The sequence below is a fragment of the Haliotis rubra genome, unplaced genomic scaffold (genome assembly GCF_003918875.1).
Source record: "Haliotis rubra isolate DU_JTF1 unplaced genomic scaffold, ASM391887v1 Scf429, whole genome shotgun sequence".
Taxonomy (NCBI): domain Eukaryota; kingdom Metazoa; phylum Mollusca; class Gastropoda; order Lepetellida; family Haliotidae; genus Haliotis; species Haliotis rubra.
This window is the reverse complement of record NW_025767112.1, coordinates 67,101-193,541: the sequence shown is the minus strand read 5'-3', so window position 1 is coordinate 193,541 and position 126,441 is coordinate 67,101. Positions and strand designations below refer to the sequence as shown.

Genomic DNA, 126,441 nt, shown 5'->3' with positions numbered 1-126,441 from the left:
GGATCTTCCAAATACAGCCGGGTTCATGTACCTTTTAAGAAGTTCTGGAGAAGGAATAGTTCTCTCTTTAAAAGGAGGTATCTCAGTTGTTCTTGGGTCTACGGTCAAAACAATTACTGTTCTGGAATCACCAAGACTTCATCTATCATACTGGCACGTTTTGTGCAGAATTTGCACGATGGTTACTGGACATCAGTTATGGAAAGTTTGGAATGTATAGAGCTGATGGTTCGAGTTCAGCACATTTTGGGAGCAAACTACTCAGAAAACTGCTGAAAAACATGGCCAAAACCTGTAAACAAAAATAACTGCCAAACAGTACATTTTAGCGACTTGACCCGTCCATGCAAAATTGTTAGGAATTCGATTGTGCATCTGTACAAGAGATTTGGAAGTGTTAGAACAATTAGTTCTTGAGATATTTGCAGTCAAACGTTGAACTTTTGGAATTAATTTTGAATTATCTCCCCTTTGCTATTGGGCCTAGAGTCTAGAGATTTTTAAGGGGAATATCTACACCTCGGTGGGCATCTGTGTGATTTTTTGTTAGCGATTCGGAGCATTGGTTTAGGAGGTATGTTTGGTACAAGAATCGGCGGAATAATAAATATTCATAATAATCCGAACGATTACAATAGGTCTCCTGCCTAGAGGCAAGGAGCCCTAACAAGACAGTTTAGCCATGCATATCGAACATCCGTTCGACAACGGTCAAATGGCCAAGTCACTTCAAATATACACATGAAAATAAGTGACGCAACACTATGACTTTAGCCCCCATATATAGCCATTTATATTCATATCCTAATCATATATCATGTATTGCCATTCGTGCCAACAGTACGATGTCTAGCTGCCAGGTGCTCAGTCCCTGCTCCATCGACCGTGAAGGACACGGGGACTGGGCAGCTGTCCACCTTGGCAAAATTTCTTCAGCCTATCAACGAGAAAAAAAGAACAGTGGATGCCGTTACATGAACTATCGCCCGACAGTTCTAGTCTGATTGTAATAAAGTATCGCAGCAGTGTAATTTGATCCTATCAGATCCAGTTTCTGTGTTTTTTACCTTAAAAAAACAAAAACATCGATCAAAGGATTAATCGATAACACGTTGATTGATTAATTATTTTTATCTTGCACAGAGGATTTTTTTCATCACCGTGTAAGTTATCGCCAATACATCAGTATCATGCATGCGCAGTTCCTGTCAATAACAATTCCGATACATTTTTCCAACGGTGTTTGACAACAATCATTGAAAGGACAGAAAAAGAAAATTCTTCAGGGTAAGTCAAAAGAAGAGAAAAATGAAAGATAAAGTTATGAACCCTATATTTCTTTTAACTTAGTCGGGGGATGTCCCACGAACTATATAATAGCAAGTTCAAGTTCACAAAAGTCATTAATTGTTTCATTCCCTATAAATCTACAGTAAAACACCCACTCAACCAGTCACACAATCAATTGATCGAGGTTATTTTATGATATAAATATATATTATTGCACGAATGACATGAGCAATTCAGAAATGACCATAACTGTTACAGTTAGTTCTGAAAAAAGAGCTATTTGCACTGCCATGATTCCCTTCTGCCGCGTTATATATAAACACGATCGGCGGCAGTGAACGGGCTGGACACATCGGGAAGTAAACCCAAGTACAAAATATTGCACTTTTGATTTGCAATTTTACGCTTATAATTTTGTTTATTTGTTTTTTCATAATCAGCAATGTATATTATATGGCGGAGTAAATACCGCTAAAATATGGCGATAAATGTTTGGCAGCCAGTAGTGTTTATGTATGTAGGGCTTATTCTATGACATATCGTTCCTTTATGTGGATATTGAAGGATCCATTCCTCGAACAAGGTAATAGGCTGATACTGGTGAAGACCAATTCTAACCCGGATAATCAATTTTCCAGTAACAGGGGAGTGAGTACACCTAAGAGAACAGCCAGGCGAGGGGCTAGAGGTACTAATTAGTAGCTTGTAACAACAGGGGGCTAGGGTGATGGGGGCTAGAGGGGTGGAGTCGTACACATGTACTTGAGGGGTTCATCAATTTTGTACATAAAAATATTTTAAAATTAGGCTTACAAAATATGGGAGGGGGGTGTCATTGATTTTGATATGCCGAGGGGGGTCACTTACTTTGTACATATATTTTAGGGGTGGTCATTCACATTGTACATGCTTCTCCATAAAAATTATCATCACGCAACCCCACCCCCCCTAGCCTTAAATTATGAACGGTCCCTAATTGTATATACACATTTACCTAAACTCTTTGTACTTATAAAACCAATAACAGAATTGGGCTTAGCTTACTGTTTCAAATAATGAAATCTATGGTATTAATATTATAGGCATGGGATTGTTGTAAGATTAAAATATATAGATCATAGAAATGGGATCTAAATTCATCTGTCATGTTATCATCCATGTATAAAGAATCCCAATATTAGTTGCTCAGCTGCTATACTTTTATAAAATTTAAAATTTTACTGTCAGAGATATTTCCAAATAACAATATCCGATGGGCTTCGGTCATTCTTTTTGCTGCTTGTATAGAAAAAAAAAACTTATCAAGCCCACTTGTACAACAAAACCTTCAAATATCCTTCACAGACGATTACCCAGTTGCTGGTCATGCCCAGCTGCATTAACCATCAACCTGACTTCAAATGATCATATTGTCTCCAGTGCCTACTTGACTTCGGGCATATTATACCCAATCCCAAACTTCAATGTCTTCATTGAAAAATGTTTTGTGCGATAATCAAACAATTTCTCTCTGTGCAAGAATCTATGACAAAGGCTTGTCACACTGTTTCAAAGTAATAAGGCATACAACATTTTTGTTTCAATTACAGATTTCAGCATCACCAATCTGACTACACAGTTCCATCAAGGCTGCTACATGTTTTAGGTCTCAGATGGAGTAGATTGCCTTTTCAAACCAAAACTCCAAAGCTAGTCAGCTCTCAGAAAGAGGTATGTTTTATAATGTCTTTAGGACTTATGTTCCAGCAGTGGATCAGCTTCTTAAGGGCTTCATAAGATGTATGAACAAAATTACACTGGATGCTTGTTTGTTTCATTCACTTCATCTGTGTGATACCTAAGTAAAAGCTGAAGACATATTCTGAATCGAATACACTAAATTACACATTAAACAAAATACTTGGAACAAAGCAAACATTTAACTTTTGCTAGAATGAAAGTGAGTGAGTATGGTTATATGCTACTTTTAGCAACATTCCAGCAAATAGTGAGTGAGTTTAGTTTTACCCTGCTTTTAGCAACATTCCAGCAAATAGTGAGTGAGTTTAGTTTTACCCTGCTTGTAGCAATATTCCAGCAAATAGTGAGTGAGTTTAGTTTTACCCTGCTTGTAGCAATATTCCAGCAATAACACAGCTAGGTACACCACAAGTGGACTTCACACATGCTCAGCATGAATCACTAAGCTACCACACTGGCCCACTAGAAAGACAGCATATGCAGCTCTGATTAGTAATTCTATACCAGCATTGCAGAAGGCCATAGCAAAGGCAAGGTCAAGAGAGAAATGAAGGCTTCAAGCTTGTGACATTGGCCAGCATACTACCAATGCGTGGTTGTATTAATGTAAAACAAGCAAGTGATGTACACCCATAACACAGACCAGCGCTGCACACCATCAGTTTATTCAAACATCATCTTGCATCATTGAACACAATACATGCACAAAAATGTTGTAAAGAAAATAAAGGATAAAACAACATAGTTTTTTGTTATATTGCTACAAGAATAAACAATCTTATCAGGTCAGAAAGTACAAGGTGGACGAGAAACACAACTCAACAACATCATCTAACAAACTAGACTGCAGACAACTGAGATGGTATTGAGACTGTGATGGCTGTATTATCGCTGAAGGGGTCGTTGTCGGCACAGGTACTACAGATATGTACCCCAGGTACATTTCTGTATACAGACATGTACCCTAAACAAAGACAAACTACAGAAACGTACCCGGTACCCTAAACAATGGACGAGTCCACATTCCGCAACCCAAAACCGAAAGCGTATGTAGTTGTTCCCGTTCAGCTCATTGCGAGTTGTGTACGTTGTGCACCGTCAAATATTTGTTACTGTGTATGCTCTTATATAACGATATCAAATGCATCTAATACAACAGTATGACCGTTTCGATGAAGAAAACTCCACAAAACAGAATGGAATCGTCCAAGGGTACGTTTCTGTATTCTGATTTTGGCTAGGGTACATTTCTGTATACAGAAAAGTACCTGGGGTACACATCTGTATTACCCATGCCGACAACGACCCCTTCAGCTGTATTATCTAATGAAACATCAGATCTTATTCCCTTTATTACAGAAAATGTGTGTAAAATACATCCCTGCATGAAGATGATATGTGAACATGATATGTAGACATGACCACATGTACCAGGGAAGCTGAGCTCTAACTACAGGAGCACCAACACACAGTCATCCTCATCACAAAACACATCTTCAACAAATGTAGTTTGCAAATGATTTGAGGATTCATATTAATATACATTCTACTACAAGAGCAAATATGGACATATCCTAGAAGACTACTTAATGCAACCTTCCCAAGTTGATATGTTGGCAGTCTTGGTCCAGCAGCTGGTTTCCCATTAAATAGTATTACTAACACACCAGACAATTAAAAAATAAACTATGAAATACAAAAGAACAGAAACACATTAAAAATATCAAACATATTTGTGAGTATATACACTTTTAGTCACATCAACAAGGAAGGATTGGGCAATGCAGCTGAGCTGTAACTGTTTACCAAACATTGTATATTTACTTGTTAATGTGGAGAGTATAAGTTATATTGAAATGTATGAGTAGAAATAACCATGCCCGATCAACTCTATCACAGATCCACATTGTAAACAGATACTCTATGTATTTCCAAGACAAAACCGTGCCCAATCAACTCTATCACAGATCCACATTGTAACAGATACTCGATGTACATCCAAGACAAAACCTTCCCCAAACTCGATCACCTCAGCTATGGGTTTCTGTACCACTTTATTCCTTTACATCTGGAGATAAGAGATGTTGGGGCCAAATTAAGAAGTTGGTAGCAATTAATAGTTTTCTTTGACGTGCCTAAATATTGAACAAGTATAGTATCTACTGTTTGATGTAGGCACAGTATACATATTTTACCAGAATGTATTTTACAAAGCATTTGGGAAGAATTGTATACAAGGTTTCAGGTGTATATTTTCATTACCTTGGCTAAACGTATCACAGCAAATATCACATCGGGCGACACAAATCTGTGGGGTAGTGAAATGACTTGAAGAAACATGTTGAGATCAGATGTGACAAAACAAACCTGTACGTTCTACCTCCCCTGAGGTGGGACACACTGTGACCTGGTCAGCTCTACCTCCCCTGAGGTGGGACACACTGTGACCTGGTCAGCTCTACCTCCCCTGAGGTGGGTCACACTGTGACCTGGTCAGCTCTACCTCCCCTGAGGTGGGACACACTGTGACCTGGTCAGCTCTACCTCCCCTGAGGTGGGTCACACTGTGACCTGGTCAGCTCTACCTCCCCTGAGGTGGGTCACACTGTGACCTGGTCAGCTCTACCTCCCCTGAGGTGGGACACACTGTGACCTGGTCAGCTCTACCTCCCCTGAGGTGGGTCACACTGTGACCTGGTCAGCTCTACCTCCCCTGAGGCCGGGACACACTGTGACCTGGTCGGCTCTACCTCCCTGAGGTGGGACACACTGTGACCTGGTCAGCTCTACCTCCCCTGAGGTGGGACACACTGTGACCTGGTCAGCTCTACCTCCCCTGAGGTGGGACACACTGTGACCTGGTCAGCTCTACCTCCCCTGAGGTGGGACACACTGTGACCTGGTCAGCTCTACCTCCCCTGAGGTGGGACACACTGTGACCTGGTCAGCTCTACCTCCCCTGAGGTGGGTCACACTGTGACCTGGTCAGCTCTACCTCCCCCCTGAGGTGGGTCACACTGTGACCTGGTCAGCTCTACCTCCTCTGAGGTGGGACACACTGTGACCTGGTCAGCTCTACCTCCCCTGAGGTGGGTCACACTGTGGCCTGGTCAGCTCTACCTCCCCTGAGGTGGGACACACTGTGACCTGGTCAGCTCTACCTCCCCTGAGGTGGGTCACACTGTGACCTGGTCAGCTCTACCTCCCCTGAGGTGGGACACACTGTGACCTGGTCAGCTCTACCTCCCCTGAGGTGGGTCACACTGTGGCCTGGTCAGCTCTACCTCCCCTGAGGTGGGTCACACTGTGACCTGGTCAGCTCTACCTCCCTCCCTGAGGTGGGACACACTGTGACCTGGTCAGCTCTACCTCCCCTGAGGTGGGACACACTGTGACCTGGTCAGCTCTACCTCCCCTGAGGTGGGACACACTGTGACCTGGTCAGCTCTACCTCCCCTGAGGTGGGTCACACTGTGACCTGGTCAGCTCTACCTCCCCTGAGGTGGGTCACACTGTGACCTGGTCAGTCCACCAGGTTCAAGTCACAGAGGTTGTCTTGTGTTTGTCACCAGTTTTAAGTGGACTTTCCGGATTTGTCCACTTTCTTGTTTAATGTATGCTGTGTTTAAAGGGACACAACTATGTCTGTCTTAGTAAATATATGTTATGCGCCAATCAGGATTTTTTCTATGCAGCAAATACAAGTGTTAAAACACACCTACACAAAAATCTCAAAAGAGACTCTGGGGAAGGTCTTAACATTGAAAATATTTTGCAGTTGTTTTAAAAGAAATAAGATTTGAATCATTAATCACCCAGGTCCACAGACAAATGTGAATATAATAATAATGTTTCAACAATGTCACTAATGAATGTCGCCAATTGGGCTCAGGAAACTCACATTTTTCTAGACTGCAGGTATTTTCGGATGATAACCTATGGGCCACAAAAAATCATGGATTAACTGCCCCAACTTAATTCCTCATTGAGAAGTTCCAAAAGTAGTCTAGGACAGATAGTCCACAATTCTTCATAGCTTAGGGATGTGGAAATATACCATAAATATATGTTTGCATAAATAAAAGTCATTGGAAGGATAAATATCAATATACTGCTAAATAAAATACAACACATGTTATTGCACATACCACTTACGTCATATCTAATTTCACAAAAGTCTTACCAGGTCCTTGGAAGTCACTAAGTGCACAACCTTAAAACATTTATAATACCCATTACTCACAACAAACATATTTACATCTTCCTACATGCACATCACTGATGGACAATGGCAACAGGGGCCGTGTATTTCAGTCAACCGATTACATCGACATGGACATACAATCATCCAGCCAATCCCAAATACAACCATGGATATGGTGAATTTTCACCTCAACACAAAGTGGCGTGCATGTAGAAAGACTTCAGTAACCATGGCAGTCCTGCAGTCAGATGCCGGAACTATTCCTAAAACATCATTCAATCACATTAAGTCCACCACTTGGTTGTACTCAGCTCTCTAAACATCACTCAGTGTCAATTTGTTCTTGTAAAGTTTTCTGACAATGATTACACAACAGCTGAACACAATGATCTCTGTTTCTAAACAGTTCCATGATGACTTCCTGACTATAGTCCGAGCTGCTGGAAGTGAGTGTACAAGCAGATAACAACATAGAGACAAGCCAGCACAAGGTCAACAAGGTGTAGTCAGCTGGGAACACCCAGGCAGCTGAGTGATGGCAAACTCAAGTGGAGGAACAGGTGACCATGTGATGTCACCCTCTGGGTGCGAGTGCCTTGGTGTGTGTGTCTTGGTGTGTGTGAGTGTGCATGCATGAGGGAGCAAGTGTGACGCTGTAAGCACAATACATTGGTGTGTGTATGACATTCAGATGTGTTTCAGACTGTGTGACACAATGAATGGAGCAACAATGTAAAGGTGAGTCAAGTGACATTGTGTGACGGTATGTAACTCCTGTCAGTGTTATGATGCCTGTTGCATCAAAGAATAGTGGGGTCTGTACATAGACAGGTATGCTACTTTGTTTCAAATGTTTGTGGCATTGTACAGTAGTTGTCAGCTATATGCCAAGAATGATTCATGTTAGCAGCGTTGTTTATCCTAGTGCTGCCTATGCATTACATTGTTTATGTAACATGGTATGTTTACACATACTTGTCATGCATGTATCGAGTGTGAGACATTGTAATATGAGTGAAAATGATGCACCTTCAATATTCCCTGTCATAGAATACCAGTGGCCTGTTGGGTAAATTCAATCTTGACACTGTTAATTGTCAGCCTATGTTAAAGTATGGAAGAACAGAGTTCAGGCCTTTTGAAGCAACTGCTTTAAAGTCATCATCTGATTTTTCACATGACAGGATTTCATCACAATGGAATGCCCTCTTGTACATTGCAGCAATAAATTACACTTGCAAAATATATTGCATGAACAGTATGGCAAGCACACAGACTTAATACTTTTATACACTGACATGGTGCAAATACTATTGGAAAAAAGTCATCAAATAAAGTTAGGCCTTATTCTTTAAAGGGAGGTACAAAGAACCTTCTGCTGAAAACAGTGTTTACTTAGTATGGAAACAGAAAAACTGATTTTGCTCCAGTGAGCTGTGAGTCCACAGGTGTGTGTGGGCAACAAGGTGGGTGCTGTAAGTGTCCTTCCCGTGGGGAGGCCATGCTGTGAGTGGCATTGCCCAGGACACTGAGTTAAGCAGTGGTATTCAGTAGGCAATTACACTATTGTAACATTCCCAGGCAATATGAACGTGAATAAACACATCCTGTAATTTATCCAATACTTTTGTGTGGCCATAAATTTGTTCTCATATAAACAAGCAGAAAATGGTGTTCATACTTATAGTGTCACTCATGACCTAATGTCGAAGTAGAAGACTTGACATAAAATACACTGACTCCAAAAGGATTGGTTTTATACACTTCATAAAAATCTCATTATACTTTTGCAAGTTACTATTTCTTACAAATATTTTATTCACACTGTTTCCTAACTGAGACAAAATATAATGTAGTGAAAATATATATGTTCTAAACTTTAAACAGATCATATTTTCAAGTTAAAACCAACAACACCCATCTGTCTTGATCCTATTCCTGAATCAAACAATAGGTTTCTGGTTTGCATGGGCTTTCAAGTTCTGCTGTTGTCAAGATGGTCCATGCTGCCTTACACTGACATGCCTCTTCATTTAGGCCCACTTACTTCAGCACTTACATCCTGAAACAGAGCATCACCATATACCCTCATGTAAGACGTACTTCATATAGTACTGGGCACCATTGACCCACACAGTGAAACAGCGAACCAACAGTAGAAGAGATACAAACACTCGGGTTTGGTCCGAACATAATCTTTCTACTTTTCATCTCTCTACCCTTGGTGTCCACCGACTGAACAGTGCTGGCAGACATACTGCAACACTTTAGTGGTGGTCCGATTAATTGAAATAATCGAAGATTGGTCGCAGTGGCCAAACGACCAAGCAATCGATCACATTTTATCATAATTGAACACAAACGATTTTGGAACCGCTGTAATAGAGTTTGAAATACTTGATGATGGAACATATCTAGGACGTTGTCAGGGCCTGAAAATGTGTTTATTTCTAAGAAAACTCACTTCACTTTTTGAAAAGTCATGACTGAATATTTCTTGAAGAATCTGGGAAGTTAATGTTACACTGGAACTGAATCATTTTACACTGGATGTGAAATCTGCAAATGTAATTTGTGCAGTTTCTAAAAACAACAACAGAGAATGAAAAGTTTTTCCTTCTTAAATACCTGCAACTACAACCTGAATAGGAAAATCTAAAAAATGACACTATCCAATTTTTTTTCGATGATTGGTCGTTGGTATTGAACTAATCATCAATTTTGAGATTTCAACCAATTCCCAACACTACAACACTCCAGCTCAGACTTACCGTCATCTCTTTACCCTTGGTCTCCACAGACTGAACAGAGCTGGCAGACTTAACACTCCATCTCAGACTTACCGTCATCTCTCTACCCTTGGTCTCCACAGACTGAACAGTGCTGGCAGACTTAACACTCCATCTCAGACTTACCGTCATCTCTCTACCCTTGGTCTCCACAGACTGAACAGAGCTGGCAGACTTAACACTCCATCTAAGACTTACTGTCATCTCTCTACCCTTGGTCTCCACAGACTGAACAGTGCTGGCAGACATACTGCAACACTCCATCTCAGACTTACTGTCATCTCTCTACCCTTGGTCTCCACAGACTGAACAGTGCTGGCAGACATACTGTAACACTCCATCTCAGACTTACCGTCATCTCTCTACCCTTGGTCTCCACAGACTGAACAGTGCTGGCAGACATACTGTAACACTCCATCTAAGACTTACCATCATCTCTCTACCCTTGGTCTCCACAGACTGAACAGAGCTGGCAGACATACTGTAACACTCCATCTCAGACTTACCGTCATCTCTCTACCCTTGGTCTCCACAGACTGAACAGAGCTGGCAGACATACTGTAACACTCCAGCTAAGACTTACCGTCATCTCTCTACCCTTGGTCTCCACAGACTGAACAGAGCTGGCAGACATACTGTAACACTCCATCTCAGACTTACTGTCATCTCTCTACCCTTGGTCTCCACAGACTGAACAGTGCTGGCAGACATACTGTAACACTCCATCTAAGACTTACCGTCATCTCTCTACCCTTGGTCTCCACAGACTGAACAGAGCTGGCAGACATACTGCAACACTCCATCTAAGACTTACCGTCATCTCTCTACCCTTGGTCTCCACAGACTGAACAGTGCTGGCAGACATACTGCAACACTCCATCTAAGACTTACCGTCATCTCTCTACCCTTGGTCTCCACAGACTGAACAGAGCTGGCAGACATACTGCAACACTCCATCTCAGACTTACTGTCATCTCTACCCTTGGTCTCCACAGACTGAACAGAGCTGGCAGACATACTGCAACACTCCAGCTAAGACTTACCACATCTCTACCCTTGGTCTCCACAGACTGAACAGAGCTGGCAGACTTAACACTCCATCTAAGACTTACAATCATCTCTCTACCCTTGGTCTCCACAGGCTGAACAGTGCTGGCAGACATACTGTAACACTCCATCTCAGACTTACTGTCATCTCTCTACCCTTGGTCTCCACAGACTGAACAGTGCTGGCAGACATACTGTAACACTCCATCTAAGACTTACCGTCATCTCTCTACCCTTGGTCTCCACAGACTGAACAGAGCTGGCAGACATACTGTAACACTCCATCTAAGACTTACTGTCATCTCTCTACCCTTGGTCTCCACAGACTGAACAGTGCTGGCAGACATACTGTAACACTCCATCTAAGACTTACCGTCATCTCTACCCTTGGTCTCCACAGACTGAACAGTGCTGGCAGACATACTGTAACACTCCATCTAAGACTTACCGTCATCTCTACCCTTGGTCTCCACAGACTGAACAGTGCTGGCAGACATACTGTAACACTCCATCTAAGACTTACCGTCATCTCTCTACCCTTGGTCTCCACAGACTGAACAGTGCTGGCAGACATACTGTAACACTCCATCTAAGACTTACCGTCATCTCTCTACCCTTGGTCTCCACAGGCTGAACAGTGCTGGCAGACATACTGTAACACTCCATCTCAGACTTACCGTCATCTCTCGACCCTTGGTCTCCACAGACTGAACAGTGCTGGCAGACATACTGTAACACTCCATCTAAGACTTACCGTCATCTCTCTACCCTTGGTCTCCACAGACTGAACAGTGCTGGCAGACATACTGTAACACTCCATCTAAGACTTACCGTCATCTCTCGACCCTTGGTCTCCACAGACTGAACAGTGCTGGCAGACATACTGTAACACTCCATCTAAGACTTACTGGCCATCTTCTACCCTTGGTCTCCACAGACTGAACAGTGCTGGCAGACATACTGTAACACTCCATCTAAGACTTACCGTCATCTCTCTACCCTTGGTCTCCACAGGCTGAACAGTGCTGGCAGACATACTGTAACACTCCATCTAAGACTTACTGTCATCTCTACCCTTGGTCTCCACAGACTGAACAGTGCTGGCAGACATACTGTAACACTCCATCTAAGACTTACTGTCATCTCTCACCCTTGGTCTCCACAGACTGAACAGAGCTGGCAGACATACTGTAACACTCCATCTAAGACTTACTGTCATCTCTCTCTGCCCTTGGTCTCCACAGACTGAACAGTGCTGGCAGACATACTGTAACACTCCATCTAAGACTTACCGTCATCTCTCTCTACCCTTGGTCTCCACAGACTGAACAGTGCTGGCAGACATACTGTAACACTCCATCTAAGACTTACCATCATCTCTCGACCCTTGGTCTCCACAGACTGAACAGAGCTGGCAGACATACTGTAACACTCCATCTAAGACTTACCGTCATCTCTCTACCCTTGGTCTCCACAGACTGAACAGAGCTGGCAGACATACTGTAACACTCCATCTAAGACTTACCGTCATCTCTCTACCCTTGGTCTCCACAGACTGAACAGAGCTGGCAGACATACTGTAACACTCCATCTAAGACTTACCGTCATCTCTCTACCCTTGGTCTCCACAGACTGAACAGTGCTGGCAGACATACTGTAACACTCCATCTAAGACTTACCGTCATCTCTCTACCCTTGGTCTCCACAGACTGAACAGAGCTGGCAGACATACTGCAACACTCCAGCTAAGACTTACCGTCATCTCTCGACCCTTGGTCTCCACAGACTGAACAGTGCTGGCAGACATACTGTAACACTCCATCTAAGACTTACCGTCATCTCTCTACCCTTGGTCTCCACAGACTGAACAGTGCTGGCAGACATACTGTAACACTCCATCTAAGACTTACCGTCATCTCTCTACCCTTGGTCTCCACAGACTGAACAGTGCTGGCAGACATACTGTAACACTCCATCTAAGACTTACCGTCCATCTCTCTACCCTTGGTCTCCACAGGTACTGAACAGTGCTGGCAGACATACTGTAACACTCCATCTAAGACTTACCACTGTCATCTCTCACCCTTGGTCTCCACAGACTGAACAGTGCTGGCAGACATACTGTAACACTCCATCTAAGACTTACCGCATCTCTCTACCCTTGGTCTCCACAGACTGAACAGAGCTGGCAGACATACTGCAACACTCCATCTCAGACTTACTTATATCTCTCGACCCCTTGGTCTCCACAGACTGAACAATGCTGGCAGACATACTGTAACACTCCATCTAAGACTTACCGTCATCTCTACCCTTGGTCTCCACAGACTGAACAGTGCTGGCAGACATACTGTAACACTCCATCTAAGACTTACCGTCATCTCTCTACCCTTGGTCTCCACAGACTGAACAGTGCTGGCAGACATACTGTAACACTCCATCTAAGACTTACCGTCATCTCTCGACCCTTGTAACCACTCTGAACAGTGCTGGCAGACATAGTAACACTCCATCTAAGACTTACCGTCATCTCTCTACCCTTGGTCTCCACAGACTGAACAGTGCTGGCAGACATACTGCAACACTCCATCTAAGACTTACCGTCATCTCTCTACCCTTGGTCTCCACAGACTGAACAGTGCTGGCAGACATACTGTAACACTCCAGCTAAGACTTACCGTCATCTCTCTACCCTTGGTCTCCACAGACTGAACAGAGCTGGCAGACTTGTAACACTCCATCTAAGACTTACCGTCATCTCTACCCTTGGTCTCCACAGACTGAACAGTGCTGGCAGACATACTGTAACACTCCATCTAAGACTTACCGTCATCTCTACCCTTGGTCTCCACAGACTGAACAGTGCTGGCAGACATACTGTAACACTCCATCTAAGACTTACCATCATCTCTCTACCCTTGGTCTCCACAGACTGAACAGAGCTGGCAGACATACTGTAACACTCCATCTCAGACTTACCGTCATCTCTCTACCCTTGGTCTCCACAGACTGAACAGAGCTGGCAGACATACTGTAACACTCCAGCTAAGACTTACCGTCATCTCTCTACCCTTGGTCTCCACAGACTGAACAGAGCTGGCAGACATACTGTAACACTCCATCTTAGACTTACTGTCATCTCTACCCTTGGTCTCCACAGACTGAACAGTGCTGGCAGACATACTGTAACACTCCATCTAAGACTTACTGGCCATCTCTACCCTTGGTCTCCACAGACTGAACAGAGCTGGCAGACATACTGCAACACTCCAGCTAAGACTTACCCGCCATCTCTCGACCCTTGGTCTCCACAGACTGAACAGTGCTGGCAGACAGACTGTAACACTCCATCTAAGACTTACCGTCATCTCTCTACCCTTGGTCTCCACAGACTGAACAGGGCTGGCAGACATACTGCAACACTCCATCTCAGACTAATGTCATCTCTCTACCCTTGGTCTCCACAGACTGAACAGAGCTGGCAGACATACTGCAACACTCCAGCTAAGACTTACCGTCATCTCTCTACCCTTGGTCTCCACAGACTGAACAGAGCTGGCAGACTTAACACTCCATCTAAGACTTACCGGGTCATCTCTCTACCCTTGGTCTCCACAGGCTGAACAGAGCTGGCAGACATACTGTAACACTCCATCTCAGACTTGCCGTCCATCTCTCTTACCCTTGGTCTCCACAGGCTGAACAGAGCTGGCAGACATACTGCAACACTCCAGCTAAGACTTACCGTCATCTCTCTACCCTTGGTCTCCACAGACTGAACAGAGCTGGCAGACATACTGTAACACTCCATCTCAGACTTACTGTCATCTCTCTACCCTTGGTCTCCACAGACTGAACAGTGCTGGCAGACATACTGTAACACTCCATCTAAGACTTACAGTCATCTCTCTACCCTTGGTCTCCACAGACTGAACAGAGCTGGCAGACATACTGTAACACTCCATCTCAGACTTACCGTCCATCTCTACCCTTGGTCTCCACAGACTGAACAGAGCTGGCAGACATACTGCAACACTCCATCTCAGACTTACTGGCGTCATCTCTCTACCCTTGGTCTCCACAGACTGAACAGAGCTGGCAGACATACTGTAACACTCCATCTCAGACTAATGTCATCTCTCTACCCTTGGTCTCCACAGACTGAACAGAGCTGGCAGACATACTGCAACTCTCCAGCTAAGACTTACCGTCATCTCTACCCCTTTGGTCTCCACAGACTGAACAGAGCTGGCAGACTTAACACTCCATCTAAGACTTACCGGTCATCTCTCACCCTTGGTCTCCACAGGCTGAACAGTGCTGGCAGACATACTAAACACTCCAGCTAAGACTTACCACATCATCTCTACCCTTGGTCTCCACAGACTGAACAGTGCTGGCAGACAGACTGTAACACTCCATCTAAGACTTACTGTCATCTCTCTACCCTTGGTCTCCACAGACTGAACAGTGCTGGCAGACATACTGTAACACTCCATCTAAGACTTACGTGGCATCTCTCTACCCTTGGTCTCCACAGACTGAACAGAGCTGGTAGACATACTGTAACACTCCATCTCAGACTTACCGGCCATCTCTCTACCCTTGGTCTCCACACAGACTGAACAGAGCTGGCAGACATACTGCAACACTCCAGCTAAGACTTACTGGCCATCTTTCTACCCTTGGTCTCCACAGACTGAACAGAGCTGGCAGACAAACTGCAACACTCCATCTCAGACTTACCGTCATCTCTCTACCCTTGGTCTCCACAGACTGAACAGAGCTGGCAGACATACTGCAACACTCCATCTCAGACTTACTGTCATCTCTACCTTTGGTCTCCACAGACTGAACAGAGCTGGCAGACATACTGTAACACTCCATCTCAGACTTACTGTCATCTCTCTACCCTTGGTCTCCACAGACTGAACAGAGCTGGCAGACATACTGCAACACTCCATCTCAAACTTACTGTCATCTCTACCCTTGGTCTCCACAGACTGAACAGAGCTGGCAGACATACTGTAACACTCCATCTCAGACTTACTGTCATCTCTACCCTTGGTCTCCACAGACTGAACAGAGCTGGCAGACATACTGTAACACTCCATCTCAGACTTCCTGTCATCTCTACCCTTGGTCTCCCCACAGACTGAACAGAGCTGGCAGACATACTGTAACACTCCATCTCAGACTTACTATCATCTCTCTACCCTTGGTCTCCACAGGCTGAACAGAGCTGGCAGACATACTGTAACACTCCATCTCAGACTTACTGTCATCTCTACCCTTGGCCTCCACAGGCTGAACAGAGCTGGCAGACATACTGTAACACTCCATCTCAGACTTACTGATCATCTCTCTACCCTTGGTCTCCACAGACTGAACAGAGCTGGCAGACATACTGTAACACTCCATCTCAGACTTACCGTCATCTCTACCCTTGGTCTCCACAGACTGAACAGAGCTGGCAGACATACTGCAACACTCCATCTCAGACTTACGTCATCTCTCTACCCTTGGTCTCCACAGGGCTGAACAGAGCTGGCAGACATACTGTAACACTCCATCTCAGACTAATGTCATCTCTACCCTTGGTCTCCACAGACTGAACAGAGCTGGCAGACATACTGCAACACTCCAGCTAAGACTTACCGTCATCTCTCTACCCTTGGTTTCCACAGACTGAACAGAGCTGGCAGACTTAACACTCCATCTCAGACTTACAATCATCTCTCTACCCTTGTTCTCCACAGGCTGAACAGTGCTGGCAGACATACTGTAACACTCCAGCTAAGACTTACCGGCCATCTCTACCCTTGGTCTCCACAGACTGAACAGTGCTGGCAGACATACTGTAACACTCCATCTAAGACTTACCGTCATCTCTCTACCCTTGGTCTCCACAGACTGAACAGTGCTGGCAGACATACTGTAACACTCCATCTAAGACTTACCGTCATCTCGACCCTTGGTCTCCACAGACTGAACAGTGCTGGCAGACATACTGTAACACTCCATCTAAGACTTACCGTCCATCTCTCTACCCTTGGTCTCCACAGGCTGAACAGTGCTGGCAGACATACTGCAACACTCCATCTAAGACTTACCGTCCATCTCTCTACCCTTGGTCTCCACAGACTGAACAGTGCTGGCAGACATACTGCAACACTCCATCTAAGACTTACCGTCATCTCTCTACCCTTGGTCTCCACAGACTGAACAGAGCTGGCAGACTTAACACTCCATCTAAGACTTACCGTCATCTCTACCCCTTGGTCTCCACAGGCTGAACAGTGCTGGCAGACATACTGTAACACTCCAGCTAAGACTTACCGTCATCTCTACCCTTGGTCTCCACAGACTGAACAGTGCTGGCAGACATGCTGTAACACTCCATCTAAGACTTACCATCATCTCTACCCTTGGTCTCCACAGACTGAACAGAGCTGGCAGACATACTGTAACACTCCATCTCAGACTTACCCGTCATCTCTCTACCCTTGGTCTCCACAGACTGAACAGAGCTGGCAGACATACTGTAACACTCCAGCTAAGACTTACCGTCATCTCTACCCTTGGTCTCCACAGACTGAACAGAGCTGGCAGACATACTGTAACACTCCATCTCAGACTTACTGTCATCTCTCTACCCTTGGTCTCCACAGACTGAACAGTGCTGGCAGACATACTGTAACACTCCATCTAAGACTTACCGTCATCTCTCTACCCTTGGTCTCCACAGACTGAACAGAGCTGGCAGACATACTGCAACACTCCAGCTAAGACTTACCGTCATCTCTCGACCCTTGGTCTCCACAGACTGAACAGTGCTGGCAGACAGACTGTAACACTCCATCTAAGACTTACCGTCATCTCTCTACCCTTGGTCTCCACAGACTGAACAGAGCTGGCAGACATACTGCAACACTCCATCTCAGACTAATGTCATCTCTCTACCCTTGGTCTCCACAGACTGAACAGAGCTGGCAGACATACTGCAACACTCCAGCTAAGACTTACCGTCATCTCTCTACCCTTGGTCTCCACAGACTGAACAGAGCTGGCAGACTTAACACTCCATCTAAGACTTACCGTCATCTCTCTACCCTTGGTCTCCACAGGCTGAACAGAGCTGGCAGACATACTGTAACACTCCATCTCAGACTTACCGTCATCTCTCTACCCTTGGTCTCCACAGGCTGAACAGAGCTGGCAGACATACTGCAACACTCCAGCTAAGACTTACCCATCTCTACCCCTTGGTCTCCACAGACTGAACAGAGCTGGCAGACATACTGTAACACTCCATCTCAGACTTACTGTCATCTCTCTACCCTTGGTCTCCACAGACTGAACAGTGCTGGCAGACATACTGTAACACTCCATCTAAGACTTACTGTCATCTCTCTACCCTTGGTCTCCACAGACTGAACAGAGCTGGCAGACATACTGTAACACTCCATCTCAGACTTACCGTCATCTCTCTACCCTTGGTCTCCACAGACTGAACAGAGCTGGCAGACATACTGCAACACTCCATCTCAGACTTACCGTCATCTCTCTACCCTTGGTCTCCACAGACTGAACAGAGCTGGCAGACATACTGTAACACTCCATCTCAGACTAATGTCATCTCTCTACCCTTGGTCTCCACAGACTGAACAGAGCTGGCAGACATACTGCAACACTCCAGCTAAGACTTACCATCATCTCTCTACCCTTGGTCTCCACAGACTGAACAGAGCTGGCAGACTTAACACTCCATCTAAGACTTACCGTCATCTCTTTACCCTTGGTCTCCACAGGCTGAACAGTGCTGGCAGACATACTGTAACACTCCATCTCAGACTTACCGTCATCTCTCGACCCTTGGTCTCCACAGACTGAACAGTGCTGGCCGACAGACTGTAACACTCCATCTAAGACTTACCGTCATCTCTCTACCCTTGGTCTCCACAGACTGAACAGTGCTGGCAGACATACTGTAACACTCCATCTAAGACTTACCGTCATCTCTCTACCCTTGGTCTCCACAGACTGAACAGTGCTGGCAGACATACTGTAACACTCCATCTAAGACTTACCACATCTCTGACCCTTGGTCTCCACAGACTGAACAGTGCTGGCAGACATACTGTAACACTCCATCTAAGACTTACCGTCATCTCTACCCTTGGTCTCCACAGGCTGAACAGTGCTGGCAGACATACTGCAACACTCCATCTAAGAGTTACCGTCATCTCTCTACCCTTGGTCTCCACAGACTGAACAGTGCTGGCAGACATACTGCAACACTCCAGCTAAGACTTACCGTCATCTCTCTACCCTTGGTCTCCACAGACTGAACAGAGCTGGCAGACTTAACACTCCATCTAAGACTTACCGTCATCTCTCTACCCTTGGTCTCCACAGGCTGAACAGTGCTGGCAGACATACTGTAACACTCCAGCTAAGACTTACCGTCATCTCTCTACCCTTGGTCTCCACAGACTGAACAGAGCTGGCAGACATACTGCAACACTCCATCTCAGACTTACTGTCATCTCTCTACCTTTGGTCTCCACAGACTGAACAGAGCTGGCAGACATACTGTAACACTCCATCTCAGACTTACTGTCATCTCTCTACCCTTGGTCTCCACAGACTGAACAGAGCTGGCAGACATACTGCAACACTCCATCTCAAACTTACTGTCATCTCTCTACCCTTGGTCTCCACAGACTGAACAGAGCTGGCAGACATACTGTAACACTCCATCTCAGACTTACTGTCATCTCTCTACCCTTGGTCTCCACAGACTGAACAGAGCTGGCAGACATACTGTAACACTCCATCTCAGACTTCCTGTCATCTCTCTACCCTTGGTCTCCACAGACTGAACAGAGCTGGCAGACATACTGTAACACTCCATCTCAGACTTACTATCATCTCTCTACCCTTGGTCTCCACAGGCTGAACAGAGCTGGCAGACATACTGTAACACTCCATCTCAGACTTACTGTCATCTCTCTACCCTTGGTCTCCACAGGCTGAACAGAGCTGGCAGACATACTGTAACACTCCATCTCAGACTTACCGTCATCTCTACCCTTGGTCTCCACAGACTGAACAGAGCTGGCAGACATACTGTAACACTCCATCTCAGACTTACTGCGTCATCTCTCTACCCTTGGTCTCCACAGACTGAACAGAGCTGGCAGACATACTGCAACACTCCATCTCAGACTTACTGTCATCTCTCTACCCTTGGTCTCCACAGACTGAACAGAGCTGGCAGACATACTGTAACACTCCATCTCAGACTAATGTCATCTCTCTACCCTTGGTCTCCACAGACTGAACAGAGCTGGCAGACATACTGTAACACTCCATCTAAGACTTACCGTCATCTCTCTACCCTTGGTCTCCACAGGCTGAACAGTGCTGGCAGACATACTGCAACACTCCATCTAAGACTTACCGTCATCTCTCTACCCTTGGTCTCCACAGACTGAACAGTGCTGGCAGACATACTGCAACACTCCAGCTAAGACTTACCGTCATCTCTCTACCCTTGGTCTCCACAGACTGAACAGAGCTGGCAGACTTAACACTCCATCTAAGACTTACCGTCATCTCTCTACCCTTGGTCTCCACAGGCTGAACAGTGCTGGCAGACATACTGTAACACTCCAGCTAAGACTTACCGGCCATCTCTACTACCTTGGTCTCCACAGACTGAACAGTGCTGGCAGACATACTGTAACACTCCATCTAAGACTTACCATCATCTCTACCCTTGGTCTCCACAGACTGAACAGAGCTGGCAGACATACTGTAACACTCCATCTCAGACTTACCGGGTCACATCTCTACCCTTGGTCTCCACAGACTGAACAGAGCTGGCAGACATACTGTAACACTCCAGCTAAGACTTACTGTCATCTCTCTACCCTTGGTCTCCACAGACTGAACAGAGCTGGCAGACATACTGTAACACTCCATCTCAGACTTACTGTCATCTCTCTACCCTTGGTCTCCACAGACTGAACAGTGCTGGCAGACAGACTGTAACACTCCATCTAAGACTTACCGTCATCTCTCTACCCTTGGTCTCCACAGACTGAACAGAGCTGGCAGACATACTGCAACACTCCATCTCAGACTAATGTCATCTCTCTACCCTTGGTCTCCAAAGACTGAACAGAGCTGGCAGACATACTGCAACACTCCAGCTAAGACTTCACTGGCCATCTTCTACCCTTGGTCTCCACAGACTGAACAGAGCTGGCAGACTTAACACTCCATCTAAGACTTACCCACCATCTCTCTACCCTTGGTCTCCACAGGCTGAACAGAGCTGGCAGACATACTGTAACACTCCATCTCAGACTTACCGGCATCTCTACCCTTGGGTCTCCACAGGCTGAACAGAGCTGGCAGACATACTGCAACACTCCAGCTAAGACTTACCGTCATCTCTACCCTTGGTCTCCACAGACTGAACAGAGCTGGCAGACATACTGTAACACTCCATCTCAGACTTACTGTCATCTCTCTACCCTTGGTCTCCACAGACTGAACAGTGCTGGCAGACATACTGTAACACTCCATCTAAGACTTACCGTCATCTCTACCCTTGGTCTCCACAGACTGAACAGAGCTGGCAGACATACTGTAACACTCCATCTCAGACTTCTTACTGTCATCTCTCTACCCTTGGTCTCCACAGACTGAACAGAGCTGGCAGACATACTGCAACACTCCATCTCAGACTTACCGTCATCTCTACCCTTGGTCTCCACAGACTGAACAGAGCTGGCAGACATACTGTAACACTCCATCTCAGACTAATGTCATCTCTCTACCCTTGGTCTCCACAGACTGAACAGAGCTGGCAGACATACTGCAACACTCCAGCTAAGACTTACCGCTATCTCTACCCTTGGTCTCCACAGACTGAACAGAGCTGGCAGACTTAACACTCCATCTAAGACTTACCGTCATCTCTTTACCCTTGGTCTCCACAGGCTGAACAGTGCTGGCAGACATACTGTAACACTCCAGCTAAGACTTACCGTCATCTCTCTACCCTTGGTCTCCACAGACTGAACAGTGCTGGCAGACAGACTGTAACACTCCATCTAAGACTTACTGTCATCTCTCTACCCTTGGTCTCCACAGACTGAACAGTGCTGGCAGACATACTGTAACACTCCATCTAAGACTTACCGTCATCTCTCTACCCTTGGTCTCCACAGACTGAACAGAGCTGGCAGACATACTGTAACACTCCATCTCAGACTTACTGTCATCTCTCTACCCTTGGTCTCCACAGACTGAACAGAGCTTGCAGACATACTGCAACACTCCATCTCAGACTTACCATCATCTCTACCCTTGGTCTCCACAGACTGAACAGAGCTGGCAGACATACTGTAACACTCCATCTCAGACTAATGTCATCTCTCTACCCTTGGTCTCCACAGACTGAACAGGGCTGGCAGACATACTGCAACACTCCAGCTAAGACTTACCGTCATCTCTCTACCCTTGGTCTCCACAGACTGAACAGAGCTGGCAGACATACTGCAACACTCCATCTCAGACTTACCGTCATCTCTCTACCCTTGGTCTCCACAGACTGAACAGAGCTGGCAGACATACTGCAACACTCCATCTCAGACTTACTGTCATCTCTCTACCCTTGGTCTCCACAGACTGAACAGAGCTGGCAGACATACTGTAACACTCCATCTCAGACTTACTGTCATCTCTCTACCCTTGGTCTCCACAGACTGAACAGAGCTGGCAGACATACTGCAACACTCCATCTCAGACTTACTGTCATCTCTCTACCCTTGGTCTCCACAGACTGAACAGAGCTGGCAGACATACTGTAACACTCCATCTCAGACTTACTGTCATCTCTACCCTTGGTCTCCACAGACTGAACAGAGCTGGCAGACATACTGTAACACTCCATCTCAGACTTACTGTCATCTCTCTACCCTTGGTCTCCACAGACTGAACAGGGCTGGCAGACATACTGTAACACTCCATCTCAGACTTACTATCATCTCTCTACCCTTGGTCTCCACAGGCTGAACAGAGCTGGCAGACATACTGTAACACTCCATCTCAGACTTACTGTCATCTCTCTACCCTTGGTCTCCACAGGCTGAACAGAGCTGGCAGACATACTGTAACACTCCATCTCAGACTTACTGTCATCTCTCTACCCTTGGTCTCCACAGACTGAACAGAGCTGGCAGACATACTGTAACACTCCATCTCAGACTTACCGTCATCTCTCTACCCTTGGTCTCCACAGACTGAACAGAGCTGGCAGACATACTGCAACACTCCATCTCAGACTTACCGTCATCTCTCTACCCTTGGTCTCCACAGACTGAACAGAGCTGGCAGACATACTGTAACACTCCATCTCAGACTAATGTCATCTCTCTACCCTTGGTCTCCACAGACTGAACAGAGCTGGCAGACATACTGCAACACTCCAGCTAAGACTTACCGTCATCTCTCTACCCTTGGTCTCCACAGACTGAACAGAGCTGGCAGACTTAACACTCCATCTAAGACTTACAATCATCTCTCTACCCTTGGTCTCCACAGGCTGAACAGTGCTGGCAGACATACTGTAACACTCCAGCTAAGACTTACCGTCATCTCTCTACCCTTGGTCTCCACAGACTGAACAGTGCTGGCAGACAGACTGTAACACTCCATCTCAGACTTACCGTCATCTCTCTACCCTTGGTCTCCACAGACTGAACAGAGCTGGCAGACATACTGTAACACTCCATCTAAGACTTACTGTCATCTCTCTACCCTTGGTCTCCACAGGCTGAACAGAGCTGGCAGACATACTGTAACACTCCATCTAAGACTTACCGTCATCTCTCTACCCTTGGTCTCCACAGGCTGAAGAGAGCTGGCAGACATACTGCAACACTCCATCTCAGACTTACCGTCATCTCTCTACCCTTGGTCTCCACAGGCTGAACAGTGCTGGCAGACATACTGTAACACTCCAGCTAAGACTTACCGTCATCTCTCTACCCTTGGTCTCCACAGACTGAACAGAGCTGGCAGACATACTGCAACACTCCATCTCAGACTTACCGTCATCTCTCGACCCTTGGTCTCCACAGACTGAACAGAGCTGGCAGACTTAACACTCCATCTAAGACTTACTGTCATCTCTCTACCCTTGGTCTCCACAGGCTGAACAGTGCTGGCAGACATACTGTAACACTCCAGCTAAGACTTACCGTCATCTCTCTACCCTTGGTCTCCACAGACTGAACAGTGCTGGCAGACATACTGTAACACTCCATCTAAGACTTAACGTCATCTCTCGACCCTTGGTCTCCACAGACTGAACAGTGCTGGCAGACATACTGTAACACTCCATCTAAGACTTACTCGTCATCTCGACCCTTGGTCTCCACAGACTGAACAGTGCTGGCAGACAGACTGTAACACTCCAGCTAAGACTTACCGTCCATCTCTTCTACCCTTGGTCTCCACAGACTGAACAGTGCTGGCAGACATACTGTAACACTCCATCTAAGACTTACCGTCATATCTCTACCCTTGGTCTCCACAGACTGAACAGTGCTGGCAGACATACTGTAACACTCCATCTAAGACTTACCGTCATCTCGACCCTTGGTCTCCACAGACTGAACAGTGCTGGCAGACATACTGTAACACTCCATCTAAGACTTACCGCTATCTCTACCCTTTGGTCTCCACAGGCTGAACAGTGCTGGCAGACATACTGCAACACTCCATCTAAGACTTACCGTCATCTCTCACCCTTGGTCTCCACAGACTGAACAGTGCTGGCAGACATACTGCAACACTTCATCTAAGACTTACATCATCTCTCGACCCTTGGTCTCCACAGACTGAACAGTGCTGGCAGACATGCTGCAACACTCCATCTAAGACTTACTCAGTCATCTCTCGTCCCTTGGTCTCCACAGACTGAACAGAGCTGGCAGACATACTGTAACACTCCATCTAAGACTTAACGTCATCTCTCGACCCTTGGTCTCCACAGACTGAACAGAGCTGGCAGACATACTGCAACACTCCATCTAAGACTTACCGTCATCTCTCTACCCTTGGTCTCCACAGGCTGAACAGTGCTGGCAGACATACTGTAACACTCCAGCTAAGACTTACCGTCATCTCTCTACCCTTGGTCTCCACAGACTGAACAGAGCTGGCAGACATACTGCAACACTCCATCTCAGACTTACCATCATCTCTCTACCCTTGGTCTCCACAGGCTGAACAGTGCTGGCAGACATACTGTAACACTCCAGCTAAGACTTACGTACCGCCATCTCTACCCTTGGTCTCCACAGACTGAACAGAGCTGGCAGACATACTGCAACACTCCATCTCAGACTTACCGGCCATCTCTACCCTTGGTCTCCACAGACGGAACAGAGCTGGCAGACTTAACACTCCATCTAAGACTTACTGTCATCTCTCTACCCTTGGTCTCCACAGGCTGAACAGTGCTGGCAGACATACTGTAACACTCCAGCTAAGACTTACCGTCATCTCTGTACCCTTGGTCTCCACAGACTGAACAGTGCTGGCAGACATACTGTAACACTCCATCTAAGACTTACCGTCATCTCTCTACCCTTGGTCTCCACAGACTGAACAGTGCTGGCAGACATACTGTAACACTCCATCTAAGACTTACCGTCATCTCTCTACCCTTGGTCTCCACAGACTGAACAGTGCTGGCAGACATACTGCAACACTCCATCTAAGACTTACTGGTCATCTCTCTACCCTTGGTCTCCACAGACTGAACAGTGCTGGCAGACATACTGCAACACTCCATCTAAGACTTACTGTCATCTCTCGACCCTTGGTCTCCACAGACTGAACAGAGCTGGCAGACATACTGTAACACTCCAGCTAAGACTTAACGTCATCTCTCGACCCTTGGTCTCCACAGACTGAACAGAGCTGGCAGACATACTGTAACACTCCAGCTAAGACTTACCGTCATCTCTCTACCCTTGGTCTCCACAGACTGAACAGAGCTGGCAGACATACTGCAACACTCCATCTCTCAGACTTACACATCTCATCTCTCGACCCTTGGTCTCCACAGACTGAACAGAGCTGGCAGCAGACTTAACACTCCATCTAAGACTTACTGTCATCTCTACCCTTGGTCTCCACAGGCTGAACAGTGCTGGCAGACATACTGTAACACTCCAGCTAAGACTTACCGTCATATCTCTACCCTTGGTCTCCACAGACTGAACAGTGCTGGCAGACATACTGTAACACTCCATCTAAGACTTGCCTACCGGCATCTCTCTACCCTTGGTCTCCACAGACTGAACAGTGCTGGCAGACATACTGTACCACTCCATCTAAGACTTACCGTCATCTCTCTACCCTTGGTCTCCACAGACTGAACAGTGCTGGCAGACAGACTGTAACACTCCATCTAAGACTTACCGCTCATCTCTCTACCCTTGGTCTCCACAGACTGAACAGTGCTGGCAGACATACTGTAACACTCCATCTAAGACTTACCGTCATCTCTCGACCCTTGGTCTCCACAGACTGAACAGTGCTGGCAGACATACTGTAACACTCCATCTAAGACTTACTAAGTCATCTCTCTCGACCCTTGGTCTCCACAGACTGAACAGAGCTGGCAGACATACTGTAACACTCCATCTAAGACTTACCGTCATCTCTCTACCCTTGGTCTCCCCACAGGCTGAACAGTGCTGGCAGACATACTGCAACACTCCATCTAAGACTTACCGGCCATCTCTACCCTTGGTCTCCACAGACTGAACAGTGCTGGCAGACATACTGCAACACTCCATCTAAGACTTACACGTCATCTCTGACCCTTGGTCTCCACAGACTGAACAGTGCTGGCAGACATACTGCAACACTCCATCTAAGACTTACCGTCATCTCTCGACCCTTGGTCTCCACAGACTGAACAGAGCTGGCAGACATACTGCAACACTCCATCTAAGACTTAACGTCATCTCTCTACCCTTGGTCTCCACAGACTGAACAGTGCTGGCAGACATACTGTACCACTCCATCTAAGACTTACCGTCATCTCTCTACCCTTGGTCTCCACAGACTGAACAGTGCTGGCAGACAGACTGTAACACTCCATCTAAGACTTACCGTCATCTCTCTACCCTTGGTCTCCACAGACTGAACAGTGCTGGCAGACATACTGTAACACTCCATCTAAGACTTACCGTCATCTCTCTACCCTTGGTCTCCACAGACTGAACAGTGCTGGCAGACATACTGTAACACTCCATCTAAGACTTACCGTCATCTCTCGACCCTTGGTCTCCACAGACTGAACAGTGCTGGCAGACATACTGTAACACTCCATCTAAGACTTACCGTCATCTCTCTACCCTTGGTCTCCACAGGCTGAACAGTGCTGGCAGACATACTGCAACACTCCATCTAAGACTTACCGTCATCTCTCTACCCTTGGTCTCCACAGACTGAACAGTGCTGGCAGACATACTGCAACACTCCATCTAAGACTTACCGTCATCTCTCTACCCTTGGTCTCCACAGACTGAACAGTGCTGGCAGACATACTGCAACACTCCATCTAAGACTTACCGTCATCTCTCGACCCTTGGTCTCCACAGACTGAACAGAGCTGGCAGACATACTGTAACACTCCATCTAAGACTTAACGTCATCTCTCGACCCTTGGTCTCCACAGACTGAACAGAGCTGGCAGACATACTGTAACACTCCATCTAAGACTTACCGTCATCTCTCAACCCTTGGTCTCCACAGACTGAACAGTGCTGGCAGACATACTGTAACACTCCATCTAAGACTTACCGTCATCTCTCGACCCTTGGTCTCTATAGGCAACAAAATGGAGGCAAGAGTAGCCAGCAGACACATTCCTCCATATATCGAGATAGTGGCATAGGCAGAATGCTTAAGTAGAACCTGCAAAAGAGAATAAATGTCTCATGATTACTTAATTCACTTTCATATTTTGACAGGAAAGATTTATCTGTAAGCGTTCACTATGAAACTGTCAGTGCTGACAATAGGCAGTACAGTAATGAACCTGAATTCCTTGATTCAGTCTGCATTTTTAATACTCAGCTGATATCTATCAATTATTACTCGCCCCTGGAAGATACTGAAGTGGAATATTTTACGGCATTATTACACTAGTGTAATACCGCTAAACGTATGATGTCATAATGGTTACAGTTTTGACGTCACAATGCTAATACCTCTGTCACAATGGTATTAGACCTTGCTTGACTTGCAGAAAGCTGTGAGTCATCACGCTGTAGGCAGTTTCTATCAAATTATGTTGGAGAGTAATAAACAGAATACTAAACTAGCTTCCGTGAAACACCATTTTTATTAAACACATAAAGATTTAGTATCAACCTCGTTTTCGTTCGTTTGATGCCAAATCATTAACTCGTTTAATAAAAATGGTATTACACTGAAGTTCGTTTAGTATCCTCTATATATATCAGCATATGCAGAGCGATTAGAGACCTTGACTGTTATTACTACCAGTGCACAAACTGTACAGAATGTCAATCCTACCATAGTCCTTTAGCTTTAGTTCAGATAGCCTCTGATCAGCACTAACAATATTGGCAACAAAATTGATGTTTTGTGAAGTATAAATACAAGCTCTCAAATGGTAAGGTTGAATGTGTCAGTGTGTGCCTACCTGTGCTACGAAGGGTGTTACTATTGCACCTACTCTGGCCATGCCACTACAGGAACCTATACCCACAGCTCTCATAGATGTTGGGTACACCTGAAACAAATATGCATATTGTTAGACTATGAAAGTATTTTCACTTTCTGAAACTAGAAGTGTGTTTGTATGAGTGTTGCGCTGGCTGGCTGCACCTCAGCTGAGCTCCACACACATTTGTGAATAACTTTGTGCAGAAGAAACACGCAAGTATGAATTTTGACATGGAATAGCATAATGTGGCAGTGAACTTGTTTGTGGATTCAGATTTTGCAAACATTGACATATTACAGTTTAATGACTGAAAAATCATATGTTTTGTGGAAGATTGCTGATAAAGTTCAATCAAGGATCATGAACTCTCAGCCAAGCCAGGCCAAGAACAATAGAGCGTGACAGTGTATGGGGACAGTCCTTTGTTCTGCTGAGTGTTGATGGTTACATCATTGCTGACTCACTGATTGATCTACATCTGACCACAACTGAAGCATGGAGTTTTCAATCAGGCTGTTTATCTTGATATTTTTTGGATCTCTTCTGACATATTGTTCGTCATTTCTTAAAAATGAAAACAAAGTTTCCAGAGGTAAAATTCCACTTGAAACACTTTATACCTTGAGAAGTCTGGGTATTTGTAGAGTTAAGAAAACACGCCGTGGTTCCAGAGGAGCACAAAATAAATGGAATTCTTCAATTTCTACGGATATTCTCTCGACATACAAGAATTACAATCTTAACATTGGACTGTTAAATGCCAGATCTATAAAGACATGTGAACCTTTAAATGACAAAGCACGAACAATTCATGATCTTATTGTGGATAGTAAATTAAATGTTTTGGCAATTACAGAAACCTGGTTAAAAGTGATGAAACTGATGCCTTGCCAATTAACAAACTTGTTCCAGATGGATACAAACTTACTCCGCACATCCCGATCTAACAGGCGAGGTGGCGGGCGTGGTGTTGTGTATGATGATAGATTAAAAATGCGTCGCCTGACTGATGTTAGACACTTTGATTCATTCGAGTTTCTACCGATTCAGTTTGTAACTGAAAATCAGTGTGTAAATGTTATAGTGCTTTACAGGCCACCAAATTCTGGAAACATATTCTTTGATGATTTCGGAACTTTTGGATACACTGAACACAGTTAATGGAAAACTGTTAGTGTGTGGGGATTTCAATTTTCACATTGACAATCCTGAAGATGCTAACGCAAAACGTCTGCTCTATATCCTGGATACCCATGGTCTCATACAAGTTGTCAGTGAACCAACCCATTCTAGGGGCCATATTCTGGATCTGGTGATCGTCCGTGAGCTGGAACTGGACATAAAACACATGACCTTTGATCACTCAGTCAAGTCGGACCACACATGTATTATCTTTACTGTGAACATCAGAGTCAAGAAAAGATCGAGGAATGTTGTCATGTACCGGAAATGGAAAAACGTTGACATTAAGTCTCTCGGTGAAGATATATCAACAGCATGTATCAGTTACCAAGGCATGTCTGTTTCTGACGCTGTGGACATGTACGATTCACTGCTCCGACAGCTAGCAGACCAACATGCACCTGTCAAAACCTGTACCATCACAACCCATCCTGAGTCTCCATGGTATAATGATAACATCCGTGCTGCAAAGAGACAGAGGCGAAGCTGGAACGTCAGTATAGGAGAACAAAATTGACCATCCACAAACAGATGCATAGTGAACAGTGTAATGCATTAGCATCACTGATTGAGACTGCAAAATCAGACTTCTATAAAGATGCCATTAATACAGCTACTGGACAGAAGGAAGTGTTCAGAATTGCCAACAGCTTGTTGTTTAAACGAAACTCTTTGTTCTCCCATCTCACACATCTATTGATGAGCTGGCTAATCGGTTTTCGGGCTTCTTCACTGACAAGATCAACATCATACGCCAATCCTTCAAATATCATCATGATGCCGCCAAAGTTCTAGTAATCAATTTAACTCCCTTCCTTTGTCCTCGCTTTAGATCTGTGACGGAAGATGAAATGTCCAAACTTGTCTCCAAATGTCCAGCGAAATCATGTTTGCTTGACCCATTACCAACGTGGCTCTTGAAACAAACCATTCAATCTCTTCTTCCGATCTGGACGATATCACCAACAGTTCGCTAAGCCAAGGTGTAATGCCTGATCAACTGAAGACAGCAATTATCACTCCCCACATAAAGAAGAAGAATCTCGATCACTAATTGTTTAAACACTACAGACCAATATCCAATTTGACATTCATTTCTAAGCTGATTGAGCCGCATTGTTGCTTCTCAATTCAGAGACCATATGAGCAGAAACAGCTTCTATGAAGAGTGCCAATCTGCCTACCGATCCTTCCACAGTCACGAAACTGCGCTGCTGAAGGTTCAGAACGACATCCTAAGAGGCATAGACACCGATGGAGCGGCCATTCTTGTATTGCTGGATCTCTCAGCTGCTTTTGACACTGTTGACCATTCTGTGCTACTCTCTACCCTTGAAAACAGGTTCAATGTCAAAGATCTTGCATTAAGGTGGTTTGTCTCCTACTTAACAGACCGGAGGCAGGCAGTTGTCATCCAGGGTGAAAGGTCAGAGGCAACGTGATTTGAAGTTTGAGTGCCTCAGGGCCTCGCTCTAGGCCCCCTACTTTTCACATGCTACACATCTTCCCTCGGTGATATTGTAAGGTCCTACAACTTAAGTATGCACCTCTATGCTGATGACACGCAAGTCTACTTATCCTTCAAGCCATCTGACGCATCTTCAACCAAGTTCTCCTTTTCAAGAGTAGAAGAATGTGTTGATTGTATCAAGAGTTGGATGTCATCGAAATATCTTAAATTAAATGATGATAAAACTGAGCTCATTGTGTTCCACCCTCTTCGACTTCAGAAAAGCTTCTGCTTCTGCTTCCACAGCATCGGTGAATCTGCAATAAAAATGCGCCACATGTTCGCAATCTTGGTGTAATCTTTGACTCTGCCCTCAGCATGGAACCCCATGTTCGCAATGTCTGTCGCCAATGTTATTTTCATCTGCTAACATTGGTTTGATCCGTCCGATACTTGGATGTGAAATCTGCACAAGCTCTTGTTCAAGCATATGTAACATCCCGCTTGGATTATTGTAACTCTTTGCTGTCTGGTGTGCCAAAACAAGTCCTCTCTACAGGCTACAGAAGGCACAAAATTCAGCCACATGATTGATCTGTCAAATTAAAAGGACTGAACACATCTCTCCTGCCCTCAAAACCCTACATTGGCTTCCAATTCGCTTCAGAATCGACTACAAAATCCTGCTCCTTGTTTTCAAGTGTCTAAACGGACTAGCTCCAAAATACCTCTCAGATCTCCTTACACCATATCACCCAACTAGATCACTCCGCTCAAGGGACCAGTCTCTCCTTGAAATACCACAAACTAGAACTAAGTCATATGGGGACAGGTCTTTCTCTAGAGCAGGACCCTTCCTCTGGAACAATTTACCATCCATCCTTCGTTCAGAAACAGAACTGTCAAATTTTAAATGTGGACTCAAGACGCACCTATTCACCTCTGCACATGGATAAAGTGGACTCAGATAGCGCTTTTGAGCAATTAGATTGATAAAAAGCGCTTTACAAATATTTGTATGTATGTATGTATGTATTAATTTCAGTAGAAAAAGAAATATTGCCTGACATGGGTTGAACGCCTATCTCCAATGTGTGACTGCCAGGATAACTGCTCCAAAGTCCAGGGCTCGCTTGCACAAAGCGATCTTAGCGCTACAAATGATTGTAACTCCCATTCTCCAACATAGGCGGGGCGGTGGGGTAGCCTAGTGGTTAAAGTGTTGGCTCGTCACGCTGAAGACCCGGGTTTGAATCCCCACATGGGGACAATGTGTGAAGCCCATTTCTGGTGTCCCCTGCCATGATTCTGCTGGAATATTGCTAAAAGCGGCGTAAAACCAAATTCAGTCAGTCAGTCCAACATAGGCTTAAGATAGTCGTAGCGCTAAGATCGCTTTGTGCAAGTGGGCCCAGGTCGTCAATGTGGAATCTCCTTTCTCCTGCAAGCCACTGCCCTGAAACTGAGGGTATCGCAGAAGAGCATCCCGAGCTTGCTTTGATGCATCCATGAAGAGATGCTGGAAGGTGTGAACAGTGACTCCAGTGCACAAGTTTAATCCCCAGCCACAACCTCAGATGGTGGAAGGTGTGAACAGTGACTCACAGTGCACAAGTTTAATCCCCAGCCACCACAGCAGATGGTGGGAGGTGTGAACAGTGACTCACAGTGCACAAGTTTATTCCCGAGCCACAACCTGATGGTGGGAGGTGTGAACAGTGACTCACAGTGCACAAGTTTAATCCCCAGCCACCACAGCAGATGGTGGGAGGGGTGAACAGTGACTCCAGTACAGAAGTTTAATCCCCAGCCACAACCTCAGATGGTGGGAGGTGTGAACAGTGACTCAAAGTGCACAAGTTTAATCCCCAGCCACCACGGCAGATGGTGGGAGGTGTGAGCAGTGACTCACAGTGCACAAGTTTAATCCCCAGCCACCACAGCAGATGGTGGGAGGTGTGAACAGTGACTCACAGTGCACAAGTTTAATCCCCAGCCACAACCTCAGATGGTGGGAGGTGTGAACAGTGACTCCAGTACAGAAGTTTAATCCCCAGCCACAACCTCAGATGGTGGGAGGTGTGAACAGTGACTCAAAGTGCACAAGTTTAATCCCCAGCCACCACAGCAGATGGTGGGAGGTGTGAACAGTGACTCACAGTGCACAAGTTTAATCCCGAGCCACCACAGCAGATGGTGGGAGGTGTGAACAGTGACTCACAGTGCACAAGTTTAATCCCCAGCAACCACCTCAGATGGTGGGAGGTGTGAACAGTGACTCACAGTGCACAAGTTTAATCCCCAGCCACCACAGCAGATGGTGGGAGGTGTGAACAGTGACTCACAGTGCACAAGTTTAATCCCCAGCCACAACCTCAGATGGTGGGAGGTGTGAACAGTGACTCACAGTGCACAAGTTTAATCCCCAGCCACCACAGCAGATGGTGGGAGGTGTGAACAGTGACTCACAGTGCACAAGTTTAATCCCCAGCCACCACAGCAGATGGTGGGAGGTGTGAACAGTGACTCACAGTGCACAAGTTTAATCCCCAGCCACCACAGCAGATGGTGGGAGGTGTGCCAACAGTGACTGGGAGGTGTGAACAGTGACTCACAGTGCACAAGTTTAATCCCCAGCCACAACCTCAGATGGTGGGAGGTGTGAACAGTGACTCACAGTGCACAAGTTTAATCCCCAGCCACCACAGCAGATGGTGGGGTGTGAACAGGTGTGCACAGCCACAACCTGATGGTGGGAGGTGTGAACAGTGACTCACAGTGCAGTTTAATCCCCAGCCACAACCTCAGATGGTGGGAGGTGTGAACAGTGACTCACAGTGCAAGTTTAATCCCCAGCCACAAGATGGTGGGAGGTGTTAACAGTGACCCCAGTGCACAAGTTTAACAGCCACCACAGCAGATGGTGGGAGGGGTGAACAGTGACTCACAGTGCACAAGTTTAATCCCCAGCCACCACAGCAGATGGTGGGAGGTGTGAACAGTGACTCAAAGTGCACAAGTTTAATCCCCAGCCACCACAGTAGATGGTGGGAGGTGTTAACAGTAACTCACAGTGCACAAGTTTAATCCCAGCCACCACAGCAGATGGTGGGAGGTGTTAACAGTGACTCACAGTGCACAAGTCTAATCCCCAGCCACCACAGCAGATGGTGGGAGGTGTGAACAGTGACTCACAGTGCACAAGTTTAATCCCCAGCCACTACCTCAGATGGTGGGAGGTGTGAACAGTGACTCCAGTACAGAAGTTTAATCCCCAGCCACCACAGCAGATGGTGGGAGGTGTGAACAGTGACTCACAGTGCACAAGTTTAATCCCCAGCCACCACAGCAGATGGTGGGAGGTGTGAACAGTGACTCACAGTGCACAAGTTTAATCCCCAGCCACCACCTCAGATGGTGGGAGGTGTGAACAGTGACCCACAGTGCACAAGTTTAATCCCCAGCCATCCCACCTCAGTTGGTGAAGCAATGGTGGTAACAGGATGTCGTCCACCCTACTGGGGATGGAGTTGGCCCTGCTCTATGAGAGCTTGATTCAGAAGGCCTAAGATCTCCTGCAACTGCAGAACAACCTTGCTTGCAGGAGAGACGGGTTCTCTTCTTCTGGATCTTGTCCAGTATGTTCAGCAGGACCAACCACTGGTAGTGTAGACGTTGAAAGGCCAAGTGGACAGCTCCTGTGCTCAGGCTCAAATGGATCTGGATGAAGAGATAGGTGTCTCATGTAGAAATGAGTGCTCATACAAGGCGACAGGGATCAAACTAGGGGCCTAATGATTCCATTATTCGTTTGTCCAACAGTGTACCTATGGTATCTTGGAGACCTGCCAACTGCATTGGTGAAGGTGAAGGTATGGAAATGAATGGTAGATAGTATCTCTCTTGGGGAACGTATGGGTCGTCCAACAAGGCTGTTTGCAGAGAGACCAAGTCTTCCACATCTTGGGGATTCGGAAATAGGGTCATGATCATGGAGCAGAACGTGCACTTGAACATCCATGAATACATGCAAGAGTGTCAGAACAATCACCTCTGTACCTGACAGAATCATCAAACACAGCCAGGTGTACGTCAGGCACACCCACTGTATCAATGGGAACTATGTTCCTGTCCTTAGCACTTAAGGTGCATCAAGTGCATTCAAAACTCCAAGTAAGAATATCTGAGTCAAGTCCTGGAACAATAGCAATACCCTCTGACCATGGGTACCAGGTTGAATATAAAATCATAATTTATCAGTCACGAGGCAGCAAAGGCCTTGTGTAATTGCTGGCCGATGTCCAACATAACATCTTTCATTGAAAGAAAGTCTTTTACACTAGACCTTGTCACACTACCCTTTTCAGTAAGGGATATGGGTAGCCTCAATATGTCAGCAATCCAAGAGTGTGTTAGGGGTTGTTCCACCACATCAACTGATTCTAGAGTTGATACCAATGATGTAGATGTGGAAGATTCTGAAGTAGTCACAGGTAGTTGATAATGTGATGGGGCAGGCAAACAATCTGAATGAGGCAAGGTTGGTATAAGGGATTGAGCAATTCGAAGATGAACTATAATGAGCCTCTCAGTTGAAGTGGTGATGGAGGCCGACTAGAGGCATAAGTAGCAGCCATAACAATCTCCTACAAATCTATAGGATGTAGAAAACTAAAGGAATGCTCTAAAGCTGACTGTTGATACTCAGTTGTACAATCCAAAAGTTCATCAAAACCAATTGATTGCTCCCCAGTTGAATGACAACCCTGTTGAGAATTCTTACAATCCTGAAGTTGATCAACCATCCTATCGATCACTCCCTAGATGATCGACAAGCCATCACATGCAAATGATATTAAAGTCAGTTCTAAATAACAACGTCTAGGAAGGGTATGATTCAAGGGTGAGGTTCTAAACTTATAAAAATATCAAGGTAAAGTACTAATCCAACTGACCTTTGGACTTTGAACATGCAGGACAACAAGGTCATAGTGAGTTCCACTCCATCAGCACCTTATCAATGTCTTACATGCAGGACAACAAGGTCATAGTGAGCTCCACTCCATCAGCACCTTATCAATGTCATACATGCAGGACAACAAGGTCATAGTGAGCTCCACTCCATCAGCACCTTATCAATGTCATACATGCAGGACAACAAGGTCATAGTGAGTTTCACTACATCAGCACCTTATCAATGTCATACATGCAGGACAACAAGGTCATAGTGAGCTCCACTCCATCAGCACCTTATCAATGTCATACATGCAGGACAACAAGGTCATAGTGAGCTCCACTCCATCAGCACCTTATCAATGTCATACATGCAGGACAACAAGGTCATAGTGAGCTCCACTCCATCAGCACCTTATCAATGTCATCAGCACCTACATGCAGGACAACAAGGTCATAGTGAGCTCCACTCCAGCACCTTATCAATGTCAGCACCTTATCAATGTCATACATGCAGGACAACAAGGTCATAGTGAGCTCCACTCCATCAGCACCTTATCAATGTCATACATGCAGGACAACAAGGTCATAGTGAGTTCCACTACATCAGCACCTTATCAATGTCATACATGCAGGACAACAAGGTCATAGTGAGCTCCACTCCATCAGCACCTTATCAATGTCATACATCCCGGACAACAAGGTCATAGTGAGTTCCACTACATCAGACCTTATCAATGTCATACATCCCGACAACAAGGTCATAGTCCACTCCATCAGCACCTTATCAATGTCATACATGCAGGACAACAAGGTCATAGTGAGCTCCACTACATCAGCACCTTATCAATGTCATACATCCAGGACAACAAGGTCATAGTGAGTTCCACTCCATCAGCACCTTATCAATGTCATACATCCCGGACAACAAGGTCATAGTGAGCTCCACTACATCAGCACCTTATCAATGTCATACATCCCGGACAACAAGGTCATAGTGAGCTCCACTCCATCAGCACCTTATCAATGTCATACATCCCGGACAACAAGGTCATAGTGAGCTCCACTACATCAGCACCTTATCAATGTCATACATCCCGGACAACAAGGTCATAGTGAGTTCCACTCCATCAGCACCTTATCAATGTCATACATCCCGGCACAACAACATCCCGGTCATAGTGAGTTCCACTCCATCAGCACCTTATCAATGTCATACATCCCGGACAACAAGGTCATAGTGAGTTCCACTCCATCAGCACCTTATCAATGTCATACATCCCGGACAACAAGGTCATAGTGATTTCCACTCCATCAGCTCCTTATCAATGGCATACATCCCGGACAACAAGGTCATAGTGAGTTCCACTCCATCAGCACCTTATCAATGTCATACATCCCGGACAACAAGGTCATAGTGAGTTCCACTCCATCAGCACCTTATCAATGTCATACATCCCGGACAACAAGGTCATAGTGAGCTCCACTACATCAGCACCTTATCAATGGCATACATCCCGGACAACAAGGTCATAGTGATTTCCACTACACCAGCACCTTATCAATGGCATACATGCAGGACAACAAGGTCAGAACAACAATAGGTGTTGCTTTTAAAAACATGAATAAGGCAATGAGCATCTGTTTGAGTGATTCAAATGCTATGACAGTTTAGAAAAACCTAACTTTATCACATACTAATATTAATAATTCACGTCAAGTGTGCATTCAAAATATTTTCCCAGTAGTCATAAGGCCCTGTGGCCTCAGTGAAAATTTCAAATAAAGTACAAAAATTTAAACCATAGAAGTGCATATTATCTAGTAAAATTAATGATACACATAGGGTTCCAAAGACGTTACAGATTTATATTCCTGGCAGTTTACATATAAAAAGTCCAAGTATTCAAAGTGTTCATAAGAGTCTTTAGGATATATCCCTTAATGACTTAAACACAGTAAACAAGTGTAGACTATTCCGGAAGCAGCTCCACTATCAGGGCTTGACATTCACGCTATCCCACTGGCCCAGGTCTAGTAAAATGTTGACAGGACCAGTGCAACTTTGATAAGTGCTATCCCAACGGTCAAGTAGATATTTAAGGCTGTCAATAACAGTCCCTTAGCAGGACCAGTAAGAATCTGTAAGGACCAGTGATTTTTAAAAGTTACTGGTCCTGTCGTCTTGTTCGGGAATTGGGGGCAATGTCAAGCCCTGACAATGTTTTCACATACAGACTGATCCTTCTCACCTCTGGAGTGTAGACATAAGCTGCCTGGAAGGCCCCAGCAATGAAGGCTCGGGATACAAACAGGAAGACTGTCAGCACTGCCCTGTGGAAGAAGAGAGACACAGTTACACAACAAAAGCAGTGAGTGGGAGTATACCCAGTGTCACTAACATTACTTGTGGTGCCCCTCTACAGTATACCCAGTGTCACTAACATTACTTGTGGTGCCCCTCTACAGTATACCCAGTGTCACTAACATTACTTGTGGTGCCCCTCTACAGTATACCCAGTGTCACTAACATTACTTGTGGTGCCCCTCTACAGTATACCCAGTGTCACTAACATTACTTGTGGTGCCCCCACAGTATACCCAGTGTCACTAACATTACTTGTGGTGCCCCCTACAGCATACCCAGTGTCACTAACATTACTTGTGGTGCCCCTCTACAGTATACCCAGTGTCACTAACCCATGTCACTTGTGGTGCCCTCTACAGTATACCCAGTGTCACTAACATTACTTGTGGTGCCCCTCTACAGTATACCCAGTGTCACTCCCAGTGTCATTACTTGTGGTGCCCCCACAGCATACCCAGTGTCACTAACATTACTTGTGGTGCCCCTCTACTATACCCCACAGTTGTGGTGCCCCTCTACAGTGTATACCCAGTGTCACTAACATTACTTGTGGTGCCCCTCTACCCAGTATACCCAGTGTCACTAACATTACTTGTGTGCCCCTCTACAGTATACCCAGTGTCACTAACATTACTTGTGGTGCCCCTCTACAGTATACCCAGTGTCACTAACATTACTTGTGGTGCCCCTCTACAGCATACCCAGTGTCACTAACATTACTTGTGGTGCCCCCACAGTATACCCAGTGTCACTAACATTACTTGTGGTGCCCCTCACAGTATACCTAGTGTCACTAACATTACTTGTGTGCCCCTCTACTACCCAGTGTCACAACATTGTGGTGCCCCTCTACAGTATACCCAGTGTCACTAACATTACTTGTGGTGCCCCTCTACAGTATACCCAGTGTCACTACATTACTTCATTACTTGTGGTGCCCCTCTACAGTATACCCAGTGTCATAACCCCCTCTACAGTATACCCAGTGTCACTACATGGTGTTACTTGTGGTGCCCCTCACAGTATACCCAGTGTCACTAACATTACTTGTGGTGCCCCCTACAGTATACCCAGTGTCACTAACATTACTTGTGGTGCCCCCTACAGTATACCCAGTGTCACTAACATTACTTGTGGTGCCCCTCTACAGTATACCCAGTGTCACTAACATTACTTGTGGTGCCCCCTACAGTATACCCAGTGTCACCAACATTACTTGTGGTGCCCCCTCTACAGTATACCCAGTGTCACTAACATTACTTGTGGTGCCCCTCTACAGTATACCCAGTGTCACTAACATTACTTGTGGTGCCCCCTCTACAGTATACCCAGTGTCACTAACATTACTTGTGGTGCCCCTCTACAGTATACCCAGTGTCACTAACATTACTTGTGGTGCCCCTCTACAGTATACCCAGTGTCACTAACATTACTTGGTGTGGTGCCCCTCTACAGTATACCCAGTGTCACTAACATTACTTGTGGTGCCCCTCTACAGTATACCCAGTGTCACTAACATTACTTGTGGTGCCCCTCTACAGTGTCATAACATTACAGTGTCCCCTAACATCACTACTTGTGGTGCCCCTCTACAGTATACCCAGTGTCACTAACATTACTTGTGGTGCCCCCTACAGTATACCCAGTGTCACTAACATTACTTGTGGTGCCCCTCTACAGTATACCCAGTGTCACTAACATTACTTGTGGTGCCCCTCTACAGTATACCCAGTGTCACTAACATTACTTGTGGTGCCCCTCTACAGTATACCCAGTGTCACTAACATTACTTGTGGTGCCCCTCTACAGTATACCCAGTGTCACTAACATTACTTGTGGTGCCCCTCTACAGTATACCCAGTGTCACTAACATTACTTGTGGTGCCCCTCTACAGTATACCCAGTGTCACTAACATTACTTGTGGTGCCCCTCTACAGTATACCCAGTGTCACTAACATTACTTGTGGTGCCCCTCACAGTATACCCAGTGTCACTAACATTACTTGTGGTGCCCCTCTACAGTATACCCAGTGTCACTAACATTACTTGTGGTGCCCCTCTACAGTATACCCAGTGTCACTAACATTACTTGTGGTGCCCCTCTACAGTATACCCAGTGTCACTAACATTACTTGTGGTGCCCCTCTACAGTATACCCAGTGTCACTAACATTACTTGTGGTGCCCCTCTACCCAGTATACCCAGTGTCACTAACATTACTTGTGGTGCCCCTCTACAGTATACCCAGTGTCACTAACATTACTTGTGGTGCCCCTCTACAGTATACCCAGTGTCACTAACATTACTTGTGGTGCCCCTCTACAGTATACCCAGTGTCACTAACATTACTTGTGGTGCCCCTCTACAGTATACCCAGTGTCACCAACATTACTTGTGGTGCCCCTCTACATTATACCCAGTGTCACTAGCATTACTTGTGGTGCCCCTCTACATTATACCCAGTGTCACTAGCATTACTTGTGGTGCCCCTCTACATTATACCCAGTGTCACTAGCATTACTTGTGGTGCCCCTCTACATTATACCCAGTTTCACCAACATTACTTGTGGTGCCCCTCTACAGTATACCCAGTGTCACTAACATTACTTGTGGTGCCCCTCTACATTATACCCAGTGTCACTAGCATTACTTGTGGTGCCCCTCTACATTATACCCAGTTTCACCAACATTACTTGTGGTGCCCCTCTACAGTATACCCAGTGTCACTAACATTACTTGTGGTGCCCCTCTACAGTATACCCAGTGTCACTAACATTACTTGTGGTGCCCCTCTACAGTATACCCAGTGTCACTAGCATTACTTGTGGTGCCCCTCTACATTATACCCAGTGTCACTAGCATTACTTGTGGTGCCCCTCTACATTATACCCAGTTTCACCAACCTTGTTGTGCAGATGTTGACTAGGAACACAAATATAGTGAAGATGCTGAACTCCACTGCCATGGTGTATTTCCTGCCTATCTTCTCTATGAAAAATACTGTCACAAATAATCCTGAAAATAAATCAACATCAAACAATAATATATACATGTATCATTATAAGAGTACTATTTGTTTCACATCAAAGCCATTAACTCCATTTTTGGTAGTAATCAGACCACCAAATCTTTGACACCTTCAAAAGTCATATCCCTGCCACTGTCAGCCATCCCATGGTGCATCATGCAAATGTAAACAAACCCTCCGGACATGGAAAATGTTGGAAACTTAATTCATTCCAACCATCCTGCATGCTTGATCATCTGGGGAGGGGAGACTCACTACTCCTGATGTAACAGCCATAGTAGTCTGACAATTGTACACAATATTAACTATTGTTAGATAGTTTGTAGCCTACCTCCATAACACCATAAGAGATGGAAGGTTGTGAACTTGCATCTAGTATCCCAAATAGGCTGACATTAATGCCTTAAATATAAGGCAATCTATCCCTGACTGAACTATCTGCATACAGTGTTTTGCTGCTTCAAGATGACCTGCTCCTGGAGATGACTGGTCCACATCAGAGATAATACCTGTACTGGTTTATACCATCAGCTGGTGTAACAACAGCAGTAGGCTTTATACTGAAGACCCATGCGCAAGATGGGTGCAGAAGAGTCCTACAGGCTACCGGTTCTACAGGAAGCCCCTCCTATTGGCTACCTGTCCTACAGGCTACCCATCCTACAGGCTACCCATCCTCCAGGCTACCCATCCTAAAGGCTACCCAACCTACAGGCTACCCGTCCTACAGGCTACCCGTCCTACAGGCTACTTGTCCTACAGGCTACACATCCTACAGGCTACACATCCTACAGGCTACCCGTCCTACAGGCTACCCATCTTATAGGCTACCCATCCTATAGGCTACCCATCCTATAGGCTACCCATCCTACAGGCTACCCATCCTACAGGCTACCCATCCTACAGGCTACCCGTCCTATAGGCTATCCGTTCTATAGGCTACCCGTCCTATAGGCTACCCATCCTATAGGCTACCCGTCCTATAGGCTAACCGTCCATAGGCCTCAAGAGGACTATCTCTCTGACATGGTTCCTGGAGGTAGCACAAGCACAGTGTGATGACAGACAGTCTGGTTCAGTCTTTGAGAACACTCTGAGACCCTGTCCCTTGCAGTGGGAACCACTTCTCTGTCTACAACTAACGGGCCATGCCACAGCTGCCTGTTTTTCTTATCCTTCTGGCTTGAAGAGCTAGGTTATGTAATTCACAAAAAAAGGAACATGAATGTCAATAAGGGTTGCCAAGTTCAACCAGTTTCATAAACTGCTAATCAGTGATGAGGAAAAACACAAATCCCATCTTCAACAGTGCATACTTCATCCCTGCACTTGAGATATTGTGATGTAAAGAATGCAGCTGCACATTGGAAGGAGGAGGCCTTGGGCACCATTCTCACTCATGTAAATACAAACTAAATCTACATGTAACAACTAAAATATACTGCATAAATGTCGTAAGCAGAGCCAAGACCACATGGTATGAAAAAAGTCCAAAATTATGAGCAAATTGTTCGATACAGCTCACACAGGACGTTAAGTGACTCCTACACATATGTACGGTTTGTTACATTCCGAAGATACATTGTGGGATGGCTGACACTGGCGGGGAACGAACTAGAAAAATCTGTACCTTTTATGACTTGATTACAGACAAAATCAAAACAATATTCATCATCTGTATTTTATCACTGCAAAATCCTGTATTTGGGCTGCAGTTGTCAGCTACAAGTGTTGATGATTCCGGACAGCAACTAAAGAAGGAGCATTTCCAAGAAACAAAACCTTGCTAACAATAATAGGTCAAAAAGGTCATACATCATCTTCACTTCCTACAATTACTACACCTCTATTAAAATAGTAGCCATATATCCCTTATCATTCTCGTGAAAACCATACATCCAGTTCATGAGTGTTAAAAGCTATAACTTAGCTGTATTTACTTTAACTATAAGATCACACACTAACAGACATTTTCTGTTGATATTCACTGACTGGTTTCGAAAACTGACATTGCCCTGTATTTTATGAATGACTATCAAATAAACAGATTTTGCTGAAAGTCCATTCACATCCATCAACAACATTTTCCATCAGGATAATGGATATAAAAAAAATGGGAAGCGTTAAAAAAAGCGTTACCTGGAAACTCTGCGAACGTTGTCCAAACCAAATCTCTGTAGTCCGATGTGGTGAGGGTCCTGCACTCCAGGAAACATGCTGGGTTGGGGTTGTAAAGTACATCAGTTCCTACAATATGGGAACAACAGCAGTAGAGTCACTAGCACTGATTCATACTCCGAGGTTTTAAATCTTGGGACAAAAATGTATGTGATACCTTGTACATGATTTCATGCTTCATGATGAAATGGTATATTGCTACCCATCTCAGCGTAATCATAATTATAATAAACCTTGTATACATGCAGACTTTCACTGTGTGATCAAGGCCATGTACCTGCTGCATAAACAAACTGCCACAATGATATAAGATTTCATCACATGGACAGGGACCTGAGTCACTGCTGGTCCAAATGGGAGCACTTAAAAATGATACAATTTACACCGCCAAACATGATACCCAAAAACATGATCCTCAAGTATTTCCTAAATGCTCAATGCTTTGGCTTAGTCAACATTGAAAGATATAGTGCAGTTTTTCAATCTTCCAGACCTCTGAGGTATTAGCATGAAGTGAGTATCCTGGAAAAGGATCTCTTTGAGATCACGTCTGCCCAATTGTATGAGGAACAACAAATGTGGTTTAGCATTCAATTTTACAAAGCTGAATCAGATTTACCTGGGTCATGCAGACAAGACCAAACTGATCTACCTCGATCTGCCTTGCCCAAGGATGGGAGAGCTGGTAATAAAAAGGGCTCTCATAGGATTCTCAAGGGTCTGATCTCGATTTGTTCTTCCTACAACACCACCTAGGTGAGACAGGGGAAACAAGCCAGCCATGTCCCATTAGACAGGAGCACTGCAGCCTCATCGCAGTCCTTCAAGGCTACACAGACCAAACTAGAGCCAGAGGCAGAATATCTTACACATTTTGAATTCTGCTAAATGAAAAATGTAATTTTTCAAGTAAAATTGATATTTTTATACTTACCTCCCTTTTCCCACGTAAACAGTCATGTGACCAGCCTTACTTGTCACTCTCTTCTGATTTTTCTGCCCAAGCACTTGGATCTGTTGTGCAATCCGAAGTGTTTCCAGCGAAGAGGTCGGGAGGGCTTGACCTCATGAGTCAGGATAAGTATAAAAATATCAATTTTTTCTTATCCTGACTCATGATCTTTTGCTTATAGAATCCGACGGATTGGTGGTGGGTCAGGCCCCTTCCTGGATTCATCAGCTGTCCTAAGATACGTCCTGTATCCCCCCCATGGGAACTGCGTAGCGGCATTTCCTAGATCCTATTCTTCCAACTTCCGTTATAACTTGGGGGGACCACTCCTTGTCTTACTTCAATCTCAGACAAGTTGAATCATCTTGATTCATGTGGCTTCAGATAAATTAGTATCTTCTTATTACTAGATATCTTATAACAACCCATAGATTATAAGATCTTTATCATAAATGAGTTGCGACCCCTTCACGTACAGGTAAGATCTTTACCCGTGCAGGATCTTTAATCACTCATGCTAGCCTGTCCTAGACTGTGCGCATGGACTTTCAAACTAATACTTTTCTTTAGTAAAAGTTATGAACAAGTCAACGTGATAAAGGGTGAGATTTTCCAACTCAGCGCCTTTGTGGAGCCGTTAGTAGCTGTGCTACAATGAGAGGCCCAAATTGGTGAGTGCCTGAGACGCCTTCAGTGGCTATGTCTCGGAGGTAGTGGTTGGCAAACACCGTGTCCGACTTCTAAAAGCAGCCCTCCATAATTGCTGATATAGAGCAATTTCCATGCAGAGCTAGTGTTGACGCCAATGCTCTGACTTCGTGTGGGTTGGAAGCTCTTGGAGGTTCTAGTCCTGCTGCTTTATAGGTTCTCAATATGACGGCTCTCATCCAGAACGATATTGTCGTTCTTGAGACTTCTGCTGATGTCTCTGTGGATAATGGGATGAATAGGCGCTTGAATTTTCGTCTCTTTGTCTCAGTCTTTGAAGATATATCTTCAGGGCTCTGACCGGACACAAGGAAAGGTCCTCTATATCCTCTGGTCCAAGGATTGTAGATAGCGCTGGTACGTAGAACTGTCTATCTGGCTAACCAGGTAGTTGGTTCTTGGCAATGAGGTCCCATCTAAGTCCTAGATGAACTGCAGCATGTTGCCCCGTGTCGAATCTGGTTCGACCAAAGTCCAGCATGTATCTCTGATATTCGAGCTGCTGTGGCTAGCGCAAGCAGGAACAGAGTCTTCTGTGTCAGCAGCTCGAGTGTAGTCTGGTCTAGAGGTTCGTAGGCATCACTGGTAAGATGACGTAGAATTACATTCAAATCCAAGGCCGGAGCTCTGAACTTCTTTTGCTGGTCCTCCAGTTTAAAAGATCTCAGCAGAGCAAGTAATTCTGGTACTCTCGTCAACTCGATGCCTATTTTCATGGTAATCACTGTACTGATGGCAGCGAGGTATGTAGATAATGTCGAACCTTTCAGATGTCTAGTCTGTCTAAGATGACACAGGTATTCCGCCACTTGATGATGAGTAGCTTTCATCGTAATGAAGTCTTTCCGCCTTGCATAAGTCTCAAACTTCAGCCACTTGTCATCATACATGTTACGAGTAGATCTGCGTAACACTAGCGTTACTGCCTTGGCTGCCCTGGCGGAGTATCCTCTTTTATTCAAACAGGTTTTGATACGGTCCACACGTGTAGCTGGAACAGTGTTGGGTTCCTGTGGACTTGCTTGGTGTGCGGATGTATGAGTAGGTTCAGCCAATCTGGTAACTTGATTGTTGGACTTCCGAGATCTTCTATTAGGTCTAGGAAACATACTCTCGCTGGCCAGTATGGCGCGACCATGGCCAGTTGTAGTGTCTGTGTCTGTTTGATCTTCAACAGTACTTTCGGTAGTAATATCAGTGGTGGAAACGCATAAGCGTTTAGTCCTTCCCATGATATATTCAGTGCATCTGTTGCCCAGGCTTGAGGAACTGGAACTGGTGAGACAAATGTCTGTAGTTGTTTGTTGAACCTCGTGGCAAACAGGTCTATGCATGGGGATCCTATTTCCCTTATGATGAGCTGAAATGCTTCTGGATGGAGCATCCATTCTGTAGATGACAGGTGCAGTGGTCGGGAGAGAGCGTCTGCAAGCACGTTCTTGGCTCCGGGTATGTGACACGCCTTTATCCAGATGTTTGCCTCCTCCATGATGTCAAACAACTGGAATGTGAGCTGTATTAGGCTTGGTGATCTTGTAGATCCTTGCCGATTTATGGAGAATGCCACTGTAGATGTCGTGTGGACCATCAGCATTCAGTTGATCAGCGAGCTCGACTATAGTTGTAAGGCGTTGATCACAGCTTTCATCTCCAGCAGATTGATGTGAAGATGCTGCTCTGTTTGGACCACTTCCTGGATGCAACTTGATTGTTGAGATGTGCACCCCAACCTTGTATCGAAGCGTCTATGTAGAGATGTGTGTCGAAGGCCGGCTCTTGTAAATAGGTCCCTCCACATACATTCGCCTGTGGGTTCACCAAAGTAGGTACCTCTTAAGATTGTCTGGCAGCAAGATAGAGTCGACGCTGTCCAGATGTTTTGTCGGGAACCGTTGCAGTGGCCTTAGTTGTACTCTTCCTGTGCGAGTCAAGTCCTGCGCCGAGGTTAGTAGATCGAGTAGACATTGCCATGTTCGTAGTGTTAACGGAGAGATGACTGCTTGTGGAATCATGGCTTGTATCTTGACCCAATGATCTTTGGGACCACAATTCGATTCTGTATTGTGATCATTCTTATTCCCAGCAATTGAAGATCTTGTTTGATTCTAACTCCCACTTCATCAGGTTCACTAGCAATCCTAGTTGCGTGAGCAACTTAATTGTGAAGTTCAGCTGCTGTCTGAATTGATTGGCACTTTGAAGAACCTGTATGCCGTCGTCCAGATAACCGGCACTGCGTAGACCTCGATGCTGCAGATAGGTGCCGATAGGCTTGGTTATTCGTATGAATAATCATAGAGCTGACGATATTCCAAATGGTAGGACGTTCCATTGGAAGTGCTAACCTCTGATTGCAGTGATGATACATCATTTTTCCCCGTATATACGCAGGTGATCTGTGTTGATACATACATCGAAGCGGTCTATTTATAGCAAGGCTGGCTCCAGTGTAGCATCTCAGGGGACAGGTTCTCATACCGACTTTATTCAGCAAGAACTTCCATATTAAACATCGTTTATCCTGCTGTCATGGCTAGACATCTATTAGATTCCCATGATGATAACAGGCCGTAGTTGTATACTGTTTCCAAGGCTGCCGATGAAGTATTCCCCCGTACCACGGGTTTGTTTACAAATCAGAAAACATGCTGGAGCCTGATCTGTCCGTGGGACGTGTTGTCTGACGTGGACCAATCAGTTCCAAGCATGACGTCACCGGTGTTGTAGCAAGATGGCCTCCATAAAATCTGATGCAAGTAGTTGGTTGAGTAAAAGCGCGCATAAATCTACGCCACTCATATATACCTCTTGAATATGGGTTGCTCCAAGTGTAAATTCTTGTTCAGTGATATAAATCACATATTCCCATTGTGGATAATATAAGCCAGCATGACGAAGGAGGCTGTCAAGACGTATGTCTGTATGGATCTTGAAGAAATACCTATGCTGAATCTAGTTGATAGGATATAAAATCCTAATCCCCACGCTGAGTGACGAGTGTTAATAATATACTGAGTCAAAAAAGAAACTTCACAAAATGTAATTTGAAAAATAATGAATAATATTTCTCTGATGATACATCTATGTATCCGAAATGGGATCCCTATCTTTCGACTCTAGAAAAACGTTAGCAAAACCCACTCAAACCCATCCATTCGTCGCGCAAATGACGTTAGTGCCAAATCAGGTTTTGCACGTGCAGTCGATCACGTGATCTTCGCATCAAAGTTTTCTTCATATGCACGTGTTTGCATTGGCCTCAAGAATTTAAAAAACACTTTTAAACCACAGTTCTAACGGTACTTGAAATGCCACGATTGTCAAATGTGCAACGTGAACGTGCCGTGCCGTTGGCATGTTGCAAGCAGGAAGATCAGTTATTGACGTCGCAAGAGCAATGGGATGCAGTCGTCATACTGTGTATGACTTGCGAGGTTGTCTACAACAAACTGGCACCACTTCTGATCGCCCAAAGTCGGGTCGTCCACGTGTGACGTCACGAGCAGAAGACCGTCAAATCGTCCTACGTCACCTACGTGACAGATTTCTGCCGGCTACACGAACCAGGGCTGAGATGTTTAGAGGTCGACTGTCCTCACAGACCATTCGAAATCGGTTGTGGGCTGCCAATCTCCATTCTCGACGTCCATATCATCAACGTCTGCTGTGGGCCCAATGTCACCTCCGATGGACCCAGAGAGACTGGAATCGAGTCGTCTTTAGCGATGAATCCAGGTTTACCCTCAGATTCCCGGACGGCAGGCATAGAGTCTGGAGACGACGTCGTGAACGGTATGCCCAATGTTGTGTACAGGAAGTCGACAGATTCGGGGGCGGAAGTTGCATGGTGTGGGGTGCTTTCTGTGGGAACAACTGTTCCCGACTTCTGGTCATCCGTGGAAACCTCACAGCTGCTGCTTACCGCGACCAGGTGCTCACCCCTGAACTCGTTCCTTTCATGGCGGCTCATGGCCCAGGTCTACAGTTCCAGCATGATAATGCTCGGCCGCATACCGCGATGTTGACACAATGTTTCCTTCAAAACGCTGGAATCAACGTCATGGACTGGCCATCGAGGTCCCCTGACTTTAATCCAATAGAGCACGTTTGGGATGCACTTGGGAGAAGGCTTCGTGGTCTTAGGAACCAACCTCAGAATTTGCAGGAACTTGGCTGCCTTGCAAGAGCAATGGAGCAGAATCCCCAACCACGAGTTCACAAGCATCAGGCAGTCGATGAGGAGACGGTGTTTGGCAGTGGTGAATGCGCGGGGCGGCCATACACGATATTGAACTGAGAAATTTCGCATTTTTATTCTTGTGACTTGACATTCTGTATACCCATGTTTTGGAACGGCGTTGTAGCCTAATGGAACTGATTATGGCACTGTCAGTGTATCGAGTACATCACACAGATCTCAGCAATGAAATAATAACAATTTAACCATCTTATCATCTCTTGTTCTTTTATAGTGCCCTGAAGAAAGAATGTGAAGTTTCTTTTTTGACTCAGTATATCATCTGTATGTCCGTTCAAGGATACTTGAAGGCGTTGTTAACCTTAAGTCCTTTACAAAGGTCGCCTTGAGGTTCTCCAGTACTTGAGATATCGGCTTCACAGGTGATATCATATTGGAGTCATCAGCGTATATGCAGTACGTCTCTGGAGTCATCAGCGTATATGCAGTACGTCTCTGGAGTCATCAGCGTATATGCAGTACGTCTCTGTTGGGTTGGAGTGAGTGAGTGAACGACAATATCCGCAGGCCATCTGCTACCCAGTATAAGACCTCAGCATCCGTGTAGATGAAGTGATTCCTTTCATCAAGTAGGTTGTCGTCCGAAACTGAACCTATACAGGTGTAGGAAAATGGGTTTTTTGTTGGGAATAAAAGTTATTTTCTTTTCACATTATTGGGGTTGTAATATATATATTTAGTGGGAAGTTTTACGTAGCAGTTTCCGGGAGTAAGTGATTTCTTCAGAGGTTGCTTGTAGTGTATAAAATTCCGCTTTTTACCTTCGTTTGGATGTAAAATTCCGTTGGAATTATTCCTTTCCCGGACAGTTTACAGTCACGGCATGCGCTGCCATGCCGTGCTCGGATTGCCGTGGCCCGGTGTGTTTTCTGTTTGCATTCCGAGTGCGGTATGGTAGAGCTGTCGTGATTGGTCGGCTGACTCCATTGTGGGCCAATGGGAGTTAGGCTACTTTTCCCGGGTCAAAGGTTAGCGCGGGGTATTTAAAGCCTGTAACGCTCAGAGAAGTCGCTTGCTTCAGGACATCCTGACCGTATAGTAAGTCAGGAGGTCATCCTCCTTTCCTTAGGTTTTGCATGTAGAGTAGGAGAATATTTAGTGGGTTGGGGGAAAAGATAGGGTTAGAGTAGGCTTTGTATGTAGGAATTAATTAGTTAGGACTTTCTTTTTCTTTGGGTTTTATAGACTGCTAGTTGTGAGTGTGTGTGATGCTGGCTTCTATTTATTTTGTTAAGTTTGGCTTAGTTTGTTTTTATTAATTAATAAACTGTATTTATTTGGTGAAATCTGAACTTTGTTCTTATTTTGTGAAGAATCTTTAACAATGACTTGAACAACCATAGAACCTGAAATAAGGTCCATGAAAGGTTCCGTTCTCCAGGTACAAGATTAACATCTAATTAAAATACACAACGCAAAGTCCACAATGGAGAACGTTAAATAACAACATCGAATCTTGATATATGAACCTTACTGTCACTGGGTGACCTCCCTCAGTGGAGGTGCCTATTACACAGGCATAAGGTTTGTGCAGGTTGTAGAGTTGTGCAGGCTGTAACTGTAGAGATCGCACATGTTGTAGATCTTTTTGTTGAGTTTTAAACTCTGACAAAACCATCCGTTTTCATCATTGCTTCGTTTTATTCAGCCGTATGGTAATAGAGTCGACGTCAACATCCTGCCTGTCGATGTAAGGGTTTGTTAAGCCTAGGATTCACCAACCCTGTAGATGTCAGCGTTGCTTTTATCTGCCTGTAGATCTGAGAGTTCTCGAACCTTGTAGATGTCTGCAGCTTTCTCAAACCTGTGCATAGGTAAGAAGGTACCTTGGATATAGGTTCAATCGGAGGAATAGTCACAGAGTTAAAGTCGACCTAAATAAAAAGGATATAATGCCGTATATGGGACTCCAGTGTTCGCCCAACCATCCACTTGGGCGAAATAGTGGAGAGTGACAAGTAAGGCTGGTCACATGACTGTTTACGCAGGAAAAGGGAGGTAACTCGTCTGTGAGTGTATTTTTACGTCCGCTTCGGGAACTTCAAGGGATTCAAGTGTTCCACTACCATTCGCAAGGAAAAGGGAGATAAGCAAAAGATCATGAGTCAGGATAAGAAACAATTTTCCCCTAATCTGGATCCCTCCCAGATTCCACCCACACTTGGTTGACAATCGTGTCAATCTCTGGCATGTTTCACACCTTTGTAAGGTGCAGGTGTGGAAAAACTACAGCCTCCAACAGGAGGCAGACCCACTGGCTGGACACCGAAACACCACTTGACCTACCTGATAATGATCAATTTGTCAAGAACTTATCATGAACTTACCATGACATCCGTCTGGACTTTCAAACAAAGCTGTGGTCAGCAGTACAATGCCGTAGTAGGAGAAGGCACAGACCAACCTGAGAACATGGGGTACATATACAGCAGATGTGTAGTGGCAGTTGGAGTGTGCATTGAAGACAACAATGAAGGTACATATACAGCAGATGTGTAGTGGCAGTTGGAGTGTGCATTGAAGACAACAATGAAGGTACATATACAGCAGATGTGTAGTGGCAGTTGGGGTGTGAAGACAACAATGAAGACAACAATGAAGGTACATATACAGCAGATGTGTAGTGGCAGTTGGAGTGTGCATTGAAGACAACAATGAAGGAACATATACAGCAGATGTGTAGTGGCAGTTGGAGTGTGCATTGAAGACAACAATGAAGGTACATATACAGCAGATGTGTAGTGGCAGTTGGGGTGTGCATTGAAGACAACAATGAAGGTACATATACAGCAGATGTGTAGTGGCAGTTGGAGTGTGCATTGAAGACAACAATGAAGGTACAGTTGGGGTGTGCATTGAAGACAACAATGAAGGTACATATACAGCAGATGTGTAGTGGCAGTTGAGTGTGCATTGAAGACAACAATGAAGGTACATATACAGTGTGTAGTGGCAGTTGGAGTGTGCATTGAAGACAACAATGAAGGTACATATACAGCAGATGTGTAGTGGCAGTTGGGGTGTGCATTGAAGACAACAATGAAGGTACATATACAGCAGATGTGTAGTGGCAGTTGGAGTGTGCATTGAAGACAACAATGAAGGTACATATACAGCAGATGTGTAGTGGCAGTTGGGGTGTGCATTGAAGACAACAATGAAGGTACATATACAGCAGATGTGTAGTGGCAGTTGGAGTGTGCATTGAAGACAACAATGAAGGATGACTTGGAAACACACAGAACAAAGGAGGTTTCAAAGTGGAAGCCACAACAGAAAAGTGATTCACTGAACAAAAATCTAGATTAATCAATGGAAAGAAGACCATGGCTACTTAAATACAACAAAAAGCTCTGATTGCAAAGCAATCACAGTGGATACCAAATACAGTTATCAAACATCTTAGCAATGACCATGGTTTCCAATCTGTGGACCATTATAGTGTTGAAGAAATAGAAACCACTAAATCATTTATGATATTTCTGTTTACTTCAAGTTAATCTATCTTGGTTTTTATTCACAACTACTTAAATTCCTATGTTTCTATTTTACCAATTCTATCTGACAATCAGTCAATTGAGTAACTACAACTAAATATGTCAGAGCATCCTGCCAAACCAACACCTCGAATCCAACTGACGACAGTTTCTCATCATACTCTGCACATGGTAAGTGTGGGTTTTTTATGCTTGAAAACCTTTCCGTGAAGTAAGATGTAGTTAGGTGTGTTTTTTGCAAACTCTTCGCATATACACAAACTGAAATATTAGAACCTGTCCAGAAACAATATAAAAAAGTACAATAAATAAACACACAATACCTGTGTGGACAATCCTCCACAAATGTTTCATTAATTGTTATTGTAACAAGTCACAGAGCATGGACAACTGGCAATGTGTGTGGTATATTAACAATGTGTACAGACAGCTGTGCCTACCAGATGACCCACAGTAGGCCGGTGGTAATTCTGTATTCTGGTGTAAACAAGTCTGCTATCCGGCCTCGTCTGATAGGCTGCAACAGATTACAAGAACATGTAAAATTCTGCTGGCTGTGCTTGAAATCATTACACATTTACTTCACTCTGAGAATGTGTGCACTGGCCACTTGGGACCTAATACCTTCTTCATTACTGTAAATAACATGATTGATCAACCTGTTATAAGGTGTTTTCTGGTGCTATCTTCACAAACATTGTGTTATTTTCAATTTCATAATGATCTGCTTTGAAACAGTTACCTTTGATGAGTGTGCATGTGGCTCAAGCAGTCGGCCAAGTGGCATGGGTTTGCCATTGTCCTTGGCAATCCGTTGTATTGTAGCAAATGCTTTCTCAGACTGACCCCGGGTAACATCATAACGGGCACTCTCTGGCAGCCACTGATCACAAACAAAGGTTTAAGCATTAGAGCATTACTACAGTATAGTTGTGTCAATTCATCACCGTAATACCTAGATATGGCCAAGACTCATTTGTGATAATGACACAATATGAGATGTGAGGGTCTCTGCTCAAGCAAGACTGATGGTGAAGATGGCTTGTACAGGAGACTGATCCTCAACATACTAGTTACTTACTGCACAGCAGATGGTGTAGATGGCTTGTACAGGAGACTGATCCTCAACATACTAGTTACTTACTGCACAGCAGATGGTGTAGATGGCTTGTACAGGAGACTGATCCTCAACATACTAGTTACTTACTGCACAGCAGATGGTGAAGATGGCTTGTACAGGAGACTGATCCTCAACATACTAGTTACTTATTGCACACCAGATGGTGAAGATTGCTTGTACAGGAGACTGATCCTCAACATACTAGTTACTTACTACACAGCAGATGGTGTAGATGGCTTGTACAGGAGACTGATCCTCAACATACTAGTTACTTACTGCACAGCAGATGGTGTAGATGGCTTGTACAGGAGACTGATCCTCAACATACTAGTTACTTACTGCACAGCAGATGGTGTAGATGGCTTGTACAGGAGACTGATCCTCAACATACTAGTTACTTACTGCACAGCAGATGGTGTAGATGGCTTGTACAGGAGACTGATCCTCAACATACTAGTTACTTACTACACACCAGATGGTGTAGATGGCTTGTACAGAAGTCTGATCCTCAACATACTAGTTACTTACTGCACAGCAGATGGTGTAGATGGCTTGTACAGGAGACTGATCCTCAACATACTAGTTACTTACTGCACAGCAGATGGTGTAGATGGCTTGTACAGGAGACTGATCCTCAACATACTAGTTACTTACTGCACAGCAGATGGTGTAGATGGCTTGTACAGGAGACTGATCCTCAACATACTAGTTACTTACTGCACAGCAGATGGTGTAGATGGCTTGTACAGAAGACTGATCCTCAACATACTAGTTACTTACTGCACAGCAGATGGTGTAGATGGCTTGTACAGGAGACTGATCCTCAACATACTAGTTACTTACTGCACAGCAGATGGTGTAGATGGCTTGTACAGAAGACTGATCCTCAATATAATGGCTACTTACTGCACAGCAGATGGTGTAGATGGCTTGTACAGGAGACTGATCCTCAACATACTAGTTACTTATTGCACAGCAGATGGTGAAATTGGCTTAGATAGAAGACTGATCCTCAACATAATGGCTACTTACTGCACAGCAGATGGTGTAGATGGCTTGGATAGAAGACTCATCCTCAACATACTGGCTACTTATGACACACAGATGGAGAGGATCAATTGTATGTGAGAGTGATCCTCAACATACAGGCTACTTACGGCACAGCAGATGGAGAAGAGGAGGAGAGGGATGGCAGACAGACCCAACAGCCATTTCCATCCCAGTGTTGGCATCACAATCAAGGCAAGCACTACCTCGAAGCAGGCCCCTAGAGCCCAGAAGATCTGTGACAGAGAACAGGAGACTGTTACTTCCATTATACACTGTGGCAATAAAGGATATGATGAACTTCTTTCAAGTTTAGATTCTGTTAAATTTTCCTTAAGTGAATGATGAGTCAATAAACAGACTAAATGCAGTCACGAACCACCCTTAAAATTATCTCATCCTTCCAGTTTTCAGGAAAACAGATTTTCTTACAGAGTATAATTAACATGGTTATTAATACTGTAAATCAATATGTCAGAAGAGTAGGCTTGCTCACCTCCACTAGGATCACACAAGTGGCTCGGGATTTTGTGGGCAGGAATTCTGCATATAAGGTGACTCTGAAATCATTGACACATCTTGTAACATTGACACACATTTGACTTGGGAGATACAGGCGACGCATGAAGGAGGCCTGGTGGTATGTCCTGAACACACAGATGTAAGGAGGCCTGGTGGTATGTCCTGAACACACAGATGTAAGGAGGCCTGGTGGTATGTCCTGAACACACAGATGTAAGGAGGCCTGGTGGTATGTCCTGAACACACAGATGTAAGGAGGCCTGGTGGTATGTCCTGAACACACAGATGTAAGGAGGCCTGGTGGTATGTCCTGAACACACAGATGTAAGGAGGCCTGGTGGTATGTCCTGAACACACAGATGTAAGGAGGCCTGGTGGTATGTCCTGAACACACAGATGTAAGGAAGATGGATCTGCGTGTTCTGCGGGCTTACATATTTGTTTCATTTGACTCTGTGATACAGTCTCGTTATTGCTGGCAACATAGGGGCATTAAAAGGAACCATGAAGAACAATGTCATCAGAGAAATATCCAGGCAATTACGTCCTGCACTCACTGTGTTCATTTCTAGTTCATATCTAATAGAGCCCTATAAATCTCAATGTCAATGGCCTTCAACAGCAAGTCTTGCAACAAGTTAGAATAACCCTTTCTGAAATGGGGACGTTTAATATTGACAGCAATTCAAGGCTGGAGACGTTTTGCCATATCATGCATGACCAGGTACTCTGGCAGTGAGAGCTCCTTGTCTATAGACAATGCTGTCAAGTTGTTAACCAAAGGTCAAGGAGCCATCAGAAACTAGCTGGGGATCAACTCCAATCCAGGTCATAATGGGTGTAGTACATGGGACAACTGTCTGAGGGTCAAAGGCCCATGATTGTCTTGGGTTTAAAGGGATCAAATGAGTAATTAGTGATGCTGGTACAAGAAGGCAGGTAATACAGCTACCATCGCAGACAAGGCCCTTGACTAAGACCACCAACTGGTCCACACACTGATGCTGGTACAAGAAGGCAGGTAATACAGCTACCATCACAGACAAGGCCCTTGACAAAGACACCAACTGGTCCACACACTGATGCTGGTACAAGAAGGCAGGTAATACAGCTACCATCCCAGACAAGGCCCTTGACAAAGACCACCAACTGGTCCACACACTGATGCTGGTACAAGAAGGCAGGTAATACAGCTACCATCCCAGACAAGGCCCTTGACAAAGACACCAACTGGTCCACACACTGATGCTTGTACAAGAAGGCAGGTAATACAGCTACCATCCCAGACAAGGCCCTTGACAAAGACACCAACTGGTCCACACACTGATGCTGGTACAAGAAGGCAGGTAATACAGCTACCATCCCAGACAAGGCCCTTGACGAAGACCACCAACTGGTCCACACACTGATGCTGGTACAAGAAGGCAGGTAATACAGCTACCATCCCAGACAAGGCCCTTGACGAAGACCACCAACTGGTCCACACACTGATGCTTGTACAAGAAGGCAGGTAAAACAGTTACCATCACAGACAAGGCCCTTGACAAAGACACCAACTGGTCCACACACTGATGTTGGTACAAGAAGGCAGGTAATACAGCTACCATCCCAGACAAGGCCCTTGACAAAGACATCCAACTGGTCCACACACTGATGCTGGTACAAGAAGGCAGGTAATACAGCTACCATCCCAGACAAGGCCCTTGACAAAGACATCCAACTGGTCCACACACTGATGCTTGTACAAGAAGGCAGGTAATACAGCTACCATCCCAGACAAGGCCCTTGACAAAGACACCAACTGGTCCACACACTGATGCTGGTACAAGAAGGCAGGTAATACAGCTACCATCCCAGACAAGGCCCTTGACAAAGACATCCAACTGGTCCACACACTGATGCTTGTACAAGAAGGCAGGTAATACAGCTACCATCCCAGACAAGGCCCTTGACAAAGACACCAACTGGTCCACACACTGATGCTGGTACAAGAAGGCAGGTAATACAGCTACCATCCCAGACAAGGCCCTTGACAAAGACACCAACTGGTCCACACACTGATGCTGGTACACGAAGGCAGGTAATACAGCTACCATCCCAGACAAGGCCCTTGACAAAGACACCAACTGGTCCACACACTGATGTTGGTACAAGAAGGCAGGTAATACAGCTACCATCCCAGACAAGGCCCTTGACAAAGACACCAACTGGTCCACACACTGATGCTTGTACAAGAAGGCAGGTAATACAGTTACCATCACAGACAAGGCCCTTGACAAAGACCACCAACTGGTCCACACACTGATGCTGGTACAAGAAGGCAGGTAATACAGCTACCATCCCAGACAAGGCCCTTGACAAAGACACCAACTGGTCCACACACTGATGCTGGTACAAGAAGGCAGGTAAAACAGCTACCATCACAGACAAGGCCCTTGACAAAGACACCAACTGGTCCACACACTGATGTTGGTACAAGAAGGCAGGTAATACAGCTACCATCCCAGGCAAGGCCCTTGACAAAGACCACCAACTGGTCCACACACTGCTGCTGGTACAAGAAGGCAGGTAAAACAGCTACCATCCCAGACAAGGCCCTTGACAAAGACCACCAACTGGTCCACACACTGCTGCTGGTACAAGAAGGCAGGTAATACAGCTACCATCCCAGACATTGATGGTGGTCTTGTCAAGGGCATTGTCTGGGGCAGGCAGGTAATACAGCTACCATCCCAGACAAGGCCCTTGACAAAGACCATCAACTGGTCCACACACTGATGCTTGTACAAGAAGGCAGGTAAAACAGCTACCATCCCAGACAATGCCCTTGACAAAGACACCAACTGGTCCACACACTGATGTTGGTACAAGAAGGCAGGTAATACAGCTACCATCCCAGACAAGGCCCTTGACAAAGACACCAACTGGTCCACACACTGATGCTGGTACAAGAAGGTAGGTAATACAGCTACCATCCCAGACAAGGCCCTTGACAAAGACCACCAACTGGTCCACACACTGATGCTTGTACAAGAAGGCAGGTAATACAGCTACCATCCCAGACAAGGCCCTTGACAAAGACATCCAACTGGTCCATTTCTTCAATTAACAACAAGGAATCAGGTTCAACTTCTGGAAATAGAACCTAAACACAACTGACAGCTGATGCTGGCATCCACATTGCCATCTCCCAAAGGCTTACCAACACTGGCCAGTACGTTTATTGTCTGGCCAGCCACCATCTACAGATCATAAGCAAATCAGATATAACAACCTCAAATGAAAGGCAGTAGCCATCTGTAACCCCAGCAGTAAGCCAAGATATACAGCACCTGAAACATGCCTTCATTTCTCAGATATCATGTGAAAGAAGCCATTAGGAACATCCAGTGAACTGATCCCCGGCCCATCACCCATGTCAGGCAGCATCCCTACCCAGGCACCACCAGGCACTAAATCAGCACATTCTCTACAAACACAGCCAGTAAACCCACTCACAAGGAAAATGCTCTATGGGAAAGGTTCCTCTACCAAGTCCCATAAACCCTGGAGGAGCTGTACGGTACATAGGAGACCATGTGGAGACAAGTATACTGGACATACGCCCCACAGGTACACGAATGATAAAACACAAGGCTTCTGTGGCTATATGAGACATGAAATCAGCTCCATAATGACAAATCCAAACACAAAATACAACTGTCTTTGATGAACCCTGGCACAATCACTTGTCCATCATGACACAACACAATTTCTTATATTCTACCTGTTCAAATCATGAAATAAATGTAATTTTGATTAAGTAAAAGAAAATAAATTGATATTTTTATACTTATCCTGACTCATGATCTTTTGCTTATCTCCCTTTCCCTTGCGAATGGTAGTGGAACACTTGAATCCCTTGAAGTTCCCGAAGCGGACGTAAAAATACACTCACCCACGAGTTACCTCCCTTTTGCCCTTTCCCCTGCAAACAGTCATGTGACCAGCCTTACTTGTCACTCTCTCCTGATTTTCTGCCCATGCACTTGGATCTGCTGTGAAATCCGAAGTGTTTCCAGCGGGGAGCTTGGGAGGGCTTCTCGTCATGAGTCAGGATAAGTATAAAAATATCAATTTTACTTGAAATATTTACATATTTTTTCTTATCCTGACTCACGATCTTTTGCTTATAGAATCCGACGGATTGGTGGTGTGTCAAGCCACTTCTTGGATTCATCAGCTGTCCTTAGATACGTCCTGTATCCCACCCATGGGAACTGTGAAACGGCATTTCCATGCTCCTATCCTTCCAACTTCTGTTGTAACTCGGGGGGACAACTTTCTTGTCTTACTTCAATCTCAGACAAGTTGAATCATCTTGATTCATGTGGCTTAAGATATACTAGTATCTTCTTTTTACTAGATATCTATAACAACCAATAGATTATGATAAGGTCTTTATCATAAATGAGTTGCGACCCCTTAATGTACAGGTAAGATCTTTACCCGTACAGGGTCTTTAATCACTCATGCTAGTCTGTCCAGATGTTTTGTCAGGAACCTTTGCAGTGGCCTTAGTTGTAACCTTCCTGTGCGAGTCGAGTCCTGCGCCGAGGTTAGTAGACCGAGTAGACATTGCCATGTTCGTAGTGTTAACGGAGAGATGACTGCTTGTGGAATCATGGCTTGTATCTTGACCCAATGATCTTTGGGACCACAATTCGATTCTGTATTGTGATCATTCTTATTCCTAGCAATTGAAGATCTTGTTTGATTCTAACTCCCACTTCATCAGGTTCACTAGCAATGTAAACTTTTGTGAAGTTCAGCTGCTGTCTGAGTTGAAAAAGAACCTGTATGATCCAGATAACCGCACTTTATGCTGCAGATAGGTGCCGATCCTTGACTCATGCATAGAGCTCTATTCCAAACTGCGCTTTGGAAGTCTTCTCTTATTGCTTGATACATCATTCTTCCCCTTATATACGCAGGCATAGTGGAACACTTGTATCTCCTAGCAATTGGCTCCAGTGTAGCATCGCCAGGTACTCAATGTAAAAACTTCAAATAATGTAATTTTTAGTAAAAATTGATATTTTATACTTATCCTGACTTGCCTCCCTTTGTCCTCTTTCTTCTGAACATAGTGTCGCACTTGTACCCTCTGGCCCCTTCAATGTAAAATCACTTCACTTGGTACTCACCAAGAGTTGCCTCCCTTTGCCTTTATGAGTCACCAACTTCACTCTCTCCTGAATTTACAGGGAAATCCAAAGTGTTATGTGGGGAGGATGGGAGGGAGCATTCATGAGTCAGGATAAGTATAAAATAGCAATTTTACTCTAAAAATTACATATTTTTCCTTATCCTGACTCATGCTCTTTTGCTTGTAGAATCCTACGGAAACGGAGGTGGGAAGAACAGAATGCTTTGGATTTATAAAATTAGTGATGTATATAGATATAACTGTAATAACCCCCTAACGGGAACTTCATAAAGGCATTGACTTAGGATAATTCCTCTATTATAAACCATAGGTTTATATATTGCCATAACTGGGCTATTACAATAATAATATACTATGATATTATCAAATAAAGATATAAAAGCGACTCTGACAGAGGAGCTATACAACTGAACATAATCATCAGTATAAGCTTAAGGCTGAGTAGACCTAAGCTAAGTATATACATAGCCCTAGAACTCAGTAGAGTTATAAGCTAGATAATGCATGTATAAATTATACATATTAATCTCGTAAGACTATGTGTTAACGTCTACGAGGGACTGTCAACTGCTGTGCGAGGACCAAGGGACCGAAATGGTGAATACCTGAGACGTCCTCGGTGGTGATATCTCTCAGATAGTGATTAGCAAACACCATGTTAGATTTCCAAAAGCATCCTTCCATAATTGTATTCAATGAACAGTTACCGTGTAGGGCGAGAGTGGAAGCCAATGCCCTGATCTCATGGGGATTTGATGCTGTTGGAGGGTCCAGGCCTGCTGCCTTGTAGGCTGGCATGACAGTTCTTATCCATATAGATATGGTGGTAATGAGAGACTTCTGTCTGAGTTGTTGCCGATAAGGGGATGAATAATCGTTTGAGAAATCTTCGCTTTGTTTTGGAACGTCGTAAATAGATTTTGAGAGCTCTTACTGGGCATAGAGATAAGTCCAGTGTATCTTGAGATCCGAGAATCGAGGATAGTGCAGGAATACGGAATAACCTGTCTGGTTGACCTGGTAGTTGATTTTCGGCGATGAAATCCCATCTTAATCCCAGGTGTGCTGTGTTATGATTGTCATCAAACTGTATCCTCTCGTAATCTAGTGCGTGAATTTCTGACATCCTGGCTGCCGTGGCTAGAGATAACAGGAAAAGCGTTTTCTGTGAGAGAAATTCAAAGGTTGTCGATTCCAACGGTTCATAAGCCTCACTTGTGAGGTGTTGTAGCACTATATTCAGATACCAAGCTGGGGCGTGGAACTTCCGCTTTTGGTCCTCCAATCGGAAAGCACGTAGTAAGGCCAGTAACTCTGGAGTCTTAGTCAATTTGACACCCGTTCTCATAGTTATCACAGAACTAAGCAAGATATGTTGACAATGTCGAGCCTTTTAAATGTTTGTTTTGGCGTAAGTAACACAAATAATCTGCCACTTGTGGATGAGTAGCATCTCTCGCTGTAAATCCCTTTATTTGCTGCGCAATTTCGAAACTGTGCCACTTGTTGTCGCATTATTGCTACGGTAGAATAGCGTAAGGCAAGCGTGACTGCTTTTGCCTCTCTGGTAGAATATCCTCTTTGTTTAAACACATTTTAATACAGTCCATAATGCGAATTTGGAATACTTCTGGGCTTCCGTGCACCTGTTTGGTGTGTGGATGTACTAATAGATTTGAGCTTTGGTAGCTCTAGTGTCGGTTGACCGATTTCTTGAATTAGAATGGGAAACCTCGCTCTGGCTGGCCAGTAGGGCTGCCCAAAGTGAGTTGGAGGCTCTGTGTTTGTCTGATTTTCTGTAACACTTGAGGTATTATTGCTGGCGGCGGAAACGCTGCACGCATTGAGGCCTTCCCAGGATATGCTTAGAGCCCCCGCTGCCCATGCTTGTGGGTCTGGGACTGGTGACACGAATGTTGGTAGCTGATTGTTGAAGCGCAGTGGCTTAATAGATCTACTAGCTGGGCCCTATTTGCTTGATTATCTGTGCAAAGATTTCTGTATTGAGCATCCATTCTGTCGGTGACGGTTGATGTGGCCGAGAGAGTGCGCCTGCTAGTACATTCTTGGCTCGGGAATGTGACATGCTCTGACATGTAGGTTGAGATCGTGGATTAGATCGAACAGTTGAAAGCTTAAAGTCAATAGGTTCAGTGATCTCGCTTGAGCCTTGTTTGTTCACATAAAACGCCACTGTCGAAGTTGTCGGTATGAATCATTAGGTGCGATTTTGTAGAATGGTGCTCCAATGAAGTATGGCGCTGATTACAGCTTTCATCTCTAACATGTTTATATGGAGCTTGCTTTCTTGCTGATTCCATAACCCTGATGCCGTCCGGTTGGCGAGATGAGCTCCCTAACCTTGGAGCGACGCGTCTACATATAGATGGGTTTTGAATTCCTGCTCTGATAAACAAATACCTTCGCAGACATTCGACCTCCTGGTCCACCATAGTAGATGAGGTCTGAGATGTTTCGGTAGACTGAATGGTTGTAGGTCGTCGAGATGAGCATTGATGAAGACCTGTAACGGACGTAACTGTAGTCTGCCTCTGACTGTCATGTCTTGGGCTGATGTGAGGAGACCCAACAGGCTCTGCCAATGTCGTAGTGGTAACGGAGAGAGTAGAGCTGGCGGAATGGTCTGTTGGATCCTTGAGCCAACGGTCTTCTGGTACGACGATACAGTTGAGAGTCGTGATAAATCGAATGCCTAGGAACTGCAGATCTTGCGATGGTACTAGGTCCGACTTGAGTAAGTTTACTAACCATCCTAGCTGTGTTAGTAGCTTTATGATGTAGTTTAACTGTAGTTTGAGACGCTGTGGATCTTGATCTACTTGTATCCCGTCGTCGAGGTAGAACGCACTGCGTAGCCCTAGACGCATGTAGATAGGTGACAATAGGTTTCGCTATCCTCGCGGAATAGCCAGGGGCTGATGATATTCCGAATGGGAGTACTTTCCATTGGTAATGCAGCCCGTCTAGTGTAAATCGTAGGTATTTCCTGGATTCGGGATGTATCGGGATGTGTAGATATGCGTCTTGCAGATCTATACTGGCCATGTAATCCATGGGGCTTAATCAACTGCCGTAACTGAGGTAGATGTATCATGCTTAAACTTTGGTGGTTTGCATAGATAATTCCTGCTGAAAAAGCTCATGTTGTAAATGAGTCTGTATTTCTACTTGGAGTTTTTCTTGGGTACTAGGAAAACTGGGGAGTAGAAGCCTGGTTCGATGTTTACTTGATCTAGTACTTCTATGGCCTGCTTGGTTAGGAGTGATGTAACAGCCTCTTAACTTTGGTAGTTGTTGTGCCTGTAAGTCGAACTTGTGAGGGTTGACTGTCAGCGAGGCGCGGCCTGTAGTGGGATACTGAAATGTGTTGAAGAATGTTGGAGACATAAGGGTCTTGTAACATTCCCCAGTTCTCCCAGTGTAGTTGGAGGCGCCCACCCACTTGTGACGGTTGTACTGGAACGGCTGGGGTGGAAGACTCCAGTCGCTCCGAACCTGTCTTTCAGCTGCTTATAGTTGCGGGAACCTCTGGGTGTCCTGCCTCTTCCTGATCCTCCTCTATAGTTGCCATATGGGCTTAATTTAAAAGAATCTTTTCCCCTGGAGCTGGCCATCTTCCTATCCCGCTCTCTCTGTAGTCCAGTGAATTTAGATCTCCCTGAGTATCTTTGTGAAGTCTGCCTGATGACGCTGGCTAGCGGTCCATCGACTTAATCATAAGGACTTCTCTGGAATCCTTAGTGACTTCCTTTGGAGACTTTGTCTATTCCTCCGCCAAAGATGGATGGGGAAGACCACGGGCTGTATAGAGTGGAGCTGTAAAGTTCTCACCCCAGCTGCAGGAAGCGAGGAGGCCTTGACGACGAAGCTAAGGTTAGCGCTGCTGAGACAGATGTGAGATGATCTGTTAGGAACTGCTGGTCCTTCTTTGCATCAGTAGGGCCGAGTAGATCATCCTATCATCTTCAGAGGTCGTGTTACTTAAATCTGGTGATAAGTGTCTCATTGATCGCTCTAGATCTATTTAGGCCAAAGAACATGCGCCTCGGCCATGGTTTCTATCTGCACCAGCTTGCGATCGCCAATCTTGTAGTTCTTGTTCTTGACATCGCTGATCAGCTTGTAGTTTTCATCGATGTCTTGTGCCTTGAAGAAGGGGTCCATGTTGTGCGCTGAGAACTTCTTGGCGGAAAGTTCGCAGATGTGGTGTCTGAACTTTCGCGGGCTTTATGGAATGCTGTATCTAGATTCTGTGGCACCGCAGCAATCGGGTCGATCGGAGGTAGGGTGACGGCGCCTGCATCGCCTTCCTTCATCAGGTATGTCTGCGCGAAGTTGCTACTCTTGGAAGGTGAAGAGAGATCTAGGTTGTTTACCATCCAATATCGTATCTCAGCCGCCTGAGAAAATGATGCCTCCATCATCTTCTATCCCAGCATCGCTGATGAGAGGTTGATGCTCTTCTGATGGTGGACTGTGTGTTTCTATCTCTATGTCGGGTGACGCTTCGGGGAGACCTGACTGTAGACTTGTGTGCAGACTTGTGTGGTGACCTGCGAGGTGATCGACGTGGTGATGTACGAGGAGATCGGCGCGGTGAACAGCGAGGAGATCGTCTTGGTGATCTGCGTCTATGGGTTGACCTTCTCGGAGACCTGTGAGGAGAATGTTGATAGCTTTGCGAAGCTCTTGTGTAGTCCCTCGATGTCCTTCTGGACGATGATGATCTGGGGTCAGGTGTCCTTCGCGAAGCTTCCTCTGCGTCCGGTCCTGGGGAACGGTGACTTGACCTTCGCGAAGGCTTCCGTGAGGTCTGGTGGTCTGAGTCCGCATCTAAGGATGAAGCTGAGGAAGGTGATGATCTATCCCCGCCTTCGCAAAGGCTGTACATCTGGGTCCTTCGTCGAGGTGGTCTGCGACTTCCTTCGTGAAGGTGGCTTCGTCGTGGCTGCTACGCTGACGGGGGGTGCCTCTGGGCTGGCTGCTTCTCCAGTCTGTAGTGGCCTTCCATCATGATCATGATTTGCCGTAACAGTTCATCTGGGATGGTCTGCAACGAAGTAGTCGGTGCCCTCTCTGCGATGTTCGCGGCGGGGCCCTCAGGGAGGTCGTCTGACATCAGTGTAGAGACATCAGGCTGCATGGCGATCTCTGCTGATGTCACTGTAGCTTTCACCGGTCGCTTCTTGTGACGTACGTCGGGGATGATGATCGGCTGATCATCGTAGAGGCCCAGTTCGGCGGCTGGAACGATCTCGGCTGAGAAAGTTCTTGACGACTTTGTAGACTTTCCCTTGGAGGTAGACGCTGCCCTGGGGGTACGAAGTCTCGCGCTTGAGAAGACGCCGAGGCCCTCTTGGACTTTGGCTGCGATGACGGGATGTCTGGGGAGGCAGGACGCTTCTTGGAGGCGGGGGATCGCATCCCATCCCACGAAGGGGTCTCTAGCGAACACCAGACGGGAGGGGGTCGATCGACAGCAGCTGACTGGATGGGGAATCCGATGTATCGCCATGTCTAACCCTTGTTTGCGCGACTCTATCTGCTGCACGCCTCAAGACGCAAAGATGATATTTATTAAAAGCAGGATTAGATAGATTAATGCAGTAACTGCAACGCGAATCAAACGCACAAGGCGAGAACAAGTTGGGCATAATACATGGTCAGCAGCAGAAAAACGTAATCTACAAATAGTACAGATTTTCATCAACGTAATACTAGCTGAACAATCACTTAACTCACGTGAATAAACAGTAGAAATAATACGATTAATTATCAATACAAATTAATGAAGGATACTAGCTATACCTCTATAGTAACCTATAAGAGGTAACTAACTAAGAAAAACCAAAGGATATAGTGTGTAAGGAGACACAGGCGCTCTCACATCCAGCTCACTGGGCGAAGAAGGAGAGAGTGAAGCATGAGGCCAGAGGGTGGCGACACCTGTTCCCGCGCAAAGGCAAAGGGAGGCAACTCTTGGTGAGTACCAATTAGTGATTTTACATTGAAGGGAGCTTCAATTAAGGAGATACAAGTGTTCCACTATGTTCGCAAGAAGAAGAAGACAAGCAAAAGAGCATGAGTCAGGATAAGGAAAAATAACATCGTTTATCCTGCTGTCAAGGCTAGACATCTATTAGATTCCCATGGTGATAACAGGCCGTAGTTGTATACTATTTCCAAGGCTGCCGATGAGGTATTCCCCCGTACTCTACGGGTTTGTTTACAAGTCAGTAAACTTGCTTGAGCCTGCTCTGTCCGTGGGAGGCGTTGTCTGACGTGGACCAATCAGCTTCCAAGCATGACGTCACCAGTGTTGTAGCAAGATGGCCTCCATAAAATCTGGTGCAATTAGTTGGTTGAGTAAAAGCACGTGTAATTCTACGCCCCTCTCATATAAACCTCTTGAATAAGGGTTGCTCCAAGTGTAAAATCTTGTTCAGTGATATAAATCACCTATTCCCATTGTGGATAATATAAGCCAGCATGACGAAAGAGGCTCTCGAGACGTATGTCTGTATGGATCTTGAAGAAATACCTATGTTGGATCTAGTTGATAAGATATAAAATCCTAATCCCCACGCTGAGTGACGAGTGTTAATAATATCATCTGTATGTCCGTTCAAGTATTCTTGAAGGCATTGTTAACCTTAAGCTCTTTACAAAGGTCGCCTTGAGGTTCTCCAGTACTTGACATATCGGCTACATAGGTGATATCATATTGGAGTCGAAGTCATCAGCGTATATGCAGTACGTCTCTGTTGGGTTGGAGTGAGTGAGTGAACGACGATATCCACAGGCAATCTGCTACCCGGTATAAGACCTCAGCATTCGTATAGATGAAGGGATTCCTTTCATCAAGTAGGTTGTCGTCCGAAACTGAACCTATACAGGTATAAGGTTTGTGCAGGTTGTAGAGTTTTGCAGGCTGTAAACTGGAGAGATCGCACATGTTATAGATCTTTTTGTTGAGTTATAAACTCTGACAAACCATCTGTTTTCATCATTGCTTCGTTTATTCAGCCGTATGGTAATAGAGTTGACGTCAACATCCTGCCTGTTGATTTAAGGCTTCGTTAAGCCTAGGGTTCGCAAACCCTGTAGATGTCAGCGTTACTGATATCTGCTTGTTGATCTGCGGGTCCGGGAATCCTAAGGTTTACGATCCTTGTAGATGTCTACATTATTGTAGATATCTGCGTTGCCTCTCACAAACCTTCCTTTCACGAACCCTGCCTTCTCGAACCTCTATCTGTAGATTCCCCCCTTTGCGAACGTTTATCTTGAGAGTCCTCTCTTCACGAACCTCTATCTCTGAATACATGTCTTCGCGAACCTCTGTGACATGAGCTTTCTCTTCGCGAACCTCTGTCTCGTGATGAGTGACTCCGCGAACGTCTGTGAGAGATATGAGATCTCGATCTAGAGCGGCTTGGTGTAGGATGGATGGATCCTTAGGTGTTCTCGAACGTTTAGGGTTCGCAGATGTTGATTTGTGAATAGGCTTCTCATGTCTTCTATCCTCCTCCAAGATGAGAGTCGTCAGACTGTGGAGACCTTCGCAAAGGTATACGTTCGCCAACGTAGTCTGGAGACATAGTTCTCTGAGGAGTAGGTTCGCGCAGGTCCGTGGATTAGTGCAGGCCCGTAGGTTTGCGCACGTTGTCAGCAGATGAGAGGTTCCATCACGTTCATATAACTCGGGGGGACCACTTTCTTGTCTTACTTCCATCTCAGACAAGTTGAGTCATGTTGATTCATGTGCCTTCAGATATACTAGTATCTTCTTATTACTAGATATCTATAACAACCCACAGATTATGATAAGATCTTTATCATAAATGAGTTGTGACCCCTTCACGTACAGGTAAGATCTTTACCCGTACAGGATCATTAATCACTCATGCTAGTCTGTCCTAGACTGTGCGCATGGACTTTCAAACTAATACTTTCCCTTAGTAAAAGTTATGAACAAGTCAATGTGATAAAGGGTGAGATTTTCCAACTCAGCGCCTTTGTGGAACCGTTAGTTCGTCAAACAGCTGGCCTGCTGTGGCAGTTGCAGGAGACAATCTAGTAGTCGTGGAAGTCAATTGAGTCGTCGATCTCTTAGGTACTTCGGGTAGAAGTAACGGGGGATCATCAAAAACGTCTACTTCTTACTTTGAGCCGGTGTCAACTTGCGTTGTAGCCGATCTCTTCTTTGCCCCCATACCAGACGACTGCCCCTGCAACATACTCAACATAGCACCAGTATTATGAATTTCAGCCGTAGCAAGCAATATACAGTGCGTCCTCGTGCTTTAACTATAATAGTTCAGGGCAAAAGTGTGTTTTATTACACTATACATGGTGGTAGAGCGAAGTGTATTTCTTAAATATAAGACAAATATTGATTAAACTGTAGATTTGATAAATCAACACATTAAGTATAGCGCAAGCTGTAAGGGCATTGGGGGTGAGGATCAGCCACAGATAACCTGTGCCTGCAACACTGCAAGATTTCATGAAATGTAAACAAAGTTACATAACGATGAAATTATGACACAAATACAGATAATTTTTAGCAAAATTTTACATATAATACAAAGTAGTTATTGCCAAATCCATACACAGCATAATTTTGAAGAATAGGACCTTTATAAAAAGGATATAATGCCGTATATGGGACTCCAGTGTTCGCCCAACCATCCACTTGGGCGAAAAGGGAGAGAGTGACAAGTAAGGCTGGTCACATGACTGTTTGCGCCGCAGCGTGGGAAAGGGCAAAAGGGAGGTAACTCGTGGGTGAGTGTATTTTTACGTCCGCTTCGGGAACTTCAAGGCATTCAAGTGTTCCACTACCATTCGAAAGGGAAAGGGAGATAAGCAAAAGATCATGAGTCAGGATAAGAACAAATTTGTGTATGTAAGGTTGATGGTAATATTTCACAGCATAATACTACATAAACTCTCACTGAAACTGCCATGACATTTTATACAAGAGGACAAGGTTACCAATAACCTCTGCAGTTGTAAATTGTTGTAAAAAAAATGTATGGAACTTGTTGCCATGGGAACACAAAGAAACCTTTTGATGAAACAATTCCAAATGATCAATGGTACCAGTTCACTACCACCTATCCATGTACAATTCTTGTGAAGAAATATTGCAGTGTCTTAAAGACATGACATTATGCAAGGAGTAACTGACAAATGGGCACAAGGATGGACAGATTTAATACCCTCAACAGAAGGTGTTTCAAGATAACACAAGATAACAATTAACGAATTTATGTATATGTCATGTAAATACACCGAATGGTTCATTAATCATGATGAAAAACAAATATTTCCTTCATTTGCACATGTTGACTGGAAACAATAAATAATATTTTTCCTGAATAATAAATATCACAGTATTTCTATGATGTGCATACAAAGTTCAGGATTTTGGGACAGATTATGTCCCTTGTCGACATTCTCTTGGCACAATGGAGATAATCATGAAGCTATCCTGAACACGTTTTCTTAGGCATAATGCCGTGTGGTGTGTTGATCAGGAGTGAAAGGGAGTTTAGGACCGTGAAATGTAGATCAATAATGTATAACACTTGACATTTATAATCAGTTATATTTGTGGCCGACGTTATTCAACTGCTGACTGTGGTATATTACTGATTGGTGCCACATGGTAGGGGAGGTGAATTCCAACAGTTGGCAACGTAAAACATTTGGCCAGTATGTTTTGAAACGACAGCAGGACAGAAATCCCATACGCATGTTTCAACAGATTGTCTTGTTACCTACAATCATCAATTTTCCAACCATGTAAATCATGTTTATAAAAACAATTTGAACTGTTTACAAAGATTGCAGTGCAATGTAAGCATGGGGAGCAGTGTAAAAGATAAGACATATGTACATGCAGCTATTCAGGCAAATGTCTTGGGTTTCATGTCTGCAGCTTGTAAGTGTAATGACATGAGAAGACAATGTAATCTATTTGATCTATTTGAGACATAGTGTAAACACTATAAAATGTCCCCCTTGATGACCTTGAAGGGAGGGTTGACTGCAACAGCTGTGTGCTATGTTCTATTGATAATACATTACTATATAAGTGAGCTCCACACCTTCAATAGGCATAATTGTGTATTGTATGCAGTAATGTGGGCTGGTCATCAATACCTGCACACACTAGCGCCACAGTCCCAGTAGTAGACGCTTTGGAACACTCTCCCAGCTCACACAACTGTACACAGTTACAAAACCTAACACTTTTGTTGCATGAATCATATTTTTTCCTCATTGATTCAATTATTTTCTGGTTGCTTCAATCATTTTCTTCTTATTTCAATTATTTTCTCGACTTTTCTTATTACTTTGATTGGTTTCTTGTTGCCTTGAATTCCTTTCAAAAACTTTAACATCAATTATTTTCTAATTACTTCAATCATTTTCTCATTGAAAATCATTGAGACCTCACTTATGCATAATAAAGATCCATTATTAATGGTACAGATTTGATCTCAACAAGCTCAAGACCTTGTCAAGTTGGATGGTACTACTAGTGAAGCTGAAGGCAAATATGATCCCTCACCACAATCACATTCTTTCAGCAAAACAGTGTGATTGAAGCAGTCATCATACCAACTTGGTGTTTACATTAGCTACAAAGTTTACATTATAAGCATAATTTGCATATGACTAGAAAAACACTGTTTTATTAGGGAGTAATTTAAGGGGTTTTCATCGGATTTGCTGATTTAAGGCCTCACCAAGACAAACTGAAATTCAAGACCTTTTTGAGGAAACATAAATGATGCTGTACTGAACACATCTACATACCAGCTAAATCTGATGCCTTTCAAAAAAGAAATAACAAGAGGTCAATCTATCTTGAAAAAGTAGGTAGAACTCATTTTTCTTGTTGAGGAAACAACTATTTTGTCTTGTGTAAAGCCAGATATACTTTGACTACCGGTAAATGTACAGAATACAGGTAAATGAACTGTGTTCAATGGCCTGAAGACAAGTAAGGCCTGAACTATTCATCTTGAAAGTAGTGGATAAACCCACATAGTATTCATCAGGACTTCATTTACACTGGAATTATTTATGCTTTGCAGCACCTTCATACTTGTCTCTATATGACACAGGCAGTGCACCATCTTCAGGGCCGAGTGGACTGGATACCAGGGCCTCCTTTCAGAAATCTCTAGGGTGATCATAACCTAAGTGCAATGTTAAACAATGGGAGTTAAGGTTAACCTTAGTAAAGGTTGCTTCGTGAAAGGAGCCTCTGGTCTCCATGTTGTCGGCTACACTGCCAAAGTTTCATAATTATGTTCTGGCACTGTCACTGGGTCGGGTGTGTCTGCAATATAGGCTTGGAATAAACAAATCAAGTCTTCACCATACTAACAACCTGCCCCAATAACAATCCCCTTACCAATATCTTCTTCACCAATCAGTTAGCAGTCATTCTGAGGACCCTGTCGTGAGCCCCCAACCGACATGTGGTATGGGGCAGATCTCAATGACCAGCAGACAACTACAAACGGAACTTAAGACAAACCCCTTTCTGAATTTTCCAAGCACCGGGACACATACTGCAGACATATAGGTTATCACGCGAGTGTGTTTTGGGATGGCTAATATCCTGCATTAGGAATAATCATTGTCTTTAGCAAGCCTTGGCAAGCTAAATACATTGTGTTTATTCCTAATGTAGGATATTAACCATCCCAAAACACACGAGTGTGATAACCTATTTATCATACAATGTGATTCTTGCTTTGTAATTTTTAAAAATGCGATTTCAAATACCACAAATCATGAATCTAAACTTGTGGAATGTCTATGACGTCACAAATATGTGTGTGGTAATACGCTACGTCACAAGCCCGGTGACATAACTTTCTCCTGATCACTCACCTGACTGCCTTAGGTCATCTAGTTCCCAATCGATTTTTATGTTAAAGCACGTATTGTTGTCAACAAATCTTAGCTTACGTTTGAAAAATAACAACAAACTCGCGTGGAATTCAGAAACCTTCAATTAACCTTTTGAACAACAAATACACATTTATGTTCGCGTGAGATTGTGCACCTGGATTCCTGTGCCGTTCTCTCGCTAACACTGACAGTTGGTCGAGGAACTGATGTTGGTTTCTTCATAAGCCTATGAATTTCTATCTTCGCTTTGTAATTGATTCCATCTATCATCTATCACTGTCAGTACCGTAACCATGGCCGTCAATCCGGTCACTACCGCCGACCCTTGATGCCATGTTTGTTTACGCTGTGAAAGTAGTCCCCAGAATTTGCATGATTTCTCTAATTTGCATTGATATCCGTATATGACCCCAACGGATACCGAAAATATCCGTTGGCTTTATCCTGTCGAGAACACTATCCATTTATGATAAAGCATGTTATTGTATTTGTCCTATTGACAGCCCTGACCAATCTGGAAGCAATCTGTATGAGAGCCCACACAAGCTGAAAGGACAGTCCATATTTTCTACACAATAAATGTGGCAGAAGAGATTTCTATAGTGATATCAATGAAGGTGTCAGTCAATATTACTAAAACATGTAAAGTTGATTTATCATTACAATGGAAAGGTGTAAAAGTAGAACCATAGATTTAGTCTCTGTCACTATTAGCATTAAGTCCACAGCTTTCTTGTTCAAACCTTCATTTTGGTTTACAAGCATGGGACAAAACCGTTGTATTCTACCGCGTTTGAGAATAGTGTTAAAGAAATCATAAGAATGGTGCTGTATTTATTCACACCAAGGAGTTCTCTGGGCTTTCTCCAGGAACGTGGAAGTTGCCTGTATTTACGTCAATTCCAGAAGAGTCCTGTGTAAAATACATGACCGTCAAAATGTGTCATCTTATCAACATGAGTTCATGTGATAGTGCGCTTGTCCAGTAGATAGGCCCTGCACATCATGTAAAACCATCAACTGCTCATAAAGCTACCATGAACATGTTGACAATATAGTCTAACTGCTTAGGCTCATTATTAAAGCTACTAGTTCTTTATGTCTTAGCTTTGTTGTTTTAGATTGTTTGTGTTATAAGTTCAGGTTTGTTGACCTTCAAACGACAACAGTATCTCTGTAATTCAAGGTTTTTTTCATGGATTTTGTTGTGTTTTTATCTTCTTGTTATTCAAAATGCAGTTTCAATGATACTTTTTCTAAAGTACTGTCAGAAATAGAATATAACTGTTTTTAGGCTGTTACTCTGTATCCCTAAAATTTACACAATTGCAAATAGCATATGTCGAAATAACCCACATCGGTCTGACTGGGCGTTCAGTGGGATGCGTAATAGGATATCCAGAAAAGCATGTTTACTCGTAAAATCGGGCAAAACTTAGAAAAAATACCACTAACTGTCTGACTGAGTTTAGTTTTACGCCGCTTTTAGCAATATAGAAAAAATACAAATAGCTGCTGAAAATAATAGATCAGACTATAGATGGCAATTAGGTCGCTCAGCCAGGTATGACGACGGACCATCGACTCAGGCACAAGGGGTCATCTCAAAGATATTTGATGCCTTTTCTTGTGTGTTGAATATGTCGCATCTAATGTTTAACAGCTGACGTGTATTTCTTTCATAAAGTTTATGTTCAGATATGTAAAAGAGTATGATACCCGTAGAAAAGCATAATCAGTCATCGTATTAAATGTCTCAAAATATATAGGTGGCATGACCACCTGAAGATCGACAGGACCGGATATTATTTGTCAATTGTTATGGCATGCCATTTACTTTCCCAGTTTAATTCCCCTGAATGATTATCTTATCTTAGCTGATATCTCTATACCCCAGCCCGACCCCAAACCACCGTCTCCGACATCCGTCCTTGTATTGCTTTTGAGATGACCCCTCCTATCTGTTTCTTTTTATAGTGATAGTGAGACTTCATGGTAGCTACATCCTTAATAGTTTCAGTATTAAAGTTACTAGTATTATTTTTTTACGTTAGCTAGTGTTTATAGTCTAATTTCAAAATGGGTATTTAAAAAGTGTCCTTTGTAATACAATATAATCGCCCTCTAATTTGCATAAAGCCTTGGTCTGTTCCAAATAAGTTGGTTTGGACTTAGAAAAAAACGCATTGCTCATTTCTGCACTAATCTCTCCTGAGCAAAGTCCAATTTTTACGTTTCCATCTCCCTACCACTGAGACTATAGTTAGGCCGAACTTAGTTTAACAAATATTTCACACTTTCACATATTATCTACATAAATTGTAGATGTAAATGTGAAATAACAGTTTTTTTCTATTTCCGACAGTACTTTAGTTTATCTCCTTGTGTTTTATCTGGGACTGTGTGCATGACACCAAAACATCCAAGAACTATGGGTACAAAAGCTTACATCCAAATGATCTATACATGAACCATAATGACACACATTATAATGACCACATTTCCTCACCAGGGAACATAATGAACCATAAAGTCTGCCCTGAGGCAAACAACTAATCCCTATATAAGCATGGAGTAAATGACAGTTTGTGAGTACAAGGCATATATGGGCAGCATTCAATGACCAGTAATTCACAGCACATAATCAATACTTCCTCCACCACCTGTGGACAGATATGACTCTTGTTAGTGTACTAATGATATTTATCTCACCTTCATGTCAAAATATTCAGATCGCATTGGTTCGCGTGGTATGGACTACCACGTGGTATACTATGTATCCTGCCTTGGAGGGAAAAAATGGTGCTGTGAGAGATCATTTTATTTTATATGTCCTGTTTAAGGTTCAGGCACAGCAAAACCCACATGAAGCCAGAGTGATACTACTGCAAGTTCTCTTGTCTGTCTTTTGTTAGGCAAGGAAAGAAATGTGGCTGTGTTTAGCTCACAGAAGTAAGATGAGACCTAACATTGCACTAACATTGTGTGTTGACCCAAACATGTTGCCAGGACGATATTGCTTAGTGCTCTGAACAATCACAGTTCTACAAGGACTTGGTTTCTTGAAGAGGCTGTAGGTATTTTGGGGTAACGGAGTAACTGGTCATTTAGTGCATACAAACTAAAAAAATATGAGGTCATTTTAATTCTAAATAATGTGCAGGTGCACTAGCCCTGACTAGTGACAGTTACAGTCAAAACACACTGAGATACCACACTGCAGGGTAACATCTTAATACCCTAATGAGATACAGTACACTCACTCTATCAGTACTGGGTTACTGCCCTAAATACTGAATGCAAGGCAAAGTACCAACTAATACCATCTTTGAGAAAACAACTTATCCCATCTTTTAAAGTCTTTTGGAATAATACATCTGAGATAGAGCCACTGACTGGACATACATGAGAATTAGGTGGTGGTTTATTAGAATTTGTCAACACTGTCGATCACGGGTCTACTTACGACTGTGGTGCTCCTCCTATGCCAAAACCAACCAGACCCCTCAGTATGAGCAGCCAGATGTAGGAGGGGGCGAAGGCACTCAGGATACCGAAGTAGCAGGTGAACAGCGAACATAGGATCAGCTCCTGGCAGACGAGACAGATGACACATTGAACACAGTACACATCACTGCACATTGTGTCAATAACATCCAAATACAGGATTTATGGCAGTGAGGCAAGATACACACAGGAAAAATAAACCTTCTGAAATGGATGAGAATTTTCTTTAGATATGGAAAATAGTGAAATAGTGAAGCAGGATTTCTGTCAGATTTTCTGTTAGGGAGGATTTGTATATTCATTAAGCACATTTTTCAGTTGATCATTGTCCAAAATACTGTAACTATACATATTTCTCACAAACCATGGGTAATGTCAAAGCCTAAGAGATTTTACTCAGTTTTGCTGGTCAAAGGTCTAGCATGGTTTTTGTACCTGCTGGATGCTACCCTCCAGTATGAGGACCACTTTTCAGACCAACCTTTCAGCCACAGTTACATGTGATAAACAAAGGATAAATAAAAAACACAAGGATCCTCCAACAAGGCTTCAATGATTAATAAATTCTCTTGACCTTTTCATTTTTTATCAAATATTTCAAAGTAGTGTATCTCTCTGTAATTCACATATTTCTAAGTGACTGATTTCTCCCTCCATTAATTTTTATGACACAGCTTGGAACAGATATAATGAAAGATATTCCCTGACATGTGAGCAAGTGCACAGTTGTTGAAATAATTCCCATTTATCCTTACAGATGACCGGGCTAATACCTGATAGATTATGCTGAAACATCTCAGGTTTGAATGGTGATAAATGATAACCCAACTGCAGAAATATGGAGTTTTGCACTTCAGATTAGAACAGCCATATCAGTGTTGAGTTTCAAGTTTCAGGCATTTTTCACACACAACAGTGTTCAATATATTCCCCACTGCCAAACCTCTGAACGTTTGATCACAATCCAACCCAACAGACCTGTTCAGAATGTGATATTGTACGTCATTGAATTAATGTGTCACCAAATTAATGCAAGTGACTACCCCGGCCTAAAATGAGTCATAAAATTCATGTCAACAGTTGTACCTTTGATGTGAAAAAACTACTAGTAATCTGCAAATCCCACAACCAAGACTGTTGGAGAGTCATCATACAGTATGTGTTTTACTGTGCCTGTGTTCTGTCCACATGGAGTCAACAACTGTGAGTAAGGGACACTTGCACATTATTCACAATGATAATAATTCTCACAATACTACCTCTAACAAATGATTGCCTTTTTTCCTGAAACTTGTTTCTGAATCCCCAGTTTTAGCAAGAATAAAATGTTTAAAGGTCACATGCAACCAAACAATTGAACATAATTAAAACACAATTATCACTTATTCATGACATATAATCTACATTGCTGGTTATGAAAAAACAAATAAACAAAATTATAAGCATACAATCGCAAATCAAAAGTGCAATATTGTGTACTTGGGTTTACTTCCCAAGAAATGAAGCAGCCGGGATACCAAACCCAGTCAGAGCGGGTGGGTGTGCACTCAAGTGTAACGGCTGTTTCATTTGCAGATGGCCCTCACGGCTCATTGTGTGTGTATATATAGAGATGTTGGGTTTTGTAAATACATGCTCATTTTTTGTGTATAACATTTTGCAATCAACAGACATCATAACATGTCATGTGTTCAAGTATCACACCTGCCTGTCTGTGTAATTACATAATGTGACAGAGACCTAACTCGGGCCATAAATCAATGCGTTTTGTTTATGGTGTATAGCCTGATTGGTGTTAAGTTCAAATTGCATGTGGTCAGTGATCGCAGTTGTGTATTGAATATTGTCATTAGCAGACAGGCAGGCAGACACACAGGTGTCAATAAAACAAGACATTGAGTTTTGTCTGTGACAACGACATATCTATATCACAGTTAGAAATTCTGTCAACGCTAAATAATGACATTGCTTTTAAGTATCGAACTGAGAAAGTGTCTCGGTAAGAAGAACGTGTGGTGAAATAGACAAATGAAATTATATAAACAGTTTATTTACTGTCATAACATATAAAAGCTTCGCTACTGTGAGATATCAACAAAACATTAGGAAAATAGCTCACACCAAAGCCTTCACAAAGTATCCACCGGACAGCCCGCCTTCAAGTTATTGCGAACCTATTTCACTGCACACGTGCTATGAGCGCAGCCCAGCTGTTGAAACCAGTTTTCCCCCGAAAAGTAGGGGGAAAATTAGTGAATCGTTTGAACTCCAATTTTGCGCGTTTTTTTTCATCGCGTTATTTTTCAACTTTATAAGTTGAATTTGCATTTTTGATGATTTTTTTTGGTAAGTCCATACCGAAAGGTATCAGAATCTGCAAAGTTGTGTTTTACGTTGCATGTGACCTTTAAACTAGAAGTTTTTGTGTTGTCTTTCTTCCTAGTGTCCCTATCCGTGGGAGGTATCTCCCTTATCAGGAGCACAGGAAAGCTTCACAGTTTTTCCTGGGGTACCTTTAATTAAGGTACTCCGGGATTTCTGGGAGGTGGATGGATGGGTTTCACCTCAAGGTAATTTTCTCTGAATAATCATCATTGTTGATAATGTTCAAAATTCTTACAAATACGTCATTTAAACACTTGCAGAATTCCCACATGCGGCTTGGTGGGCCCAGAGTAGTCCCAGTACTTGTAAGGAAGATTCTCTTAAAACATACTAAGTGAAAATGTTAACTGATAAGGCAATGAGTGGTTTTTGTGACAACACTTTGGAATTCTTTCTTCTTCTGAATTTGTTATGATGGTGGACTATGACGTCCTTTCCAGTTAATGCCTATTAATGGTACTTCTGATGACATGATGACATCACTTCCAGTTTATATCCTGTCTACTCAATTGTGAAAATGGAGTTGAATCACTGACTGGATATAATCCGTTAATTATTTTATAATGCATGATAAATGTCAAAATCAGTATAAAACGTGGTTTTCTGATCATGCAACTAACCACGACCATACACCTTTTTTTCACCCCGAAGGAGTCAAGTGAAAAAGGATAGAGTGGGTGACAGAAGGGACCCCACATCATGTAGTCCTTGTAGTTCCCGAGTAACATCCTGCACATAACATGATGTGAAGGTGTTAGAAGATGCACACTGGCTGCTTGACATGATACGTCCCAGCCAATGAGTCTTCCAAGATGCTACGGATGAAGCAAGTTCCTTTTATTTTGTCTGGAATAAGGGATCCATAAGTCGGAGTGAGTGAGAGTGAGTTTAGTTTTACACAGTGTCAAGATCACATGGTAGTTTGGTTTAACTGTATGACGTGTGTTACAGTGTGGTTGGACTGTAGTAGGTGAGTATCAGGGTGTGGGAATGGGTAGAAAGCATGCAAGGTGGTATGAAGAGGCTAGTGTGGCAAGAAAAGCATGCAAGGTGTGAGTTTTGATTATATTAGGCAGAGTGTAAGGGTTGGTGAGTGCAGTCATGGAAGTTGTCTGATGAAGATGGCTGTATTTGTAAGGTGGCTGGTCTGATTTCATGGCGTGAGTAGAATTTGTTTTATTGGATATTTATGTTTATCATCTTGCTTTGTAATTATTATTGTGGAGCTATGTAAATATGGGTATTTGTTAAATGATGATTATGTTATCATTTTGTCAATCCTCAAATGTTGTAGCAAGAAATATACTAAAATGTCAATTCTCACGATTTAGTTGCACGTACATTATTTTGCTGTCAGTTATGTGTGTTACATTGTGAAACAATGTTGTAATCAGATGTTTTATCAGCATATTCACTTGCCTGTATGTTGAATAACGTAAAAGTTGTTCTAAGTAAAATGTAATGCTGTGATATTCATCCTGTAAAGTATAATATCATTCTGAGTATGTAATGCTCTTAGTAGGTTGAATGATTGTTATCATTATGAGTTCGTAAAACTCGGTGTACATTGAATGATAAGTATATCAAATGTTGTTTTGATATTTGTATAGTGCCCGGGGCCTGTGCCGGACCGTATAAAAGGCAGTATCTGTGTGGTAACCTCGCCTTGTGTGTAAGAGGCAGATCAGTATGATGGCCTCGACCTGTAAAAGGTGGCGTCTGTGTAACCTCCTCATGTGACTGACCAGCGAAACATCGTCAGGATGGCTGACCGTGAGAGAGACTGAGGTTGTCATGACCTTATGCTATGTCTTTGACCTCCAGTGTGTGCAGCAGTGCTGAACTCGGGCTGATCAGTGGTGACTGAGAGTCGTGGTCCAACTTCAGCTGAGGATATGGTAGCTCATTATCCTGAGAACGGGGAGAGTGACATGGGCGGTGCTCCATGGGCTCCAGCCTAGCTCTCTTCAGTGGAGGTGGTATGTCCTCGCTGGGTCTCTCCTTAGATAGCGCTGAAATCTTAACTGCTATTCATTTAATGAGATCGCCAAACATCTTCAAAGCCGTTCAGATGAGACAGGGAGGACGATTAGCTCCCCTGAGTCCCCACTGATTGTCGAAGATTGTCAATTTCTCTTAAACTTTGGCTGGAATCATAGTGCGTAACTTGTTAGCCATCTTCTTCTACCCTTTCTTGATTACCAGAACATTCTCCTCAAATGCAACAGGGGATAAGGGCTATGATGTCTGACACTGGGAAACAAAGGATCATGGCGTATCTACACATTTCCAGAAGTTGTCATGTGAATCTTGAGAGGACTTAAGTTTCCCTTATCTCAACAATTATTTTGCCTAAGAGATAAATTTGTGCCCTTAGATTTACCCATTATATATTAGTTGTGTGACGATTCATTCATGCGCATTGATCCATGGGTCACCGATACAGTGAATCAATACAAAGTTTAACATTGTCGTATATCCCGATACGATACTTCAAATAGGCCACGATACATCAATGTTTAACTTTGATTATTGCCAAATCGTGATATCTGTCAAGGAAAAAAAGACTTACTTTTGTTTGATGACTAAATTATATACTTACTTATATTTCCTTTATAAGTAAACGTTTTCTTGGAAATTGTGTCAGACAGAGCTCTCGCTTGTTTTTAACATTTACAAAGTCTGCGTATAAACTTAATTATCTCGTTTCCGAATGAACATTAAACAACGCTGGCAGAATTTGATGAAATACTTTTAAAATGGTTTTGTTTTGATCTTAAGGTGTTTATGAGTTGGGGTTAAAGAGTTTTAGTATCGTGCTACGTATCGTATCGCCACCCTTATATCGGGATTCGTATCGTATCACAGCTTCAGAGCACAATATGCAACCAGTCGTTGACCCAGTTCCTGGAGGTTGATGGCAGGGACGTGATAAGCTCGAATTCTTCGTCCTAACTCATCCCAGGCATGCTCAATTGGTGACAAGTCTGGTGAATAAGCAGGCCACACCATGTGCTGAACGTTCTGCTGCTGCAGAAAGTCTGTCACCACCCTGGCACGATGGGGTCTAGCGTTATCATCCTGGAACCAGGCCCCTGGTCCAAGTTGACGAAGAAGTGGCATTACCAGAGGTTGGATAATCTCGTTGAGATATCGAAAACTAGTCAAATTCCCATTGACGATGTAGAGAGCAGTTCTGTGGTGCACTGAGATACCCCGCCCAGACCATCACACTTCCGCCTCCGAAAGGTAAACGTTGGGCAACGTTTACGTCAGCATACCTCTCTCGTTGACGACGATAAACACGGGCACGGCCATCATTAAACTGGAGTGTGAAGGGGGATTCATTAGCAAAGATTGTCTGTGCCCACTGACCACGGTTCCAACGAACATGCCGTCGGCACCAATCTCGGCGAGCTCTTCTGTACCGCTCAAGTAGTGGTGGTCGTACTGCAGGACGTCGAGAACGCAAACCTCAGACACGTAGACGATTTCGAACTGTCTGATCGGATACGTTGGTGCCACGGCCAGCTCTCAGCTGATCCTGAAGATGTCTTGTGGTTACAAATCGCTGTCGCAAAGCCATCATCATCAAGTAGCGATCATCACGGGCTGTTGTTGATCGAGGTCTTCCGGAACGGGGGGTCGATCCTGGACAGCATTTGTTGTCCTGAACCCCTGCCATAGTCACCCGATAACACTCTGGCTTACATTTAGTCGCCTAGCAACACTTCGTTGGGTTTGACCATCTTCAAGCCACCCTATTGCCCTTCCTCTGTCTTGGACGCTGAGCTGTCGTCTGACCATCTTCAAATTTCAAATGAGGCCGATTTGAAAATGCTTGGTCTTTTCATTGTGAAAATGTGCATGCATAAAATGACATCCATGGAAAGCACGTGTAAAATGTGCATTAGGTGGCATAATGGTTGTTTCGAAGACGAGGGTCAGTTTAGTGTGGCCGAGTTCATGGTTCAAATCAAGAAATCCTAATTTACTGTTAAATTGAAAAGTTACCTAAGGGAACGGGTAATGATAACATTTCTCCTAACCTTATGATGTCTTCAGTCCAAATAACACCCATTCAGAAAGTTTTCTGTCCTAATAGTCTCCAAATGGCCTATTCTGATTTTGATGTGCACATTTCGTTTGACCCGTAACTTCTTTTGAGTAGTATATATAGAGAATAGCCAAACCTTAGAACATTCCAGTCAACATATGCATGCATCTGAGCCACTCTAAGTTATGAGGTTTTCCTGCACTTCCCACAGGGAAGATAACTCCCACAGATAGCACTTGGAGGACCACTAGGAAGAAAGACAACACAAAACCTTGGACTGTATAAAACATGTTCAAGCTATACCTGTGGATTCAGAAACAATTTTCAGGAACAAAAGCAATCAAGAGTTAGAAAGTTGTATTCGTGAGAATTTCACACTATTTGCATTGATTTTTATGACATACGTTTTTTACATTATAGATTGTTGGCCTGTGTACTCACTGTCTTCCTGCCATACTTGTCACACATGCTGCCCCATATGCTGGAACTGGCCATCATCCCGGCAAACACAACCTGCAAACACATAACACTGTCTGTCACATGCCTCTTACATACTATGGCTAAAACCATGCATTACTGCACTGCTATATCAATCACACTCTCTGTCACATGCCACTTACACACTATGGCTAAAACCATGCATTACTGCACTGCTATATCAATCACACTCTCTGTCACATGCCACTTACATACTATGGCTAAAACCATACATTACTGTACTGCTATATGAATCACACTCTCTGTCACATGCCACTTACACACTATGGCTAAAACCATGCATTACTGCACTGCTATATCAATCACACTCTCTGTCACATGCCTATATCAATCACACTCTCTGTCACATGCCACTTACATACTTTGGCTAAAACCATGCATTACTGCACTGCTATATCAATTACACTCTCTGTCACATGCCACTTACACACTATGGCTAAAACCATGCATTACTGCACTGCTATATCAATCACACTCTCTGTCACATGCCACTTACATACTTTGGCTAAAACCATGCATTACTGCACTGCTATCTATATCAGTCACACTCTCTGTCACATGCCACTTACACACTATGGCTAAAACCATGCATTACTGCACTGCTATATCACCAGCAAATCTGCTACTAACAATGAATTAACATAGCCATTAAAACCATTTCATGACATCCCGTTATTTATAGTGTAACATGTGTAAACAAGATATACAGACAGACAAACAGACAAGTTTATTCAGTAAAAGGCCACAGGCCCATCATACAGTCATTTGCATATGATATAAATAGTTTAGTGCACATGCTGTGTAAGAGCATACAAGATATACATTTAACATCAACTCATAGGGAAACAAGTCAGTTTTATAGTCAGTTTCCAGTATATCAAGTTAAGGATACACTCACCCCATTTTGCTAATATAATGCAGTTAAGGTGAATATTGCTTTTTGCCAAATGCCCAGTATGCTATTACTTACTGTTGTGATGAGAGCTTCTTGCCAACCCTCTAGCTGCCACTCACAGTGCAAGGCAGGAGACAGAATTGCCAGGATCATCATCTCCATGGCGTCCGCCATCTGAAAGTCATACAAAGACATCAAGGATCTGCAATCAATACCATCAAAAAACCATTACCTCTGAAGTGGAACCTTGGATTAACACAATCGGAATTCCAGGATAATGTCTAGTGAAATATTACTCCACAATGGCCAGACTCTTTAGATCCTCCAGTTACCCAAATCATGACTGAATGAATCACCAGGACATTACTGTAAACCAACCATGAATACTGTCAACTATAACAAATTCTTCAGTTACACCAGCCATCTTTGTCTGCATCGTTAACAAATCCTTCAGTTACCCCAAACATTGATGAAATGATCATCAAACAAATTATTTAGTTTCCCCAGTAATGATGGCCTGATCCTCAGCAGATTCTTCAGTTACCCCAATGAACTGATCCTCAAGCAAATCTCTCATATACCTCAACCTTGATGGCCTGATCCTCCAGCAGATTCTTCAGTTATCCCAATGAACTGATCCTCCAGAAGATCTCTCATACACCCCAACCTTGATGGCCTGATCCTCCAGTAGATTCCCCAGTTATCCCAATGAACCTATCCTCAAGCAAACCTCTCATATACCTCAACCTTGATGGCCTGATCATCCAGCAGATTCTTCAGTTATTCCAATGAACTGATCCTCCAGCAGATCTCTCATACACCCCAACCTTGATGGAATGTCATCCTCCAATAGATTCTTCAGTTACCCCAATGAACTGATTCTCAAGCAGATCTCATATACAACCAGATTCTTCAGTTTCCCCAATCAAAATGACCTGACGCTCCAACAGATTCTTTAGTTACTCAAACATTGATGGCTTGATCTTCAAGCAGATCTATCATACATTCCAATCTCAATGGCATAATTGTCTAGAAAATCCTTATGTTTTCCCAAGCATGATGGCCTGTCTTCCAGAGATGCATTTGTAACGAATACCAGAACAGCTGGGCTGTTTCAATACATTCCTACAGTACTGAAACATACGATGACTATAGAACACATAACTCACCCAAGCAAATCCTGTGAGAATAGAGAGCTTAACTTGGAACTTGCCAAAACCAATGTTGTCAATGGCTTGTTGTATGGTGAAGGTTTCTGAAATGAACAGTAATATGAATTTTACTTAAAGTTTACAATATTCAAGTTTCAAAATATTTCTTGGAATGTGTAATAAAAGGAATCTACATTAAAGAAGGTGTTGTGATGAGGGCCCCTTTTTTCGCCCCCACATGGTATGTCACTAAGAATTATTCCAAATCCATCTGGCTTTGTCAAAGTTGCCATCCATGTTTGACTAAAGTGATATTGACTGAGACTTCATCAGTCTTTCATGAGGAACTAAACAAATGCACAATAGCTGAGCCTAGAAATATGGCAGTCATGACAGCAAAGGTGCTTACTTGCCACTAACCTAAAGCACAATTTTTGTAAATAAAATTGACCAAGCTCTTTCTAAAACCATAAGAAATCGGCACTAGAAGCCGTTTCCACTATACAATTCTGACTATATCGTAAGCATGTTTCATGAAACCAGGTATACAGGAAAAGGTGTGTGTATGCTAGTGTTGGGAATCGGTTGAAATCTCACAATTGATGATTGCTTCATTACCAACGAACAATCATCGGAAAAAATTGATTAGTTGCATTTTTCAGATTTTCCTATCCAGGTTGTTATTGCAGATATGTATTACATGATGCAACTTGCTACTTTAAAGTGATGACTAATATATCATGAACATAAACTTCCTGGAGTCTTAGAGAAAAATTCAGTCATGACTTTTCAGATAGTGAAGTGAGTTTTCTAAGAATCAAATAAGTTTTCAGGCCCTGACAACTTCAAAGATATGTTCTATCGTCAAGTATTTCAAAGACTAAAACAGCAGTTCCAAAATCGTTTGTGTTCGATTATGAGAAAATGTGACTGATTGCTTGGTCGTTTGGTCACTGCAACCAATCTTCGATTATTTCAATTAATCGGAACACAACAAGTGTATGCTGCTGCCCCACAGATGGCACACACAAAAACACAAGGAAGGTCAATGTTTATCTGACAAGACACAGGGACCTACGGTAGAACTCTAATAGGAAACTGCATTGTCAGCACTTAATGATAATTAATCAAGGTTTGGAGATTATCACTGATGCTGAATGTATTTATATGGTTTGACTACTGTATATGTTTTGAGTTCACAGCATCAGAATCAAGGTACAAAGTGGGGCCAGAATAAAAGCTCCAGGGACTTCCTGGCAGTGGCAGGTGAGCCAAGGCCATTATGTCAGGAAGGTGATATGAGATGGGCTACAATCTTTCAATGAATTCAAGCACTGAAATATCTGTTCCTTAGATTGCCATTTTATTCCAGTAGTCAGTATGCATGCAGTATGTTAAGGCATCACATGTGAATATTACAATCCACTATGTTCCAATGTACAAGTCCCTGTGAACACTACAATGAAGGCAAACAATTGGGATGTATGCCACAGGGTTTGTCTTTCACAGCAATTCATATGTCCCCTGCACTACCATTACCCAGTAATCAGCCAGCTTTATTCAGTATGGCCACAGCCACTTCTTGTTAGTCCTGTGATGCAGCAACCCAAGTGTCTAACCACTACATGTCTGTCTGAGCACATTTGGAATATCTTTTATGCCACCTGCTGCACAGAACCTAAATGAACTGGAGGTCCACGATGAACCCAAATCATAAATTCCAGTTGGTTTGAGCTCAATTTTGAGTATTTGTGCAACAGCAGGCCACACATATTCTGACTCTTATAAAACTAACTTGCTAATATTCGATCAAGAAATATTTATTAAATTTTTTATGGAGTATAGAAGAACAGACAGCTACATGCCTCCCTGAACATTTCTTTTAAACATTGTGTATAACATATTATTGGATAAAAACCCAAATATGATAAAAATAATATGATATATGTCAAATTGGATATTGAATGAACATAAATATGGCAAATTTTGAATTAATATCCATGTATTTATGTTAAAGACTGCGACAGGTTTTCGCCTACTTAATATGGAACCATTTTGTTGCATCTGATGTTGATCAGTACTTTCAAGAGGCACTGTATCGTGTAATAGGCGCCTGACGTCTCTGTTACATGCCCAGTGACAGTAGGACAAAGTTGATATATATGGCAAAGGTTAGATGGGTACTGTGAAGCCTTGTGTTGTGCTCTCCCTCTTATAGCCTGTACAATATTCCTTCCCTACTTCTCCTATATTCCTTGCCTACTTCTCCTATAGGGTTCCCTGCCTGATTAGTTTCTATTTATAGACAACACAAAAATTAAGTTTCAATTAATTTCAATACAAACAAAAAAGGAAGGGGCAAACCTGTCTGTGAAAACCCTACACACACATGACCACACATGACTACACATGTATATCTACAAACCACATCAACAAAAACACATTATCAAGCCAGACCTTCAAGAAGAAATCAAGTCGTCCAAACCAGTTTAATTGATGATATCAGTTTGGATTGATGTTTCTGAAGACATTCACAGACAGATCCAATGGAACATATAAGGCTTGAGGGGATCAACCCACACAGCTGTTAACATGTTCCAGTGTGACACGGTGAGGGATCAACCCACAGCTGTTAACATGTTAACATGTTCCAGTGTTACACAGGTGACACTTGTGAGGGGATCAACCCACAGACCTTCATGAAGCTGGTGAATGTAAAGGTCAAAAACACATCCCTAATGTAGCATATACCCCTGTGTGGCCTTACCAGGAGACTGAAATGGACCAACACAAGGACAGGACCTGGAAGCTTAATGTATCTGGTGCTTGAATGTGTATACAGGTATCCAGTTGTAGACATGTGGCAATGAGATCCAGAAGTAGGGTACCCCAAAATTTGGGGAGGGGGGTTAGTTCATCACACAAATGTTGAAATCTATTGAAAAGCCTGGGCGACACATCCTCATAGCCCTGTGCTGTAAGATTACCATGGATTATATGAAGATCACTCCTGACTTGTGCATTTATTGCTCCCCCTAAAATAACACTTCCAGTGCCAAATCAAGTCTGAAACTGCCTTGAACAGTTCTTCAGCAAACAGATTTCTCTACATTAATCTAAAGACCATGACCAAGTGATCTATACATAAAGAATTCATAAAATAGGTTACACAGTATGTGAACATAAATTTCTTCATTCTTTATATCACTAATGTTTCCACCACCCACTCTCTTGCTGGTTGAGAATGGAGATGATGAACATCAACATGGATGGCCAAAGTTCGGTGTGAAAGACACAGGTCATCTATAAAGTCTTAAAGCCCATAATTGTTATCTTTCCCCTGTGTCTGTTGGGGCATCTGAAACTAATATTTTATCAAGAGAAGTATATTCTGGTCTTTTGTTATCTTAATTTAATGGTTTTAATCTATAAATTTGAAAAAATTACAATAATTCTAAGAACTCATTCTAAACCAGAAAGTAAGTTTTGGTATCATTTAATTAAAATGTAAATTGATAAAATATTGTTGATATATAGTGTATTGTTTTCCATAATATGGAATGTTTTTGTTCAGAAACGTATGTGTACTTATAATCAGTGTTACTCAATATTAGTTTATCATATTGTTTATTGTATTGTAAACAGAAATAAGCTCAGTGTCATAGGCAGTACAGATGTATACATACTACCCATCAAAAGACTCACTGAAAGCACTCACTATATGTTATGTGTATATATGTGGTTACATCGAAGATGAATTTCTCCACTAACGGGTGGAACCAACTGCAAACCTTATGCAGATGAATTGCATGAAGATCATGCATCAAATTGCTGAAAATGTAAGCAAATATTGTGCATGTGAACAGCTGCGTTTTGGTGTAAAGTTTTGTTAAGAATTCGACAATTTTCACTGAGTTTCATCATTTATTGAACTCATGACAATAATCTTACGAATTTGTTTTATAATACATCGGTTCATGTGTAAACAGTATATTTAAACAGTATGGAATATTTTGCAAAATCTAGTTAGAACAGTTGTCTGAAGTAAGTGGCTACATTTACACTAGTGAATCTAAACTTTTGATGGGAAGTATAGTTGAGTCCATCATTATGCTACTCACGAGACTGACCCATGACTGCATGTCTAAAGGTAGCATGCAAAAAATGTATTTAAATAAATGCAAACAAAATACAAAATTAATATTTGGCTCATGGCTTTCCTTATAAATGTATTCATTAGTGTTCACAGAAACACACCCCATCCTATAAACCTGCAGCCTCACAAAAAACATGTTGATGCCTGGTATCCTTCCACAATGATAATGTAAAGAAACTAAAACACATTACAATTTTGGAATAATGAGACTTGTTTTCTTTTCAGATTCAGACAGGAGTCAAGTCTGATTGGTCAATTGCATGTGACCAGTACTGCTTAGTGTGGCATTAAACAAACCAATCCACCGACAATATGCAGTGGCATTATGGCATTCAGCAATTCCACACTGTATCATCACAGACCCAAATCGTCATGCTTCCACAGGTTGATGTTTGTTAGGATGCCTCCAGACACATACATGCCTTTCCAGTGAAACAAGAGAATCTGCTCTCATCTGAAAGTATCACACTAGGCCATAAGCAATTCCCTGCTTTTCTACATGCTAAGAACCATGGGGGTCTGCTTAAATTTGTTAACGGTGCAACAAGTGGTCGCTGTGTAGCAGATTGGCTACATGCATAGGACTTGTAATCAATCCTGAACTTGTATTTCTGTGTTGCCGTACTTGCTGGGTAGATGTGACAATGTTTCTGTGTTGCCGTACTTGCTGGGTAGATGTGACAATGTTTCTGTGTTGTAGTACTTCCTGGGTAGATGTTACAATGTTTCTGTGTTGTAGTACTTCCTGGGTAGATGTTACAATGTTTCTGTGTTGCCGTACTTGCTGGGTAGATGTGACAATGTTTCAGTGTTGTAGTACTTCCTGGGTAGATGTTACAATGTTTCTGTGTTGTAGTACTTCCTGGGTAGATGTTACAATGTTTCTGTGTTGCCGTACTTGCTGGGTAGATGTTACAATGTTTCTGTGTTGTCGTACTTGCTGGGTAGATGTGACAATGTTTCTGTGTTGCCGTACTTCCTGGGTAGATTTTACAATGTTTCTGTGTTGTAGTACTTCCTGGGTAGATGTTACAATGTTTCTGTGTTGTAGTACTTGCTGGGTAAAAACTAAGATGTTACAATGTTTCTGTGTTGCTGTACTTCCTGGGTAGATGTTACAATGTTCCTGTGTTGCCGTACTTACTGGGTAGATGTTACAATGTTTCTGTGTTGCCGTACTTCCTGGGTAGATGTGACAATGTTTCTTTGTTGCCGTACTTCCTGGGTAGATGTTACAATGTTTCTGTGTTGCCGTACTTACTGGGTAGATGTTACAATGTTTCTGTGTTGCTGTACTTGCTGGGTAGATTTCACAATGTTTCTGTGTTGCCGTACTTCCTGGGGAGATGTTACAATGTTTCTGTGTTGCCGTACTCCCAGGGTAGATGTTACAATGTTTCTGTGTTGCCGTACTTCCTGGGTAGATGTTACAATGTTTCTGTGTTGCTGTACTTGCTGGGTAGATGTTACAATGTTTCTGTGTTGCCTTACTTCCTGGGTAGATGTTACAATGTTTCTGTGTTGTAGCACTTCCTGGGTAGATGTTACAATGTTTGTGTTGCCGTACTTCCTGGGTAGATGTTACAATGTTTCTGTGTTCCTGTACTTGCTGGGTAGATGTTACAATGTTTCTGTGTTGCCGTACTTCCTGGGTAGATGTTACAATGTTTCTGTGTTGTAGCACTTCCTGGGTAGATGTTACAATGTTTCTGTGTTGCTGTACTTGCTGGGTAGATGTTACAATGTTTCTGTGTTGTAGCACTTCCTGGGTAGATGTTACAATGTTCCTGTGTTGCCGTACTTCCTGGGTAGATGTTACAATGTTTCTGTGCTGCTGTACTTCCTGGGTAGATGTTACAATGTTCCTGTGTTGCCGTCCTTGCTGGGTAGATGTTACAATGTTTCTGTGTTGCCATACTTCCTAGGTAGATGTTACAATGTTCCTGTGTTGCCGTCCTTGCTGGGTAGATGTTACAATGTTCCTGTGTTACCGTACTTGCTGGGTAGATGTTACAATGTTCCTGTGTTACCGTACTTGCTGGGTAGATGTTACAATGTTCCTGTGTTGCCGTACTTGCTGGGTAGATGTTACAATGTTTCTGTGTTGCCATACTTCCTAGGTAGATGTTACAATGTTTCTGTGTTGCCGTACTTGCTGGGTAGATGTTACAATGTTTCTGTGTTGCCGTACTTCCTGGGTAGATGTAACAATGTTTCTGTGTTGCCGTATTTCCTGGGTAGATGTTACAATATTTCTGTGTTACCGTACTTCCTGCGTAGATGTTACATTGTTTCTGTGTTGCCGTACTTCCTGGGTAGATGTTACATTGTTTCTGTGTTGCTGCACTTCCTGGGTAGATGTTACAATGTTTCTGTGTTGTAGTACTTCTTGGGTAGATGTTACAATGTTCCTGTGTTACCGTACTTGCTGGGTAGATGTTACAATGTTTCTGTGTTACCGTACTTGCTGGGTAGATGCTACAATGTTTCTGTGTTGCCCGTACTTGCTGGGTAGATGTTACAATGTTTCTGTGTTGCCGATGTGCTTCCTGGGTAGATGTTACAATGTTTCTGTGTTGCCTTACTGTAGATGTTACAATGTTTCTGTGTTGCTGTACTTGCTGGGTAGATTTACAATGTTTCTGTGTTGCCTGTAGATGTTACTTCCTGGTTGCGTGCTCCCAGTAGATGTTACTTCCTGGGTAGATGTTACAATGTTTCTGTGTTGCACTTCCTGTACAATGTTCCTTCCTGGGTAGATGTTACAATTTTCCTGGGTAGATGTTACAATGTTTCTGTGTTACCTGTGTTACCGTGCCTGCTGGGTAATGTTTCCTGTGTTGCCGCTTGCTGGGTTACTTCCTACTTCCCTAGGTAGATGTTACAATTCCTGTGGGTTGCAGTGTTTCTGTGTTGCATTACTTCCTGCTGTTACAATGTTTCTGTTACATTGTTTCTGTGTTGCTGTCAGATGTTACAATGTTTCTGTGTTGCACTTCCTGGGTAGATGTTACATTGTTTCTGTGTTGCTGCACTTTTCCTGTACTTTTCCTGGGTAGATGTTACAATGTTTCTGTGTTGTAGTACTTCCTGGGTAGATGTTACAATGTTCCTGTGTTACCGTACTTGCTGGGTAGATGTTACAATGTTTCTGTGTTACCGTACTTGCTGGGTAGATGCTACAATGTTCCTGTGTTGCCGTACTTGCTGGGTAGATGTTACAATGTTCCTGTGTTACCGTACTTGCTGGGTAGATGTTACAATGTTCCTGTGTTGCCGTACTTGCTGGGTAGATGTTACAATGTTTCTGTGTTGCCGTACTTCCTGGGTAGATGTTACAATGTTTCTGTGTTGCCGTACTTCCTGGGTAGATGTTACAATGTTTCTGTGTTGCCGTATTTCCTGGGTAGATGTTACAATATTTCTGTGTTACCGTACTTCCAGCGTAGATGTTACATTGTTTCTGTGTTGCCGTACTTCCTGGGTAGATGTTACATTGTTTCTGTGTTGCTGCACTTCCTGGGTAGATGTTACAATGTTTCTGTGTTGTAGTACTTCCTGGGTAGATGTTACAATGTTCCTGTGTTACCGTACTTGCTGGGTAGATGTTACAATGTTTCTGTGTTACCGTACTTGCTGGGTAGATGCTACAATGTTCCTGTGTTGCCGTACTTGCTGGGTAGATGTTACAATGTTCTGGGTTAGACTGCTGGGTAGATGTTACAATGTTCCTGTGTTGCCGTACTTGCTGGGTAGATGTTACAATGTTTCTGTGTTGCCGTACTTCCTGGGTAGATGTTACAATGTTTCTGTGTTGCGGACTTCCTGGGTAGATGTTACAATGTTCCTGTGTTACCGTACTTGCTGGGTAGATGTTACAATGTTCCTGTGTTGCCGTACTTGCTGGGTAGATGTTACAATGTTTCTGTGTTGCCGTACTTGCTGGGTAGATGTTCCAATGTTTCTGTGTTGCCGGACATCCTGGGTAGATGTTACAATGTTTCTGTGTTGTAGTACTTGCTGGGTAGATGTTACAATGTTTCTGTGTTGCCGTACTTCCTGGGTAGATGTTACAATGTTTTTGTGTTGCTGTATCAGCTTGGTAGATGTTGGAACAGCTGTCAAGCAAATGATCAGGCAACAATAAGCAATTTACCATTTACAATTTACTTCCTGTGTTGCCGTACTTGCTGGGTAGATGTTACAATGTTCCTGTGTTACCGTACTTGCTGGGTAGATGTTACAATGTTTCTGTGTTGCCATACTTCCTAGGTAGATGTTACAATGTTTCTGTGTTGCCGTACTTGCTGGGTAGATGTTACAATGTTCCTGTGTTACTGTACTTGCTGGGTAGATGTTACAATGTTCCTGTGTTACCGTACTTGCTGGGTAGATGTTACAATGTTCCTGTGTTGCCGGACTTCCTGGGTAGTTGTTACAATGTTTCTGTGTTGTAGTACTTCCTGGGTAGATGTTACAATGTTTCTGTGTTGCCGTACTTCCTGGGTAGATGTTACAATGTTTTTGTGTTGCTGTATCAGCTTGGTAGATGTTGGAACAGCTGTGAAGCAAATGATCATGCAACAATAAGCAATTTACCATTTACAATTTACTTTACCAAATTATATCACAATAAATATTCATGAACAGATTGCAGGGAATGAGTTAGAACAAAATCATTACCTTACTGATACATTAAAAATGATGCAATGTGACAGCTTTGCCAAACCAGTGCACAACACCTGCTTGCTGCACATTCAGTGATGGCAAATATCTCTTAGCAAGGATTCCATTCCAAGGACTGTGATGGGCCTTATGTATATGGCAATGACTTTACAATATATTTCAATTTATTTACAAAAAAATAAATTATGCTCGTCAACTCAGATTAGGGTCAGAAAATATTTTGAACACTTGATTACTTAGATGTAAACGAGCTGTATTTATTTCATCTATAATTTCTATATATTCAAGTGGATTTGGAAAATAATATACTATCATACTCTTATACAAGGCACTTATGTCAGTCATTATTGCTATGCATTTGCTATAATTACAAACTTGTACAATTATACTGTTTCAGTACCATGTAAAAGATAAACATTTGTGAGCATGATAAACATTGAAAAACAGAGTATATTTCAAGATTCAGAGACAACAGAAAGTTGAAAATTTGGCACATGTCTATTTCCCACTGCAACTGTGATGTCATATATTTTGGAGTCACAAGAAGCCAAGTTGCATCACAATTAACATGTTTTTCATAGAACTACACCTTTACAAGGCTTGCATAATTTTCTTCAGGGATGCCCAGGCAGGCTTACAAAACAGCTTTGCGAAACACTTTCATTGTGCCTCTCATTCTGTGAAAAGTTGAAATGAGATATGCAGTACTGTTTGTTACCCAATATAAACCAGGTAACATGTAACAAAGAATGTTTACAGTTACCTCATTTGGCAACTTTTGGCCATCTGATGGCAAAACATTCACAGCATTTGGTAAAATCTTGATATCAATACATATGTCTATTTGTACATCAAGATTTGTTAAATATGTTATAAACCAATTTGCCAAAGTGCACAGTATCAGTGGCCCAACTGATGTTGCAGCATATCATAGATACAAGCACCCTTGTCATACTTGACATGTCTTCTTGTTCTTTATTAAAGTATGCATCTTCAACTTGTAAGTTTCTACACATGAAGGAAAGTTCTGTCAAAAAATATTTCGTTCACATAGACGTCTTTATTATGTTGTTGCTTCAAATTACTGTTTGTCTGTTTGTCAATGTCATGCATTCATTCATTCAATAAATATTTGAACAGTCATTCTTTGCACTATTAAACTCTATATAATCAGTTGCCAGGTAAATACATTCTTGTTTTTCAGCATATTGACATATCTTCTCCATCAGTCAACCATAACATTAACCACACGTGCTGCAGACACACATGAAGGATATAATGATTTTTGTTATATTCCTATATTCTCAGTGGAAGTTCTCTGTAAAATGTGATAACAAAGTTTGTTTTTTGTTTTGTGTGTTGTTGTTTTTTCCACTATGTTTATTCACATGAGTAGGTACATTCATACCACACAAAGATCATACAGGATTGTACATGTTGATAAGTGGTGGTACAACAGTCCATGCTGTCAGTAATAGTAGCCATTTGCTCATTTGCTAAGATTCATTTGGTTGGTATTTCATTATGGCACCATATCTTTCAAGGTAGCAATGAATTAGGAACATTACTACATTACTACAAAGAGATCATACATCATACAGGACTGTACATGTTGATAAGTCACGGCACATCAGTCCATGTTGTCAGTAATGGCCGCTGTATGCTCATAGACAAAGATTAATTTCTAATACAGCATATATATGCATCATACATTGTACATGTTGAAGAGTCATGACACATCAGTCCATGCTGTAAGTAATGATAGCCTTTTGCTCATAGATTCATTTAGTTGGTTTTTCATTCTGGCAACACATCTTAGAACTTGGAAAATTCAAGGTATTTCAAGGTAGCAGTGAAGGGTTTTCAAATTCAAAGATTCATTTCTAATACACCTTTTATAAATATCTGTCTTTTTCCAACCATGAGTAGGAACGCTTGTAAATTACACACAAAGGCCATACATTGTACAAAGTTAATGTCTTCTGGAACTGTGGTATGTACCATAGATATACAGCTGGTTTATACAGTTGGACATGTACAAGCTCCAGTAGCGGAGGCCCAACCATTAAGCTACCCTAATGATGAGACCTTCTTCATTTTGTAGTCAAGGTCATCTGACATCGACTATGTCATAAATACAGACAGACAGACAGACAGTTTTATTCAGTAAAAGGCCACTGGCCCATGATACGGTCAAATGCATGATCACACATCACATGAATGGTACACAATGATTTATAAAAATGTTCTGCTCTTAATTCCAATTTGTACATAATATAAAAATAAAGAAACATTCTTAATCACATCGACATTAGCAGATTGCATAATATGTTTAAAGTTGTTTATCGTCGGAGGCTGACATATATTTCACAATATATTAGTGTAAACATATTTTATTCAAAATAAATTGAACTAGGATTGGTAAACAAGCCGTAATGGCTTATTTGAATACCTCTCCATTTCATTGATACATGAATAAAACAAGTATTAAATAATATGCAGCATGATAGGAAAGCAAGCAACCTGCGTATTAAACATTATTAATCATTTATCAAACCTATGCGATTTTATTATAAAAGTATGGACAGATTGTAGTATGAAAGAATTTACAAGTACAGTTTTGTTTGGATTACCATTTAGGACAGAATGTAAATTATATCCATGTTCGTAAAAATACATGTCACGATGTCTGATGTTAGAATAATTAGGACAAGTAAAGAAGTAATGTAAAGTATCCTCATAGGGGTGACCACAGGAACAGAATGGATCAACTGAAATGTGCCGTTCAAACATGTAATTCTTTCAAATTACTACACCCAAGTCTGAGGCGTGAGTGGATAATTTGGCAGAAACGTGTACCAAAGTTTTTATCAAATATATTAAAATTGGGTTGGTTTTGATGTTTTGAATGCATTTTTTTGAATTGGCCTATGGTTTCAATATCGCATACATATTCTCAGGCAAATCATTCCATTGTCGTTATTGTATCAGGTAAAAACAAGTTGCTATACAAATCACTACAACATCTTATAGTTTGAATGTTATTACTGTTTCTTAATCTATGGTCACTTAACTGTGATACTTTTTTTGGACAGTAGATCAGTTAAATAAACTGGTGTCATATGATGAACCATTTTGTAAAATAATGATAACTTGCTAATTTGTCTACGGTCAACTAGGGGCATAGAGTTAGTTTCCTTATATATTAAGTCATGACTTGTTCCTCTAACTGCCCATAAAATGCGTCCATAGTGCATCTAAATGTAGATTTTTCGACAAGTTTTTCTTCTTGTTTAGTACAGTTATCCCAAAGGTGCGAACAGTAATCGAACGTTGGTAATATATATGACTTGTACATTTGCTCTAATGATTTTCTTGATAATCTATATTTAAAACTACGTGAGACAATTTACCAATGGACAAACCTTTTTTTAACTAATTCACCAATGTGGGAGTTCCATTTACAGTCTGATTGCAAGGTTACTCCTAGGTGTTTATGGTAGCCGACTTCAGTAATGTCTACTCCATGCATTTTAAGCTTGGAAGTTGATTACCGGTATTTCTGCGAGTGAATAAAACAGCTTCAGTCTTACCAGGATTAAAGCTAACCTGCCATATTTCAGCCCAGTGAGAGATCCTGTTTAGGTCATTATTTAAGGAAGCGGCAGTAACAACATGGTTATCAACAATAACATATACCGAAGTATCATCAGCAAAAAGACGAATGTTACTACTGATACCCTCAATGATATCATTTATGTAAACTAAAAACAGTAATGGCCCAAGGACAGATCCTTGTGGCACCCCAGCAGTGACTTTCTTGAGATCTGAATTGTAATTGTCTATAGCTACTCTCTGTAATCTATTGTCAAGATAACTGGAAAACCAATCAAGTAACTTACCCTTAATACCATAAGCTTCTAATTTCGCTATGATTCCCTTATGCCAAACCTTGTCAAAAGCCTTGCTTATGTCACAGAAAACTGCCCTGACTTCTTTGCCATTGTCTAATGCATGTAGTATAAAATCATACAAGTATGTCAGTTGGTATACAGTTCCATCCCCAGGCATGAATCCTGACTGCAAATTCGTTAAAGAACCAATAAACTTTGTTTTTTGTTACTCTTTTAACCATTACATATGAAAGATTTGTGGTTAGTCTTATGCGGAACACCAAATTTATTCTTTAAAAACTTGTGGTTAATTAATACCGAGCGATTAAAAGTGGCCAAAAAGTCGCCTGCTTCCCACTCGCCCACCAGCGAAACCACAGACAGGTTACGTAACTCTGTCGCCAGAGCACTGCAGTGACGTCATATGAGGAACGATTTTCAGTTAGTTGTATAGAAAATGTGTAGCACACTCATCATTTTGATGATTTCTCGACATCAACGGCGACATGCCGAATCGTTGCTTTGTCGTCAATTGCTCCTAGGGGTCGGGCGATGGTGTCCCCATGCACAGATTTCCACAGGACCCCACAGTTAGTGCTAAATGGGTTATGTTTGTGAGTCGCGGCGGCGTTGTGGAAGCCTGAAGCGATATCTTACTTGTGTTCAGATCGGCTTCCACGGAAGTTAAAGAATCAAAACTACTTACTAGTTGTAGTAAAATATGCATATGATTGATGACCATAAAGATTTTCCATGACACAACTTGTAACATAGCGATTTCTTCCTCGAAGCGAGGTTGTGGTCGAAGTAACAATAATATTGTAAGTAGTATTATATTGACACCCACCTCGCTGCCAGGAGAGAAATTGTTATGTTATCATGCTATGTCATGCAAAATCCTATTATTATCAATAAAATACATATTTTACTACCAGTAGAAAAGTAGTTTTGATTTTATAACTTTCAGTGAAAACAAACCTAAATACCATTTATCCTCAGACTGGCGGATGTTCCCAACAGAGCCGCCATTTAAAAAAAAAAAAAATCTGTTAGCATTAATGAGATTATAGTTTGTTTTCATCAAGTTAGAAAATCAAGACTACTTTCTACTAGAGTAGTTAAATATGTATTGGAATCATAACCAAACGGATTTTGCATGACACAACTTATAACATAACGATTTCTTCCACGAAGCGAGGTGGTGGGGTCGAAGTCACAATACTGCGATAAATTTCTTGCTACATTCCCATGGTTAATGTCCACTCACCAGTATGTAGATACTAGTCAGTAATGCGTCTTTATATTTGGTCTTATAATCCTAATTAGTTTATTATCATACTTGTATGCATTTTGAAACTAAATAAAAAGCAGACGATCTGCTGATACTTATAGTGAATTTATAACAGAACTGTAATATCTAGACATTTTATAGTTTGCCAATGTGAATCATAATTCACACACACACCCTAGTGCATGTTGTCTGTCTCATTACACTTCACACGGCGAAAACAATGATTCTGTTGAATGCTACGACAAATGAATAAAAACAAAATGCAAATATTAAAATTAAAACAGATTAAAGTTATAGGAACAATATCAGGCCATTACCTTGTTCGAGGAATGTATCCATCAATATCCACAAAACTATTCCAAATGATGTGTCTTTTAACAGTTTAATACTAGTATACGAAAAAGTGATAAATCTTTTCAGGTATTGGTGTATAGTCTCATTGGTCACCCAAGATAGCACACCTGGCAACTAATTGCATAATGTCCGCCTTTCTTTAAAGACAGTAATTTAGTTAGCCAATAATGGGCAATCAATCAATGTATTGCCGGTTAATCCTTTGAAAGAAGGACGTTGTTTTTACGCAGACACCGACACGACAGAGTGTATTCAGTATAGATTAGTAAATCTACATACATAAACACTACCTTTTGACAATTCCGCTGTGTAAGATAAAAGTAATTAATCAATCAGCGTGTTATCGGTTAATCCTTTGATCGATGTTTATAATGTTGAATATTTACTCCAGACACAAGAAATGCCAAATGGGAACCTGTGTCGGGTAATCTAAGTGTGTTACCACTAATTATACCTGTTATAAATTCATTAACTGACCATCAAGTGAATGATGACAAATAACATGTGTAGGTTTATACCACCTAACACGGGTTACAACAAGGGAGTATTAATTGCTGTATTGCATGTGAAAACTTATGGGCGACACTGTTTTGAGAATACAAACAGATTTTTACATGACATGATTAAATATCGAGGTAAAAAAACACAGAAATAGGATCAATTTGGATCAGTCATTATACAAATAGGGCCTAACGACACCAATCGATTTTGACAGAATCGTCTATGAAAACAAGTTTTAACTCGGAAACTAGGCAAAGCAGGAGACAAAATTAAATGACAGTAGATTGTGAGAACATATAGCTTTCATTTTCCACAACAATTGTCACGATTTCAGGTTTATACAAGCCTGTAAACAAGATAATTTACCCCCTAAAATGTAGATGAATTCTGCATCGGCCCTCAAAGCTATTCCTCATATGACGTCACAGAGGCACGCCGCTCTGATTGGTTGAAATTTTGTTCGCGGGTGAGAATTGTGCACTGTTGTCAAAAAGGTCGATTTAAGTTAATTAAAGGTCGAAATGAGTAGTTTTAATGACGGGGTTTCATTTATAACGATGCCAGTTAGTGATTTATGTATTTGTACCCCCTAGGCTTTATGTGACCTTTAATACGTTATTATCTAAAAAAAAGTTAAACACATGTTTAAAAATACATTTCTCAAATACCTTTGATAAACAGTTGGTAAGAGCAACTGGTCTATAGTTTTTACATTCATTAAAACTACCTTTTTTATGAATAGGAGTGACAATAGCTTCCTTCCATATTGTTGGGAATTTACAATATTCTAGGGATAAATTGAATAGATTGGTAAGAGGAGTACAAAGGGATGGCATTTTGATAAATCTGTTACCTATTTTGTCTGGTCCACTGGCTTTGGAAATATCAACTGATAATAGGATGTCTCTTACTGCTTGTGTAGTCAATACAATAGATGCAAGTTGAGTCTTTACTTTACATTCAAGTGTAGGAGTCTCCTTATCAGGATAGTCAACTTGTGCATGGTTAGCAAAATATTCATTAAATATATTTGCTTTATCTTTACTATCATTGATCAGATTATTGTTATGAATAATCGAAGGAAATTTCTTATAATCTCCAGTTTTGGATTTTATATACTTATACACTAAAGCCCACCAAAATTTAGAATTACTCCCCTGATTGATCTTATCATCTAAATCAGAAATATATTTCAATTTGGCTGCTCTCACGGCTGCTGTTACTTTGTCCCGTGAAAGCCTAAATTTTTGCCAGTCTTTATCATAATTTCACAATATATTTCTCTCGAACATCAGAGAAACATTCACAGATATACAAAATATGCCACTAATCTTCAACAACATTAATACCTTTTGATTTACAAAATAAACAAAATCTTTCATTAGAAGCAATATTTTCATATCTCCCAGTCTCCATTGCTAAATTAAAGTTCCCACATATAAATTTTGAAAGGGCAGATCTCAAATTTAAATAAATATTACAATTTAAGTATTTTTCTACATCTAACAGAGTATTATACTGACAATAATTGCTTTAAATTATCGGTCAGTCTTTGTTTAAAAAGAAACATAAAATACTTAACATTACCAATATCCTGACTGACCCATGCATAGCCAAGACCATATGTAAATAAAATATGTTTAACATTAGTTGCCCAAGTTACACGTCCATCATCATCTAATGATTTCAGCATCTCGTAACAGTGTTTTGGGAGTCTTTTCAGGGGTAAGTACAATAAATGACACCAATATTTGATAACCTTCATCAAATATACAATTTGTAAAGGGAGTCTACCACATTCTCCATGTACCACATTTTTACAAGTTGATTTACAAACTTTTAAAAAATACTTACAAAATTTAATTTGTACAGACTCTATGAGTTTACAATAACTGGTGCCCCAAACTTCAGCTCCATAACATAATATAGGTGAGATTATACAATCAAATATTTTAAACAAATCTTTACAATTGACACCACCCATTTTTCTTTGAAAGTTATTTACAGAAAATAATGCCTTATTGGCATGAGAAATAATGTCATAAATACACACAACAGTAATTAATGAATGACATACTTGTACACAATGGCAGGTAGCCAGTGTACCATACAGTGGGTACTAACATATAGATAGCATCACGTCAATAATGGCCATTAAATGATGGAGACATGGGAATTAGCCCTTGGAAATACATGTTCATTTGTGTAATGATTGTCCTGAATTCGTTGCTATGACATCATCAACGTCAGCAATTTTTTATCACGATTCTGTAATTGGTCTGTAAATACGACAAAGCATGCAACTTATGAAGTTGTTACAATAAAGCTGTATCTTTTCTTAGATGCATGCACAGCTCATGACATTTGGGATATTGAAAAGAGGGTTGTGCAATACCAAAATGTGGATCCCCTTCCATGTAGTATTGGAAATTACACCTATATCCATCTGTCATAACTGCTTAATATAACACCCTCAATTCATGTAACTCAAGAACAAGCTTGTGCTCCACAGACATCTCAGTGTAATGGTAGTGGAAGTCAACTTCATGCTTCCTAAGTACCGATCAGTCTCATATACGGAGTGGAATCATGTCTCTTCAGCCATCATGACAGGAGACAGCCAATCATAACTCAGATGACAAGTTTTCCATCTAATCATCATTATCCTGCATGCAGCACATGCAAGCTGAGCCTCAAGTCAGCCGATACAGAGAGAACATCCCCATGCGATCAAGGCTTATTCCTGTTCAGCCTGCCTCCGGCCATATCTCAGATAGGAATGTCACCTCAGATTCAGATTCAAATACGACACCAGTGGACGTTTACAAACCTGGTGATTACCTGTTTCAGGACATTACATACTGTCCTTTTCCACAGTGTCCTACTATTGATAAGAAATATTATGACGCCAGTCATATCAACATGAACAGGTTCAAGGATGTTCTAAACAGTTGTAAACAGCAAATGATTAACATCAGCAAAACCATGAACTGGTTTGTGTACTGAGTCCAGCACATAATACCTCCCATTGATGATAAGTGTTAACCTGTGGACACTAGGACTGACATGAAACTGGACCAGTTGAGGTTTATCCAGTCCCTAGGTACATCTTCAAAAGCCTTAAGCACTTATATCCAAGCCCTTGGTGCCAAGGAAGGAACCAATACAGCAGATCTGACATTGGCATAAAGGCTCCATTAGTCAAGGGAGCTTTTTGTGAATCAAAGGAAATCAGACACCACCTAGGACTTCCGAACGTCTCAGATAGGTGCATGATCATCCATCTGAAATTGCTCAACATGGAGTGTCTTGTATGTCCACCCAAGCTCCACGTGGAATCAGTCAAGAAAGTCAAGAGCTCTCTGAAATCAGGAGACTGGTTACCCAATCTGGACCTACAAAATGCCTATTTGCATGACCCCATGAAGACATAAACTTTGTTTTGCAGACATTGGTTTGGCATATCAATGGCTCCATGGTTGTTTCCCTGGACAACCTCACCCCACTACCTCTAGAAAGACTTCAGCTACTCCCCTCTCCGGTATTTGTGTCGTAGACAGAATTAGAACCATCAAAAGGTATAGTCAACGTGGGACAGGGTTTCAGTTTATCAAAGGTAGCAGCATCCTCTGAGGACAGATATCTAAGAGCAAGTGATATGATGCACACATCCACACAACAGGTTACACAGTTTGTGTTTGTCTTGCCTCGGTATGTTTACATCTTGCAAACACCTAGTAGTAGTAGCAGTAACTAGGAGGCCACTGTTATGTCCATTACAAGCTTGGTTGAAAACAACCCAAAATCTCAAACTGGTCACTAGGATTCTCTGTAATGTTTCATAATCGAGAACATCACTTCCAACGCTGGGGCACTCACATGAACATTGTCACAGTCCAAGGAAAAAGATCAAACTTGGACAAGAAACTGACACATAAATTGTCAGGAGATGTGGCTTCCAAGAGGTGAAAGCATTTAAACTACTGTTAAACCACTCGTCAGTGCTGAACACCACCAACATCACAACAGTGGGAGCCTATATTCAATGCTTCAGACTGACGCCACGTGAGCAATTGTAGTCATGGAAACTAGTCAGATAAGGACAGATTGCAATATAAAACTATATCCAATATGCACAAATGTAATAACCACATGATATCATCCTAAATTGTTACCATACCTTATCTACTTATTCTTAAAAGTGTTAACCCTCTGTTTGCCTTATCAGGTATTAGCAGGAATGGTCATTTCATATCAACAGCAAATGGATATTGTCCCAAGCCTGCACTGCCATTACTTGGCTCCAAATGCAGAACATACAACACAAAACCTATGAATGAGGGTGGCACAATATCAATTGTGTACTCATCGATTCCACAAATGCTCAATACACACATATTGGTTTGAAAAATAATTTCATACCCATAATGAACAGTACTGTACTGATATTATTTAAGATTATCTGGTATTTGGAGCACTGTTGTAAACAACATACAGGAAATTCCCTTGTCCCAGGGATATCATACAGGAAATTCCCTTCTTCCAGGGATATCATACAGGAAATTCCCTTGTCCCAGGGATATCATACAGGAAGTTCCCATGTCCCAGATGAGAGATATCATACAGGAAGTTCCCTTTACCCAGAGATATCATACAGGAAGTTCCCTGGACCCGACCCAGAGATATCATACAGGAAGTTCCCTTGACCCAGCGATATCATACAGGAAGTTCCCTTGTCCCAGGGATATCATACAGGAAGTTCCCTTGTCCCAGGGATATCATACAGAAAGTTCCCTTGACCCAGAGATATCATACAGGAAGTACCAGGGATATCATACAGGAAATTCCCTTGTTCCAGGTATATCATACAGGAAGTTCCCTTGTCCCAGGGATATCATACAGGAAATTCCCTTCTTCCAGGGATATCATACAGGAAATTCCCTTCTTCCAGGGATGTCATACAGGAAGTTCCCTTGTCCCAGGGATATCATACAGGAAGTTCCCTTGTCCCAGAGATATCACACAGGAAGTTCCCTTGTCCCAGGGATATCATACAGGAAATTCCCTTCTTCCAGGGATATCATACAGGAAATTCCCTTCTTCCAGGGATGTCATACAGGAAATTCCCTTGTCCCAGGGATATCATACAGGAAATTCCCTTCTTCCAGGGATATCATACAGGAAGTTCCCTTGTCCCAGGGATATCATACAGGAAGTTCCCTTGTCCCAGGGATATCATACAGGAAGTTCCCTTGTCCCAGGGATATCATACAGGAAATTCCCTTGTCCCAGGTATATCATACAGGAAATTCCCTTGTCCCAGGTATATCATACAGGAAATTCCCTTGTCCCAGGTATTTTCATACAGGAAGTTCCCTTTTCCCAGGGATATCATACAGGAAATTCCCTTGTTCCAGGTATATCATACAGGAAGTTCCCTTGTCCCAGGGATATCATACAGGAAATTCCCTTGTACAGGGATATCATACAGGAAGTTCCCTTGTCCCAGGGATATCATACAGGAAGTTCCCTTGTCCCAGGGATATCAATCAGGAAGTTACCTTGTCCCAGGAATATCATACAGGATGTTCCTAGTCCCAGGATATCATACAGGAAGTTCCCTTGTCCCAGATGAGAGATATCATACAGGAAGTTCCCTTGACCCAGGGATATCATACAGGAAGTTCCCTTGTCCCAGGGATATCATACAGGAAGTTCCCTTGTCCCAGGAATATCATATCATACAGGAAGTTCCCTTGTCCCAGGTATTTTCATACAGGAAGTTCCCTTTTCCCAGGGATATCATACAGGAAATTCCCTTGTCCCAGGGATATCATACAGAAAGATCCTTTGCCCCAGGGATATCAATCAGGAAGTTACCTTGTCCCAGGAATATCATACAGGATGTTCCCTTGTCCCAGATGAGAGATATCATACAGGAAGTTCCCTTGTCCCAGGGATATCAATCAGGAAGTTACCTAGTCCCAGGATATCATACAGGAAGTTCCCTTGTCCCAGATGAGAGATATCATACAGGAAGTTCCCTTGACCCAGGGATATCATACAGGAAGTTCCCTTGTCCCAGGGATATCATACAGGAAGTTCCCTTGTCCCAGGGATATCATACAGGAAGTTCCCTTGTCCCAGGAATATCATACAGGAAGTTCCCTTGACCAAGAGATATCATACAGGAAATTTACTTGTCCCAGATGAGAGATATTAAACAGGAAATTCCCTTGACCCAGGGATATCATACAGGAAGTTCCATTGTCCCAGGGATATCATACAGGAAGTTCCCTTGTCCCAGGAATATCATACAGGAAGTTCCCTTGTCCCAGGGATATCATACAGGAAGTTCCCATGTCCCAGATGAGAGATATCATACAGGAAGTTCCCTTTACCCAGAGATATCATACAGGAAGTTCCCTTGACCCAGAGATATCATACAGGAAGTTCCCTTGACCCAGCGATATCATACAGGAAGTTCCCTTGTCCCAGGGATATCATACAGGAAGTTCCCTTGTCCCAGGGATATCATACAGAAAGTTCCCTTGACCCAGAGATATCATACAGGAAATTCCCTTGTCCCAGGGATATCATACAGGAAGTTCCCTTGTCCCAGGGATATCATACAGAAAATTTCCCTTGTCCCAAGGATATCATACAGAAAATTTTCCTTGTCCCAGGGATATCATACAGGAAATTCCCTTGTCCCAGGGATATCATACAGAAAGATCCTTTGCCCCAGGGATATCATACAGAAAATTCCAAGAGGTGAAAGCATTTAAACTACTGTTAAACCACTCGTCAGTGCTGAACACAGAAAATTCCATTGTCCCAGGGATGTCATACAGGAAGTTCCCTTGTCCCAGAGATATCATACAGCAAATTCCCTTGTCCCAGGGATATCATGCAGGATGTTCCCTTGTCCCAGGGATATCATACAGGAAATTCCCTTGTCCCAGGGATATCATAGACAAAATTCCCTTGTCCCAGGGATATCATAGATAAAAATTCCCTTGTCCCAGGGATATCATACAGGAAGTTCCCTTGTCCCAGGGATATCATACAGGAAGTTCCCTTGTCCCAGGGATATCACACAGGAAATTCCCTTGTCCCAGGGATATCATAGACAAAAATTCCCTTGTCCAAGGGATATCATACAGAAAGATCCTTTGCCCCAGGGATATCATACAAAAAATTCCATCGTCCCAGGGATGTCATACAGGAAGTTCCCTTCTTCCAGGGATATCATACAGGAAGTTCCCTTGTCCCAGGGATATCATACAGGAAGTTCCCTTGTCCAAGGGATATCATACAGGAAGTTCCCTTGTCCCAGGGATATCATACAGGAAATTCCCTTGTCCCAGGTATATCATACAGGAAATTCCCTTGTCCCAGGTATATCATACAGGAAATTCCCTTGTCCCAGGTATTTTCATACAGGAAGTTCCCTTTTCCCAGGGATATCATACAGGAAATTCCCTTGTTCCAGGTATATCATACAGGAAGTTCCCTTGTCCCAGGGATATCATACAGGAAATTCCCTTGTACAGGGATATCATACAGGAAGTTCCCTTGTCCCAGGGATATCATACAGGAAGTTCCCTTGTCCCAGGGATATCAATCAGGAAGTTACCTTGTCCCAGGAATATCATACAGGATGTTCCTAGTCCCAGGATATCATACAGGAAGTTCCCTTGTCCCAGATGAGAGATATCATACAGGAAGTTCCCTTGACCCAGAGATATCATACAGGAAATTCCCTTGTTCAGGTATATCATACAGGAAGTTCCCTTGACCCAGGGATATCATACAGGAAGTTCCCTTGTCCCAGGGATATCATACAGGAAGTTCCCTTGTCCCAGGAATATCATACAGGAAGTTCCCTTGACCAAGAGATATCATACAGGAAATTTACTTGTCCCAGATGAGAGATATTAAACAGGAAATTCCCTTGACCCAGGGATATCATACAGGAAGTTCCATTGTCCCAGGGATATCATACAGGAAGTTCCCTTGTCCCAGGAATATCATACAGGAAGTTCCCTTGTCCCAGGGATATCATACAGGAAGTTCCCATGTCCCAGATGAGAGATATCATACAGGAAGTTCCCTTTACCCAGAGATATCATACAGGAAGTTCCCTTGACCCAGAGATATCATACAGGAAGTTCCCTTGACCATACAGGAAGTTCCCTTGTCCCAGGGATATCATACAGAAAGTTCCCTTGACCCAGCGATATCATACAGGAAGTTCCCTTGTCCCAGGGATATCATACAGGAAGTTCCCTTGTCCCAGGGATATCATACAGAAAGTTCCCTTGACCCAGAGATATCATACAGGAAATTCCCTTGTCCCAGGGATATCATACAGGAAGTTCCCTTGTCCCAGGGATATCATACAGAAAATTTCCCTTGTCCCAAGGATATCATACAGAAAATTTTCCTTGTCCCAGGGATATCATACAGGAAATTCCCTTGTCCCAGGGATATCATACAGAAAGATCCTTTGCCCCAGGGATATCATACAGAAAATTCCAAGAGGTGAAAGCATTTAAACTACTGTTAAACCACTCGTCAGTGCTGAACACAGAAAATTCCATTGTCCCAGGGATGTCATACAGGAAGTTCCCTTGTCCCAGAGATATCATACAGCAAATTCCCTTGTCCCAGGGATATCATACAGGATGTTCCCTTGTCCCAGGGATATCATACAGGAAATTCCCTTGTCCCAGGGATATCATAGACAAAAATTCCCTTGTCCCAGGGATATCATAGATAAAAATTCCCTTGTCCCAGGGATATCATACAGGAAGTTCCCTTGTCCCAGGGATATCATACAGGAAGTTCCCTTGTCCCAGGGATATCACACAGGAAATTCCCTTGTCCCAGGGATATCATAGACAAAAATTCCCTTGTCCAAGGGATATCATACAGAAAGATCCTTTGCCCCAGGGATATCATACAAAAAATTCCATCGTCCCAGGGATGTCATACAGGAAGTTCCCTTGTCCTAGAGATATCATACAGCAAATTCCCTTGTCCCAGGGATATCATACAGGAAGTTCCCTTGTTCCAGGGATATCATACAGGAAATTCCCTTGTCCCAGGGATATCATACTGGATGTTCCCTTGTCCCAGGGATATCATAGACAAAAATTCCCTTGTCCCAGGGATATCATAGATAAAAATTCCCTTGTCCCAGGAATATCATACAGGAAATTCCCTTGTCTCAGGGATATTGTACAGGAAGTTCCCTTGTCCCAAGAATATCATACAGGAAGTTCCCTTGTCTCAGGGATATTATACAGGAAGTTCCCTTGTCCCAAGGATATCATACAGGAAATTCCCTTGTCTCAGGGATATTGTACAGGAAGTTCCCTTGTCCCAAGGATATCATACAGAAAGTTCCCTTGTCTCAGGGATATTATACAGGACATCTGTGTATTTGAAGGGAATATGAACAGTGAGCGGTACACAGATATTCTCGAGAGACATTTACTTCCATCTGCTCACATGTTCTATGGAAATGTTTGGATTTTCCAGCAGGACAACGACCCAAAACATCATGCAAAGCATTCACAGGCCTGGTTTCGGACCCAAAATATGACATTATTAGATTGGCCAAGATATAGCCCTGACCTAAATCCAATAGAAAATGTTTGGGGACTTATGAAGGAAAGTGTCAATAAGAAAAATCTGACAAAATTGCTGAAATGAAAGAAGAGGTGGTCCGATATAGGGACAGCATGGACCACGACTTTCTAACTTCTTTGATCAGAAGTATGCCCCTCCGGATTGAAGCCTGCATTGCTGCCCATGGTGACTTGACAAAATACTAACTGTTCACCTGTCTTTGAATCTGGAGTTATGTTCTGCTAATATTCACATTTAATATGTGAGTAATGAGTGAAAAAAATATAAAAATTACAATCTTTAAATTCTCAATAATTTCTGGTTGTACTGTACATAAGTCTCCACGTTCCGTGTTGCAGCGGGTGAGAATAACTCTTTAACTATTTTCAGTCAGCATGAGCCATTGACTTCCATGTGTGCAAACATGTTGTGCATGCATAATTTACATTCCTATTGAAAGTATTTTGGGTACACACATACAAATCAAGAATCTTTCAACAAGAAACAGTGCATCCAACTACTAACTAGTATGATATGTAGTGGTTGACAATCAAAACACAGCATTTCGGTTTGAATCAATTTCTGCAGGCAACCTAGTATTGTCACTACTTAAACTCTGCTCTTTTCCCTCTAAAGTATCCCCACTCGATTTTGGGCCTGTGGGGATTGGCTTTTGTGACAGACTAAGACGAAAATCAATTATTGTTGCTTAAATGTACATTATGTGTTTCCATATTGTGAAGCAAGGTTTACAGGATTGCTGGATGTGGCCACACTGTGCCACAGATGCCCTGTCTGCCTACAGTAAGTCAGGTCAGCTGCTGATGGAGGGATTGCTGGATGAGGCCACACTGTGCCACAGATGCCCTGTCTGCCTACAGTAAGTCAGGTCAGCTGCTGATGGAGGGATTGCTGGATGAGGCCACACTGTGCCACAGATGCCCTGTCTGCCTACAGTAAGTCAGGTAAGACTGTCGGCATGTCAACATTCATCTGTCATACAGTAAACTATGTTTATAACAAACACACTTGTAAAAAATGACCAATATAACTAACTGGCATTTTTAGCCCTGACTATTTTCTGTATAGTTTAGTCCCAACAATTTAATAAACTACAGCTATAACAAACTAAAACTACTGGGCCTAGATTTTCAAAGCTCTCTCAGCGCTAAGTTAGTCGTAAGTGCCATACATTAACATTAACTTGCAACTATCTTAGCGATAAGAGAGCTTTGAAACTCTAGGCCCTGGTCCCTTTGTTTACCATAGGTTACTGTACTTAGACTATGAGTACAAGCTTCTACAACCCCCAGTGATGTCATCATTATAGATGCAGATGATGCACAATTCACTCTTCCGTAACCATAATCACTTGTCTGTTGTCAAAAATGATATTTTCCTATCATTTTCAACCTTATTGAGTTCTCACTAGACTTAAGCAATTATCTACAAGCTGTCACAAGCTCAACAGATGATATTACCCATCATTCGCATCATTTCTCTGTCTGGGAATGAAACCGACATCTGATATGAAACATAATTATATGAGCATGATTATTCGTTAATAAAAATCAAATCTTGTCTCAGTCACTCAAATCGTATAAGAACAGGAAGTGATTAGTATACATGGTATACAGGTGTCTGAAAAGTTCTCATCTCAGTCTAATTGCAAATGATGTGTGGTACATTCGCAACAGTTTGCCTGTACCAAGCATGATACTTCTTGTGTCTGTTCCATCAGCTGGAAAATGAATCCTTATGGTGCATTACCTCCTACAGGACATAATGACTATTGACCATGTCTCTAAAAAAATCGAATTCTCGACCAGAAAGAGTCAGTGATCAAATCCACTTATACCTTCACAAACATGCCTTTCCAAGTTACTATGACATGTCTTAAGGAAAACAATGTTGCTATCCCCGAAGCTATTTTTTTAAAATCGCATATGGGGCGCATATGACTGCTATCCTAAAAAAAAAAAGGTACTAGAAAATCCTTACAAAAGTAGAAAGTAAACCACCCTATTGCAGATACTACAAAATAAAGTGTTGGGAAAATGTCAATGTCAAGTACCTGAACAGTGTAAGGACATCTGCTTTTCAATGACAGTGTTTGCTCTGTCAAATATGAGTCACTTTGGCCCTTGCTCCCTTTACACGCAGCCCAGAGAGCAAATGGGACCTCCCCATGGGAGTGCTGCATAGTTGAACCCACCAAGAACATTTCAGAAAATGTGAAGACTCCCCAACACTGCAGCCTTCAACAGCCATAGTGTCAGTATGCTCCTGGCAGCAAACCCAGGACTCCCACAGTGTCAGTCAACAGACTGGGAAGTACCAAACTTGAGGCACCAAGATCAACAGGGAGTTCGACCACGTGGTAACCGTGAAATGACACAAGTGCATATTTGCCATGCCAATGACAAGAGATACGAAAGAGAGAAAGATTTGGAAGATATAAATGAATACACTGTTCACCTATCAACGCTACTTACTGTTAAGTCCATTCAGCGCTAATTAACTGCTAAGTGCTGGCTTCTATTTGCTCCATTGTTTAGCCTGCATCTTAGTTGTCGTATTACTTTTGCTGTTCTTACATGTACATATATATATGTTCTCTGCCTCATACCATTCATTCACCTGATGAAGGAGTAAGCATATACTCCGAAACGTTGTGTTCCTCATAATAAAGAAGTTGAGATCATAAAACTTTCTTCCTTTCAGTGAATGAGTATTTTCAACACCTTCAACTACAGTACTAGAACATGCTTCTACTGTATCCGTAACATTAGGACTGACTGACTGACTGAGTTTGGTTTTACGCCGCATTTAGCAATATTCCAGCAACATCACGGCGGGGGACACCAGAAATGGGCTTCACACATCGTAACATTAGGAAATTAAAAGGTGATCTGATGAACAGCATGTTATGCAATTGTACTGACATCTCTGATAAAACAGCATCCATATTAAATGAGGACTTCTCCTAGCATCCTAGGTCTGCAATAAAGCCAATCAGAAAAGGTTGTAAATTGTTAAAAATAGAGTTGGTTTGTTGATCACAAAACACAACATTCAGCTTGACAGAGAGTATGACTCATTGAAGATGACAGACATGACAAGACCATGGTTATAGTCAATACATTCAAAATTTTCATGAGGGATTCTATGTTGCCAGCCCAGTGTGTTTATGAGTCATGCACCAAATATTTTCAATGTGAGATATCTCATTTTTTGTTTAAATGAGAAAAATTTGGTTATGTGATAAGCCCAGACACTTGGAATGGCCACGGAATAATGTTAGAAGAGCCAAATAAGCATGTAGGTTATCAGCTAATGTTGATAAAATAATAAACAATTCTTCAGAACGGGCGATGCACTGTCCACCTCATACTGAATGTTTTGCAGGTTTTGTGTAGGAATGAAATGATTCATTAAACCTAAAGAGAACCTTTGATACATGATTACAATTGAATCACATTTGAGCTGCTAAGTGCAATTCATTTCTCCTCTCAAAATGTCATTACACCAACACTGTCAATATTAATATGACGAACAATAACTATATTAGTTCAATACATTATTATTGCATAATAACTTTCCTGAAATAAAACAACTTCCCAGCAACAACTTGTTGAAGTGTTTATTAAACCGTGTGTCAACCATTGCCTTATACTGGCTTAGTACATCAGGCCATGCCTTCAGTAAGACAATGTCAGCTGTTGCCATTCCAGGACGCATGCTGCTGATGATTTCATACTCAACTCTGTACTTTTATGCACTGATAAACTCTAAACTGAAGCACATTGATATCCCCATATATAAAGTCTGTCTTGAGCGACTTATTTAACACATGGTTTGAAGTCTCTGATCATGTGTTCTCTTTATGGGTATCTGTAATGCCCAGTTGTTCCATTAAAATGACAGCAGTAGATGAGACAATTCAACAATAATCACCGACAAAATGGTTACTCTGTGACTAAACAGTATAAATTATTTGAAACTAGTTACCACTAACCTTCGGGTGGCTCTTTCGGTCTGTTTCCCGCATCTCCGCCTTCCTGTATATTTCCTCCTAAGTTCGCCATGTTGGACATGTCTGTGATATCCATATCTATGTTGCCGTCAAGGTCTTCATATCCATCATCTCGATTGAACTTTACAAACCTTGAAAACATTATGACACTTCAGGCACTTTGTCCTTCGGCAATAGAAATGTGCTCAACTAGGCGACAGATGTGCACATTCATTCACACCTACCAGTGTTCTGCATCAATGTATTGAAATATGTTGCTATTCAATTTATCATGAGAGCTATTGTTGGCAGGGTCGTCAGTTGCAATACATAACCTTTACATGTTTCTGGTAGATTGTGGATGCCAGTTGTTTTGTGCGAGCACTGAAAACGTCCGGAGAACATTAAATACTTCCGAGCTGCAAAATTTCTGCCGCTCTGAGCCGAGGCTGTACGGTGAGAGCAGCTGGCAGTGGCAAAGACGAACTCTTCAGAGCGAGCTTTTTTCACTATTGCTTGTAAGTTGTTGAATTGGTAACATATCTTTTTAATAACAAATAGTCTCATTTTGTAAATGCCCTACAACTGGTCAGCTGAGAACGAGATTTCGGTTGTTTACAATCTATGATCAGCGAATACATTGTTTGCCACCTGTCAAACATGTAAAGGGATGCAACTCTGCCTTCACACCTGTTCTAAATTATTGAATACCACTAATCACAGCCAGAAAAAGCACAATACTCCTGACCCTAAATGAATGCTTTCTATAAGATGCACTCGTTTTTATGCTGTTTTGTTGTTCCAGATATATTCAATGCCCAGTTGTTATATATATTAAACACATGTTTGTATTATATTTGATTTATTTTTGAGCGACACAGCTTTCGCTACTCTCAAACAGCAGGGCACTATGTTTGGCGACATTAGTATTTGATCAGAACGCAATCATTTGCTGGATGCAATACGTGTACACTTAAAATCACTTCTTAAAGTCTATCATTCGTTTTAGAAAAAGAGAGAGACAAAATAATACTGATATGTTTGGTGGGACTCTTGAGCCCATCTGGGACCCTCAGTTCCCTTCAGGAATTAAAAACGAGTTGATCGTTAAGTATCAACTACTAGAAGGGCATGTAATGGGGTGTACATGTGTAGCTAACGAAAACATTATGGGGATATTTGTCTTTCGTTCAAAGTGTTCGGTCAGTGTATATTGTAATAACTCGTGGCACTGCGTCAGTTGACGAACCTACCATTCCGATCATGCAGTAGAACAATACATCATCAGCTTTCTCGGAATTTCGGAGGCCGGTAATTAGTGTTATGTACCTGTTTCTGCCGTTCATGAGATAACTTTTAGATAATTTCTAATAATTTCACTCATAACTTGGTTTATTTATCGTTTAACCAGCTACATCCAGTTCTGATAGTGTCACGAATACAAGTGCAAAACTAATTTGAAAAGACATCCCAAAGCAAAAACATTTTGAAAATAGCCATTTCGATCACTGTGTAATTGAACATTTTCATCACATATAGTCGCCAGCTGCTCATTGGATACATTTGTTAAACATCGGGAACAGTTTCCATCATTTACAGAAGAATTATTAGTGTTCTTTCAATATTTCATCAAGCATTTGAAAAAAATAGCTTCAAAATATTTCAAACGTATTTTTGATTGGCCTAACATAAATAGAGGATATTATATGAGTGCCCACGTCATACTATGTTTACGACACGAGTGCCTAAATGTTGGTATTTCCCGAGCGAGATGCTATGACGTCACCTTTCTTCTGTGACGTTGCTACATGCGGCGACGGCGGGTAGCCAGCCTATGTTTGAAAGTAGATTAGGATTTATTTTCCTCAATTTGACGACTTCGGTAATAAACAGATTATATTCGTGCCCATATCATACTATGTTTAGGACACGACTACCTAAATATCGGTATATACCTCGCTCTCGCTCGGGAAATACCAACATTTAGGCACACATAGTATGACTTGGGCACTCATATAATATCCTCTGTACGCGTGGTGGTGAGATGTTTTTTTCCAGGTGTGTGTGTGAGTGCGCGCGCGCGTGCGTGCCTGTGTGTGTGTGTGTATGTGTGCGTGTCAAATTTGTATAATGCAGGTGGTGTGAACTGGATTCTTAATACATTCCTATGATGTCATCTCTCCCCTAATTGGCCATTGTACCTAATTGTAACGCCATCCTGCTTATAATGACGGTATAGTTTCCAACATACGAAAGGAGGCTTTGTAAGTAGGCTCTACTGTATTTGGAAGTTTCCATCCAGTAGATTATGTTGGTCTGACCTAGGGAGGGATTTCATTAATGGTCCAGTACACACTAATTTTCATTTTTATCACAGTTGATTGGGTTCCTGTTTCACAAGATTAACAGCCACAATTCACTTATCTTCACAGATGTATCTGGTAGAAGGGAACTAAGAGAACGAATCATGGTTGTTTGTATACCTGATGGAATTGTGAAGAGACTTGGTTCACTGCTTCCACACAATTATTGTTCATAAAATATGCACTCTATCAGTGACAGCACAGAAGCGCTTGGCTCCAACACAGATGACATGGCTGCCCCAGATGCAGCTACAACCAGCATTAATGGCGACACAGTAGCACACACACACTCGTCTCACCTCCACCACAACATGCCTGGGTAGTAGACACGCTGGTCTCCTCTACCAGGTAACTCAAGTAGCAGGTACACCACAATAACAACATATACATGGATAGAATTATGAATATATCAACATATATATCATATAAGCATTGCTCACGCACACAGGCAATTCTTATTTAGGTATTTAGGCGAATACATGCCCCTCGTAGCTTGCTATGCAACCCGCTGCTATGGAACTCAACATCTTTATGTGCCTACTGTGCATGAAAAATAAGATGTGAACATTGCCTCCGGTAGCAGAGACTCTGGTAAATAGCACACGACGTCATCGACACAGATAAAATAGAGCCTGAGTGGAGAGGATATGGACGAAGGTGCATTAGAGTCGTGCATTGTGTGGTGCTTATACACGGCCAGCTTCCACCGATTACACATGCATGAGCTACACAAACAATTAAAGCTTATACTTACAAACCACCAACTATGGCTACTTCAGAATTGTCAGATAGATGTGGATTGTCAGTGGCACACATATTTTGTTTGTGATTAAATGAACTTAATCCCTCAATTTGTCCAAAGCAGTAGCATCTACAACCATAAATTTGCATCTGACTTATTTATGCAAATATACAGCAGACGTGACAACAGCCTGTTACATTCATGTCCAAATGCGTGTTACTGATATCCTAGCCTTTCAATTATTCTGCACAGCGATTAAACGCGACTGAGGAATTTACACTGAAACAGGGAATTTCTTTTACCAAATGTGTCTTAATCCCTAACCCTAACCTGCCATTTTATAGGTCGACATCAACCCCACCACACACACGCACCCTAAAGGCGCCTTATCAACTATCACGGATATCGACAATTGTTTTAGATTTCCCTTGTTTCATCAAAACATCACTTACGAGGTTATATATATTGTTTTACTTTTGTCTGACAAGACCAGATGATTTGAGAAATAGATTTATGTTGGAATTTTGTGTTTCAGTAAAGTGAAGTTAAAGTTCTAAAATCGAAAATAAGACATGAACCTATTCAATGAGGATGGCGGGAAGTGACCTCCCAATCTCCTGGTCAGTAACAAGGCACTCTAATATAACGGTCCACATGACTTTTCCTTTAGAGGGTTCCATGTTTGCCGAATATTGCCCAGCCCGATATATTATACGAGCGTTTCCTTAGACTGTCTTTACACGCTTTTTATACACAATTATTACAAGTTGGTCGACAACTCTCCTCGGTTTTAATTGCCCTTCGCCCTCAGTAAGACTAGTGTTACGTGTACGTGAAGGAATATGGTGTGAAACCTACACACATCAAGAAACTATTTAACCATTTTATTCTAAAATTAACATTTACAAAATTAACAAGTAAAACTACAATAGCAGTACCAGTACAGTGACAATATGATACTGCGAGATATGTCTATAGGTTTCACCAAAGAAAAGTTTACGTCACAAAACGTGACAAACCAAAATGGCGCTACCCACCAGTGAAACACAACGTAACAAATAGTAAAACCAGTGATCACAGCAATAAAGACAGTGACAGTGATTCACCTACAGCTGCTACAGAGGTCAAACTTCCAAAATAGGCCTCCGTTGGGATCCCTACTAGTGAAAAGTGATCTTCACACAACATATGATATATGATGTTAGGCTCAAAGAATAGCTTCCCCCTTGGTATAAGTGTTTACAGTACAATCAGGACACAGGAGAAATACATAAACTGCTGACCAACACAATAAAACCCCAGCATATCACAGATGACGGATTTCTTGACCATTTTGAACGTTTCACAATCAGTGTATTACTGTTTTCGTTCTTAAAATTTAGTTAACTAAACAAATGATTAATACGTGTTGTTGTTTTTTCAGTCTACGACGAAACATTTTTTTTCAGTTTTTAATCAGTTCTTACAGCCCCATGCATGCAATAACAACTGCTGGGCTTTCACCAGCATCTGCAGGGGCGGATCCAGCATTTTGGAGAAGAGGGGTGCACATATATCATAAAGTTCAAAGGTTATGGGGAAATGGTCCTCAGGGAATATTTTTGGCCTATACATGGCAAAGTAGTCAAAGCGAAATCGTTGCAAAACAAGTGGACTGCTCTCGAACGAATGCCATTTGGGATATGCTCCCTCCCTAATATTGCTAGAATATTGCTGGAAGCAGCATAAAACCATGCATACTCACTCCCTTTTGCACTCAGGAATGCACCTTTATTCAGTACAATATGATATATACCAGTATAATGTGTGTTGCAGGCTACGAGAATTAGCTGACTGCCTCCTCAGGTGGCAATGGTGGTTGCTGGTATTCGAATATTTGTGATGACTGAAAGGATCAGTCGGCTGTCTGTGTAGTTCAATAACATGTAATCTGCACAGCTGAGAGTTTACACGGTGTCTTCTGTGGTGGTGGGACACCATAACTTAACTAGAGTCGCACTTAATGTTAAACTAGATACATGCCTGCGACTTGTCTGGGTCGGATGGCAGTGAAGTCCGAAGCAAGCCTGACCAAACGACCCATTAAGTCAGTTATTTCACGGGTTGCTGGGGGATCAGTTCTAACCAGGAACCTCTGTGATTTCCAAGGGTTCCAAAAAGCATTTGATTGTAGAAATAGAGACCTTTTATAGTGTGATCTTACTCTAAATAATATCCGTTGTGCAATGCTTTATATAGTGCGTGATGTGTACACAAATCAGTTTCATCTGTAAAATAATCACATTTATGTTTATCACAATATTTTAATTCACTAAGTGGAGTTCGACACGGCTGTATCCTAAGTCCCTTATTATTCAGTATGACGGAGGTACATGTATTTGTAATCGAGCAGCAATGATAGAGTTATATTTACTACTGTACGCTGATCTAATTGTGTTTGTTATCCAACACGGTTATAGTTTCACAGATGAAAATATGTGTATCATCGAAATTGTTGTACGAAGTGGAGATAAAGGTATTTTTTTCTACAAAAGAGATACTTATTTTTCATAATTGGGTTATAATGAAGATGACTGTTAAATGGTTATGTAATTATGTAAGATTACCAGCTTCATTCTGTTAGAGATATATATACTGAGTCAAATAAGAAACTTCACATTCTTTCTACAGGGCACTATAAAAGAACAAGAGATGGTAAGATGGTTAAATTGTTATCATTTCATTGCTGAGATCTGTGTGATGTACTCGATAGACTGACAGTGCCATAATCAGTTCTATTAGGCTACACCGCCGTTCCAAAACATGGGTATACAGAATGTCAAGTCACAAGAATAAAAATGCGAAATTTCTCAGTTCAATGTCGTGTATGGCCGCCCCGCGCATTCACCACTGCCAAACACCGTCTCCTCATCGACTGCCTGATGCTTGTGAACACGTGGTTGGGGATTCTGCGCCATTGCTCTTGCAAGGCAGCGCCAAATTCCTGCAAATTCTGAGGTTGGTTCCTAAGACCACGAAGCCTTCTCCCAAGTGCATTCCAAACGTGCTCTATTGGATTAAGGTCAGGGGACCTCGATGGCCAGTCCATGACGTTGATTCCAGCGTTTTGAAGGAAATTTCGTGTCAACATCGCGGTATGCGGCCGAGCATTATCATGCTGGAACTGTAGACCTGGGCCATGAGCCGCCATGAAAGGAACGAGTTCAGGGGTGAGCACCTGGTCGCGGTAAGCAGCAGCTGTGAGGTTTCCACGGATGACCAGAAGTCGGGAACAGTTGTTCCCACAGAATGCACCCCACACCATGCAACTTCCGCCCCCGAATCTGTCGACTTCCTGTACACAACATTGGGCATACCGTTCACGACGTCGTCTCCAGACTCTATGCCTGCCGTCCGGGAATCTGAGGGTAAACCTGGATTCATCGCTAAAGACGACTCGATTCCAGTCTCTCTGGGTCCATCGGAGGTGACGTTGGGCCCACAGCAGACGTTGACGTTGATGAAACGGCGTCAATATTGGCCCACGATATGGACGTCGAGAATGGAGATTGGCAGCCCGTAACCGATTTAGAAAGGTCTGTGAGGACAGTCGACCTCTAAACATCTCAGCCCTGGTTCGTGTAGCCGGCAGAAATCTGTCACGTAGGTGACGTAGGGCGATTTGACGGTCTTCTGCTCGTGACGCCACACGTGGACGACCCGACCTTGGGCGATCAGATGTGGTGCCAGTTTGTTGTAGACGACCTCGCAAATCATACACAGTACTCTTGCGTCCCATTGCATCCCATTGCTCTTGCGACGTCAATAACTGATCTTCCCGCTTGCAACATGCCAACGGCATGTTCACGTTGCACATTTGACAATCGTGGCATTTCAAGTACCGTTAGAACTGTGGTTTAAAAGTGTTTTTTCAATTCTTGAGGCCAATGCAAACACGTGCATATGAAGAAAACTTCGATGCGAAGATCACGTGATCGACTGCGCGTGCAAAACCTGATTTGGCACTAACATCATTTGCACGACGAATGGATGGGTTTGAGTGGGTTTTGCTAACGTTTTTCTAGTGTCGAAAGACAGGGATCCCATTTTGGATACATAGATGTATCATCAGAAAAAAATTATTCATTATTTTTCAAATTACATTTTGTGAAGTTTCTTTTTTGACTCAGTATAGTTCTGTTTCAAATAGACTGTCTTGGTCAAAATGTGTACAAGCTTGCTTATAAAGCTAGTAAAGCTCTTCTTCCAACCAACCAATCAACAATATAACAAAATTGGAATCTCTTCGAATGTTTGATGCACAAATAAACCCAATATCCTTTACTGCTCAACGATATAGTTACCATGAATGGGTAGATCCGGAAAGATTCATATCAAAATTTGTAAATATATTCTTGTTGTTGGTGTTTATACAGAACTATGTTGCTGTCTTATCTGAATGTGGTGATTATAATGTTTACTGTAATTAACGATGTTATAAAATTGAACTGAGTTTTCAGTTCTTTCACTACGATGAAATTCATCAACTATAAAGTCTATAGTCTGTACAAGGTGCGTCTGCCCTCGAGGCTTAGTCTTCACACATGTGTTTCTCTAATTTTCATTATTTCAGCTGAATCAGGTTGTATGTAACTGATAACTGAAAGAACTAAAATTGATTATGTCTTAACAATCAGTCATTGCAGTTTGTAAAAAAATAATATGCAGCTATAATTTGTGGGTAAAATCTCCACCGGTAGTCAGGAGGGTGCGTTATGTAATTCGGTTTTGGTTGTTTTGTTGTTGTTTTTTAAATCAAATTAAATTAAATTATAATTTAAAACCATTCAGACAAATTCTTTCTGTGTTAAGCGTTAATACAGTTCTTGTTTTGAGATGTAATAACGCTAACATAAAATATTTTTAATTGAATCGTAAACATATGATAACATCAACTCAGAGACGTAGTTTGGTTTGCCCGTCAGATAATATATATAATATCTTTAAGACATGGCCTGAGACTTTCAAAACAAACAAGGTCAAAGATGAAACCATTATATGTGAAAGATCGCTTGTAAAATAATCGATCCGTCACTAGTTGACGGATTCCTTTGCAATGAAAAACCCCAAACCATCCCTTAAACTTTAAAGTAATTACATTCAATTGAAAACAATATATAACCACCCCGTTTTCACATTTCTTTCTCGGTTGTCTGCTTTGAGAGACAATGCAGAATGGGAAGGAACAAGACTTAACCACGTGAGGCTTCATTATTACATCCATGATGTGCGTTTATGGACATTGCAAATAAACTGAATCAAATACAACGCACCTGTGCGCAAGGGACATAACTCAGTTGGCAGTTGCTTGCTCATTATCTTTGCAGTAGGGAAGTAGTGTAGGACGCGAGTAATTTTGTTTATCGAATGGTTGCTGTTATAAATGAATGTGCGTGATATCAGTGCAATTTACACGTGACAGCCGTGTGTGGTTGATAATATGACCCGAGACAGTGAATATTGGTAATGCACGTTTAGTCACTAGAGTTAGCATTAGTATGTTTACTTGGCGGACATTTCTGTCAAGAATATGATATTAAGAGAGAAACCATAAGTCAATGATCTCATAAACTTTTAGCTAAACAATATTCGATAGCCATATCCATATCACACGTTTTAGTCAACCAAATAAAAGCAAATGCCCCCACTTGATTCAGTGCCAAATTTACTTGGTGAAGACAACGAAAAATGGCTTCAGACTTTATTAGTGGCAACAACTCCATATCATATATATATACTGTATGTATACTATATATATATATCATGTACACGGAAAGAACAATAGGCAAAAAGGACCAATGATTTACCGTTCTTCGTGTTTTAATATCACAACCAGCCATTTTTTCCCATGTAAATACCACCTGGAGCCAGGAATGTCATAAATTGAAATGCAGATGCATACAGCTTTCTTGAATATTTACCAACATGGATCTTTTAGAAGGGCGCTGTTATGTGGGAAGATCAGTATGTCATGGCTGTGCTTGGGTATAATGAAAAGTACCACTAAGACTTGGTATATTTAAGTATAAACTTATCCATTGAATCTGCTTAATGAGTCAGCCTATTTGTCAGTAAATAAAGAACTGCTATTTGCAGGTTTAACTGTCGGTTAGTTTGATGCCTTGCCTTTTATCCATGAAATGATTTGATGCAATGCATATGGTTTTTTTATGAAATGATTCAGACGTATTTATTGTGTGATGATGTCGGTGTATTCCATGTGATGATTTGATTTGATTTGCTGTGTGCTGGTTTGAAGCAATGCTGCTTTTGCTCAGTGACGGTTTGGTGCAGCGCTGTATTTGCTGTGTGATGGTTTGATGAAGTGTTGTCATTGTAATGACCCAACACAAGAACAGAACCACAGTTTACATTGTAATAAACAAGGGCTTCAGAATTTACACGCTTTTGACATTGATGACCGCGTTGAGCCATCATCTCACCAGAATGTGACCGCATTGAACCATCATCTCACCAGAATGTGACCTCGTTGAACCGCCATCTCACCAGAATGTGACCTCCTTGAACCACCATCTCACCAGAATGTGACCTCGTTGAACCATCATCTCACCAGAATGTGACCTCGTTGAACCATCATCTCACCAGAATGTGACTGCATTGAACGATCATCTCACCAGAATGTGACTGCATTGAACCATCATCTCACCAGAATGTGACTACGTTGAGCCATCATCTCACCAGAATGTGACTGCATTGAACCATCATCTCACCAGAATGTGCCCGCGTTGAACCACCATCTCACCAGAATGTGACCGTGTTGAACCACCATCTCACCAGAATGTAACCTTGTTGAACCACCATCTCACCAGAATATGACTACGTTGAACCATCATCTCACCAGAATGTGACCGCATTGAACCATCATCTCACCAGAAAGTGACAGTGTTGAACCATCATCTCACCAGAATGTGACTCCGTTGAACCACCATCTCACCAGAATGTGACCGCGTTGAACCATCATCTCACCAGAATGTGACCTTGTTGAACCACCATCTCACCAGAATGTGACCACGTTGAACCATCATCTCACCAGAATGTGACCTCTTTGAACCACCTTCTCACCAGAATGTGACTACGTAGAACCATCATCTCACCAGAATGTGAGCGCATTGAGCCATCATCTCACCAGAATGTGATTACGTTGAAGCATCATCTCACCAGAATGTGACCTCGTTGAACCATCATCTCACCAGAATGTGACCGCGTTGAACCATCATCTCACCAGAATGTGACCGTGTTGAACTATCATATCACTAGAATGTGACCACGTTGACCCACCATCTCATCAGAATGTGACCTCGTTGGACCATCATCTCGTCAGAATGTGACCGCGTTGACCCACCATCTCACCATGTCTGGCGGATGCCAACACAGCGTAATGGCACAGATTCTGTATGTAGCATACATGACATGCAGATACAGGATTCACTGACAGTCGAACATTGTGTATATCTAATACAGAATACACTGCAGAGGATCAAGATTGTGGAACATCACATGTTGCTGACTTTAATAATAGTACAAGTACATGATATAACTATCATTCTAGCACAAGTCTGAATGCTCATATCTTTAGGGATCTGGCACAGTGATTATCTAACAGTTTCACCCTCAGCAGGCAGCAATATCAAGTGTGCAGCAAACTTCAATCCAGTAGGATGGAATAGAATATGAATTAACATAAGCAATATGACTATGTTGATAGTGTAGAGCTTCAACAGGATCTTCTAGTTACCATCAAGACTGCAATGGTTTCATAGTTTCAACAGAAAATGTACTGTGAAGATGGGTGTCACAACCGGGGGTATTAGTGAGCCTTCTTCACATGTCTTGTCTTGTTCTATGAATACAAGAAGTCAGCAGTTGATGTATTGTCCATTATATTAAGTGAAATGATAAAGAAAGAAATGATCTGACCATACTGACAGCGATAATTTATCATCAAAAAGGCCAGTGACCACACTGCTGTATAATATAATCTGTAAAAGTATTGACTATTATCCTGTCTTACTCTGATATTGTTGACATTGTAGTGCTTTGATAATAACAAATTCAAGTAAAACAGTCTTGTAAATAAAATTGTGAATATTCCATTCTAGTGATTGCGAATAATGAATTGAATTAAAAAAGGGAGACGTCCAATTCACCAAATATGTACTGTCTGATATAACATCATCAACATTGTTATGTCTTTTACATGAACTTGTATTGAAATGACTGTCATGCCTTCAATCAGTGGAAACATAAGAACAAGATTGTCAAATACGGTCGGAGAGGCTAGGAAATGTGCATGGAATTCTCAATAGGGTGGCAAGAAATGCATACATATATTATAGCCAAAGTAATCTGTTATGTCTTTGCCAGCGTAGCAACAAATAATGCAAAACACACTGTTACTTCCAATTAGTCTGAACACTTTAACCCCATGTGAACATTCATGTCTCTTTTAACTGTTGCAGTTTGACCAGCTAGGAGGGGAGACAACTCTGTGGACCATGCTACTGGCCATGACTGCACTGTGACAAGCTCCTGACACTGCAGCGAGCTCACTCACCTGCGATGGGAATAGGTAAAGTGGGGATCTGGGCCAGGGTACATGCGCTTCTAGACTGCTTTTAGTCCAGTTCTTCCACTCTGTGAAACAGCCTGATTTACCGATGCTGCGGATACTCAGAAATAACAAAGTTTTCAAATACACAGATTTGATTGTAGTGATAGTTGCAGTGTTCGCATTAATGCAAAAACATGCATGTTTCACAGAAATAAATCTACATTTCACACACAATATTTTCTACCCACATGTTCAGCACGCATTTTGTGTTCTAGGTAGTTACATTTCTAAATTACCTCCTATTATTCTTAAATATAACATCGCCTGTTTTGACAGGCGATGATATCAAAACATGGAATTCCTCAGGTTTATAGATAGTGATCTCGCCAGATG

At 42.5% G+C, this 126,441-nt stretch overlaps 1 protein-coding gene and 1 long non-coding RNA gene across 3 annotated transcripts; one reads left to right on the top strand and one right to left on the bottom strand.

Moving 5' to 3' along the window:
* Nucleotides 1–8,144: 8,144 nt before the first annotated feature.
* On the bottom strand, nucleotides 8,145–117,566 carry LOC124288897 (synaptic vesicle 2-related protein-like). 2 transcript variants are annotated; one of them, XM_046725484.1, is made up of 17 exons: nucleotides 117,450–117,566; nucleotides 114,336–114,484; nucleotides 85,816–85,901; nucleotides 84,722–84,820; nucleotides 83,695–83,766; nucleotides 76,771–76,895; nucleotides 56,106–56,169; nucleotides 55,720–55,845; nucleotides 54,185–54,325; nucleotides 53,883–53,959; nucleotides 52,273–52,349; nucleotides 43,989–44,096; nucleotides 41,725–41,836; nucleotides 38,705–38,786; nucleotides 28,844–28,933; nucleotides 27,976–28,089; nucleotides 8,145–9,296 (listed from the first exon to the last, which is right to left on the bottom strand). In XM_046725484.1, the coding sequence occupies exons 1-17, from the start codon at nucleotides 117,509–117,511 to the stop codon at nucleotides 9,264–9,266; spliced, it is 1,617 nt and encodes a 538-aa protein (XP_046581440.1). In that variant the 5' UTR covers nucleotides 117,512–117,566; the 3' UTR covers nucleotides 8,145–9,263. The 2 variants fall into 2 exon arrangements, with proteins under 2 accessions (XP_046581440.1, XP_046581441.1); XM_046725485.1 differs by lacking the exon at nucleotides 117,450–117,566 and adding an exon at nucleotides 116,816–117,395.
* On the top strand, nucleotides 80,300–90,383 carry LOC124288898. The gene is made up of 3 exons (XR_006901543.1): nucleotides 80,300–80,356; nucleotides 87,000–87,063; nucleotides 90,179–90,383. It is a non-coding gene; the product is annotated as an uncharacterized LOC124288898 (long non-coding RNA).
* Nucleotides 117,567–126,441: the final 8,875 nt, after the last annotated feature.

Bases quoted from the DNA above. Each gene is read 5' to 3' on its own strand.
- LOC124288897 (XM_046725484.1), bottom strand. From the start codon at position 117,511: ATGTGTGCCACTGACAATCCACATCTATCTGACAATTCTGAAGTAGCC. The intron at 84,821-85,815 runs GTGAGTTATGTG...TATGACTTTCAG, and splicing joins TTCTCACAGGATTTGCTTGG to ATGGCGGACGCCATGGAGAT. The intron at 28,934-38,704 runs GTGAGAAGGATC...TATTTGTTTCAG, and splicing joins CTTATGTCTACACTCCAGAG to GTGTACCCAACATCTATGAG.